This window comes from Carassius gibelio, chromosome B1, assembly GCF_023724105.1.
Source record: "Carassius gibelio isolate Cgi1373 ecotype wild population from Czech Republic chromosome B1, carGib1.2-hapl.c, whole genome shotgun sequence".
NCBI classification, from domain to species: Eukaryota; Metazoa; Chordata; class Actinopteri; order Cypriniformes; family Cyprinidae; genus Carassius; species Carassius gibelio.
The window spans coordinates 10,675,792-10,819,970 of NC_068396.1; the positions used below are offsets into that span (position 1 = coordinate 10,675,792).

Below are 144,179 nucleotides of genomic sequence, written 5' to 3' on the forward strand. Positions count from 1 at the left end.
AAGAGTTTGAAGTAATCATCATCTACAGTGCATAATATCATCCAAAGATTCAGAGAATCTGGAACAATCTCTGTGCTTAAGGATCAAGGCCGGAAAACCATACTGGATGACTGTGATCTTTGGGCCCTTAGACGGCACTGCATCACATACAGGAATGCTACTGTAATGGAAATCACAAGATGGGTTCAGTAATACTTCCAGAAAACATTGTCGGTGAACACAATCCGTCATGCCATTCACTGTTGCCGGCTAAATCTCTATAGGTAAAAAAAGAAGCCATATCTAAACATGAACCAGAAGCGCAGGCATTTTCTCTGGGCCAAGGCTCATTTAAAATGTACTGTGGCAAAGTTGAGAACTGTTCTGTGGTCAGACGAATCAAAATTTGAAGTTCTTTTTGGAAAACTGGGATGCCATGTCATCCGGACTAAAGAGGACAAGGACAACCCGAGTTGCTCTCAGTTCAGAAGCCTGCATCTCTGATGGTATGGGGTTTCATGAGTGCGTGTGGCATGGGCAGCTTACACATCTGGAAAGGCACCATCAATACTGAAAGGTATATCCAATTCTAGAACAACATATGCTCCCATCCAGACATCGTCTCTTTCAGGTAAGACCTTGCATTTTCCAACATGACAATGCCAGACCACGTACTGCATCAATTACAACATCATGGCTGTGTAGATGAAGAATCTGGGTACTGAAATGGCCAGGCAGTCCAGATCTTTCACCCATAGAAAACATTTGACATATCATAAAGAGGAAGATGTGACAAAGAAGACCTAAGACAGTTGAGCAACTAGAAGCCTGTATTAGACAAGAATGGGACAACATTTCTATTCCTAAACTTGAGCAACTTGTCTCCTCAGTCCCCAGACTTTTGCAGACTGTTATAAAAAGAAGAGGGGATGCCACACAGTGGTAAACACGGCCTTGTCCCACACTTGTCCCAAATGTGTTGATGCCATGAAATTTAAATCAACTTATTTTCTCAGTTTAAACATTTGATATGTCTTCTATGTTGTATTCTGAATAAAATATCGGAATTTGAAATTTCCACATCATTGCACTCTGATTTTATTCACAATTTGTACAGTGTCTCAACCTTTTTGGAAATGGGTTTGTACAAAAAATAGCCTACAATACAAATAATTTTGTAAAAAAAAAAAATTATAATAATAAATGGTTGACTAGAATATGGAACAAAGAGACATACGATTCACTGAAATCACAATCTCACAGCATAGAGCGCACACAGACGACTGCTTAAGTAACATATATATTTTTACACAAAGACCACATATTTTTGTATGTAAATATATCTGCCCATATCTGAATATAGCAGGGTTTTAGGAACAAAGGGGACCTCAATGGGCTTCTAAACTGCGTCTTTGTGTAGGAATGCGAGAGAGAGACGGCACGTCTTCTAAATTTAATCCTTTCACACTCAGTTTGCTACATAATCAGTAAAATGATAAACCATACATTTCTAATGATATATACCATATGAGACACATCCAGAGGTAAATGAGCCATGAGGTGTTTTTAAATTAGGAGGCCCCTTAAATATAGGCAAATGGATTTGATTTATGTGAAACTGAGTTGAAAGTAGTATACTTTATATGACTGGTTGATGAAAGTGTTATGAAATTACCGAATATATTTCATAAACAAGCATGTAATACGGGATGCGATGTAGAACTTTGTGAATGACAGTTCCACTAAACTGAATTCTGTTCCAGTTTTGTGGAAAATCTGCTGAGTTTTTCTCTGGGTGCGGATTTTGTGTGGGCCTGAGCATTAATTACAATTTTGTATGGGAGTGACAATAATAAACAATCTGACTTTTTCAAATCAGGAAAATGTAGCCTAAAAAATACTTCCCATCCCAGTTATATGAGGAAATGTTAAACGCTACATTAGATAGAATGCAATCTGAAAGAATATTTCATGATAACGTCATTTATATTACAATCACAATGACACAATTATAAAGATGGGATGTCAGAGACGAAATAAAAGCACTCGACAGAATTTCCCAAAATCTTCTGCCCTTGAGCTTGAGTGCTGCTTTCTGATTGGATTTTTAAGTACCTTAGTTGCTATAAATTAACCGAGTAAACAGAACGTAAAGAGAATGACATCTTCCACCCAGCAATGACCGGAAACTGTTATAAGGTATCTGTGGGACATAAACAGAATAAGACTGACTGGAAAAGTTCACAGCTTTAGATAAACTCTTTGTGATTTTAATCCCTTTAAGAGATAGTCCACCACAAAATTTAAATTGGCATTGTTTACTCACCCTCATGTCATTCCAAACTTGTATGCTTTTCCTTTTTACTGCTGGACATAAAATAATATGTTTTAAAGAATGTTAACCAAACAGTTTTGGTTCCCATAGACTTCCATTATATGGACAAAAAATACAGTGGAAGTCAACAGACTTCAGCCAGGAACGCGCCATACTAGATTTATAAGAGGCATGAAAACAAGACCGTGAGGGTCAGAAGTACAGGATGTTCCATGATTGTTGTTGGATTTTTTCAGCTGACGAAAGATCTTTAAAAACAAACAAACAGACAAACAATAACAACAACAAAAATTAGTTGATGAAGCCACTATAAAACATTTTAGAAATTTGTGAATTGTGAGCATGATTTTTTTTGTCTGCGTTAAATTCAGTATAGTGTCTAACCTGATGAAGGTCTATTGGAACCAGAATGTTCTTTTGTGTTCCACAGTAGAAATAAAGTCAGGTTTTGAATGATGAAAAAGAAGCTTAATTTACGGGTGCACAATCTCGTTTATTCCTAAAATTAGTTCTATTATCCAGCAGACTGTGTTCCCAAGGAAACCAAATGTTCATAATCTTTAAAAAAAAAAAAAAAAAAACTCTTTTCTTAAGGTACATTTTCAACTCACTTCTGTATGAATCCCACTAATTCTCATGCATTCTGGCTCGGAGCAGCAGAAACTGAGGGTCTGCCAGTGAGATGAATGTGAATCCTAACGGATAACTTTCTCCAGATATTATAGACCTCCTTGGTGTTAACGGGACACCTGGGGGCTTCAGAATCATCAGAATCAGTTTGTCTGCACAAAACGATCAAAGGATGGATTGGAATCTCCCTCAACACCAAAAAGATGAGGTTTTGTGGATATGTTCTCTTTTTCTAATATGGATAATAATTTTCAGTGAAATAAATGGAAATCATCCATGAAACAGTTCCGAAACTTTCACATCCCTTCAGATTCAACCCCCTCAGCATAATCCAAGTAAATAAGTTCTTCTGGGGACTGCAGAGAGGCCTGGAAAATATTATTTGATGGATGCATCAATATTTTGTTGACCTTATAATATCTAATCAAATTTTATTTCTGTAGGGAAAAAGAAGATAGAATTGGCATATGAAATGTCTGAAGTCATAAACTTTAATGATTCATACCCTCTGCTTATCTGCTTATTTTTTTTTTTGTTTTGGTTTTTTTTTTTGTAATATTTTTTTTTTCTTGTAGACTAAAGTGAGCTCTTATTTTATAATGTATAGTCTTATTCATAACATGGAAGTTATTTCTGAAAATGTACTTAAGAGGCAATCAATCAACTTTTTTTTTTCAACAGCTATTTTGTGCATTTTACATACTGTGATTAAATGAGAGCGTCTAAATGAAAAGAAAAGAACAGAAAAAAAGAAAAGTTAAAAAAGAAAATATCTTAGTAAAAGTATTCATTTCATTTTTTAAGACAAGACAAGACTCTGGAAATCCAGACATGTCCTCTGGACTTTATGAATCCCCCAGATGTGAGCTTTGTCTGTAAACATGAAGCAGACAATCAGACAAATATTAGTGACAATACCCGTCTGATTTTCCCTTTGGGATCACTGATGTTTCTACAGTATAATACAATTAATCATTCTAAATCACAATCTGAATTACATTCTATTACATTAAATAAATTGCGGCAGTTGAATGGCTCTGATGGGGCAGTGTGGCCCTTGGCAAGACACATTGTTTCAGGTGATTGCCTACCTAATCTGATTTAATATGCCTGAGAGCGCTCATATTAGCTTCTGTGCTATTCTGTGCCATTACGGCAGATGTGCACCAGGAATCGTGTTACGTTAGACATCAAAGATTCTCCGTGACTTGAAAGTGCTTCAGCAGAGACCATTACAAATGACCAAAATAATCCTAATGTGATATCTATTTATTTATTTTTATGTCTATTACCTTTGTCATCTCTCTTCCATTATCTGTCGCTGATAAAATTAATACTGTATATACTTTTAAAACTCGTTAACTTTTAGAAAAGACAAAACAAATGCGGAGTGACATGCTGTGATCAGACACAAATTGCACTATACCATTCAAAAGTTGGGGATTTTTTTGTATTTATTATTACTTTTATTACTATTATTGGAAAGAAATGAATACTTTTTATTAAGATGCATCCAACTGATGAAAAGTGTTTATAAATGGCTACAAACAATTCTGCTTTGCCACTTTGAGGTCACAGGACTGAAGAAAAGACTGAAAATACAAAGGTGGAAATTACCTTGAAAATAGAGGGAAAGAAAGAAAGAAAGAAAGAAAGAAAGAAAGAACTATATAAGTAATACAGTAAAAACTGTAAAGGGTTTGTGTGTGTTTGTGCATTTGATTTCAGTAATTTGCCTCCTGTGGGTTGTGAGTTCTCGACTCTTTATTCAACGTTTCTCCCTTCTGAATGCCAATGAGAAGTCTCACAAACATTCATTATTTAGAGCAGAATACAACTACAATTAAATTCAGGCAATCTTCTTAGACACTATTTAATCCAAGCGAACTCAGTCAACAGCTGTTTTGTCCTAGACAAGTTATTCATTGTTTAGGAAATTATTTTTTATTTATAAGCTTTTTTTTTTTTTTTTTTTTCATTTTGAAAATCTAAACACTGTAGTACAGATGGCAATAAGTATGAAATTTCACACTGAATTTGTAATGAACCTGTATCTCAAGACTCAACAAAGTTTGTTTTCAAAGCCCTTGGAAACAGATTTAATCATATTTCACCTTCAAATCTCATTTTAAAACACATACTGCAAAAGGTAAAATAAAGTGCAATGAATGAAAAAAAAAAATTACACGTGTTTAAAAACAAACAAACAAAAAAAAAAAAAAACTGAATGATGCTTGTTTTACACTCAAAACACGTTTTTAATAGCGGGCCAAAATTTATGAGCACAAAATTCAGTGAAGAATGAATAGTTTTTTTATGGCCCTCCTCAGATGTTTAGCTTCTCTCCCAGAGTTCATAAGCTTTATAAGACCTCTCTGCTTTTCCAAATGAGAGTAGAAGTGCCAGAGGAGTGAGTCCTAACCAAATCACTGACCTCATCCTTTTATGAAGATGTTCTATTTCATGGTAAATTTGATTCGAAAGCCTCAAAGACTGCCTCTGCCTCTACCCTTTCTAGTCAAACATTGATAGAAAATGGACAGAAAATAAAGAAATAAAAAGACAGAGACAGGAAGATGTAGCAACATATGTCCTTACTTTTCTTCACAGAAAATAAATCAACTCCCCATGGACTTGGTGAGAAATAACATGGGAAGCGAAGGAAGAGAAAGACAGTGCTTGGGTTTCATCTCCTAAATAAAGATATTTAATATCCCAAACAAACATATTTGCATGTGTTCATCACTTGTTTATTTTTAATTATTGTCAAACTTATTTCATGAGCCAGTTTAATTTGAGTGTTCTAATCCCGGAGTTATGATGAAAAGAAAATCTAGGACATCTTGACCTCTTATATAACTGAATAATTTTCCAACCTCACAGCAATCTTACAAACACATTGCATAGAATTTATAAGAAAATATATCTTTGTTTTCGCTTAAGAAATCTTCTCTCCTATGGAACACAAACACACATATAAATAAACAGTTATTTTGATGCTAAGCACCTCAGACTACTGTATAGTAGCCCGTTCTGTGTTACTCTAGGGTTTGCTAAACAGGTTCCTCTATATTTTGAACATTTCTGAGGGCATATGTGGATATCTTCTTTCCAGACTTTTGTCATACAAAAAAATAAACTGAGTTTTTGAACTCATGGTATACTTCAGTTATTACAGGCGTGATAACTTACAGGCATATCTCTCGCAAGTGCAGAACAATTCTGTCAAAATTCGCAAACGACAATGTTTCATGTGTCATAATGAGGTTGATGACAGCCATAAACAGAAGTGTTATTGGATAACTGCTGTACAATAAATGTGATAACCTCTTTGGAATTACATTTTTACATGAATGGCTCCTAATTTTGCGCATGTTGCTTATTTATTAGAACTGTTTTCATTTACCACCTAATTTATTACTATGGAATTATATTTTAGGAGCTATTCTTGCATTAATTAATGTTTTTGTTTTTTCCCAAATGCAAATAAATCCAAATGGGTCAAAAAACTTTTCCCTACAGAACACTATAAAAGGTTATTCCACACTGGCAGTTCACTTTTCATTCATTCAATCAATTTTTTTTCTTTTCTTTTCTTTTCCTTTCCCTTTTTTTTTTTTTTTTTTTTTTTTTTTTTTTTTTTTTTGCAGAATAAACGCTCAAAATCATATTTTAATTTACTCAAGTGCAGTGGTCCATGGCCTGAAACACTTAAAACAGTAAATAATGTAACAATGATGGTTAATAATAAGCTTGCAGTATTGATTTTTACACTACATCATGTGGAGAAAAAAAAAAAAAAAACACACACCAAAACACACTTAAAAAATAATAATAATAAAAAAAAAAAAAAAAAAAAAAAAAACACAAAACAATAAAAACAAACATAACCATAGAGTTGAGAAAGGATTACGGCACCTCTTTTTGACTGGCAGGATCAATTTTAGTTAGGACCTAAATTCAATCCAACAACTGAAATTGGTTGATGACAGATAAAGAGTATTAAAAAAGGAGAAGAAAAAGAAGAAAACAAGATTATTTTTAACATTAACTCACTAGTACATGTAAACATGTCCATGAGACCTAAACAATAAAAAAGAAATTTTATCAAGCATTCTCAAATACAAAATTCTTAAAATAAACTTTCTCTTTTTTATTATTATTTATTAATGTTGTTATGTACATGGCATAAGTTTGTGCTTTTTTTTCCAAAAAGAAACATCCAAGAGGAAAGTAAGTTTTTGTTTTATTTTCTGTTCATTATAGTGTCTTTTTGACCCAGGAAATAAAAGAGAGGAGAGGGTTTGTTCGATCAGTTTTCCTAGTGGAGCTAAGTCTCACTGCACGTGGAGGGAGAGTTACAGGTGATGTGCTTTACTAACAGTAGCAAAGGCACCTTTGTATTTTTAGAAAAACACACGTTCGTTTGCAGGTCGCCGTGTGTGTGCTCATTCACAAGTGCAGTCCAGCGTCCCGGCACACAATCCTCCACTGAGTCAGATGCTCATACAAAAAGAAAAAAGAAAAAAAGGAGGAACAAAACACAAAAAATAGAGAGGAAAAAAGAGTTTCTGCTCCATTTACAGATTGGGAAGATGCAGCTTCAACCTAGCCAAGATACGCCTAATGATTCCTGATTTCTGCTTGAGAGGACAAAGGGGAAGAGGAAGATAGGAAAGAGGATACACTGAAAGAGGATGAGAATAGACAAGAGAAAGAGAAAACAACCAAAAATTAAAAAAAAAGGGAAAGAGTGATGTATGGTCAATGTGTGAAGTGGGGATGGAACAGACAGATACTGTAGACCAGTGGTCACCAACATTTTTAAGCCCAGGATCCATGACCTAAATATTGAAGAATCTCAGCTTGTACTTCTAATATGAGGCATTTTATTTAGTATTTGAATTAGTGATACACTGATCATAACTGTTGCAGAATCAGAATCAGATTGAAAAATAAATACAAATAAACCAAAACATTAGTAGGCATTTGAAATTAAAGGCCACCAATGCATCTTAATCACGATCCAAACAATGATGCTACACACGTTCCATGAACAGTTGTTTTTGATTTGAATTATACAGTATACTTTCAGGATTTAAAGCAAAAACAGAATGGTCTGACTTTAGCCTTTTTTCTTTCTTTTTTTTTTGGCTACATAAAACATATGCATGAAACAAAAACATAATGTCTGAATGATACGCAAAATTCACTCTCTGACAGCAGGTGGCGCTTATGTATCAGCCCCGATATAGCGTTTTCTTGGTTGCTGCTGTAAACAAAGCAGAGCTGCTCTTTATATAGAGATAAGAGAAGAAAATGCCATTATTGCCATCAACACTTTTCTCAAGACAGTTCCTTTCAGTGATACATTAATATAACCTCACATTTTCTTCCTATATTTCAAGAATTTTGAACAGCGAGCTTGTTCTTGGCCTGCTACAGTATTTTCTCCTCTTTGCGCTTGTCTTCAGCATCGTCTACCTCTGTTAACTTCCTTTACGTTATACTTTTCTTTGTCACTGTCACAGTAGCTCCCAAAAATAACAGAAAATTAAGTACAAAAAATACTGTACAAAGAATGGAGAAATGTAAAGCATTTTTGTACTTTATTTTACTGTTATTTTTTGGGTGATAAAGATGTACCAGTCAATCGCAATCAATATGTTGGAGACCCCTGCGAGTGACAGACAGATTGACAGATGGACAGACAGACAGACAGACACATAGACAGATAGATAGATAGATAGATAGATAGATAGATAGATAGATAGATAGATAGAAAGATAGATAGATAGATAGATAGATAGATAGATAGATAGATAGATAGATAGATAGATAGATAGATAGATAGATAGATAGATAGATAGATAGATAGATAGGGATATGGACAGCTTGATGGATGGGTGGATAAAGAAAAGGCTCAACAGAAATGTTTTGAGAAAGAAAAGCGGTCACAGAAAGTAGAGGAAGAAGGGGAAGGAACAGGGTTGGAAAGGTGAAGGAAGGCCTTTCTGGTGCTGGGTGGTCCATGGCCCACCCACCTTTCTCAGCTCCAGAGACACACACTGTTAGTGGTCTGGCAGGTGGAGGAGCTCTCTGCTGGAGACAGATACAGCTTGCCGCTGGGGCATACACACACCTCGTACACAGTCTGTTTGGGGTATGTGGTCCCTGGGCCGAGCAAAGGGTCCACGCTCCCGTGTGGAAGATTTCCAAGACGGATTGACTTTGCGTTTAGAAAGATCTGAGAGGAGGAGAGGCGAGGAGAGAAAAGGGGAAGAGTAAAGAATACAAGAAGACAGACGTTATAATCAAATACTTCAGATAAATCAGCATAACAGTAATTTAGGATTAAGTTGTATTTGCTCATATAAAAATAACACACTGATGAAAGGCTGTATCATTATGTGAGCCCAACCCTCTACACTGTGAGTAAATCACTCGCATATGGGACTAAAACTTCACTCTGGGCGACTAAATGATGTCTGATATTAGCCAATGGCTAATAAATACTCGCCAGTGTGTGAGTTGGAGGCTAAGTATAAGTTTAGCACATACATATTTTCACTCGCTGAACACTCTGACTGAGCACTTCAGAGTTTCACTCTCCATCAAGCGATTTGTACTGTTTATCAGTTAATCTGAAATGGATGTGCAACGCACCTGTATTTAAGGTATCGTAAAATCTAGTGTGAAGAAACACGACTCGCCATCACTTTGTCTCACTCACACGCAAAGAGAGACAGAGAGAGAGAATTGACGCACTACATGTAAACAATATTCTTTGATGTATTTTCCTGTCAAAATAGCGTCGCTCACTTGGACTTCTTCACCTTTTAAGAACTGCCGGGTTCTCCGGTACTGGGCGGAGCTAATGCGCAAATGGCAATATCATTGGCTGCAATCTCAATCCCTGTTTTGATTTCAGCAAATCAGTTTGAGCTAACTATTCATTAATCCTCAGTGATCCTTAGTGCATTTTATAGTTCTTAATAGTAGAATTCGTATCATTATTATCTTATCAGTAAGCCAATTTGTGTAATTTTTTCCCCAAGTAATGTTCATAAAAAAAAAAAAAAAAAAAAAAAAAAAAAAACTAATATGTACGGAGCCCCGCACAAGACATGCAGAAAAAAATATTAGGCTAAATCGTGTGTACCATTTATTAATTCGTTCCCTCAATGTACTAAAACTTGCACATGATTACTATTGCATTCCCTCTATTTACTATTTTGTTCACTCGATTTATAAATTGTGTGCACAATTTACTAATTCTTTCCCTCGATTTGCTAAATCGTCTGCACGATTTAGCAAATCGAGGGAACACAATAGTAAATCAATTGAACACAATAGTAATTGTGTGCACGTTTTAGTACATTGAGGGAACTAATTGTGCGCACAATTTATTTATTTTTTCATGCACGTCATGTGCAGGGCTCCATAAATATGCATTCAAACATGGTTATCAAGTTTATTTCTAATCACTAAAGTTATATTTTAAATAATACTTGATTATTATAATGCTTGACTGACTGATGTAAAGAGTGTACTTTCAGATATTTTAAAAACTGGCATTTTACAAACGTTCATTTTTATATGTGTGTGTGTGTATGTCTGGTGAGTAAACCAAAAAAATTTACTAGCAAATGGCGATTCAGTTGCCAAGGTGTCTGTAGAGGGTTGGAGCCATGCACAGTTAAACAATTTTGTCCTGAATGTCCTGAAAAACACATCACTCTGACCAGTTCATATGTGCATATGCGTATATGTGTGTGTGTGAGTGATGCTTAGCGTCTCCCCAACACCATTTTCCAACTTCAGAGGACCCCCACAGACTGTTCACTGACTACAGTATGTGATGCTTATTGCACAAAAGGCCAGTAGCCTACTTTCCCAGTTTTGCTCTATGGCTGGTGTTACACAGCTTTCAAAAGTTAAGATTCACGTGAAAATAACATATTACAAAAGCAAATGCAAATCTAAAAAACTAAATGACAATTCGGGAAAACACAACAACAAATCTGAAAACAAAAATAAGACAGAAAACACAACGGTAAATCAGATAAACTGAAAGAAGTAGGAATAGCTTGAGACAGCACCATTGGTGTGAGAATAGATTACTCACCGCTGACTTGATGAGACATATGTCAATCAAAGTATACAGGAAGAACAGAAGACTAGTGGTAGAAAGTTTGGAGATGGTCTTAAAGTAGCACAGTTTAAATCTATTGTATGAATTTCCATTAATATGGAATAAAAAAGCATGTACAGTAACAACACTGTACTAAAAACCAGTTAGCGCTAATGAGAGAGTGTTTCCAATACAGTGTCTATGGGAGTGACAGTAAATTTGACATAGTTCTTTCTTCTGATTGCTGTTCAGTGTCTCTCTCTCACTTTCTCTTTTTTTATAAGTCTTGAAAACACAATAGTGGCAATTTTCTTTTGTTATTTGAGCAAATGGTAATGAAAAAAACAACACCAACACCAACAACATCAAACAGTTGGAGGTGTGTTAAATTGGATTTTTTTTTTGTGGGGCAGAGATAATGTAAAGGGGAGAATATAAATACAAAATATTAAGAGTTGAACAGTCTTTTTATTAGAAAAATTAAACTGGAATTGATCTATATCAAACAGCATTAAGTGTGCTTTCACACTAGCACTTTTGGTGTGCACACGGGTACGATTGATGTCAGAGTCCGGTTCATTTGGTTGATTTGAACACTGTCTTCTAAACTTGAGTGCGCACCCGCAAACTGTACCCGAGTCTGCTTTAAAAGGGTGGTTTCACTCTCTTAACAAACTATTAACAAAATAAATAAAATAAAAGTGATATCAAATAATCTCTAAATATCTGCATGATTGAGTGCAAATGTGATACTCATTTTAAACAACAGTTCAGTTCAGGAGTTTAGAGTGTGACATCATTTTTGAAGAAAATAATTTAAAACACTACCAATATTAATGTTTTTTTCAAACTCATTCATCTCATATAATTATTTATTCATTCCTAATTGCAGTGTGAATGCATTCATGTCACCTCTGACCAGTCTGTGTGAATATATGTCACACAGATGTAAATTCTAGGTTTACTTTGAGGTCTATGTCTATGTCTTTTCATTGTTTTTCTCACTTTAACACAATTATGACTAATCTTTTGGGGTCCAAATTGGTGCGCAATGCTGTGCAAATTGGTGTGCAATTTGCAATCAATGTGATTAATTTAGATTATCACAGTTTTTATCGATTGTCTCCATGTAAAACAAAGAAAAACACATATTGTATACAATATGTATGCATATAAACCTATTTCAAATAACTTCTGAAGGTTTGTTTGAAAAAAAAAAAAAAAAAAAAAAAAAAGGTTTAGGTTTAGTAAGTTAGTTTTACTAAAAAAGTAAGCCCCGGGACATAAAAGTGCCCAAACTTGAAGAAACATCTAAAATGCAATATGATATTAAAAATGCTGCCTGTGTAAGATTATGATACAACAATCCTGGCGCATGAATTCCTCCTGAATGACACAAATTTAATTCCCAGATATGGACCTGGAGAGAGAACATCACCAGGGACATAAAATACATTTCATTAAAAGCCTGTTTGCCCTTTGATTTATAAATATTTTGATTCATGTATTTATCAATTCCATAAAGTCTGTTGGCTCTGACAGCTAGGAAAGGCCAAATAATCTTTACCATAACTCACACGCTGTGGGAGAGTGACAAAAACAAAGGAGGAAGAGAGAGAGAAAGCGCCAACAAGGAAGAACTAATTACTGTAAGTAATGGTATCTGAGGTGTTGACAGGGCATATCTCTATAAACATTTGCAAAAGCAAGCCCCATGATGCTTTGCTGTCAGCAGGACAACACACAGCCACTTTCCCTATCCATCGCTTACTTTGTTTCTCATTGTTTGTTTCTCTCGCCTTTTGCTGCGTCAGTTTTTCATTTTGCTCTCTCCAAGTGCCCTGCAAACTTTAATATAACACTTATATAAAGTGAACTTGATTTTTATACAATCAACATGCGCACAGAGTCCTCATATGAACTTCCGTATTTGATAGATCTCTTTGGAGTTGAATGCAACCAGTATTAAATATTAAAAACGACATTTTAAGAATTCTATTCGTTTGTTCCTCTTAGTGGAGTAAGATCAAGACAATCTGTATGAGGGCTAGCACATATAATCAGGATCAATGAAAAGGAATACCCTTGGTGGATAAATAAATGCAAACATGTTTGTGCAGAATATATATATATATATATATATATATATATATATATATATATATATATATATATATATATATATATATATATATATATATAAATTGTTATGCATCAACTGAAAACAGCATAGACTAAAAGATTGATCTTAGAATTTAATTGATAACATTTCATTGAAATGAAGATTGGCAAATAGAAGCTGAAGCAGTCAAAGCATGCCTAATTAAGCATCACTGTTTACATTTATTTGCAGGTGCCACTTGTTACTGTATATCTAATGCGATAAAGTCATTTTTAAGCATCCAGAAGTATCCAAATATTTTGGGGGTCACTGTACACCTGTGATTGGTTACAATACTACTAACCACTATAAAAACAAACAGAAACTTTTAATGCAAATGGAACTTAAATGAAATGTCATCATCTGTACTTCATGATTAACTATATTAATCACAACCTGAATTCTATATTTTCCTAAAAGTGCCGGCCCAAACCTTTGTCCCTTTTGTTACATGTCTTTCTGCCTCAGGTCTCTTTAAGGACATATTGTTTGTCCTCTAAATGTTTTTATCACTTCATCCCCTTCTCTGCCAAATTACTGAAATTCTATTTTGGCATGCGGTTAGCCGACATGTCCTCATGCATTGTGTCACCTAATACCGGTGAGTGCCGCCTTGGCCCAAAACGGACTCTTAAATCCAATTCCATTTTAAACACTCTCCCTTTTTCTGCCAAGAGACTAAATTCCTGAATCTTCTGAGAAGTGGCATGGCTAATGACACCACCTGCTGACATCTATCACGACCCCTACTGAGAGACACTATGAGAGAGAGAGACGGGGGGCCGTCCAGGGGGAGCAAGAGAGAGACAGAGACATGGGAAAGAAGTCGGAACGGAAGTCATTTAGGTCATCTTATGAGAGGATTAAAGATGGCACCCGCGCCAAATGAAAGTGTCTGTATGGATTACTGTCAGTCAACCATGGGATAAAAAAAAAAAAAAATACAAAAAAACGGTGCATTGTTTACAAAACTATTTCAGTTCTGGAACCACTATCAGGGAATGTGTGTGCATAAACTTGCATGTTTATATGTGTAGTGGAGGCCAATTATAGTCGGCCCAAACAGTTTTTCATGCATGATTTCTCCCATGGCAAAGCTGGAGGATAGAAGAAGCGAATGAAAGAGAACAGGTCGAGGAAAGAGCAGACAGCTAAAGCTGGGGAGGATGGGAAGGGGTAAATGAAGGGCGGGGGATAGAAACACATACAGGTGACCCATCAGAATCATGAGGTCACTGGTGTATACCGCACAGTCCATTACGCTCTGAAGATGAGTGTAAGCTATAAAACACAAACAGATTGCAGAGATCTCTGATCTCAATCTCTTTTGTTCTTGTCTCTATGACCGTGACAATCACACAGTTCTAGGGTGAAGTTGCCACACATTTCATTTTCTTCTGGATTTACTAATATAAAATGATAGTTAGAGCTTTCAAAGATAAAAAAAATTATGGACCTGGAGCTGCATACTGGTCTTTCCAATTATTCTACAGAGGCTAAAGTGTCACACAGTTATGATAATGTTTAGACCAAAAACCACATGATAAATATGGCCAGTTAAGCAATTAACCATTCAAGTGTATGTATAAATATAAAAGCCCTAAAATCAACCGTATGTGAGTAAAAATCAGGACCAGAGAAAAAAAAAATATGAACACAATATGGTTTATTTTGATTATGAAATCACAAAGACTAAGTTGCAATTATATATTTTAAATGTTTAATCTCATTCACTGTGTGAAGCGTTTGCTGTAAATTCTACTCTACACAAACTTAATCAAGAAACTTTATATAACATGCCAACCAGGAGCAAAATATTGCTTCATCATCACAGTAATTGACCTAAAAGCAAAAAAAAAAAAAAAAACTATACTGCAGACCGATTAAATATTGCCTGCTAATGTGTACTTGTGTTCACCAAAACAGGAGGGTTTAAAGTCTCATGCCATAGAATAAACTTTTTCAAGTTTCACACTGAATATCTTGCTCTACACTTTAGAAAACCACATACATAACTGCAACTTCAGAGAATCCACAGAAGGCTTGCTTTTCTTCTCTAAATGGATAATTCCTACAGTCAGTGTGCTGATTGTAATATAATGTGACATCAAAAACATTTTTTCTTTTTACAAACAACAAAATGGCTAACACGAGAATTGTGTATAACTGACAAAAGACTTCTGAGAGGAGAGCAACAGACGGATAAATCCAAATGTAGTTGGCACAAATAAAAACGCTCCAAAAACTGAATTTCCACCCTGTTTCTTTTTTTTCGAGCCATTCTTTAGAAAAAGCACCTCTAAGCAACGCAGAGAGAAGTGCCGTGGGACTCCATACTCCAGAATAATAGAAAATAAAACCTCACTGCCATCACGCAGAAACAACCCAGGGGCAAAACAAACCGCTGGCAGTAATTTGGCTGTTGGATTATTAACCTCGTAGGATCTCTCCTGCACCACGGGGCTTCTGATAGATTTGTCCACTGATAGATGAGTCTGATTCTGCGGCGCTGCTAGTTTAGGAGCATTTCTCTCGTTACTTTGTCCCTATCACACACCCTAGTGGCTTTATTAAGATGCATGGGCTTAAGGGCTGGTCTCAAATGGACACCATATTGGGGCTTTGCACAAACAAATGAAACATTAGCGTACTTATGCCTGCTTCAGCTCCCCTGTCTCCTTGGCTTGTCAGCACCATATGTATCTATATCCACTGCCTCATTGGCTGGCTGAAGTGAGAGGGAGTGTTCAGGTGGAGAGAATGAGGGTTTTAATAGGCTCACAGCTGCCATGTAACACAAGCGCAACAACAAAGTAGATACTTAATTTAATGCATGGTGATGATGTGATGGTGTTTAGTCGTAATGCAAACTGATTTAGTTGAGGGCTTTGCTGGGGTAATCATAAGGACATTTGCATAGCACTGTTTTTATATGGTTGTGAAATCATTGAATTAGCCTCTCATGTTGAACATTTTCATTTATATGTTGTCTAATCTAATTTCATCTTTATTCACACTGTGATTCAAAAGTTTGAGGTCAAGATATATACAGGGGCACTGCACAAGATCCCGGGCCCTGTGTATAGGCAGTCCTAATGGGCTTATTTTCTCCCGTGCCTTCCCGCTCAGACTCAATGTTCTCTCGGGTTGCCAGATTGAGGACACATAACAAGAATGAGCACAAGTGACAATGGAAGGCGGCAAGCCTTAATGCCTGTTTACACCAATAATTATATCTATAAAGATAACAATACACCAGTGGACGATATTGTCTGTTTAGTCTAGGTGCACACACATCTTCCACTTCAAATGATCAAGCTCATGATATCAGGATTGATTCGGAATGTGTCACTAACTATGTTTTCATTCAAAGATACGAATTTAACTTAAACAGTACATACTTTTTGGTTTTTTTTTGTTTTTTTCTGCAGCACTTTATTTCTGATACAAAATAAGTTGTATCTCCATCTATAGTGTACTGAAGGTACTATTACTTCTCTGTTTTGCCATTGTTCACCCAAACTCGTCAACAAAGCTATTTTACAAAAATGTTAGCAAGTATTTGCTGATGTTTCATATGTGAGATGAGGACATGGCTGCAGCTGAAACCAAAATGTCTAGTGCAAGTAGCCTGTGACTATTTAATTTGACTTATTTATCTGTTATACTGAAGAGACCTTTAAAGGATATTGATTGATTTGAGAACTTGAGCTTAACTGAGACTTCAATGTTTGAGACTATTGTGTCAGCCTTGATTTATTGCAATATCAATGTGTTCAGTTTTAATTTTATTTAGTTTGTTCTCCTCACTCATCAACTGTTTCTGTTTTCCATGTCTCTTAGGAGGATTAGTACCTATTATCTTTGAGCTTACATTCAATACAATTAAAATGCTTAAATTCTGTTCAAATCAGATACATAAAGATATTTACTCAAGATGTATGGGAATTAGTGATTTTTACTGTAACTTGTAGTAAAGTCATTCTTGCTGTAAGCATTTGTACTTTTAATCAAGTACACATCTGCAATGTAATTTGTTTTACCAGCAACTTGTAAAAATGGTCTCCCAGTCTTAGCAGCTGAAAAGTGTCCAAAACCAGTAACACCGTTTAGGCTGGAATACAGCAAACCAGTTTAGGCTGTTTTAATCTTTAATCTTTTAATTTTACAGTTCAAAGCTCGATTTAAAGAAACTGTATTCAGGTTCTCTTCTCCCTCTGTCTCTCTCATGAGAGCTATCAGAGCACATACAGCAGTCACTTCTCATTTCCCTTGATCTTAATAGGCAGCAGGAAGAGAAAAGGCAATAGGACATGGAACCAGTCAGCCATTCTCCTTTAATTCTCTCACCCCAAACTTTTTAACATTGCCCTCTTAAGAGTCGGCTGCTGGCAACATTGATTTGATTCCTCGTCTCAGCTGTCTAATGCACTTGATTCTCTCCTCCAAATTGACAGAGGCATCTATTTTCAGCGTCTCGTCCCTCTGGAGAATTACAGAGAGAGACGGGGGCAAACAGGATGGGATTGTGCTGATATGAGCATTTGTTCTAAATTACTGAGCTTGTTCATAAGACCGACAGAGAGAGAAGGAGAGAGGGAGACTGAGAGAGCGCACAAAAGCGAGAAAAAAACAACAACAACAACAGCAACATTACAAAGTTAAAAAGATTAGTGCACCCAAAAATTACAATTCAGTCATTATTTACTCACTCTAATGTCATGTCATTCCAAAGGGACTTTGGTTTCCAAAATACTCTCTTCAGTGGAACTCAAAATGAGAACGTTTAAAACATGCAAACGTTTCAAAAAGTCTCAAAAAAGCTGATACAGCTATAAGCTATATCTTATATACAAGCTATATCTTATAGCTTGGTGCGATAAGATATATATATATATATATATATATACTGAAAGACCCTGATATTCACATTAGCTTTATATTGTGTTTATGAAAGATTTGTTTATGGATGGTTGTTAGAATCTGATCTTTTCAATGAAATGGTTGATCCAATTCATACATAAATTTACTGCCTGAATGAATAAGCCTTATTTCTGATTTATTTAGCAAGAATGATCATTCCACTGATTTAAAAGTAAAGACATTTATGTAGAAAGAGTATTTGTCTATTACTATTTCAAATAAATGCAGTTCTTCTGAATGTTATATACATAGAAGAATCCTGAAAACAAATATAAAAATACATTATGCCTTCCACAAAAATATTAAGCCACACAACTGTTTTCACTATTTAAAGGGGGGGGGGGGGGGGGGGGGGGGTGAAATGCTATTTCATGCATACTGAGTTTTTTACACTGTTAAAGATTCCCATGCTAAACATGGACAAAGTTTCAAAAATTAAGTTGTACGTTTGAAGGAGCATTTTTGTTCCCAAAATACTCCTTCCGGTTTGTCACAAGTTTCGGAAAGTTTTTTTTCGAGTATGGCTGTGTGTGACGTTAGATGGAGCGGAATTTCCTTATATGGGTCCTAAGGGCACTTTTGCCGGAAGAGCGCGCGCTCCCATATAGCGAGGCTGAGCAACACAGACATTTCACTGATCAGAGCGATTCACTGATCAGAGCGAGAGCGTCGCGAAAAGTCACAAAAGGAGTGTGTTTTTGGTTGCCAGGGCAAGACAACCCTGCACAGATTACCAAAAAAAAAAAAAAAAACAGCATTAAGGGACCAGTGGATGGAGTTTATTTTTACAGAGCATCAACGGAGTTGTGCAAGTGTTTTTGTTTGTTCCCTGCATTTCGAAGATGCTTGTTCACAAGGCCCAGTTTGACGACGGATTTGCGTATCGTTTATTTCTTAAGGATGATGCAATCCCAAGGAAAAAGGGTCACGATCGTGTGTTGGAACCGCAGGCGGTGAGTAAAACTGCTTCAAATATCTCTGCCTCCTTGTTAGTGCGTCCCCTCCCATGCCAGAGACCCGGGTTCGAGCCCTGCTCGGAGCGAGTCATTGCTGCTGCTCCTTTCGTTCAGTTTCAGCCTCTGGATCGGATTCTGGGTCATAAATAAACGGCTGAATCTGACTGTAAGCCATGGTTTGTTTTGGATGATGGGTTTTCCCTCACGGTAATGTCACAGCTTCCACATGCTCTCAACGCAAAAGCCTATTCACGCTCGTGATTCTTTAGCTCCGCCCACACGTCACGCCTCCAGCCGGTCGTGTTTTTCCGGGAAAAATCGGTACAGACTATCTTTCTCTTATGAATATAATAAAACTAAAGACTTTTTGGATTTATGAAGGATGCAGTACTACTCTATAGGTACTCAAGATTAACAGGATATTGAGTGAAAACGAGCATTTAACCCCCCCCCCCCCCCCCTTTAAGATAATACAAAATCTGAATATATGAATGATTTCTGAATGATCATGTGACAATGAAGTAATTTCACGACATCAATGAAATAACATTTTTAAATAAATAAAAAGTATACATAATATAAATTGGAATTATAGTTCACAATATAACAATGTTACACCCCCCCCCCCCCACCCAATAGAGTCCTGTTGAGCATAAGAAATGTCTTTCAAAAACAAATGTCTTTCACAAATTTTACAGACCAAGAACCTTTAAACACCAATGCTTAAAATGCTAATGATTCTTTTGCATATCTAGCCAATCCTTTTCTCAAGTTCGTTATCCTGTTGCCACGGATTAAACTCAATGAATTAGAAAAATATAAGTGGGTAACATCTGTTTGTCACAAAGCTATTGTATGGCTTCAGTAGACTTGGGATATAGTGCACAAGTCATATTGACCACATTTATGATGCTTGTGCATCCTTTTTGAAGCTCTAACTTTGCATTCTTTTAGAAGCTCTAACTTGAACAATTCCTTTAAGAAATGATGCAAGCTTTAGAAGCACCATTACTGTGCATCAACCACTTTGTCTCTTATTTCACTCCTCACAGCACCATCCTGCTATCTCAGGCACGAAAGAAGAAGAAGAAGAAGAGAGAGAAAAAAAAAAAAACTCCAAATAGGTGACAGAGCAGTGTGATATATGACTTGGACTCGTAGAAGTTAATTAAATAGCCTGGGCAGTTACTAAAGTGAAACAGCAGAAGGAGAGAGAGAAAGACAAAGGAAGAGAAAGGGGGAGAAAGAAAGCTAGACAGCTCAACATGGCGACACTAATTTGAATGAGAGGGAGGGGGGATCAGTGAGCATGGATAATCTAAACATATTCAAGATGCTCTTGGAATCACACTAACTGCAATTATACTGGACAGTGAACTAGACTTGTAGACAAAGAAATATGGAGACAGGGAGATGAAGAACAGAGAGGAAAATCAAGATCATGAACAAGGAAAGGAGAAAGATCTGCAGTAGTTAAGAGGTGTTTGGTTGAAGCAGTTATTGAGGACATGAGCCACTTACATCTGACCAGACAGGACTGAAGTCATATCTACCACCTTAACAAAAGATGTAATGTGACACATTATATGAGATGTGAACATTAGATATCGTCAGAGCTCTTGATAAAAAAAAAAAAAGTACAGAGCAATAGTGCTTTTGTGATGAAGAAAACATACATTTGAACACTTTGAGATTAACTGGGAATTCTGCACAAACTGCTCATAAAATTTGACTTGTCTATAACACACTACCAGACTGAAAAAATATATTGATTTAAAATGTATATAATAAAGTGTTAGTTAATTTCTTACTGAATGTAAACTGAAAATCATGCTATAAATGACTCAAACCCATAACAACTTTGAAAACTTAAAAAAAAAACGTTTCATGAACAGATTGACTCTAGACTTTTAGTCACATATACATTTTAATCAATGCAAATATGTCACATTATGTACGGTCAGTTGCAGCTCAAACTTGCTTGCTTGACGCTCATGAACAAACATAATTGATTCTTGATTTATTTTTATGTGATTAAAGGCCTAAATTAAATCTGTTCATCATATAAAATGTTTGTGTCATAGCTGAATACTTTGTTTAAACTGCTTGATTCATATGGATTGCGTTTAATATATATATATATATATATATATATATATATATATATATATATATATATATATATATATATATATATATATATATATATATATATATATATATACTGTAAAAAATAAGTGTAATTTTAACTGTAAAATTTTGTAAAAACGCTACGGAAAAAAACTGATAATAGGTTAACAGTAAGTTCCCGTACTATATACAGGGAAAAACTGTAAAATATCTAACAAAGCATTTAATGTAAATTTACAGTAAAATTCTGTTAATTATACAGCTTTTAGAAGTAAAAAAAGAACAAATCAATGTATAATTTACAGTCTAAAACTGTAAACTGATATTCCCAGAATTCCCTGCGTGACACTCCACGTTTGAAAGTATTTTGTTTAAATAATCATGTTTTTAAATAGTTCTTGTTATCAGTTATGTACATTTGAGCTTTATGTTACATCTTCTGTTGCTTAATGAAAGTTTTTTGCATTATTTAAGTATCACGTGTGTTACCATGATGGTGTTTTGTGTTTCCATAAATGTGCACCTTCTATATGTTAATATATACTTCTGCTTGTGGTGAAGCTACTTGTGATGAGCTTTGATACTTCATGTGGCTTTCTCTTATACAGTACCATCTTTATTATTATGGTGGTTGTCAGTATTTTCAAGGTACAAAACAGATTTAATTTTGTGTGTTGTTGAATTTACTGGTTTATATTCACATTTTCTTGTTTGTAAATTACAGCTTTATATTGTAAAATTAACAGTTTTTGACGTAAATGTGTTTACAGTTTTCTGTATTTTTACAAAATTATTCTGGCAACCACAGCTGCCAAAAAGTTTTTGTAAAAACAACAAGAAATTTTTTACAGTGTATATATATATATATATATATATATATATATATATATATATATATATATATATATATATATATATATATATATATATATACAGTGGCGTGCAAAGACCTCTGGAGGGGCAGGGGCGAAATGGCGTTACAGAATGGCACAATTGTGGACCGGGGGGCTGGGGGTCTTTGGTGGATGATGCTTGGTGGGGATGGGTGGGGTGTATTGTATTTTTTTTTTGGAGGGCAATTTGGCAAAAAAGGTCTTTTTTATTTTATTTTTTTTATTTTGCAATCTGTTTGACCATTACAGCCAAACTAATATCCCTATAATAAAGACAAAGCTTGTTCCATTAAGGTAACAAAATATGAAAAATGGATATTTAGGCCACTAGGTATTTACCCACTCAAAAGTTATTTTAAACCTGAATGAGTTATCTTCTTCTGCTAGACATAAGCTCTATTTTTGAAGAATGTGTAAAACCAAACAGATGCTGGTTCACAGTTACTTCCAGAGTATTTACCCTCTACTATCAAAGTCAATGTGGACCAGCAACAGATTATTCAATCTTCTTCAAGAAATAAATTAAGATACTGTAGGTTTGGGACAACATGTGAATAAAAAAAAAAATGACAGAAATTAATTTTAGGGTAAACTATCCCTTCCTGCATGCATCTAATATGCAGACATGCATCTGTTTCTTTCATTTTAGACATAACCAACTAAGGCAATACACGAACCTTGTGTGTTTTGACAGTATTAACACAAAACATAATTTAGTCCAGTAATCAGGCATTTAGAAATGACAAAAAGTAAATTTTACTTCAAAACAAACAAGGATTAGTTTTTGTAAGGGTTGTGATATCCACATGTTTTTGTTGAATAAATTATAGAGGCTAGCATGTCTTTAGAAAAAAGGTGTCCAAAAAATTTAAGATTAAGTGGATATTTAAATTAAAAGATTGGTCAGATTCGATCGTAAGTGTTAAAACAGCAATAATCAGGGTTTTTAGCGCCCTTTGCAGGTAATGTAATGTACATGAATAGTTTATTTTGTATTACACTACATATTTTAACAGTGTTATTAAATTATTATTAATTAACCAATCATTATTGCATGTTGTTTTTTATAATGCATTTTATGGCATTTTAAAAGGTTGTTGTTCGCTTAGGTCTGATTTTATTACCACAAAAAAATATTATCTGAATACTTTGTTAATTATTTTTTTGAAGTGATTTGAAGTATCAAAGCCATGGTTAATTTGTAATAACCATTGCTACAAGAATTTTTTTTTTTGATGCACGGGCCTCATCTTGGCATTTTTTTATTTTTCTTATCCCGGCGCCGGACTACTGTTGTTTTTTCCCGGGCAAAGTTGTCCATCAGTTATGATCATTTGCAGACAGACAGAAACATGAGGTGAGAACGAGCACGGAAGGGACTGCGGGGATGATGCTTGTGCTTCGCCAGTCTACTTTCTTCACCGTGAAACGCATTTTTTATAATTATGTACATATGTTAATGTTTACATCTTTATTTACGTATACATATATTTTAATAAAAAGTTTTTGAGCAACTGGGATGGTGCCCCCCTGAGAGTTGGTGCCCTAAGCAAACTGCGTACTCTGTGTATAAGGAGCGGCGGCAGTGCATGTACTGTATGTCGCAGTATATTCATTCCGCAGCGCCAGAACTGCAGCTGATAGAATACAAATATTAAATATATTATTAAAAAACACCTTAATTTGTGTTTTGAAGATGATTGAAAGTGTTATTAGTTTAGAATGAAATGGTGTGAATAAATTATGACATCATTTACATTTTTTTGGGTCAATACTTGTAAGTCTGCAACCATCGTGTGATATCCACTTTTAAGAGTCGCACAGACTCAGAGGTAATTGCTCTCTCTCTCTCTCTCTCTCTCTCTCTCTCTCTCTCTCTCTCTCTCTCCTTATTCTGCTATCAACTGCTCAAAACTCCATTACTGAAATGACGTTTTGGAATTAGCAACGGAGGCATTGGATGAGATGCAGAAGAAATAATCCTAATCTCAATAACTTTTTAAGTAGAAAAAAAAGTTTATACTAATCAAATATATATATATACACTTTTTTTTTTTTTTTTTTTTTAAGTGTGTTCAGTAAAGACAAAATATGACTTTTTTTTAGAAATATTGTTTGTAATCTTGGTAAATCCTCAGTTTCTTGCTCATCGGAAGTTGTAAACATTTTTGTCCATCAATGACAGTCTTGGCTAAACATCCGCATAGATTCCCCTATATACAGTAAATTTCATAAACAGTCCTCACCTCTCCTTCTGAAGACTCTAAAGTGAGATCTTTCCTACAAGAAGCTTTGAATTCCCCTACTCCTGCATTGACTTCAACGCCTTTTGGAGCCTCCAGTGTCAGTGTCCTCGTCGGAGACTCTAGCCTGTTAGAAGAAGAAAGACTTTTATGACGTAATGAACACATATCACAGCTTTTTGATGCACACACATCTTTTAATTAAACAAAAATAGTTACAAACCATGCTAAACTGTCTTCTCTCTCATAGGTGGCAAATGTCTGATTCACTGTTAACTAAATTAGGGTGTATGTTATTTTATTACTATTATTTTTTAGTTGTAAGGTTCAAGTTTAATGAGTAACACTTTAAAATACTGTTTCTTAATGAACTGTTACTTAACACAATCATAAAATTGTATTACATACTGATTAGCTAACACATCTTTCTTAGTAGTTAAGTAGTGTTAATGAATAATTACCTGTTAGTACTTCAATAATTCCTTATTAGTTATGCAGTAAGTAGGAAACAGTATTGTACTGTTTAATGCTTTCAGCTACCTTCATTCCAGTTCAGTTCATTTATTTAAAACCCATTGTTTTGTGCCAGAAAATAAATAAATAAATAACAACAACAACAACATTTAGTTCAGGTCCTCTAATTTGATTGAGCAAGCAGCACTTCAAGAGTGCTGATATTTAGTATAGCAAAGCTGGAACATTTCACTTTCCCAAACAATGCATACTAATTATGGGCTTCACATTCAAGCTCTATTTAGAGCTATATTAGACTTGTGAGAGACAAATGATGTGCAGACTGTAAAGAGGGAGAGCATGGTTAGAAGAAAATAGTCAATCTGAGATTTATCAGGGAATGAGATAACTGAATGAACTGTCCACTTCTGAATATCAACCATCTTCAAAACACTGCAAGTGTGCAACTCATTTTATTTGGAGTTGGAGTGGAGTTTTTGTAAAGCAGAACAAGATATTAAATGAGACAAAATGTTGGAATTAAATAATTGCTATTTGCTAACTAAAGTATTTGGGTACTGGTTACATTATTATGTTAACAATATGCTGTTCTGGTGCACTAAAGGAAACATGATTATTATTACCAATGTTACAACCATTGTGCTGCTTGATATTGTTGTGGATGTGGTGCTTGTTCAGGATTCTTTGAGTTACTGGAAGTTCAAAGGAACAGAATTTCTTTGAAATGGAAATCTTTAACATTATACATGTCTAAACTGTCACTTTTGATAAATTTAATGCATACTGTACTTTCTGAATAAAAACATGAATTTCTTTAAAAAAATATACTGATCTAAAACTTTTGTATGGTACTGTATTTCTTTAAGCATACTGCATGCACGCATGTGCGGGTGTGGGTGCGTGCACACACACACACACACAAATACATTTATTATATAACATTTTGTCTTGAACACACTAATGCATTTTTAGCATCAAAGCACAATATCCATCAGTGTAGAGGTGAGTTGAATGAATACAGAACAGCAGTCACTATATAATTAATGACACGTCAGAAATGAATATATTGACTTAATGGTTCCCTCTTTACTCTTTTCATTCCTTCCTTGTTCTGTCTTGCTCTATCTGTAAGATTCCCTGTTTTCTGAAAAAAAAAAAAAAAAAAAAAACTCAATCAAACCATTGATTTTCTGTTTCAGCATGCTCCAAAGCAATTCGGCAGCCAAACAAAATTTCTTAAGTGTGCAGAGAGTGTACTTGAGTTTATATGGAAGATAAGAGAGTCCTGCTTTAGCCTCTTATCTACCTTATTCATTATTCCGCCAGCAAATTCACCCATTCAAACATACATCTTGACCTTTTCTGCCACTCTGACAAATTTATGCGTCTGGATATCTGTTACAGTCACATGAAAAGCAATAAATAAATATGACTGTTTCTAATTTTACACTTGCATCACATTTATGGCTTCTTCTTGCTCACAAATGTATTAATCTTTGTTCAAAAATACATTGATGAAGTGGTGCTCTGACTGGCAGTTTTCAGGTTTACTAAGCTCAAAGTCCAAGAGAGTTCTAAAAAAAGTGTAATAATTCAAAAGTGAATATCACTGGGATAAATATATGATGAATCTGCTAGATTCCCATTGTGAAGCTGTAGCTCAGTAGGACACCATTCGCAGCAAGACTCAAATGTTGTGCATGTATGCCGCATGAATACATATGTAGAGTTCTGAGGCATCTGAGGTTGAAATCAGATTACAATCTTACGATTTGAAAATCTTATGCTACTCTAAAGTTGCCTTTTACTCTGACTTTGGCTGCCACAACATGTCAGGCAATTTCTATGATGTGCTTTTGACGTGACTAAGATGTGTAAATAGCTGCAAGTTCATGCTAGGAGTCGTTGCAGTTTGTCATATTAAAGCCTGAACATTTGTGATTTCAGCTCTAGAGTAAGGAAACATAATATGGATGTCATTTCTTTGATAAAAGCCTTAAAATGCCAAAGTATTAGTAACATTTAAACACAACACTGATACACATACACTCTCAAAAATAAGTTACAAAGTTGTCACAAAAGCAACCAAGCTAAAAAGTAAATCTTTGTACATCATTTACCCTTAAATAGTGGTCATATCTGCATCTTAAAAGTACATATAAGTACTTAATTTGTACAAATTTTTACTTTCTGAAAGGGTATTGTGTACTTAATTTTTTTTTAAATATATATTTTAAAAACTAAAAATATTGATTGTAAAAGTTTTTATTTATTGATTTTTTTTTAACAATACATTGTTTCCTACTTTCACAAACCTTCCTACTATAAGCCACCAAATGAGATTTTCTCCTCTCATGAGTTTTGTGCTCTTCTTCGTATCATTTATCACTATGTCTCCAACATGCTCATGGTTACAGAAGCTGGGTACTGACTTTTGACTTTTGAGAATAAGACCAATGACGACATTAAGCAGCTCAATACCAACAGCTAACCTTTGACTTCATGTTCCTCTCTGAGTATTTACTTTTGGTTGCAGCCTTTCAGATTGATGAATGACACTGTACCATGGGTAGATGAACATCAGCCAAAGCCAAAGATGAGAAAAGCGTTGCATTTGACATTTTCAAGCCTCTCTGAGTTTTAAAGTTCCTCTCTGTGAGCTTCTCGCTTACTGGGCTCCATGTTGTTACAGGATAAAGCCAAAGGGATTCTTAGAAACTCATTTAAAAAGTTTTAAAAGTTGTTTTAGTTTATGTGAAGCAAAGAAACCTCACTGTTTTACATAACACAATTATCATCACAATTGTTTCATGGCAGAAACTTTAAGTGCATAAATATGAAGCACAGCACTGCAGATAATGTCGCCAAAAATAAGGCTTTCAAGAAAGTTCACTGGCGCTCTTGACCCTCTGAGTGGGTTTCCTTTATAGCTCGCTGAGCTCTTGGCCCAATGGCCCATTTCCTGTCCTCAACATTCCCTGACAAATCCTCGAATCATTCAAAAATGACTTTTTGCAGCCTCCCTGTCTGCGGTGTGAAATGTAGCCGGGGAAATTGTGGCTGGCAGCAAGACCCTGTGAGAAAACGTAAAGCAATTTCATGCCCATGCGCATCCATTGCTGATAATTTAATCGATAGTGATAGAACTGGGGGACCACCATGGTCAAAGAAGGAAGTAGGAATAAGGTAGGCCCACTGGGTCTCTAAAGCACTTCTGTGGCGAGGAAGAAGGTTACAGGAATAAAGGAATGATATTCTATCTCATTTCACTCCTGTCGAAGAATATCATTCACTCGAGTGAGACCATGTGTCTTGGGAAGTCACCACATCAGGGCCGCTTCAAAACAAGACGTTAGAGTAAAACTGAAACAGAAGAGAGTGAGACTGAGAGAGAAAAATTCACACACACACACACTTCTTGATTCTATATATGATTAGAAAAGCGTTGCGCACATATATATATATATATATATATATATATATATATATATATATATATATATATATATATATATATATATATATATATATATATATATATATTATTATTATTATTATTTTTTTTTTTTTTTTTCAAGAATCCTCAGAATTCTTTCAATGATATGATGTTCCTGAGTGACTTTCCTTCTGTGGAAATGACAGATGACAACAAGGGCAATTTACTAAACGACTCAAGAAATGTAAAGGTCACCACCACAGATCGATATGGCGCCGAAACCACATACATCCTCAGGTTCCAAATCATCTAAAAATTAAGTTGATGCTTTTATGGAAAGAAAGAAACTACTTCACTCATCCATACTGACAGTATTAGGAATGGGCAGCCAGGTATGGCACTATAGATGCCACAGTAATCCCTGTGTGATAAGGTAATCAATGGATTTGAAGGTCAAGTCCGAGGGGTGGATGCTCTCAGTGTCCTTATGAGTGGAAGGTAATTTAATGTGGATTTGAGAGGGCTGTGTTGCCAGGATCACATCTACAATGAATCTCAAGTATAACCGTGCATTACCTATGCAACTGACACTCATGTAAGTCTGTGCTATGATAATTGAAGCACCTCAGTAGCATCTCTTCAAGCCTTCCAACACTCAAGTCAATCAAATTTAATTTCCAGGCACGATCATGCACAATCAGTCACTCGGGCTCAGGGTCGCAGCTGCACTTTTGTTATGATTTAGAACCATCTTGCTCTACCCAAACTTTAACCACAACCATTATAAGAGAAGCAAAGAAAAAAAAAGTAATCTCGAATGAGAACTCAAGAGCTGGAAAAGCCAGGTATGAGATGATTCTTGTCAGATGCTTGAAAGATGAGTCTAACTGTGGCCTTTAGCTGAAAAGATGGAGAGAGATAAGAATCCATGGTTAATGTCCCTGACTGGGGCCTGTTGGCTGAGATACGATCTTTACGATGATAAATAAATATATAAAGAGTTGTATGGTATTTGGGGGGGGGGGGAATCCATTTAAATGCCTTACTCTTGGTTTGAGACTCTTAGAATGGTCTTTTTTGGTTGGTTTACAATAATAGAGTTCTGACAGTGAGGGGGGATGAGAAAACATTACAATATATTTTAATATCTTTCGACAAACTGATGACAAACACACACAAAAATTAATAAATAAATAAAAAAATGTTATTATTTGTGTGAAAAAATGTTCACTTTGTATTATTAAAACATTGTGAGACAATAAAGACTCACTGGATGAATGATAGCATTGTGTAATTACGTTATAAGGAGAAATGTCGTACAGAAGACACAGAAGTAATTTGCTCAAGTATGCCAAAATGGTCGAAGTCTATTTCGGCTGGCTGTGGAGATTCAGGTGTGCAATAAATCTACAAAGCCCCTTCAAATCCCCCCTCAACAATCTTCCTCGCTCTTTCATTCTCTCCCCATCCACAATTATGTTCTGGAGAGGAAAAGTGCCGACCGTCTCATCTGGATTAAGCCTCACACAACTGTATTCAGTCACACAGTTTGCAAAACAGCTTCTCTTTCAGTCCTGCAAATCAGTTCAGCTTTCACTGGAGCTGGTGTAACTCACAGGCTGGATGGGTGCTTCTTTAACCCTCAGCAAACCAAGCATTGATATACATTTTAGCAATTAAATAAAATCTGTTTCATTTGGGTAAAAAAATGCATTGCTGGACATTTAAGGTTGCAAAATGTCACCACCTAAAATATTCTGTTTTTCTAAATGCTCTCAAATTTATGCTTTATTTTTATTTATTTTTTATATCAGGTAATGCACAGGATATTTTCTATAGAGCATATACTGTAAATAAATAAATAAACATTATTTAATTGGTTTATAGAAACACTGCAATTCTGCTACGATGGGTCTCTGTGGTTAAGAAGGAGCAAACAGAATATAGCAGGGATTGGAATATTAAGATAAAATAAAATAAAATAAAATAAAATAAAATAAAATATGTTTTGCTAGTGCTAATCTTCTGGCATGATCCTGCATCTTATTATGGCTTTGGTAATAATAAACTTGTACAGGTTAAATGGTACAAAAACAGTATTAAATAAATAAATAAAGTCATATTATACAAATGCAATTATGCTAAACAGGGTATGTAAGGTTAATAGGGATACTAGTTAGCAGACTAAGTAGCAGATGTTAGTGGAGACATATTACTCTCTGTAGGAATACAAATAATGACCTTTAATCATTTCCCTACAAATCAAAAGCTTTAAATGTAATTTGTCTCTAAACACTCCAACCGAGAAACTAATCTCCCTATAGGCAACATTTTAGGCATCACTGGCGCCCTTTCGATGGAAAGGCTTCTCCAAACAGTAGGCAGTAAATGCACCATAGCATGTATTTAATGCTGATAAGGCATTTCAAGAATGCACTGTGGTAAGCTTCCAGATAATTATCACCCATGGAAATCACTGTTTTAAATAAAGAAATGCATTTTATTGAGTGTCAAAATATTGATAGAAAATAATCATCTAATTAAAAACAAAAAGTGGCCATTTTATTTCATCTGATATTTGTGTGTCATGCATTTATTTGTATTGAGTCATTTGCTCAGCAGCATGACTATTGGAATTGATTTTGTGTGTTAATTACACACTGTTTCACAGTGTGCTACTAGTGTTGTGCCTGTGTGAATTCCTGCCCATGAAGAGCATATCAAATCTCTCTCTTAGAGGGTTTTCGTTTTTGGTCAGGATCTTGCCTTTGAAGGCTGCTTGTGTGCACAGCAGAAAGTGAGATACCACATAGGAACTGATTTTATGTCTTTGAAAACAACTCCTTGGTGGACAACTGCTTAACATTTACAAGTGTTAGTCAGCAGATGTTAACCACAGTAAGTGGTGGCTTTAATGGAATAGGATGGCAAATTAAACCTAAAATGTTTTGCTAGTGCTAATCTACTGGTATGATGCTGCATATTATCATGGTTTTGGAAATGTAAAACATTTACAGGTTAAATGGTACAAAAACAGTAGTCTGTAATAAAAATAATAACTAGAATGTACATTTCCTGAAGAAAATGTGAGTGGTGCTCGCAGTGGCAAAACTCAGCCCTGTAGCCACCCATGATGTCTGTGTGATGTTGTGGAGCCAAGATATAAGTACTTTATATTGCTATATGGTTGCTATGGTGTGGCTATATAGTTTATGGGGCGATATGTAAATAATATTTTTGCCAGCCTGAATCCAAAAATCCTGAGCAAGTGTTTCTATATAGTAATTTTGCTGATATATAGCTTTTATATGTTGTTAAACAGTTGCTATGGTGCTAAAAGTGGTTGCTGGGGCATGATATGATGAGATATGATGTCAGATAATTTTTTCAGTTTTAAGTCTATGGGATATTTTCATCCATTTTTTTTTCGCCCGCTGTACGATTATCGTACGTACGATTGCTTAGATAAGTCATAGCACACCTCTCTACATTAAGCAGCATGGTTTGACAACCTCATTCATGGGTCTGCAACAAGAAGTGCTGGAGGAGTAGTGTGGCAAAATTTTGTCTGGGCGAATAGTAATTCTCTTACTCATGTTTATGATCTCTGCTGAATAAAGTGCTTCATTCTTTTTTCCTGAGGAAATCCAAATCTGAAATCTTCAACCACATCACATATTTTGGGGTGAATTATGTCTGATTCCTCTCATCCCAAAGCAAACAGTAAAAAAAAAGAAAAAAGAAAGAAAAAAAAAAACTGCGTTGTCTTCTTCGTATTCAAGCCACACACTTCAGCGAAACATTAGAATCTGAATAGAGCGTTCAGCGCGGGGGAGTGGTCGCATTAGAAGATAATGAAGATAGTGTTAAATTGATAAAAAGTGATAGTAAAGAAAATATATTATTAGAATATATATTATTAGATTTTGTTTTCATTTTGAATAAATGCAGTTCTTTTTAACCTTTTATCCATCAAATATATTAGACAGCAGAACTGTTTCCAATGCTCATAATAAATCAGAATATTATAATGATTTCTAAATGATCATGTGATAGACTGGATGTTACATGTGACACTGAAGGCTGGAGTAATGATGCTGAAAATTCAGCATGGCATCACAGGAATAAATTATTTTTTTAAAGTACATTCAAATAGAAAAATATTATTTTAAGTTGTAATAATATTTCACAATATTACTGTTTTTCTGTATTTTTGATCAAATAAATGCAGGCTTGATGAGCAGAAGACATTAAAAATAGTAATGTTTCCAAACTTTTGGTCTGTACTATATAAGTAAGAGGGAAGTTCATTCTATATAAGTTTCTTCACAGATACTACCAAACTCCAGTAAGATGTGGATGGAATTGATGGAACTACAGGATGGAATTGATGAATTTGTGCTGGAATTACCTTTTTACATTGTATTTGGGAGTGTAGCCTTAAACCATTCTGGAAACAAGTTATAGATGTCGTAAGTTGCTGGAATGGTTCCACAATATCTCTTACACAACAACTGTGTTTATTAGGTGACAAGCCTCAATCACCAAATGTTTACACCGGAAGACAGTGAAAGCACCAGAACTGAAAGATTGGGCTTGTGCAATGACATAAATGGCTTCTTACGAATCTATGCTTAATAGAGTAAATGGTTTCAAAGAGGATGGGTTTTCACCTTGGGAAGAGTTCTGGATTACTATTACAGTTACGACTCAGAATGTATAGATTGACACTTGGTGATACGTCTTGATTTGTACTTTAATGTTTCAAGTGCCTGTAGAACTCCAGAAGTATGTAACCCTGTATTAGTATTAGTATTAGTATTAGTATTGTGATATTGTACTTTTGTTATCCATTCACCTTCCAAAAAAAAAAAAAAAAAAAAAAAGTGTTCAAATGGCAAATTACTTTTGTAATAAGAAACTTATTTATTTTATTTTATTTATTTTTATTTTTTACTGTGTCAGTATCCATAATCGTAGTTCATGTTCTGCCCTTTATCCCCCTTATTACAGTATTATATGTGCTAAATTTGCCCATACAACCATGAATCATAAACTAAGTAAATAGTCTAACTTCTCTAAGGTGTATAATGTCTGCTCACAGTCAAATAAAGATGCTTCACTGGATGGAATAATTACTGCAAAACAAAGGTCTGGAGACGTTTGATGTGCTGCCCTCAAGATGTGATTCTGAGCTGCAGCCCAACAGTATTGATCCGAACGACTGGCAGTTGTGCAGTCATGACACAATGCTTTTCTTTCAAACAAGGACGCAGTGTGTTTGCTTGTTAAAATCTTTCAGACAGAAGCTTCAATCAAAAAAAAAAAAAAAAAAGGTTTTTTTTTTTTTTTTTTTTTTTTTTTTTTTTTGCTGAAGTCACTGTTCTAGGAGAGACTAACAAAAAAAATAAAAAATGAATGAATGAATGAATGGATGATTAAGTTGACGAACATATTTATTTTAGTTTTTTTTTATAATTTGTCTGAAAAATTTAGTACTGTACAAACCAAACAAACAACTGAAACAGACTCCCACGTGAATTTAAAAGTGAACTTGACAACTTGCGGTGGTACGAAAGGTATTTAACAAACATATTAGTGAAATTGAGGGGGAAAGGAAATCAACCCAGTTTTTTTTTTTTTTTTTTTTTTTTTTTGCTTTTTTGAGGTGTACGTAGTGGCTTTAGATGAATGTGGACTCTGAGTGAAACTCCCAAACTCTCTCATCAGCTCTAGGGCAGCTGGATCAATTCTCATCGTATTATACCCTGCATTAGCTGCCAGAGTTAACTGATCGCTAATGGCAAGTCTCTGTTGCACTCTCACCCTACCCACCCTTCGCTAGGCTATTAGCAGCACGACCAAACCCTACTGCTGGGCAAGAGAGGTAGAAAACAACAGCAAGGCTATTACAGTCTACTTAAACTTGGGTCTGTGCCCTTCATCTACACCAACTGAGCTGACAGTGACTACACAAAGGTCTGAAAAGAGAGGGCAGTATGGCGGGGGAGAGAATGAGAGGAGAAAATGGAGGTCATCCAAGCCGTCTCAAATGGTGGTAATGTTTCTTTACCAGAGATTTGCTGTTTAATTAATGAGAGCCTGAGGCAAGTTCAAACCTCAGCACCGAGAGGGAAGCACCGAACTAAACAAATTAAAGCAAATTACCAGAAATGTGCCAAGAAGAATGAAAGATGGAAAGCTAGTAGCAGCTGATTGGAATAGAGTTGCAACAATGCTGAGACATGTTAACACTGTTGCTTAGTTTCAGTGATATGGATGCTACTCTACTATACAAAATATGTGTCAATATAAAACAGGCCAACACGAATTGTGATTTACTTATTCTAGTGGTTACTGTAAATATTAAATATTATATTAGGATGCATTATTCAAACAGCAGCACCCCACAGCAATACACAGATTTAATTAAAGCAAAAGTTAACTTGAAAATACTGCCATTTACTTTCCCATGATGTCATTCTATGTGAGCAATTCCTTTAAATAATTAAGCACTATTGGAATAGTTTTAAGTTTGTATTCATGTATGTATGTACGTATGCATGTATTTATAATAAAACCAATAAAAAAAAAAAAAAAATCTAATTTGTCAGAAATTTGTCAGAATTCCAGACTAGCATCTCATTATAATAATAATAAAAAAGAAAAGAGTGTGAAGGATCATAAGATCTGTGGCAAATCAACATTGTGTGTCTTTTTATAATGTTTCCAAATGAGACAAGAGTGTGAAATTTTAATGAGAGACTAAAGAAACAAAAGATGGCTATGTTATGAATAGTTGAGCAAGTATCAGTCATTTGCAGGGTTTCACAGCAAACATAGTCAATGGTAAGTGTGAATGAACCATTATCAGTGGCACATTTGTTAATATACATACTGTGTGTGTGTGTGTGTATTGTGTGTATAGTGTATATATATGGCAGTTGTGCAGTCATGACACAATGCTTTTCTTTCAAACAAGGACGCAGTGTGTTTGCTTGTTAAAATCTTTCAGACAAAGGCTTCAATCAAAAAAAAAAAAAATGTTATTTTTTTGCTGAAGTCACTGTTTTAGGAGAGACTAACAAAAATAAAATAAAAACATGAATAATGAATGAATGTATGATTAAGTTGACAAACATATTCATTTTTTTTTATTTTTATAATTTGTCTGAAAAATTTAGTAATGCACAAACCAAACAAACAACTGAAACAGACTCCCACGTGAATTTAAAAGTGAACTTGACAACTTGCGGTGGTACGAAAGGTGTTTAACAAACATAATAGTGAAATTGAAGGGGAAAGGAAATGGAAATCAACCCAGTTTTTTTTTTTTTTGCTTTTTTGAGGTGTACGCAGTGGCTTTAGATGAGTGTGGACTCTGAGTGAAACTCCCAAACTCTCTCATCAGCTATATATATATAATTATAATTATAATTATTATTATTATTATTATTATTATTATTATTATTATTTTCTGTTGTTGTTCTGCAGAAGAAAGAAATACATGCAGCTTTGGAACAACATGAAGGTGAGAAAGGTGATCTACCCCATTAAAGAAAGAAATGAAAAAAAAAAATTCCCAGATAAATGATCATGACTAAGAAATACATTAGTAAGCTCTAGCAACACATCAGTATTTTATCCTAAGAATTAGAACTCCTTAACCAGACATTTCACTCAAAGTAGCATGGGTCAGGTATAATTTGCTATTAGCATCAAATCACTTAAAATAATTTATAAATAATTGAACAGGACTTTCTGCATTCTTTAACATTTGCTTCAACGCAAAGTTGCATTTCATTACTTTGCCATTTAACTGAAGCTTTTATCTAAAGCCACTTAAAATAAATAAATGAATAAATCCACTAGACCAACCCCAGGTAAAGTGCACCGCCTAGGGGCAAAATGGTGATTGTTCATGAATAATTATTGGTGTGTACCTACAACTTTTCTTTTTTTTTTTGCCTCCATTGAGATTCTAAAATCCTGAGTGTACATGAGGGGGTCATTGCAAAATATATGTGACAAATGCATTTTTAACACACAAACACACACATGCACACACACAAATCTTGGGCTTAAAAATATAGTATATTTAATCACTTATTAAAAGTCTCCTCTCTCAAGTGTAACTTTGAAGGTGGTCTGTTCAACTCTTGATGAGGAACCTGTGAGAAAGTATATCAACAGGATGCAATTGAACTCTCTGTGAGACCATATTATAAGACATTAGCCTTTAATAGACTCTATTAAGTCATTACATGTTCCATTTACTTTAACTGCCTAATTCTTAACCCTAAGAGGAACAGAGAGATGATAGAAGGTGAGGTAGAGATAAGCGAGGGAGAAACTGGACAAACACTCGTTTACAAAAGTTTCATACCCCAAGGACGACATAAAGCTGGCTCATTACTCATTATGTAGGCTCGTTTCAATTAACAGTTAAAGTCAGTGATAATGAGCACACTTCGATAAAAAACAATAATTGGGAAAAAGTTAACTTGATTTATATATTAATCCCAACAAAATGTGAAAGGAATGTTAATGCACGCAGGTCGGTCGCGAATACTGGATTCTGTCTGAAGACAACAACCAGAAATTCATAGTGAGAGAGAAGCAAAGAGACGAGAGAATGAAAGAGTTGTGATGAGTGTGCGATTATCTTCAGATTTTCACTATGGCATTAATCAAACCATCTGCTCTCTACTGTGAAAAAGACTGCAGACTGGGATGAAATTACAACAGTGCCCTTTATCTTTATAACAGAACAGAGAGCGAATATGTGGATTTACTGGTAATATTTTGAAGTATTGTTTGTTTCAATGAGGCTAATAGAGGCCAAGGACCCTCAGTTAAAAGAGAAACAAAGCACAGTATTTAATGAAGTACAGTGTAGATGTCTTTGCATATTGGGTGCTTTACAAAAACTATTATTTCAGCTTTGCTTCAGTGTGCCAGTAGACATTCTGTTGGCAAATACTGTAATAATCCAGTCAGATTTATTGTGCAAGGAGTCTAACAACAGATGTTATGACCCACAAAGAAATCTGCTCTCAGCATCATCCAGTCAGTCTGGGATTACATGAAGAAACAATTGCAACTAGGATTTAAGGCTAAATCCATAGAATAACAGTGGTAACTAATAATAATAATAATAATAATAATAATAATAATAATAATAATAATAATACATCTATTTTTATTCCTGTAATGGATTAATTTTCAGCAGAAATTACTCCAGTCTTCAGTGTCACATGATCTTTGATTCAGGTTCAATAAACATTTCTATTTTTTATTAATTTTGAAAAAAAAATTCTGCTGCTTAATACTTTTGTGCAAACGTTCATATACTACCATTTGGGTAATACTTTGGGAATGATTGCTTTTATTAGTCAACGACACACTCAAGATTTCTGTTTTATAAAATTGTTTACTTGTTCAATTTTGAATGTTATTACATATATATATGTGTGTGTGTGTGTGTGTGTGTGTGTGTGTGTGTGTGTGTGTGTGTGTGTGTGTGTGTGTGTGTGTGTGTGTGTGTGAAAGTATCCTTACTTTAACAAGCGTCTAAATCTTTTAACAGTACTGTACTGCATATTGCAAGCGGGTGGAAATACTGATCTAAAAATAATTGTTTCTACTGTCACACCAAAGCAAAAGATATATATATTATATAGTTATATATAAGTTATATATATACTTATATATACTTATATATAACTTATATATAACTAACATTTAAAATAAAAAAATGAAACATCTAAGAACAAATGTTTTTGAGGAGTATCTAATGTGCTTCAGACTTGCGCACAGTTTTGTATGTGGGTGGAAGTATGAAACTTCTTAGCTCTAGCTTTAGATAAAGTCAAATAAACACGTATATATATACAATGTGATCAAACAATTACTGGCAGACCTCTGCAGTACTGCTGCTGATCTGACTATGAGTGCTTTACAACATCTGTAGAAACTTTACTGCTGCTTTTGAATGGCTATAAATGGAAAAACAAGTTCCCCATAAATAGTGTTGTTTCAGTATTGACCAGTAGGGGCTAAGAGGACCTTGCTAACTAGCCAAACCTTGACCTCTTAATGGTTCAAATCCTAATAATGTTTGCCATTAAGATAAGAAATGGAACTAAAAAGGGTCAGCACTACCAGTGAAGTTATCCCTTCTTTAACCCAATAATTTCCACAACTTTTCTAATGAAAGTAGATTTGATCCTGGTGCATTAGCATTAAGTGAGTTCATAAGTGATTGGAAAGCACCCAGCAGTGCTCCATCAAACCAAACTGGGCGGTAAAAGCTCTCGGTTCCCCTCAGTAACCTGCCTACTTGCACTTAAAGTGACTCCATCCATCATGGAACTACACCATTTCCTGTAGTGATAATGTCTGTGTTTGGGGGAGTGAGAAGCATCGCATTGTGTTAGTGACCTATTGGACATCCAATCAGATATCGACTAATGCAGACGGAAGAGATTAGATGAATCTGATTGGCTGATCCTCCGGTGATGGATTGGGCATGAAAAGAGGTCATGTCCCCTTTCTCATAACAGAGTGCGAATAGGACAGTTTGTCACTGAATATTGAGGATATAATGGTTCTATGGACAATTAGGAAGTAGACATTCATTAAGTTCATGTTTTACGACTTTCCTCTATCCTTCTGTGTCTCTTCCCATTATTTTTATCATGTTCTAGGCTCTTTCCATCCTCTGTAGTTCTTAGAGTGCAACCCGTCTTTTTGGGTTAAAATAGTATTGTCAGGATCGAAGACAAGCAGTGAAGAATCAGCGCTAAAAATGCTTGGACAGTTATTTTTTTAACTTCAGACGCAAAATTTTAGAGCGTATTAAAATGAATCATGCAACACAATTTACTAATGTTTTCTATTATCAAATTATTGGTATTTGCACCATTATTTAATGTAAAAAAAAAAAAATAATAATAATAATAATTTAAACTATTCTTCGCTTGTTTCATAAGTAGAGTAGATCACCTGCTCCTGATGATCATCGGCTCTGCTTATTTGCAACTACGCTAATTTGCACTGTGCTTGGTATATTGCGTTGGTTGATATGTAAATGAGATGTTGCGTCTTTGTTCTTTAATTTGAAAATTAAAAATGAAACAGAAATGTCCAAGCCCATGGACATTATTTTAACCCCAAAAGGGTTAGTAAATCTGGCCTTTAGTGTGAATCACACACTGAATGAAAATGTGATACATAAGGTAAGCATGTCTTACTTCAGGTCTTGGAATGGTTCAGCTCGAACATGTGGTGTTTCCAACGAATGACTGAACACAACTCCCTCGTTGCCTAGACAGAAAAAAACAAAGATAAAACCAGACAATGACACGTTATATACTTAAATAAATATTAAAAAAAAAAAAAAAGTGTTGGAATAACTTTCATGTTGTATACTTTCTATTTCAAATAAAGCTTGGAAGCAATTTTGACTTGTAGTAACATTTTACATTATTGTTGTTTTTACTACTTTTGATCAAAAAAATCAACCTCAAACACTGGCTTATCAAATTATTTTTATCCTCTACCTGATGCTGTGTTACACATTATATACCACTAATAAAGGAACTAGGCAAAGGTATGACACATCAAGTGATACATTTTAAGCACCGCAGACCAGTAGACTTTTCCCTTTATTTCTGGAGTGTTAGAAATATCCCCCATTTCAATGCATCATTTTTCTTGAAAATGTGCTTGTTAAGTGAGTATAAAAGTAAACTATGCTTCCATACTTGCTTTCTTTGTGTCATCTGTCATAGTTTGTTTTATTCCTCTTCATTCTCCCCACAATCATGTTCAGAACAGTTTAAAGAAACAGTTTATTTAAAATCAAACTTCTGTCAATGATTTATTCATATTCATATTATTTTAACCATAAAAGGGGCAACGTATCCTGGGGAATACAAACATTTGAGAAGCTGTGAGGAGAAGCGGCGAAAGCGTAGGTCTCATTTCTTGGTTTCATTGTGAAAGGGAGTTTGTTGTGAATATTTAGATGAGGTGACTTTTGTTTCTCCAGTCTTTGTGTAGCTCATAGGCAGCATTTAAAACGGCATGCCTGACTGCAGTATGGGAAATCTACTCACCCTCCAATAAAAGTTGATCTAGTAAAAATATTTACACATGTTGGAGGGGTCTTACCTGTTTAAAAAGATGTTGTTCAGCATTAGCTTATTAGGTTTATATTGAAATTGAATACATTAAATGATCATCTTTTTTTTGTAATCTGACAAAGTACATATCGTTGGAAAGGTCTGGCAGTCAAGATTCCATATTTGGTTAATGGTTTGTAATAGAAGTCATATTGTGAAAGAAAATTATTGATTTGTGACATAAAAGTGTATTATAATACTTTAATAGAGTTTGGGTTCACCCAGTGGTTGTTTTTGGTACAGTGCCCAACCAAAATCTCACATGAAACACATTTTTTGTGTGATATCAACTTCAAATTCGGAACATAAATCAGTTAGACATATGGCTTTGATTTTATAGCAATTGTAGAATGCAACATATTTTATAAAATATTTATTTTATATAAAATAAAAACAATTAGTAAACTGCATTACCTTTACTTTAAATTAAAATTATTTTTTATGCTTTCACTTCAGCAATAATCTATGTGTCTTCTTCAAAAAGAGACCAACCTTAAGTCTGTAATCCAAAGCATTTAGAAATTACAACTATGCTATAAGAAGCATTGATAAACAAGTGTTCTGTTTCCATTGAATTTATAACCCAAAGGAGCAACGTATCCTGTGGAATACAAACATTAAAATCAAATAAAAGAGTCAAGTTGAAATAAATAAATAAAAATAATGAAATTGTATTATTTGAGTCCCAATAAGTCACTCGGGATTCGGGAGGACCATGACGGAGAAGAGGACTTCGGAGGCCATGGCCCCAGCCCTTGCCTCTGTCTCTATGGCTGGAGCCTCCGAGGTCACGACCCAAGTCCCTGCTTCAGCCTCTATGTATGGCTTGAGCCTCTGCGGGGGATCAAGAGCCCTCCCTGGGCTTGACTTGGGAACAGGAGCCCCTCCTGGGCTTAACTGTGGATTGGGAGCCCTCCGTGGGCTATGCTCTGGGGCTGGAGCTGACATTGGAGCAAGCTCTGGAAGGCACTTTCGAGGAGAGGGCACTGGAGGGTGCTCTGGAAGGAGCTTACAAGGAGCGGGCACTGGAGTGAGCTTTGGGGCTAACTGGCTTGCCGCATTAATTTTCGTTGGCCTTGCCATATTAATGTTCATTGGGCTTCCCATATTATTGTTCTTTTGGCTTGCCACATCAATGTCCTTTCGCTTGGGATTGACACAGGGATTGAGAAGCAAGGAGACGCAGGAGATGCTGGAGATTTCTTCAACATGGAATTTTAATTCAAAGACGTGGAAAACACAGAAACTCAGAAAACTTTTACCAGACGACGGCAAACTCAAAACAGGGAACACTTTAAATACATGACTTGATAAGGGGAGGACGAGGAACACCTGGGTCAAATGAAACAACACAAAACACGGAAGTCTGTCAATGGGAAATAGCATTAAATTAATTGTCTGATGTCTTGTTATGGATTTGCCCTTTTTAGGGTTAAACACACATTACTTTCTTTCTTATATAGAACACAAACAACTAAAAAAAAAGGTTTATAGAATATTTACAATAAATTCACTTACATTTAGTTTTCAAATGACATGATGGTGAATAAACAATGGCAGAATTTCCATTATTTTTATTTTCTTAGTTAATTAACAATTTACTCTTTCTCTCTCTACATTCTCTTCCTCTCCCCAGGGCAGTTCTTGTTTCTGACACATTTTAGCCTTTCGGTCTCACCACTTGAAGAACCACTGTGTTCCATTTATGCATGCCTTGTCTATCTTTCTCTCTCTACCACTATTTCTCTCCCTTGATCCCTCTCTTTACCCATGTCTTTTTGTAAAAAAAAAAGGTAATGGACAGATCTGCCCAATTACTGAGCACGTGCCCTCTTTGTCCCTGACCTCTAACTATTCCACTTGACCTCTCAGCATGCACTGTTTCAGGCAGAGACAGAACAAAGAAAGAGTGTGTGAGAGAGAGGTCTGCATGAGAGAAATCTATTTGAAACTATATATTTGCATTTCAATACAAGGGAAGGTTACTAGTACATACGGTGCATGCAAATCTTTGACTCTTGAAGCAGATGGCTCAAAAAATGGAAGCTGTATAAAATATTATTGACGTATATATACATACATATACAAACATTTTTTTTATATTAAATAAAAAAGTTTTCTAATACAAGTTACACAACAGTTGAATACTTCCAATTGATTGATGCTTCTGTAGGTCACATCATTACACCAAAAGTCTACAGGTAGTGACTTACTCGAACCATTTTTTTTTTTTTTTTTTAATGAGATTTGTTAAAAACACTAAATCTTTCAAGAACAAAATAATTATTTTGAGTGAGTCTTTAGATCCTCTACTTAACTAATTCATTTTAAACACTGGTTCATTAATAACAATGTAGTCACTACTGTGTGTTTTTCTGAAATTCATGGGGTGAAACAAATTCAGTTTGGCTTTATTTTGAACTATTTTCATTGTCAGAGCAAAAAAATAAAATAAAAATAAAAATAAAAACTATAAACTGGAAATATTGAGTCTGAAATGTAAATTTGAAGGGACTGTTTACATGCAGTGCATCAATCTGAATTAATCATTTTTTTTTTTTTTTTCTGATTCTGAAAGATTATATGAACCCTAAACTTTACTGTCTGGCCCACATTTTAATTTGCATCACAACCAAGTTTGTTCATGTTTACAATTTCTTACTGATCAGATAAATTCTGGTCTACAATCTACAATTTAATCAGATCAAGCTTAATCAAGTCAATCAAAGTCTTTAAAATTGAGCCATCAATCCAATTTGGTTGCATATAAATGTATGTACTGTCTTACTTTTTTTATTATTATTATTACTGAAGTGTTGTATAAAAGCAATATCACACATTTGGAATGACTCATCTCTTTCTCTCTTTCTATTACCTAGTGCTCTGCAGGTTTAGTGGACTAATGACGCTTGACTGTATTCCTTGACAGCTGCAATGTTCTCCTTGCACATCAGGCAGGTCCCATTAAGAGAACAAAAATGGCTGTGATGGCTCTGATGTAACAGAATTACTTAAATTAAGAACTAAATGCATAGAAATTGATTCATACAAAGCTATTTTATTTAAAATAATTTTATCGCAGATGGAAGAAAAAATGAAAAAAAAAAAAAAAAAAAAGAGCTGGGCTTTCTGCAATGTGTCAAAAACATTAAAGTGTGTCCATCAACTGAAAGCAGATTGTCGTAATGCTGCAGACAGCTCATTTGATTATAATGTGATTGAGCTTGTTTTACATGTCAGGCATCTGGTGGAGATATGCATATCCAAACTTTGCTTACAGAAACGAGCAAGAAGGCATCGTTTCTTTTTATAGATCTGCGATTATATGTGTATTTTAGGCCTGTAATAAATCATCTGGAGAAAAAATATTGTATGTAAGGCTACTAACCATCCCTAGGATAACTACTGTCTAACAGTATCAGGGCCGCTGCTGGCCAAATGGGTGCCCTAAGCAGGACTGTATTTTTGTGCCCCCTTCCTCAATTACGACAAAGCAAAACAAAACAACAACAACAACAAAAAGCATCTACTACAGGGGTCAAAATAGAACTTTAATAAAATAAAATAAAAAAGTGAATAAAGAAATGAATACATTTTATTATTTACAAATTACAATTGTACCTCTCAACATTTACCTATGGCTATGATTTTATTATGACTTATTTATTTTATAGGCATTCAGAAATCAGAAAGAAAATTAAGTAGTTTTACTATGATAAAACCATGGTTTATTTTTAAAAGGGTTGTGATGTCCACATTGTTTTTTGTTAAAGAAATTATGGAGGCTGTGTCATCTATAACAAAACGGTGTCCAAAAATTAAAGATTAAGTGAAAATTTTGAACTAAATGTTTGGCCAATAGCCTAAACAAGGATTTGATCGTCCTGTAAGTGAAACAGCAGCAATTACCCTTTGACTCCCTTTGCAGGCATTTGTAATAGCATGCTATTTACATAAATTGTTTATTTTGTATTAGCCTACAGTGTTATTAACCAGTCATTATTGCCTCACAGTTTTTTTTTTTATATAATGCATTCTAAGTCATAAAGGTGATTGATGACTTAGGTCTGTTTTTATAAAAAAACAGCAACTAAAATATTATATTAAAACTTATTTGTAAACTATTATTTGAAGTAACAAAACCATGGTTGATTTGCTGTTACCATGGCTACAAGAACAATATGTGTGTGTGTGTGTGTGTGTGTTATTCATGTTAAAATAAACAAGTAAGGGAACCTGGAAACTCAGAGAGAATATTAGATGAATAGGTGGTGGTGAAATTATTTCCGAAATTAAAAGTTATTATTAATGTCAAAAAAAAAAGAGAGAAAAAAGAAAAAAAGTGATACACAGGCCTCATTTTAACCTAAATGATTTACTATTTATATTAATCAATATTTAAAAAAAAAAAGTTGCAAAATTTACATATGATTTACAATTTATTTTAATAAGTATCAAAAATGTATAAGGTGTGCATTATAGTTGACACCTAGATGAACAATTACAGTTGTTTTTATGAATGTAAGTCATTCTCTTCAAATGCTATTGATGTTAGAAAAATGTGTCTACCAATATTGCATGTAACTTTAAAGACAGTCCCTAAATTTGCAAACATCTGATATCCAATGTCAAGCCAACTTTATGCCTTTTTTTTTAGTTTCTTCCTGTTTCTTTTCTCTGCGCAGGATTGCTAATGTCTTTTAACAGGGCATATATGTCCATCCATCAATTATGAACATTCAGCCGAAAATGTATGTATGGGCCACTTAAGGGACTGTATGAAACTACCTACCCTAAGGAAAGTACAGACTGAGACCCATAGGTTTTTGTGTCATGTTTGAATGGATGAATATGTGTTTTTGCACGTTATACCTGTGACCCTTAGTTTATCTGTGCCAATACTGATCTCCTCTTCATCAGCAGAGAAGAGAACTCTCTCCCCATCTCTACTTCTCACCTCGAATCGCTGACACTGGGCTTCTACCCTCTCAGAGCCTACAGAAAGAGAGAAAAAAAGAATAAAGGCTTTGGAAACAAGATCATTACACACATTTTTCACCTTTGTAGTCCACATATTAATAATAACAATACAAAAACGAACAATGTATTATTATACTTTATTCAGTATTATGTGCATACAGATAACCTAATTTAATTACATTTGATTTTCATTTATATTTCTGCCTTAGAAGACAGCTGACAATATTGACAAAAAGTAAGCTCACTAGGCTGAGTTAATATTAGAACAGCTGCTCATTGTTTCTAGGGTGTTAGACTTATTACAGTGTCAAATTATAGAAGTGTTTGAATGCTTAATTAATATGCTTAATTAATAAATGCCTTAGAAAAAATAATACTAATAATAAATAAAAAAATATGTCTTGATGAAGCCCACAAGAAAAAAAAAAAAACAAACAAACAGAAACCATCTTAAATCTTGCAAAAAATAAATAAAAAATAAATAAATAAAAAAACTCACTAGAACATGATCTGTAAAATAATGTCAACATGTTGCCACAAATAACACTTCAATACAGTTCAAAATTTAAATCCTTTCTTATTTGAAGTGTTTGGTTCTGAAATGCAATAAACACCTTTGAATACACCCGGCATCCTAGTTTTCCTCATCTACTTTGTACTTATCTGAAAGTTTGAAACAGAAAATAGTGGTCTTCATCTACAGACTTTCTTTTGTAAAGAAAACAAATTTTTACTCAAATTAATAAAAATGGATGTATAGCATTTTGGAACCAAACTCTTCATTTAGACCCCATAATGCATATGAATTAGAAAAGGTGCTGGATTTTTGTTTGTCTCATGCAGAGGGGTGATGTGAGAGACGTGAATGAAACTGATCTTGACTTTATTCACCAAGCTCGACTTGGCCTAAAAACTACACTGTCTCTGGAATCTCAGTAGCTTTTAATGCACTGCCCCAAACAAACACTGCAATGGCTTCACTGACTGTATTATTCATCACAGCTATCATATCTTCCATGTCTTAGGTGACCTTGGAGAGCAAACCTGGCTTTGTTTGTCTGCCTGCATTATGTGTGTGTGAAGGAAAGTAAACTTCTCTCTTTTTTTTTTCCCTAAAGCCCATCTCTCCTTTCTCTGAAACCATCTATTGTCTTCCCAGCCCTCTTCATGCATTCATTACCTGTCTTCTCATTTTTTTTTCAGTGTTTGTATTATAAGGCGCCCAGCCCTTTCTCTAAGGGCCTTATGGCAAAGATAGCATTACATTAAAGTAGCCTATAACAATGCAAAATTGGGGATTTAATTTAACCCACTTTTTCCAACATGGCTTTCTTTATATTTAACTATTTACTTTTTTGGATGGTAGCCAACATGTATTCTTGATAGATGAGACAACAGCATTTCAAATTTAAAATGAATCCAATATATATATATTAGTGCTGTCAATCGATTAAAAAAAATTAACTAATTAATCGCACAATTTGTTGAAATTAATCGCGATTAATCGCAATTAAAAGACTGAAACTTTTTGGATATGTAAATGTAAAATGTAAATAATTAATGTAAACTCAAGACAAAGAAACTATTTAAATTCAAAATATGATTGTTTATTGGAATTTTTGTTTAACTTGTAACACAGATTTTCTCAGAAATAAAAACACAGGCATGTAAGTACCATTTGAATTTCAAAACAATCAATGCCAATAAAAAACAAAAATGATTTCCATGTTGAATTCTAAGTGGACTGCAAAAAAATTCCAAAGTATAGTCATTGCCAGTGCTTTAAGTGGGCCGGTATGCACCGGTACTCAGTACCGCCACTTCCAAATATAGCTTTTGAGCGTACCGCCACCTCTCCTGCACCCAGAACGTGCTTTTAGCGTACCGGTACGCTCATTTGGACATCTGTTTTAATAGAGGTTTTAATCTTTTACCTGCACTGCCGATTTTCAGAGCGCCCTTCACAATGCAAGCTTCCTAATTCCCCTTGCGAAAATTAACCATGGTTTTACTACAAATAAAACCAAAAAACCATGGTTACTGTAGTTAAACCATGGTAACCACAAATTAACCATGGTTTTGCTATATTAACCATAGTTTAACCACGGTATTTGTAGTAAATCTGTGGTTTTACAAATGGCAGTCAATACGCCAAAAAACCATGGGTTACTACAGTTTTACTATAATAAAACCATGGTTATTTTTCGTAAGGGTCATCCCACCCAGAGCAGAAACTACATTACCCATTCACCCTTAAGTTATACAAGTGAATAGCGCATGTGTCGCTTTTCCCACTGTTAAGTGTCAACAACTCAACGTGGCCGGAGAAGGTGTGTGAAACTCGTTGTGAGTTATACTAAAGCAAAATCTTGAGTATTTATTGTCTGATAAACATTAAAAACTGTCTGCGGAGGTTGAGTCATCCTGCAGCCCCCGCTGGCTGTTCATTGGCTGCAGCATCTTTTTTCTAAGTTCTAAAAAAATACCGTAGACGGCAAGGCACAAATTTAGATATTCATTTATCTAATTAATCTATAGGCTATGCACAAAGACAATATGATCTTTTTGTCCCCTTTTTGTTTTAAAGCTTGATGAAGAGAGAGAGCGCAAGTTGCTGCAGCTGCGAGGAGGACAGTGATGCACGCGTACAAGAGTGATTGACAGTTCGCGGCACTGTGTACAAAAAATACTCCGCTACACAATTATTTCGTTATTTTCGTTTAAGCTTATTAACGTTAGCGTTACAGAAAGGTCTGATTTACGCACTGTTACAGTCATTGTTTTTTTTGTTTTTTTAAACAATGACATTTGAGTTCATGATTTTAATGTTGCTGTTTCTTGTGGCAGACTGAATGAAGAGTAATGTTTCTTGTGGCAGACTGAAGAGTAATCCGGCAGAGTTTTATACTGAAACTTTCCGTCTAAAAGTCCTTCCTTGGTCTTAACCATATTTCTTTGCACGTTGAACACACATAGGCCACAACTGGAAATAAAAAAAAACTGCAACCGCGTTAATTGCGTTATTTTTTTTTAACGCGTTAAATATTTCAAATTAATCGAATGCGTTAACGCGCTAATTTTGACAGCACTAATATATATATATATATATATATATATATATATATATATATATATATACTGTGTGTATATACTTTATTTGATATTAACAAATTTTATCAAAAATGTGACCTGTCCTCAGACTTTTCCTCAATACGTCACATTTGTAAACTGTACATAGCTTGAACACACCTACAAAACATATATGTCGCCTCACTTTTAAAGGCAGATTAGCACTCAGAGAACCTCAATTAAATGTACTTGTTTTAAAAGGTTTCAGAGCTGTGTATCCACTATCCTATATTTATGAAAAAGATCAAAAACTTAACATGATTAAAAATGTACTTCAATTAACAAAAATCTATGAATCTTGATGAATTGGTTTATTACAAACACACATATTTTTTTGCTTTACAAGATGGTATTGGATTGGATTGGTGTGGATTACTTGATGTTTTCATTAGCAGTTTGCACTCTCATTCAGACGGCACCCATTTAGTGCAGAGGATACATAGGAAATTATGAAATACTAAATGTCCCCAAGTCTGGGGGGCTAACTAGCAAGTGTTAAAATTATGCAGATAAACACTTCTGAACATATTTAATCATGTAAACAAATTCATTTCTCTTTTCAAGCTGTCTATATTTTCAGTTCTGTAGCCTGTTTTATCCCATGTCTCAAAAAGCAGAGTTGACATAGTTATTTCAGTTTGGGATCTGAAGGAGCCCCAGATCAACATGTCTTTTACAGTTCTTTTACTCAGCAGGAAGTTGTTGTTCCTGCTGTGCTTATAAATCTTTTCACAGACCTAAAGAAACAAATGTAGAGCACATCTTCAGATTTTGAAGTTATGTATTTTTTTTTTCTTTTTCTTTTTTTTAATACAAAGAGATTCAGTGTAGGATTGTGCTAAATATATAAAGAAACATGCTATTCATTAATTAATTGCTTATTATTTCTCTTATGTTTTATTCTCTTGTAATTAGGAATATCTGTTTCATATCAGTGAAAGTTTCACATCATTTGATCTCTTTTGAGAGGAAAAAACAATAACTGAAAAAAGTACAAATTATGTTGAATAGTGATTAAAGACGTGCTGAAGGATAAGGCAAGTCTAATTTTGATTATGCTGATGAGACCAAGAGGAGAGGATTCTAATACAGTGTTAATTTATACTCATATTTGATTAATCCTCTCTTGACCATATCACTGCACAGCGGTGGCGAGAGATTTGCTGATAGATTCACTGCAGAACATGATTATTTTTAGAGAGATTGTGACAGAGGCTCTCCACAGGATTATATAGGGACAGATTTGCTTCTTTCTTTCTTTGCTTACTTTGTTTTTTTTATTTTCTTTCAGTCAAAAACAGCTCTTATAAATAAAATTTTGAACTGTGAGTTTGTGTGATATCCAAAAGACCAAGCTGTCTATGCATTTACCAGATAATTAATTTACTGAATTAAATTAACGAAATATTAAAATAAATATTAATTTCACATGGCCCAATGGGGTCACTTAAATTAGGGAGATTACATCATAAATTATGAGACATTCAAAGCTTCATTGTAAAACCTCTAAAGAAGCTTTGAATGCAATTATTACATGACCAAAATGGCATTCAGTTCAGTCTATTATAAACCACTATGGCCATTCTAATAGTTATAGAATTACTGTAGTTCTAGAGCTAAATGAGAAATGATATAAAGCGGATATTAATGAACCACTCTTGAATATTAATTGATACTGATTTACCCCTCATCAAAAATGAAGATTGATGATTAAATGCTGTTTTGCGGTTGGAGTGAAATGGAAAGAATAAATGACCTTGTTGTGGAAAACCACATGGTGTGTTATAAAATGAAGAGCTGCTTGTTTTTTTTGACAAATAATGCAAAAACAAACAAACAAAAAAAACACGGACATTTGTTATGTTTGTCAGTTGAATTAAAAAAACTAACTTGAAAGCATTAAGTGTGATCTGTCAAGGCCTTCCATGGCTTAAGATGGAAATGCAATATAAAGGTGTTCTTACAACAAGCCCAATGCTGTAGAATAGCAAGAACTTTGGTACTGCAACTTTATAATGCATTTCCATCTCTATTATTTATCTACAAGTAATTATTATCATCATCATCATCATCATCATCATCATCATTATTATTATTATGATTATTGTTGTTGTTGTTTAGTAATTATTTATTTAAAACAAAAATATTTGAACTGGATAACCCTCATCGATAAAAAGGCAAAATAGGTGAATTTTGACTGCCTGCATTAATCAGAGTGTGTGTGCATGTGTCTGGGTGTGGTTTGTGGACAGTGTAAAGAGACAAATAATTAGAGCTGTTGTCATCATCAGCAAACGGAGCCCTGAAGACTGATGCGTGTATTTGTGAGCATTAATCTCCATATGTCCTTTAGGTACTCTCTCTCTCTCTCTCTCTCTCTCTCTCTCTCTCTCTCTCTCTCTCTCTCTCTCTCTCTCTCTTCTTGGAGAGTTTAAGCTCTCTACCTCTAAGCAGCAAAGTGGCATTGCAAATGATGATATTCATTTAAAACTAGCAATTTATTCTGGCTAAATTACACAACATAAAACAGCACATTAAATTTCTAAACGTTCCTCTACATGCATGCACACTTTGCCAATGTATTCTTATAATGATTAATTACTTGGAACTAATCACAAATCACTGGATCTTTGGTGCTGTAAAACTTATAATTGGTGACTTGATCACTTTGAGATAAATGTTTTTTTTTTCTTCTTTTTTTTTTTTTTACAGGTATGTATATATTTAAATTGGTTCTTGTATGCATTGCAGTGGATGTGCAGCGGATTGAAAACTTTTGAAATAATACTATGTTGAAATAAAACTGACTGAAAATGTTGTCCTTGAGCTGAAAGGTACCAAGCCAAACACTGTCTGTCCACCTTTTAATGACTTGTTTTGAAAATGAGCATATTCAACCAATGGTCCATGTTTGATTGGTTTGTTTGATCTTGATGCTGCTGTCATGAACATTTCAGATGGTCTGTTAAGAACACCAAATGGGATAGAAATTTGTAATGCCTAGTAAAAAAAACAATAATATTTATAAAAGTGTATATTTTTTTATATAGGACAGCAAGTTTACTGGTTAGCAGTGTGCTAATATGGTATACTAAATGGAATAACATAAAATAAAATAAAATAAAAAGCTTCATTGGCTATCTATCTATCTATCTATCTATCTATCTATCTATCTATCTATCTATCTATCTATCTATCTATCTATCTATCTATCTATCTATCTATCTATCTATCTATCTATCTATATTTACCTGGCTAGCTATTATTTCATTACACAACCTGTAACTTTGGCTGAGTAATGGTGTAGCATAACTGGCAACATTATTAGTCACAAAAAAGTTCAGATGACAAACATCAAAGCCATTTTTTTAGGATTTCTAATCAAGCTGAACAGAGTCTGAATAGAGTACTTATTATCTCATTAATTTATTTCAGCCAATAGAAAGTCAATTTAACAGGCAGGATGAATTTTTCATGACAACTAATTGCCTTCAAAACAAATGGAAATGCTAATTGATAATGTTTTGGAAAGGATGGCTGTAAAGGACACTGGCAGCATCACACCTGAGTCCCACACTTCTTCCTGTTGTCCTTGTCGGCCCCCTAGAGCATCTCTGACTCATGTCCTCTCTGTCACCCGGTGCTAATGAAATCACCTCCCACTCTCTCAAAGTGGAGAAGCCATTCATTATGCAGTCTACACTTCCAAAAATGAAAAGTCAATAAGACAAAAAGCAGATGCTGTGTTCCCTCAATGTCCTCTCAGTTGTTTGGCCTCTGGAAGAGGTGTTCAGAGGATAGACGAGCTCACAGCTGGAGAAGGAGCGTGAGAACAGCCCATACGCGGATTATTTTCCTGTCCCTCGTTTTCAATCATCTGTGCAGGGACCTCATGGCAAACAGCGGGGAGCCTCAGGTTAGTGGAGAAAGATGGAGGGATGGAGAGAGATAAAGGAAACAAGATCTGACAGCACAGGCTTGATACTGTATTTCATCACCGGCTCACTTCCAGCACACATCCCATCAACACCTCCAACTAAATCCTGTCGCCCAATAATTTAGCAAGGCACTACGTTCCTGCAAGAAGGTCATGAGGAGCATTATTTCATTACTGCCATTTTCCAGAAACACACAAATATGAAGGTTCACAAGGTGAGGATGTCCTCAAAGGTAAATCTACAGCTGTTAACCTACTTTTTAGAGTTTCAAAATTCAGACAGTATTTAGACAGTATTTAGTCTACACTAATTTTATTGACTCCTAGTGGGTGCATTTATGAAACTTTTGTACAATATACTGTTGTATACTACTGTTTAAATAATTTGTGGTCAGTAAGATTGTTTAAAAAAATATAAAAAATCTCTTATGCTCACCAAGGTTGTGTAAAATATGTATATTATGTATTTATTTTATATAGAATTGTATTATAATTTAACATGATTAAAATAGATATATAAAAATATGTGTATTCCTGTGATGACAAAGATGAATAATATATATATATATATATATATTATTAATTATTATAATTATAATAATAATTATTATTATTATATATAATTACACTTTCAGTTGTGCTTGTGCTGCCTAATATTTATTTGCAGAAAAATTTATTTAATTTGGATGTTCTGATGAATAGAATGTTCAAAACAACAGATTATCTGATCATATGATCTGAAAAGTAAAAGTTCCTATTTATTTATTCATTTACAAGGAATTATTTGCTTATTTCTTAATTTGAATTTGTTATAAAAAAAAAAATCTAATACACTTCTTAGTTGCATATATAGCCTGGCATAACTAAAAATCTATGAGCATGTGATCACTTATTTTTAGTTCGAAAATGTCTTTATCTCATTTTCATAAAACAAAATGCTTGTTTATAAAGTAACTATTTAACTTTTCCTCTCCTTTAGCGATTTATGATTCTGAAAGAAAATGCACCTGATGTCTCTAGCAGCAAATGCTACTTTCATCCGATCGTGCTTTTATTTCAAGGTTGTTGTTAATGCTGTGGTTATTTTAACAGTTTCATTTGTACATTGGGTTTCAACGACATTGTTTAAACACATTTTTCTTTCAATGGAACTGTGCATCTGCTTTAGAACTTAAATTTTAGATTAAGATGCCGAGAGCCATTGAAAAACTACACAAGAGTAAAACTACTTCACTTTAGCATTACTGGCAACCAGTTCTAAAGAGAGATCAACCATCAGCTGCTCAAAAAATGTGTCAGTGAGACGAACAGTGCATGAGTGCATTCCTGTGATGGTCACAGGTGGTAAATAATGGAGCGAGTGAAGGAGAGATGCAAAGGCATGAACATTGTTCAAGGTCTCCATTAATTCAAGCTGGTAGCAATTTATTTGGCATTTATTTTGAAAGTATGTAATCGCTATAGAAATGTTTCAAGATCAATGCATATGCATCATCAGGGTTGTAATCGATGCACTGAGAAAGTAAGTGAATCGTTACACCCATACCTATCATACATGCCAACCCTCCCGATTTTTCCGGGAGACTCCCGAATTTCAAAGCCCCTCCCGCAAATCTCCCGGGCCGACCTTTCTCCCGATTTCCACCCGGACAACAAAATTGCTACACCATCCATCACTGGGCGCCGTTTCAGACCGAACAATAGGGACTTAGCAACAGCCTCTGGTGGAACGGCAACGCCATTCTGGCGTTATATTGCACATGCGCGAATTTAACTGCTACTTTGTGACGTTCTACTTTAACGGTCTACTACGGGAGAACAGCTGATTTGCCGGAGTCGCTTCAACGTGAGAGATTAGGTAAATAAAGTTATGGCATATGACACTGTAATTTGCATCAGTTTATGATTGTCTGATCACAAACGATCTCATTGGGAATCCCGAGAACATCTATATAGGTAATAAAAAAATATTTAATTTTACCATGATAGGTAAAAAAAAAAAAAAAAAAAGATAGCTTGAAAGTCGCTTTGGATAAAAGCGTTTGCTAAATGCATTAAAAAAAATAAAAAAATAAAAAGAAATCTACCAGAATTGGTAGGTCACATTTTCTGACACGAAATTCATTTAAGCATTCGTCTTCCTCCATGTAATCAAGGTTAAAAGGCAAGTATTGCTTACATGGTAAATCTAGGTTTTTAGACTTATTTACATCATACAACATTAAAAACTCCTTTTCTGGCAAAAGATTGTCATTTAAAGCCAAAAGCAATCCTTCTCTTGCTTTTTTAAATGACTTTTTTTCGTATCTCAATAAGTGAATTAATGCCGCGTTGCGCTGTCCTGTTTACCGTTGCTTAGAGATTTTTACGTTCTTGGCTATAGCGGTGTGACAGCAAACTTCCGGTCGCTGTAGCCGTTCCATTGGCAGATGTTGCTTAAAGTCCCTAATAATAAAGGTTACACCTCGAAGTCAAGCACGGCAAATTCAGAACAGAAAAAGAAGAAGAAGAAGAAGAAGGGGAAGAGGAAGAAAGAAGAGACATGGCGAATAAAAAAAAAAGAATATGCCTGAAAATTCCTAACTAAATGGACTGGGTTGGGTTGGATGTGCATAAATGGGGTTGGGTTGTGATGAGTTGTTGTTACTGTACATAACATGTATGTATAAACTATGTACAGTTAAATGAATTATATTCTTCTTTACGTTTGTTTGTGTGTGTGTGTGATTATATATGACACAACCCTATATGACCCCCCCGCCTTTTGAATATCTCCCTAATTCTGAGGACTCACGGTTGGCAAGTATGGTACCTATTAGAATTAAGCTACTTAAATGAAATCGAATGTATACCTGTAGAATTGTTCACAGAAAGCACACACGGTATTCAACTAATAAAGATCCTCATCGCTAGCCAACAGTAGAAGTTGCAGTCTTTATGCTCTTAATGTTCTTAAATTTCCTGGTATGAATGAGAAACCGCTTCAGATGATTTGGTGAGTGCAGGGAACTGAACAAATAATCCAAAGTGATTTGCGAACCAGTTCAGACCGTTTTGCAGGTTTGTTCGTTGAGGGCCTTGAACAGAATCAACTCAAAAGAGTAATTCATTATCGACTGGGGCATCATTCACAACCCTCTACATTGCGAATAAATCACTCACATATGCAACTAAATCTTCACTCTGGGCAACTAAATGATGTCTAATATTAGCCAATGGCTAATAAATTATCAGATTTTACTCGCCAGTGTGTGAGTTTGAGGCTAAGTAAAAGTTTAGCACAGATATATTTTCACTCGCTGAACACTCTGACGGAGTTTCACTCTCCATCAAGCGATCTGTGCTGTTTTTCAGTTAATGTGAATGGATGTGCATTGCACCTGTATTTAACGTACCGCAAACTGTAGTATGAAGGCTCACGACTCGCTGTTGCTTTGTCTCACACACACGCAGAGAGAGGGAGAGAGAATTCATGCGCTACATGTAAACGATATTCTTTGTTTTATTTTCCTAGTTAAATAATGGCGTTCCTTTGAAATTCTTCAGCTTTTAAGAACTGCCGGGTTTTTTGGTAGTGGGCGGAGCTAATGCGCAAATGGCTATCTAGTTTTGATTTCAGCAAGTCAGTTCGAGCAAACGCATACAACCTGATTAATATTCATGAATACATCAGCTCTTTAATGCTTAGTAATCCTTAGTGAGTTTTATAGTTATTATTAGTAGAATTCATATCATTATTATCTTATTAGTATTTTTGTTAGTTTTTTTCCCCCCAATATTTTTCCTTTTTTTTTTTTTTTTTTACATAAACACTGAATGACACAATGAGCACCACTACCAGTCCAGTTAAAATGTTCAGTTAAAATGAATAACATGAGGTGGTGATGTGGTCACAACGCAAAGCGGAGCTTATACTACGGTTACCACACCTCATGACATATATCCGATGATTTATTTAAAGGGATTTTTCCGGTTTTTGTACTTAAATTACTATTGTGAGTAGGACTATTTCTTCCGCATCTTATCCAATGCCTCTTTTGCTAGTACCAAAAAGTTGTTTTAAAGGGGGGGTGAAATGCTATTTCATGCATACTGAGTTTTTTACACTGTTAAAGAGTTGGATTCCCATGCTAAACATGGACAAAGTTTCAAAAATTAAGTTGTACGTTTGAAGGAGTATTTTTGTTCCAAAAAAATCTCTTCCGGTTTGTCACAAGTTTCGGAAAGTTTTTTTCGAGTATGGCTCTGTGTGACGTTAGGTGGAGCGGAATTTCCTTATATGGGTCCTAAGTGCGCGCTCTTCTTCCGGAAGAGCGTGCTCTCCCTTATAGCAGAGCACTGAGAGGCTGAGCACAGCCTGATCAGAGCGAGACCGTCGCGAAAAGTCACAAAAGAAGTGTGTTTTTGGTTGCCAGGGCAAGACAACCATGCACAGATTACCAAAAGAGAAACAGCATTAAGGGACCAGTGGATGGAGTTTATATTTACAGAGCATCAACGGAGTTGTGCAAGTGTTTTTGTTTGTTCCCTGCATTTCAAATTGCACATCGTTTATTTCTTAAGGATAATGCAGTCCCAACGGAAAAGGGTCACGGTCGTGTGTTGGAACCGCATGCGGTGAGTAAAACTGCTTCAAATATCTCTGTGTTGTTTACTTAGCTATCAGCGCATAAGCACATCAAGTAAACAACATGCGATGTTGTCATCAAACTGGACTTTCCACATGTACAGCTTAAAAAAAAAAAAAAAAAAAAAAAAAAAAAAAGACGACATAAAGTGGAACTTAGTCATTTTCCAAAACCGCTAAGCAAATATATACAGTTTCAGTACATACCACATAGCACACCGCCTTTGCTGATGATGCTCTTGTTAAATTTCAGCCTCTGGATTCACAGCTTCCACATGATCTCAACTCAAAAGCCTACTGGCGCTCGTGATTCTTTAGCTCCGCCCACACGTCACGCCTCTAGGCGCTCGTGTTTTTCCGGGAAAAATCGGTACAGACTATCTTTCTCTTATAAATATAATAAAAATAAAGACTTTTTGGAGTTTTGAAGGATGCAGTACTACTCTATAGGTACCCAAGATTAACAGGATATTGAGTGAAAACGAGCATTTCACCCCCCCCCCCCCCCACCCCTTTAAAGCTGGTAACGGAGGCTTGAGACGTTGATAGCATTCTAATGCAGTTATTAATTACGTCATTAGAAAGAGAGCGAGAGCGAGAGAGACACACAGAGAGAGAGAACTTGTGTGAATTAGGCTAACGTACCTCTGTGCGTCTCTAAACATTCTTCTACTGCAGCGTCTATAAACAGCACTGTTATTACATCACTAGTTGGAAATGCCATTTGTAGCCTTTAAGTTGCTAAATGATAAAATCGTCAGGGCAGTGCTGACAACACCTTTTTGTGCAAACTGTGTGACCGTTATTAAGGTTTTACTATGTGAAGTGATATGGAACTGTAATGCGGTCAAGAGAGCTGCCTGGAATTACGTTCGCTGTGCTTTCCCAGAAAATAATTGCACACCATCAACAGCCCCATATTATAAATATATATAATTGTCTGTCTGGAGGGTAAACTGAAAAATGTACTATCCAATGGCGATTCTGTTGCCAAGGTGTTCATAGAGGGTTGATTTCTGTTCCAGATAAAAGAGACAGTGCGCTTGGAATAAATTACACATTCCTTAACATGTATTGCATAAAAATAAGTAACAAGAGGAACATTAGTAAAAGTATCCTCCATTAAATCTTCAGTACTCTTCAAAGTAAATTTTTTTCCAAAAAAATTACTCAATTAAATGTAGCAGAGTAAATGTACATTGTTACTGCCCACCTCTGCCAACATTGTATATTCTACCTGGGGAAAAAATGTCCTAAGTAAATAATAAGCAGTTCATATGAATGTCATCTGCAATTCCAGAAACCCCATACTAGTTTGTGACCCCAAGATTCTGAACCCTCGGTCTAAAACTACAAAGACTTTGACAGACTACCCCTCTCAGATATTTAAGCGACTCTCTTATGAACACAGGATAAAGTCATGAACACAGTGCTCCCGCTTCATGTTCACCACGACGCAACTGTGCATCAATCACCTGAACTTATGAGCCATATTATAAAAACAGAGACCTCTACACTCCTGGGCCAAACTATCAGAGGACAGCCCAGCTCTAGGGCTCTCAGCACCTCTATACAATTTCTGTTTGAAGATTAATGTTCTTACACCGAGTGGGTTCAGGGACGAGAGAACAAGGAGAAGAGGGAAACAAACAGCAAATATGAGTGTAGGAGCGAGAGGTGATACAGTGTAATTTTGCTGCCTGTTTAGGAGCTAATACATGATACGAAATTCCCTAAATATTCAGACAATGTCGAAAGATCAGTGACAGCCTGAAGGCAACATCCTGGCAGAGTGGGTAAATGTCAAAGAGAGGATAAAGGGGGCACACTGGTGAGACTGTTAGGGGACTCCAAATTGGTAACAAACCCTCAGTGTAGAAGTAAATTCACATTGCATCTGCTTCAAGTTGTGTAATGAAAAAGTAAGTTTTACTTTACTTTATCAAGATTTTCCACCCTCAATATTTCCATAATTTTATGTCAAATGCTTCAGTTAAATTAAGCAAAAAATAAATAAATTAGGTATGTATAATAATAATTTACAATAATTAATATTCCAAAAATTGTATATAATATATCAGCTATACACAATCAACAATACTCACTTCTGAGACAGTGAACATAGACATCTGACAGCTGTTAGTCACTATGGTGACTGCAAAGACACTAAATCAATACTAAACAAATAATGAGTCTGAACAGAAAAGAGGGGGTCTCTACGGGGAATCACTTTTGCGCCTAAACATTACATATGTGGCATATTTGTATTACTTTCATTGACACTGGTTAATTTCTAGTCTTGCTGTGTACTTAATAAAGCACCATGGGACACAAATAGTCTGATATTTAATTTAAAATATTTGCATTTATCATAAAAGAGGCAATAAGAGTCAGATAATTCTTGCATGTGCTTATACTATACTTAGAACCAGGTTTTTTTTCCATTTCTAAAGGCATATGTGAACCTTAATTCAGCATTTCCCAGCTGAGAAGACTGTTACAGTATGTTGTTTTTTTTTTTTACACTACAGAGAGTTCAGATTTTCCCCACCTGTGAATGAAAGAGGAACACTAACAGAATTTTTTTTTTTCTTTTTTTTTTTTCTTTTTTTTTGCATACAAACAACAACACCGTGAAAATTATCTACATTCACACAGATTTGGAAAACCACTAAAAATCATTTTTGATGCATGAGAGGCCAGTATTTGACCATGTTACTTTGTAAAGAAATTCTGGTAACACTTTAGTTTAGGGTCCAATTCTCACTAATAACTATTATTACCACATTGGCTGTTTATTAGTGCTTATAAAGTATGTACTGTATAATGCATGACATCCATAATCCTACCCAATACCCTTAACTTAACAACTACCTTATAAACTATTAATATGCAGCAATTAGGAGCTAATTGAGGCAAAAGTCATAGTTAATGGTAAGTTAATAGTGAGAAGTGGACCTTAAAATAAAGTGTGACCGAAAGTCTTTTTTTGTTGTTGTTGTTGTTGTTATTGTTGTTTAACACGGAATCAATATTGATTTACAAAACTTACTTTAAAACCTGTATTAAAAATTGTGCATTTTCAGGACCCAAAATGCTGATGTCATGGAAAGAATGGCCAAAATGCAGAGAAATAGTCAATTAAATTAATTTAAATTACCGTGATGAGGCATCCTAATTATGGATGCGTGCAATTTATTTGATGTTTTGTGGATTGTTGGAAAATAAAACGCCCACCCACTACAATTTTTAATATAACACCGATTGGATCCATCTCAAAGAAGAAAGTCAGATGTCTAGAGGTTGAGTAAAACACAGGATAATTTTCAGAAATGTTCCACTTAAATTCCACTTATTTTGATTGCAATTCAAATTCATGTTCAACTTCTTGTAAATCATGGCCCACTTAATTCAAAATCCAACTCATGAATTAGATTGGAGCCAATTATTAAATTCTGAATTTTGTAGCACTAACCAAAATAAAACAGCCACAACCAGTGGAGATTCAAAGGAAAAAAAACAACAACAAAGTTTCAATATGTATTTACTGCCAGTTTCTAATACAGGGGAAACGTGTGTGTGGTTGTAGCTTTCTCTGTTTCCTTTGCACAGCAAAACTGTAATCTGCTGTAGTCCATGAGCAGTAAGTGAAGGAGAGCATCTTGGCTTCTTCTGGCTTCCGGGGTGGGTGCTTCTGCTCTGATCTTACAGCTAGTTTGAGTCAGGTAGCTCTTTTTATACACGCAGACATAAACACTCTGCCTTGCATACCCTGGAGTGGAAAATAAAAAAAAATAAATAAAAAAAATCCCTGACAAGGGAAGAGGATTCACTGGAAAAACACCAGAAAACACGGGGCCTCCAGAACCCCCTGTGGCTGCATTGAAATAGAGCAGTAATTGATGGAGATCCTGAGCCCGGTGGGCAGCCAGCCCCAGAATGCAGCCTGCTGTCTTTTAAAACGTGATGGTGAAACTGAACACCAACTGAAAACAAAAACACAAGACTACAGGATTAGTGCAACACGGGTTTTCTGACTAAATGTGTTGCTCAATCCAATCAATTCAAAAGTTTGTGATCTGTGAGATATTTGAATGTTTTTGAAAGAAGTCTCCTACACTCACCAAGGTTTAAGTATTTGATCAAAATAAAAGTAGGCAGTAATATTGTGAAATATTATTAAAATTTCACATAAATGTTTACTATTTTAATATTTAAAAAAAAAGTAATTTATTCCAATGATGGCAAAGCTGATTTTTCAAAACTGACTTCTGTGTCACACGTTCCTTCACAAATAATTCCAGTATGTAGATTTAGTGCTTTACAAATTGGATAGATTTGGAATGAGGATGAAAAAAAAAAAGAAAAAAAAAAAAACTAAACTTTACTGACCTCAAACTGAAAAAGCAGTGCCACTCTCTACACTATCATCACATACTCAAAAACACAATATGTACAATCACAAATCACAGGCTTTCAACATAGTTAATTGTGCTTTTTGGAAGACACACTTTGCTTCTACATTTGGGTCTAATAGGTTTTGGAATCTAAGTGCAGCTTCATATTGATTAAAAAAATCTAAGGAAACATACAAAAGTGAAATCCCAGGAAACAAAACACTTTCAATTAAATACACATCAAAAGATGAGACTCAACAAAGTAAAAAAGGGTTTAACTACACAAGCAATAATTACCTGGAAAAGAACATGCTTGAACACAATCAGAGAAGCCAGGCAAAAGACAAGAAACCTTAAACAAAACCTACATAACTAAAACAGTTTGGGTGGGCAGAAATACCAGATTTTAGTGATCTTCCAGTTTAATCTCTGAATATAATACAATGAATGAAAAAGACAGAAAATAATAATAATAATAATAATAAAATAAAACAATCTAGGCCCAAAAGCCCTTCAGCGTGTCATTTACTAAAATGCCATATAGTTTTCTTTCAACTTATTAACAATGATGAATTCTGATATTGTTAACACAAAGAATAATTTCCTTATACAACTTTGATTAACTCCTATCATGTTAATGAGCAGATGCCAGCTAAGAGTATAATGATGTGCCAAAAGAAGAAGAAAGAAAGAAAGAAAGAAAGAAAGAAAGAAAGAAAGAAAGAAAGAAAGAAAGAAAGAAAGAAAAAGAAATGACGGTTTATAAGGCAATGCTGGAGGAGTTCAAAAAATGGAAATATTGCAATAGCATACAAAATTAATGGAGACTAGATGTGTGTATGAAAAACACATCAGCTAAAAATGAAAAGGCCCGCTGTGAAATGAGAAAGTATGAACTCAGGTGCCTTGTCCATGAAAATACAGTTTAAAAATGCCACTCACCCACAGTGAGCTGTCCTGTCAGCTGGCCAAGGTTATTTCGTGCATTCACCGTCACATTGCGGTCTGACTGTAAGACCAGAGGACTGTCCTGAAACACACACACAGTGAATACAGAAACTGATTATAGGTAAAGAATATAAACAAGTTAAAGCAGGACAGGAAAAAGGAAACTGAGCAAAATTAAATTGATCTTACAACCCTGCATCTCATTCACAACACATCATTTTAGTTGTGTTTAGGTAGCCTTGTTATACAAATTCTAAAACATAAAAAAAAAAAAAAAAAATAGTCCTTTATGAATCATCTAGCATCAAACAAATTGATAAATAGACAAACAAATAAATAAAATAAAATAAAGATTACTTTAAAGTAAATGTTTTAAGCAGAATTGGAATAATAATAATCAAATAGAAAATATGTCATTTACATAAACCATACTAATTTAAATTCAAATCAAAACCATGAAAATAATGTAAATAATAGATGTGATGTTAATGTGTTCAACATGAAGCTTATGTGTGATATCTGAGCTGTCAGAGACAGCTGTGTGTGTGTGTGTGTGCAAGGATGAATGCACTTTGGCTATCCGGGGTGTGTGTATCTGTGTGTTCATGCATACAGGGGTGTAGCTGTGGATCACTGGATTCAGTGTCTTCTTCAGTGTGCAACTCTGATCCTACTGACCTATACATCCTCTTCTACAACAGAACCTCTGCTGTGGCTCTGAATAAACACAAGCCATACAATGCATCTTAACCCCAGTCACATTCATGAATGCATTCAACTATGAAATCACCTCATCATATGTAAAGTCTATATATTATTAAGAATGACTCTGTGTGTTACCTTTATAAACTGATCTGAGGCTTATTCCTTTTTAATGCTCAAGAATCTGGGCCTGAGAATTCAGCCCTTAGATTAGCTTCAAAGCACAGCGCTCCCTTTTGACATTGATCGACCTGCCAGCCAACCAGATCAATATATCGACAATGAAGTACAGTGAAGGTCCACAAGAGAAGGTTCACCATTTCTTCGCTCTCGATTTTTTTTTTTTTTTTTTTGTGTGTGTGTGTGTGTGTGTGTGTGTATGTGTGTGTACTGTAGAAAAAAAATGCAGTCTACAGTTCACATAAGTAATGAACAATTAGTGACAGAATGTTTTTCATAGTATAGAACCATGTGTAATGGTCTAAACTTGATTATTTATATTGGCAGGACAAAAAAAAAAAAAAAAAAGTTACCATCCACCACCAGCGATTATGATGATTTTCAGTCAAATTTGATTGACTCCAGTACATTTTGCATATTACTGAATATACACTACACCAAAATAAAGATCAGAGTCTCTAATAAAGAAAGTAACAAAATAAAAAATAGGTATGTGTGTGTGTTTGTTTTATTCTAGCGTAAAGCATTGTTTTTTTTTTTTAATCTAGACTTGATTATAGGTAAGTTTCATAAAAATGCATATTTTGGAGCAGAGGTGGAAAGAGTACAAAAATATTCTACTCAAGTAAGAGTACCATTACATTAAATAAATTTTACCTAAGTACAAGCAAAAGTACCAGTCTAAAAATCTACTCAAGTTAAAGTAAAAAATAGCTCATTTAAAATTTACTCAGAGTAAAAATTTCTTTTACAATTACATTTTAACAGTGGGAGGGAGCAAAAAATGGGACAGGACAGGCCTATTAATCTCAAACTAGTTGTTTTTAATTAAAGGAATCAGTTATTTAGAATAATAAGACATTTGGGCTGTCACCAGGCAAATCAGTATCAACAAACTCATCTTTTTAATACTGTAACCTGCAGTTACAAATGCATAAATAATGGTTTGATATACAAGACATAAAATGTTAAATACTCATTTGAAATTATAAGAAATTAATAATAAAAAAAATCAAAAGATAATTGAAATGTGAAATTAAAAAACAGTAACCCGAGTAAATGTAATCCGTTACTTTCCACCTCTGTTTTTGAGCAAAAAGCTGAGAAAATCAAATTTTTGCCAAAAACTACATCTGGCTAATATCGAGTACGATTATCAAAGCATAAATCCAATAAATCGCTTTCATCAGTACCTCCAAAGCTTGCGCAGACATGTACTACTTCCTGGATCAACATTTTAATCTGTAACATGATTTTTTAGGTGCACCTGTTTACATAAGAGATCCCTCATTTATCCGTCCTGTTCATGTGTGATTTTGTTCGGAAATTCTGTATTTGTTCAGAAGATGTGTAATTGCGCCCCTGAGTGTATAACAGTGCAAACACAAAAAGCCATAAGAACTCTTCAATTGCGAAGAGGTGTTGTCTTCTAAATGATAGCAGGGAAAGAGTTAACATACAATAAGAATTTAAACAATATTATATACAGTTATTTTATTGCATTGTATTAACATTGTTTTATACATATACAAAATGATTTTTAGACTGTAAGTACTTGCATACTCTGGACATTTCTGCTAGACATTTGGTCCCCACAATGTAGACAAAACCTGACACACACACAGTGGTAAAGTCATTTATTCCTAAATTAAAACATCAGAATGTTGCCATCAAATATTTTTCAATCAAGCAGGCCTGCACTCCTGTAAACTCTCCCTTTACAATCAAAGAAGCTAAACTGCATAAAGAATTGCTTATTTACATTGGGTCTACGCTTGCTGTACATAAAATAAGAGGACAACAAGGATGTCAAAAAGGCAAAGAATGAAATAAACCAAGTGATTCATCCATGCACAGTACTTATAGTTGCCTGTCAACGGCAATAGCCAACTGTTTTATATTATAGTGAGGAGTACTTCGTTGATTGCTTGAACAATAGAAGCAGTATGGGGCTGCAGTATCTGCACTTGCTGTCTCACACTGTATTATTAGATCCAGATGATGTCAGTCTAATGGAGTAAAACACTATCTTCTCTAATTACCTCAGAAACACCCTCCTTTACAACAACACATGTGCTGCCACTAGATGTGGGATGTTCAAAGCTGAGATGGACAGTATTATTGTTTTTGATCATGGGTAAATGAGCAGTGCAGAAGACAGAGATCATAAAAGGACACATTTAAATCAAAAGTGAGCAATGACAGGGCAGTGAAGGTTTATGCATATGAGAAACTCACACAAGCAAGCTTTTACATTTTCATTTGAATTGCTCTAGCTTGACATAGACCTTCAACACTCAACATTCAGCAGTATGTTGAATATTTCTTCTTTTTTTTTTTTCTAAACCCAACACAATTGGCTTGGGAAATTAGTCACCTGGCAGCACAGAAGCTGACACAAAAGCAAATAACCTCCTAGACATTTACATGAAAAGAAGCCACTTCGGCTAGAATGTTATCCTTTATTCTGATCTTTATTTCCAATCCAAACAAACAGTTCCAAAATGTGTGTCCACGCTTCAATGCCTCATTCTTCTCATGCCATCCTTGCACAATGCTAAGCAGGACACCCAATGAAGAGAGAGAATTTGTGTGAATGTCATTCAGGCATGACAATCTGTGTTCCTCCCAGATGTCCACCTCTTCTTCATTATCTCTCTTTTATTGTTTTTGCTCTCGTTTAATGAAGCACTCCAATCCCACACACCTGCTGAGATCCTAAATTTAGACGCCTTTTTATCTGCTGTGGCAACCCCTGTGATGTCCTGACTGTACTGTTTGATAGTTAATCACAAAAATCATTGGTAGGATTAAATCCATGTACACCTTGTTTCTTAGAAGTACTAAAACAATCATGCACTGTGAAAAAAAATGGCACAATAAATTAAATTCTTTACTTTATAGCGTTCATGATCCCATCAGTTTGGACATTACCAACTGACAGATACACAGCCCTAAACCAGGATAGACCTCCAACGTGTTTAACTGAAGGCCGCAAGCACTCATTCTACTATCTCTCTCCAGCTCTTCTTTTCACAGATTGTCAACGACTGGACCCAAAAACACCAAACTTGGATTTGTTACTTCATAATACTCTCTTCCACCAATATGAATTCCAACTTTTGCATATCTTACCCTTCTGAAAAACAAAAAAAAGGGTCCACAAGTCCATTCCTGTTCAAACTTCTTCAGACTGTAGAAGGGTCAACTTAGAATCCTGACGAAGCTGCCAGATGCTGAGCCAGGTCATTGGTGGACTTTCTCCAGTCTGAGAAACTTCTCATTAGATTTAGAAAGTTTTCTTGGCCTTCCAGTTCTTGACTTTTTCAGATTCTTCGACATTCTTTATAACAGCTTGAAATCCACATATTGTGTATCCAGTTTATTTGCAGCTTTTCTTTGAGAGTGGGCTTGCTGATGCAAAATTATGATTTATTTATTTTTTTCTATCAAATTGTGGTCTTTGGAATTTTTAACTGGATGATGTGATTAAAATTATTACCAATCTTCTAATAGATTATACTCATACAGCATGTGTAGGTAATGCTGAAGCATATCTCGCACAAACTTACTATTTTACGTCAAAGTGAATGTTATTTTATTATTATTGAAACAGTAGGACAAATACATGTATTAGCAATGACATTAACTGGGGTTCCATTCCATTTAGGTCTAAGTGTAAGCAGAGGTCACACTAAATATGTTTTTCCTTTTTTAACATTGCATACAAATGTTACCTGGTTGTATTCTAATAAAGAGACTGATACATAATTACATATGGTCATCATACCACTGCCAAAAAAACAACAAATCCAATGGTAGCCACAGATGTCTGCAATGATCTCTACAGTATATGAATTACTCAACATTTTTTAACTGTAGTGTTCTCTTTAAATGGATTGTTCACCCAAAAAGAAAACCTGTTTTTGCCCATGTAATGAAGTCAGTGGGGTTCTAAAAATCAGAATATATTATTGTGTGTTTCACAGATGAAAATAAAACATACAGGTCTGGAATAATATGAGGGTGTGTATGATAACCAAAAGTTTATCCAGTTATCATTTTATCCATTTAACTATTAATAATAGTGTTTTCTTTTCTTTCTTTCTTTCTTTCTTTCTTTCTTTCTTTCTTTCTTTCTTTCTTTCTTTCTTTCTTTCTTTCTTTCTTTCTTTCTTTCTTTCTCATTTGTTTTTGAAAAGTACAGAAATGTCACCTCTGTTGTTTTTGCCCCTGTTAAAAGACCAGCAGACATTCAGCACCATGGACAGCACAGATACAGACATGGAAAGAAGAAGCCAGCCAGACAGCATTGCTGATGGGACACAGGGAGGCAAAACAGATGATGCAATAAGTTCAGGGTTAAAGCACTCACACTTGTCTACTTCTTGAATAGAGAAGAAATTATCCAAGGCATCTCTCATCATGAGTAGGTGTGAAATGTCAGTCTTTTGCGTCTTAAGCACTAACAACCCCACTTAAATTGCATCAGAGAAGTTTCAAAAGTCAAACATCATATTATGTCTTTTCTCAGAAATGTAATGAGGTATTGCAATGACACTACTACTTCTCATATGATACAAACAGTATATATACTTGATGAATTTTACAGAATTTTAATTTACAAAACAATAATTACAACTGAATAATACTACTTCCCCTCATCAAGTAAACACATTACACACACACACACACACACACACACACACACACACACACACACACACACACACACACACACACACACACACACACAGTATAAATACTTATACATTTTATTACATTATACAGTATACATTATTTTAAATATTTTCACTGTGTTTCCAAACATTCCAAACAGCATACATATTTGCTGAATAAATGTATTCATTTCATTCAAATTCTGTAAAATAAAATAAAATAATTTTCTAACCCCAATGTTTAGAATGGTAGGTAGTGTATATTTTTAAAAGATGAATTCAGAACCTCATTTATCGCTCTATGTTACCATTACCGATACATAAAACATTTGTTTTTTAGTAAATTGATAACAAAATTCCTATTCTATTCATCCAGCCTGAAAAGAGAAAAGGAAACCTTTTGTATAGAGGGTCACAATGAATGACAAACCAATCTATCTCCCAGTGGTATAAAGCTAACAAGGTTCCATTTATGATACTATAAAATAGCAGAGAATGAATGTATGTACCTTCACCCAAAGGGTGGATAAAGCTTAAGACCACATTTTTTGCCCTCATGACGGCATGTCTTTGTGCCTCTTACAGAGCTAAGTACCATGGAGGTTCAGGTGGTATTTCAGAGGGCAAAACCAAATAACTTCACAGCTCAAGGCTTAAAGGTGAAGTGCAATTTTTTTTTCTTCTCCCTGATGTTAAAATACATTTTTATATACAAGAGGAATGTGCAGAGACATTCTGTTCTGTATGATTAAAAAAAAATAATAATAATAAAAATAAAAAACACTCGCTAGCAGAGTAGCCACCTGTTTATGGGTAAAATAAATAAATAAATAAAATTTTAATGAGGGTATATAAGGTATCTAATTTGTTTTATTATTTAAAATATAAAGGGATTATATATATATATATATATATATATATATATATATATATATATATATATATATATATATATATATATATATATATATAATATCATATATAATATATGATGTATAATAATAATATATATAAAATCATGAGCTAAGATATAATTAATAATTTACATCTACCCATTATTGACATTTTTTTATTATTATTATCTTGATTCTTTATTCTGAGTTATAAATTCTTAACTCATACACTGTATATTGAGGGTTGCAATTTTAAAAATGTATAAAGACATGAATCAGTAAATTATGTCCTCAGGCACTTTACTCAAAACTAAATTTTGGTTGCTGCACTGGTCTTCATACCCAAATCTTTTCGGCTGTGTGATTCAAGCATCTAAACACCTGAAATGTATGTCCATTAAGTAGACCAGTGCCAGTCACTGCTCTGGATGAGGTCAGCATGTAAAGTGGCCTTAGGTTATGCGCGCACACACACACACACACACACACACACACACACACATATTGGACACACATTCATAAATTTTAAGCGAAAGCCAGCATTTTCAAAGCAACTTTGTTGGAAAGAGCATTGCCAGTAACTGCCAAACAGCTCTTTGTGCAAGACTACACTCTTAAAAATAAAAGGGCTTTACGATGCCATGGAATATTTTTTTATTTTTTTTATTTTTTTATGTCTAAAAGGTTCCATAAATGTCTAAATGTCCCGCCACAGCATCACAATAAATGTGGCATTTGTAGCATACAGTGGGGACATAATTACGTATTATAATGACTTATACTGTGTTTTTACACGATTGTATCGTGCCATGTAAACATAAAACTATGTCTGCATTTGAGAAACAACAAACAACAAGTGCTACTCTACACTGCTCAAAACTCGTGGTTGAATCATCAGTGGCAAATTGTTTAAATATAAATACGTACTTACAGACTGTGAGTCAGAACAGCCAGCATTGTAGTCTACTCTCCCAGGATCAGGAAACAGTCCCCCATAAAATGCGCTGCACACATCTGAATATTTGGGTTGAACTGTTCTCGAACAGTGTTGTACAACTTAACCACTGATTTCCAGTCATGTCCTCTTTTGGAAGGCCAAACAAAGTATGTTTGCTTTCGCAACCAAATACACAGCATCTTCACAAAATGGCAGCGGTGGTGGCAGCAACAATAAAGTAACACCTTCTTTCTTTGCATGAATGTTTGGGCAGGGTTATGCAAATCTTCCCACCCAGTGACGTACACATGTGGGGGCATGTTTAAACAAAGCATTTTAGGACGGTGTGGACCAGTCTTAACTTTTATAAAGAATATCTCTTTGGGTTTGAGACTTTAGTCTTTGCAACTTTAGGGATCTTATCTATTCATAAACAACTTGTACCACTCCAAAGAGAAAGGAAAACTTGAAATCATATCATATGTCCCCTTTCAGAGTTTATGGTGAATTTGCCCTACAAGCCCCCGAATCAAATTTAAACTCAAATGCTGGCTTTCATTGGCTTTGCTTCCATGCACTGTGATGCATGGTTAACACACATTTATTATCGATAAACACATATGCTGAAACACCTACATATTAGAAAGTATTTGTAGACTGTATAGTGTGATCTTGGCTTATAACCAAAAAGCAGCGGGTCTGAATTCTTCATTAAGGTAGAGGTGTTGTGTATAAAAGGTTGTTAAAACTATAAGCACAAAGGTATGATGAAGTTGTTTGGTTTTTTAATTGTCCCTGAATCACCTAATCATCATCTAATTATTATAAACCAAAACCAAAATTAGACTCAGGTGTGTTTGAAAGCCCGGACGGACTTAACAACAGATGTGCACACTTGACTGTTACTTAGGAATAAAAGTTGAAGTGTAATTGCATTCAATATCTCTTAAGTGTCAAAAATAATTGTATGTATTTTGGTTGTGCTCACAGGGGGAAAAACGCACACAGTGCATTAACAGGGTTAGACTAACATCACAGATGCAGTTTAAGCACGAATTACTATGTTTGGTAACATTTTATAATTAGTTTCTTGTAAATGTGAGGATGTGCAGTGATATATGTATATGCATTCCAATTGACTGCATGCATTATGGCTGCATTCACAAAAGTTAACATTGCACATCTACAGATGCAGAAAAAAAAAACACTTTTAAGTAAAAAAAAAAAAAAAGAAAAAAAAAGATTTTCAAGGAATGCATGAAACATGATTCTCATGTAAACAATCGTATTCAATATATATATATATATATATATATATATATATATATATATATATATATATATATATATTTATTTATTTATTTATTTTTCATTTTTTTTTATGTCCCCCTCTGCTTAAAGCACCAGTGTACGAATAAATTATTATTTAATATAAGTTAAAATGACTTGGAACACAGTTTGCATGTATATACTGCTTTGCTCACATACATACATACATATACATATACAGTACTGTGAGGAATGAGATAACACTGCTCACACTCACAAAGTACTACTGATCCCAGCTGACAAATGCCCTGCACTGATGTCTGGAGACCATCCAATCTCACAGTGGCATTGGGTGGAATGGGATATGATTGGTTGCCATCTAGACTCGGAGTATTAAGCATTAAATCCAACCATATGATTAGTGCCAGTCTATAATGTACTGCCATGAGAACAATTCCAAAGACACTTTAGAAAAAGTTTAGAAAAACAAAACAAATTCCTTTATAAAGTTTCCACGAAACAAACATTGCACAAGATTTATTTGATGCAACTTTGTAAGGTCTGCTTTATTTATGGTAAAAACTACTTTTGTAGAATATGTATTGATGCTATCCTTTACATAAAGTTTTCTTTTGTGGCTTCCATAAATCAATATACTGCAAGCAATGTGATTTTCGAGCACACAACAGATTGTTGTGTGTACATTTCTCTCTCTTTAAGGGCCAAGCTTGGCTAGGCTTGGTTGCACACACAGGCACACGCTTGCATGCTCAACACAAGAAAGTAGAAAGAAACTGGAGAGAAAGTCCTGTCTGATTGGTAATAAGTTATTGACCAGTCAGTCCAATCCTATGGTTTGTTGGCAGTTTGAGCTCAACTAGCCAACATGTTCTAAGAGCAATCAACTAAATAAAATGCAGACAAATAAAAGAATAATATTGCAAAAAAAAAAAATATGAACAAAAAAAAAATGCATATTTATTGATTTATTTAGTTTTACATTATTCACACAACCACCATCTTTTCTCGATTCCTCAACAAGCGTAAGTGACCATTCTTTGAGTCCGATGAGTTTACTTTAAATGACACTAGTTCTTGTCATTCTCTGCTGACATGCTAAAAGTTTCTACACAGTGAACTAATATATTCCTATTGATTCCATAACCACAGCCTGTAAAACACATCACACACAAAGAGATTCACATGCGATATAGCAAAACCACACAGTAATACAGACAAGATGTGAACTTCATGTTTTAAAGATGAGCTAAACTAGATCAGATAGGTGACAGTACTGTCAATGTGACTTTTATATTATATATGACGAATAATAGAAGGCATTTTTCTGAAATGTTCTTGAGAGGCAAGCTTAAAATGACAGTTTGACATGCACTGCTGTTTAACATTGTATGTTGAAATGCTTGATCTCTGGGTCTACATCTTATTAAAACAATAGTTCAGCCAAAGATGAACATTTTGACATCATTTATCCACCCTCATGTCATTCTTAACCCTTTCTTTGACTTATTTTTCTTGTGGAGCACAGAAAAAAGAACACATAGACCTACAGTATTTGTCTTCTGAATCCGTATAGTAATCCATAGTTTCATGTGAAAAACAGATAAAAAATTATATTATAAACTAAATATTCAATCTAAGCAAATAATGATTAATGTTGCAGATCTTGTTTAAGATTTTTTTTTTTTTTTTCTATGGGTGTCATAAAGTGAAAATTAACATCATTTTCAAAGAATTTAAAACTATAGGTTAATTTTAATTAACAAATATCTATAAATGCATTTTTATCTTTTTATTTAAATATAGTGAAGAATATTTAAGTAATCTACCATCTAATTACTCTCAACTACTCCTTTAAGACTCTCTAAATCTACTGCAGTTTAAACTAAATGCACTGTATTTACAAAGAACTGGTTTATGCAGTTTCATTATATGCATATAATTACAATTATGTACACCTACTGTTAACCCTAAATATATTCAGTGACAATGCGTGCACCTTCATACACATTCATACATTCATCTTGTCATCTTTCAGGCCCACACTCCTATTAATTATGAGCAAGCTTTTTATAGATTCGAGCCACTGTGTGGCTTTACAGTAAAATAAAATAATGCATCACTTTCCCAAGAGTATTTCTCACGCTCTCAGCTAGATCTTTGCTTAGATCCCAGTGTGAGCACCCCACAGGGACTATTTGTCACTGTAGTACTGATCAAACTCCTCCTCTTAAATACTGCTTATCTTCCCCTATTGATCTTCACTTTACTGCCTCTCTATTGATACCAGGATGCTGTAAATGAGTAGTCCATATACAATCTTTTTATCCTCTAAGTTTTGCTGTGCATGAAGTGATCTAGAAAGCATGCACTGCTAGTTTTGTTGCAGAAGATGTTGTTTTATCATCCTCATGGGAAGATCTGGAGATCTGGAGGCTTATCTATAATGGTAGAGCAAGCACACTCATGTCACAGTGTATACTAGGAACATAAAATGAGGTTAAGCAAGCGATAAAAGTGTGAAAAAGTGAGAAAACATAAAATGAGCCTTTTCATTTGTTCCTAGTCTTGCATGTTATTTCTATATCACAAGGGTGTACATATTTGAGTAAACTACAAAATAAATCAATTCCATTCGAGATTCATAGGAATCATTAGAATGATTTGATTCATGATGAGATTTGATTCAATTAAAATATTGATTAATTATTAAAATCTTTAGTTTTTAATTGCATTCATAGTAGGGTTGGGTGATATGACCAAAATCTTATTTCACAATATAATACATTTTATTTAACACACACACACACACACACACACACACACACACACACAACAAAAACAAACAAACAAACAACAACAACAACAACAACGAAAAAAGAAAGAAAAAAAAAAAAACGGGGAATAAGGTATTTAATTAAAGGTTGTAACTTTAGATGATGAAGTGAAATTTCATAATTCTTCATTGCAATTGTGATACCAATAGCTAATACTAGCCTAACATATGGTAAGTAGAAGGTTGTTTCGGTAGATGACGTATAACATTTTAAATATAGAAAGATTCTGAGAAAACTTTCAGTCCCTGGAAAAAAAAGGTGTCAAACTAAAATCACCCTAGAGACAGTTAAAGTAATTAGTACATGAGGAGATCAGAAATAACTTTAGGAGTAACAGCTGCACACTTTCTGCACTGACTAAGTCTTCATGAATCCCACTATACAGAAACCCCAAAAGAGGCCCTTTGCTAATTAAAAAGCACTGCTTTTCATAAATAATATTGCTGACCGTTTATACTTTGTTAAACACTGAGCAAATGATTTTTCACACAAATGAGTGTGTGTTCAGGAAATGTAACAGCTAAAGATAATGGTGAATAAAACAGTCATTGCAATCAATGCATTAAAATTATGTTCACATCATTTAAAAATGACAGACAGACATTAGACAGACAGACGATAGATAGATAGATAGATAGATAGATAGATAGATAGATAGATAGATAGATAGATAGATAGATAGATAGATAGATAGATAGATAGATAGATAGATAGATAGATAGTTTAACACTTATTCTCAATATGTGTTCATAATAATTAGACACCACTTACTAAACAAAACACACGGCATAATTAAACAACACACAGAAAACACAGAAATTAACTGTTTGAAATATTTTACACTGCATATTCCATACTGCAAAGTATGTAGCCTAGTAGGCCTATGCAGTAAATACTGTGGTGGAATATGTGTAAGTATATATTAGCACCTAAACAAGCAGTCTTCAGATATAATCTTATCACATTCTGGAGAGTCGAGGAAAGACATACAATGTTGAATAAATGTGCTCAATAAACATGTGAATGAATATTTTATTGATAAAATACGGAGACAATATTGAGGAGCTTAGATAAGATAGCATTTTTACCAAATACCATTTTTTTTTTACTTGGTCCAAAGTGTTATCAGAGGCATAAAGGAACAGTTTATCTCAATAAGCAGTAATTTTCCTCTTTTGCCCTAAGAAAAGAAAGGAAGCAAATCTCTAGCTAAAATTGAAAGATTATTTGGATTTATAGTTGTTAGCAGTCTCCAGGATTTCCTGCCCAGACTTCATTTCTCTTTAGTCTTGCTGACACATTCTTATCACCTCTAACATTTACCTCCGCAGTCCAGGTTGTACCCCAGGCCCTGCTAGCTAAACACCCAATGGCTAGCCTGCCCTTTTACACATGCTACATAGCCCCCGGCTAAATGTCATTAGTCGCCGATGAGGATCAAAGCTAAAATGGCCCACTAGCTTGTGTAATGTCAACATGTAGCATTCATTAAAATCATGTAAGGTTTTTAATTAATTTCACTAACTGAGAAGGGGAGATTTGATCCCTGGTCGGTGTTAGGGGCCATTTTACTGTGTAGCAGCACATGAGACAAAATATTCAAAATCTCAAATGGCGACCACTGGAAATTTGTTGAAGACTGTGGTGGTGAAATGTTAAGATTTAAGAAATCATTTGTATTTATTTACTTAATTAACTGAAGCTCATTGTTATGGAGACAGTGACCCCAATTAGCAATGGCCCAAAATACTTCAGGTTAACACAAACCTATTTGGTGATGTTCCATCAAATCTTAATGTGTGAATTCACATGAATGATGCCATAACAATTAGGCATTGAGGGTGCGAGGTAGCAAGTCCATATGGAATATTTGAAGTTATATAATACAACAGTAATATGAATAAAAAATATATATGACCTGATTGTTTTTATGTCCATATCAGACCAAATAGTCAATTATCTACTATAAATATAGTGTACAAAACATTAATGTTGTGTTATTATATATATATATATATATATATATATATATATATATATATATATATATATATATATATATATATATATTAGTGCTGTCAAAATTAGCGCGTTAACGCATTCGATTAATTTGAAATATTTAACACGTTAAAAAAAAATAACGCAATTAACGCGGTTGCAGTTTTTTTTATTTCCAGTTGTGGCCTATGTGTGTTCAACGTGCAAAGAAATATGGATAAGACCAAGGAAGGACTTTTAGACGGAAAGTTTCAGTATAAAACTCTGCCGGATTACTCTTCAGTCTGCCACAAGAAACTCTTCATTTAGTCTGCCACAAGAAACAGCAACATTAAAATCATGAACTCAAATGTCATTGTTTAAAAAAAACAAAAAACAAAAAAAAAACAATGACTGTAACAGTGCGTAAATCAGACCTTTCTGTAACGCTAATGTTAATAAGCTTAAACGAAAATAACGAAATAATTGTGTAGCGGAGTATTTTTTGTACACAGTGCCGCGAACTGTCAATCACTCCTGTACGCGTGCATCACTGTCCTCCTCAGCTGCAGCAACTTGCGCGCTCTCTCTTCATCAAGCTTTAAAACCAAAAGGGGACAAAAAGATCATATTGTCTTTGTGCATAGGCTATAGATTAATTACATAAATTAATATCTAAATTTGTGCCTTGCCGTCTATGGTATTTTTTTAGAACTTAGAAAAAAAGCCAGCGGGGGCTGCAGGACGACTCAACCTCCGCAGACAGTTTTTAATGTTTATCAGACAATAAATACTCAAGATTTTGCTTTAGTATAACTCACAACGAGTTTCACACACCTTCTCCGGCCACGTTGAGTTGTTGACACTTAACAGTGGGAAAAGCGACACATGCACTATTCACTTGTATAACTTAAGGGCGAATGGGTAATGTAGTTTCTGCTCTGGGTGGGATGAATTAGGAAGCTTGCATTGTGAAGGGCGCTCTGAAAATCGGCAGTGCAGGTAAAAGATTAAAACCTCTATTAAAACAGATGTCCAAATGAGCGTACCGGTACGCTACAAGCACGTTCTGGGCGCACGGAGAGGTGGCGGTACGCTCAAGAGCTATATTTGGAAGTGGCGGTACTGAGTAGCCTACCAGTGCATACCGGCCCACTTAAAGCACTGGCAATGACTATACTTTGGAATTTTTTTGCAGTCCACTTAGACTTCAACATGGAAATCATTTTTGTTTTTTATTGGCATTGATTGTTTTGAAATTCAAATGGTACTTACATGCCTGTGTTTTTATTTCTGTAATAAATATGGCTTTCAAGCCAACAGTTAATTTGGAGGATATTGATGATTTATTGCAGGTATGTTGTTTACATGAGAAAATCTGTGTTACAAGTTAAACAAAAATTCCAATAAACAATCATATTTTGAATTTAAATAGTTTCTTTGTCTTGAGTTTACATTAATTATTTACATTTTACATTTACATATCCAAAAAGTTTCAGTCTTTTAATTGCGATTAATCGCGATTAATCGCGATTAATTTTAAAAAATTGTGCGATTAATTAGTTAATTTTTTTAATCGATTGACAGCACTAATATATATATATATATATATATATATATATATATATATATATATATATATATAATAATTATTATTATTATTATTATTTATTTATTTATTTATTTATTTATTTTATGTAATTTATTCCTATGATGGCGAAGCTGATTTTCAGTGTCACATAATCACTATATGAATCCATCCAATAAGCTGATTGTTGCTCAAGAAACATTCTTCTTTTTACTGATGTTTTGAAAAGCAGTCGTGCCTTTTTATCTTTTTTTTTTCAGGATTCTTTGATGAATAGAATTCAAAATCACAGTATTAGAAATATAGTACTCAAAATTGTTAATACCCTTGGTAAATATGATCAAAGAATGCTTTAAAAATAATTCTGCATAATAATTGATCCATTCTTTCATGCAGAAAAAAAAAATCCTAAACTTTATTTGAATTAAAAATTATGATAATAATAATCAAAGTAGGGAATAAAACACATTATGAAATAAATATTACTCTCTACTACACAATGGCCACAATTATTGGTACCTCTAGAAAATCTTCTGATTAAAATATCTCTGAAATATATTGCCAATCATATGTGCATTTTTTTTTTTTTTTTTTTTTTTTTTTTTATCACACCAGGGTGACTAGGAACATGACATTATCCAGCCATGGCTTCCTGTTTCAAATGAATATAAATATGAGGGAAAACAAATACCAAATTCTCTTAATCATTGATCACAATGAGTAAAATCAAATGACATATTTCTAATGTGCAGCATCAGCTAAATAACTTCTTTATATGATCACAGTTACCAAGGGTATGGATCATTTTGATATATAGATTTATATATAGATCTGTTATTAATAACTGTCACTTTTGATCGATTTATTAAAGTTTTGCTGAAAGCATGGAAAAACATTACTGACCCCAGATTTTTGAATATTCATACAATCACACATTGAGGGCTATACATTATCAAGTCCAAGTACAAAACATTTGAAGTCATAAAACAGCACTGCTGTGGAAACTCACTGTGAGTTGTATTACATGTCACTAGAAGTTGATTTCATCTCTGCATCTGTCGAATAGCAACATGTTGCTATCATATGCCATCGTAAACATGATGCACATCCCTCCTGTTCACAAAAACAATAATAATGTGCTTTGACAGAACAGATTGTGCGACACTAATATAAATAAAGAGACTATCACTCTTAGTTATGCCTGCTGCTCTCTGATGACACATCTGCCTTGTGTTTAGATGTTGAGTTACGTCTAACCAATCAAAGCTCACGAAGAGTTACCCAATCACAATGCATGTTGGCCTTGTTCATCGAACCAATTAAAAAAGAAGTGAGATGACATTGCAAAGAGCTGAGAGGTTATTGCAGAGGTAACCTGTGCCCACTAGGCTTTTGAGAGTTTCTTTGCATCTGAGAGAGAGCGCAGAGATAATAATTAATATCCGTCGTCATTCTTGGTTTCTGAAGGTCTGAACGGTCCCCATGTTTTATCATCCTGAAATGTTGTTAAATGTTAATGGGAACCTATTTTTACATGGGCCATTCCACCACACACTCAACCCCCCTGAATAAAACATTAGTACCAACACACTGGCCAATGCTTGAATCATTTGCTGTATGACTTCAGATAAATTCAGTGTTTGGGATGGGTGACTTGTGTTTACAGGAGCAACTTAAAGGTGGTGTATGTAAGATTTTGACTCTACTAAAGCATAAAAACATCATAATATGTTTGCAGATATTTAAGAAACAAGTTAGCATACTTGTTTATCTGAAAAACAATGCTACACTCAGTTATTCTCCTTTGAAAATGTGCATTCCCGGCTGGAATGTCTGTCATTGTTTTGGTTTGTTTAACCCACCCACTGCCAGTTTACCCAATTGTATTTCTGCAACCCGGTTTGCCAGTTGGGAGAAAACACAGCATATTTCAGCGTATTACAGTTTCAGAGGCTCCTGGGGCGCCAGGACAGGGCCTCATCTGCAATGGCATATCAATTGCCTCAAGTTGCTAACCGAATGGCTTGCCCTGCGCTGCTTCAAAATGCTTCAAAATGCTGCTACACGACAAGCACATACTGGTCCGGACGGACAATACTGTAACTGCTGCATACATCAACCACCCTACTACTACTACCCTCCTGCCGCATGTTGCAGCTTGCCCACCATCTCCTCCATCTGAGGCTGCTTCGCACTGCACATCCCAGGTGAGCTCAATCGTGCAGCCGATGAGCTCTCATGTCAGTCCGCCATACTGGGAGAATGGTGACTCCACCCTGAGTCAGTCCAGCTGATCTGGAGATGCTTGGGAGATGCTCAGGTAGACCTGTTTCCCACTACCAGCTGTTCTAATCCCTGTCTGAAGGGACAACTGGCACAGATGCGCTGGAACACAGCTGGCCTCAAGGCCTACGCAAGTATGCCTTCTCACACAGACGAGGAAGGTCAGGGAGGACAAGGTGCAAGTCCTCTTAGTAGCGCTGTACTGGACTTGGTTCCCAGAACTGATGGTCCTTGAGACAGCCGTTTCTTGGCATACTCCTCTGAGGGAAGATCTCCTGTTCATTGACTGGTGTTCTTCCCAGTGGGAAGACTACCGTAGATGCCCGAACACGGTCTTGCTCTCCTCCCTGCAACATCTGCAGTTATTAGTGCTTAAGATTCTGTCACTAAAGACAATGCCTTGGCTTCGGTCAAGAGGGCTGCAAGCATCTTAAAGGCCCCCTACTTTTGAAAGGTAGTGCACATATTTTTCAGTTATTGAAATGTGTATTTTAATATTTTAATCCCGCAGAGTGAGATATACAACAAAAAGGTTTTACTTCTAACTGAATGCTCAAGCAGCCAATATGCAGAGTTCATGTATGAATTCATATGAATGTGTGTAAGTAGAGGTGACGTTATTGACTAATAACGTCATTGACAATTTACAGTGATTTAGTTGACTTTACTGCAAATGATTGCAAAGATTCTATTTAAACTGAACTGAGCTGGATGATGACATCACAGAATTCAATGATGATCTGCCTTTAACTGTCATTTTGCATTATTGACACACTGTTTTCCTAATTAATGTTGTTCAGTTGCTTTGACACATTCTGTTTTGTTTAAAGCTCTACAGTATATAAATAAAGGTGACTTGACTTGACTAAGAAGAGAGATTTATTTATAAAACAGCAAAAAGGAGCTAAAAAAATTGTATTGTTACCATAAAAAATTGTGTTAATAGGTTTTGGTTAACGACCACATATGGTTCTAGCATACAGATACCATGAATAGAAATATGAATAATAGGAATATATCATGAACAGGCAGGACATCTAAGTAAACTCTTAAAAAGAGTAGTTTTCTCATGCATGAGAGAGATTGGAACTTGCAGACCCTTATGGATATTTTGGCTCTCTCTTGTGCATTTGCTGCATTATCAGTTTCTCTATTTCTCCACTGATCAACAAAAAAAGTGAGCAGCTTTACCCTATGAATATGTGGATCGTGTTTAGACTCATGAGAAGGGATTTACAATCATTTCAACAATTCCTAGAGAATCAACTTGACATTTGTTTTTCTTGTCTCAACATTTGTTTAAGGATTAAATAAAAGCAGATATTACTAAGGGGAGGAGAATGAGAGAAAACACCATATTCCTCCTACATCATACAGAGTGTGGAAATAATGCCTACAACAGGAAACTTTTGTCTCATTTTAGCAACTCCCAATACAGGCATTCTAGCAACATGGCCACAAGGGAGTACTATAGAGAAAGAGCGGGAGAAAAGAGGGAATGATAGATGCATATTAAAAAGAGAGCATGGGAGAGAATGGCTGTGCAAAATTCACAAGAGACAGAAGGTAGGGAGACAAAAATAAACTTTGGTCTTTGTGCCTACTGTGACGTATAAGAGGGACACGTATAAAACATGCACAAGACCTTTGTTATTCATTGCCACGAACATAAAAGCATGCAAATACACACATGCATCAGGACTTTAATACATTAGCTTGTCCTAGTCAATGACATTATCATTGTAACCTGGCTAACTCAGTTTTTTATACAACGCACAGAGGGATATATGCTGAAAAGACATCCTTAAATTAGCACTGCAGAGTCCCTGCGAATTTACCACTTGTGGCAAGATATCTTGCCTTTACCCTTCTTATATCCTGTTTACTGTCCTGAATCTTGGTGAAAAACAAGGAAACAGCTTTGCATGTATCAGCATAATAATTTCTAAAAACTAAACTGATTTTGCAAAGTAAACTAAACTATAAGTGATGAAATACATTGTTAAATATAAAGCAGGACTAGGTCTACAACCATTCAAAACTTTGGGATCAGTTATTCATTTTCTTTCAGCATCCATCACTTCAGTCTTCAGTGTTGATATATTAATGATCCCAATAGACTGATTTGTAATTATTATTATTATTATTATTATTATTATTATTATTATTATTAGAAGCAGAATATAGGTAAAAATAGCAGTAATGATGAAAGCAGTTGTGGTGCCCTATATTTTTGTTGAAACTTAAATGTATTATAAATGTCTTTGCTGTCACTTTTGATTGATTTAATGCATCCACTCTTAATTAAAAAATATATATATATTGTATTTTGCTTTGTCAAACTTTTGTTTTGACAAAGTATAGTTGTCAATTGATAGCTGCATGGCCAACCAGTAGAAAATCACTGAAACATCATTAACAGTTAATAAAGACATTTTGAGAGCAATAGTATATGATTTTCCACTATGTGTTACTATGTAATATAAAGGGAAGCATACATTTTACAGTCCTGTCCCTAATGTACATACTATGTACTTATTATAGTAATTACAATAACTATCTAATAACTAGGTACTAACACTGAACCTACCCCTAAACCTAACCCTACCCCATGTAGTTCCCTTGTAATACCAGAACTTTCTTAGAAAAATACACTGTCAGTACACTATAAGTACATGTCAGTACACTCACTGTAAAATAAAGTGCAACCCAACTATTAATATATCAATCTTATCCTCAACACAGGGTCAAGAAAAATAACATTTCTGAATGGCAGCAGGCAGCTATTTTAAAGTCTGATTCAAATTCAAACATTTATGCAGGTTATTTGTCAGCCCAACAATGTCATAACATTTCTGTGTGTTTACTTGGTAGATAAGAATATTTTTGAGCTCAAACCCATTTTCAGTAAAGTGCCATTATATAAAATGTAGATTTTCTTGCTATTTGCTGTCTTCAAACTGCTTTTATTTCATATTGCTATTTTTTAAATCCCCCTTCCTTTTGCTGTGTTTAGACTTGTAACTTTCAAGGTTTTTTTTTTATTTTATTTTATTAATTTTACTTTTAAACCATGGTGGCTACAGTACATACTGTCACTATTCCTGCTGCCCCTCATGTTCTGCATCTTTATTCATCCTTCTCCAGCACCTTTCCTTTCACATGTTTCCATTTTGGTCTCTCTTTCATGAGTGCCTGTGTCACACATCATTGGTGGCCTCGTAGAAGCAGGGTGTCAATCCAGGCCATGGCACAATCCCTCTTTGTAGGAGATGCCAAAACAACTTGTCTGCAGGATTCAGCTTTACAGCTCAAGGCTCTCCTCACAGACCGAGACCACTATGTCCCATCCCCTGACCCCAAGCTTCTGGCTTTCTACACTAGGTGGATTAATTGTAATTTGCAATGTTGTACCCTCACAGTCATCTGAGGCGAACCCAAAATGGCTGTAGTGTTGCTGCGAGGGTGTGTAGAGATTTGCAGCACTGTGTTCTCAGTGGGGTGCTGAGGGTAAAAGCAAAAGCCCCTCGACAGGCTTTGATGTGCGCTGGTGATTACTGAGGCTAATCAAGAGTGCCATCAGCGAGCTAGCAGCAAGCCAGTGCTTTGTTTGTGTTCTTCAATGCTAATCACTGTGGCTAACACATTAGGCACTTTGATTTATTGGCTCAAGGACAAGGCTTCTTTATAAGTTTATCCGAGCAGTGGTCAAGGAGTTTATCATTATTAATGAATGTGCAACCTAAGCTTAGCGGGCCATTGTTTCTACACAGTGTATCAGTATAGACTTAAGTATAGAAATTGCAACAGTTCCACTAGTGCTCCCATTACCAGTTCCTCTGGATTATGTTCCCCAACATGGAATAGCATATGCTATCTAATAATCTAAAGCAACAGGATTGTGAAACGTTTAAACATCACTAAAGTTGTGTTTTAAATACATTTTAAATATGTTTGTTAAAATGTTTGATTTGTTTTTCCAAGATGTAAGTTACAACTTACTGTTGTAAGTTGTAACTCTGTTGTAAGTTGTAACTTGTGTGTGTGTGTGAACACACTTGTGTAAACTTGTGTGTGTAAACACACTTGGCAATAAAGCTCTTTCTGATTCTGATAAAAATGCTAATTAAATCTCTGACAGCAGGTGGCGCTTATAGAACAGTAGCAATATAGCATTTCCTGTGTTATGGCTGTATGCAGCGCTAAGCTTATTAACACTCTTTTAAAGTAATGTATTTAAACCAAAATAGCTTGCTGAAATTCTTATGCGGCCGCCTCATCTACCTCACCCATGCAGATCAGGGCCTGTTCCAGTGACCCTGATCGTGCTTGACCTGCCTTCCGTTTCCATCATATGCCTTCCATTTCCACTATACTCTCTCCCTCAACCCAACACATGATGACATTGTTACCTTTTTTTAGGCTTTGATACCATATGAAAGCTGTGTTCAAGCCCTTTCCAAAACTTTTTTTATTTATTTTGTCCAGCTTGAACGTAACAGAAGTGATGGCTGTCTGAAGTTGGCTGATAGCTATGATTTACCGGAATGGAATTTTAAGAAAAACGGGTTTAAAGTTAGATGGGTTTCACTTTCACTTCTACTTAACGATTGCTGTCTGTCAGGAGCACATCGCATCATTATACAAACAGACATTACCATGATGGGGACAGTTTTCTGTTGTTTATCGTGATGGGCATAGTCTCTGAACTTTTGATCACCCCTTTTATGTTTGGATAGCACGAGAAGTGTACCCTGTAGTTAGAAAAGCGAGCGCAGCGCACCTGTGCATATAACAGACTGTCATCGGACTCATCCTCTTTAGTAACATCATAATCCAATTATTTATCTCAGGATGTAAAATAGTCCATTATAACATCTTTTAGGGCACTAACATCACCATGATTGATAGACAAGATGTTATAGAATAATAATTGAATGAAACCCTAATTTCGATGGAAAATTTACATACCCCCTATATTTTGAATTGCCTGAAAACATCCCAGTGCGACATCCGACAGGTTTTCCCAGATCGCTATCGTTTTTCAGACATACTGTACATAAGTTCTGTATATATGTATGTGAAAGGAGTATGTAAGTGTATGAAAGCAAAAAACGTGTATGTGAAAGGATAATGTGTATGAAAATAACAATATATGTACCGTATTTTTCGGACTATAAGTCACTCTTTTTTTTCATAGTGCGGCTGGTCCTGCGACTTAAAGTCAGGTGCGACTTATTTATCAAAATTAATTTGACATGAACCGAAAGAAATGAGCTAAGAGAAATTAACAAAGAGAAAACATTACCATCTCCAGCCATGATCGGGCGCTCTATGTGCTCCTGTAGTCTATACTGAACAGTATAGAGCGCCCTCTCGTGGCTGGAGACAGTAATGTCTTCTCTTGGTTAATTTCTCTATATATGTATGTGAAAGGAAAATGTGTGTGAGAGTGCGATAATGAATTGTGCCTTGTACAGCCCCTCATATGTATACATGTACGTGTGTGTGTATATGTAAATACAGACAGACATATAGATAGAAAGATGACAGATAGATGACAAATAGATGACAGACAGATAGATAGATAGATAGATAGATAGATAGATAGATAGATAGATAGATAGATAGATAGATAGATAGATAACTGCCACAGTGTTTTGCAGAGAGGGATGCAAAAAAAAAGAGAGAGGGAAAGAGAATGAGAGAAATCGATCAATGACGTTGTGTTTACAGTTGGGTGCTAAAGGTCAACAGAGGCCAAATACAAATGAACTGGAACATGATGCATGCGTACAGCAGCAGTTTGGGGAACTGCCCAACCCTGTGTACTTCTCTGCATGTGTGCTTGACAAAGAATGTGTGCCTATGTGCTTGCTCTATTCATCTTAGTGATCTATACTCTGTCCTGTCGCATATATCAAGTGTTCAAGGAAGAATCCCCAGCAAACTCACTCCAGCTTCACCGCTGGTACCTGCGATGACAGACCAGTGATATCTGAAACCATGCCAATTTACACATCCCGTCAGCATGGTGGGTGTGCCACCATTTGATGGAGAGTGCAAAAGAAGTATAAATGTCCTTAATTTTTATAATTTATTGCTTGACCAAATGCAAATGAGACAGAGAGATGCTAAATAAAGCATGCTGCGTTTAATCAAACAAACTCTCTATTATTTTAAATTGTGTTTTAATGGATGGCTGGGTGGATGGATGGATGGATGGATGATAGATAGATAGATAGATAGATAGATAGATAGATAGATAGATAGATAGATAGATAGATAGATAGATAGATAGATAGATAGATAGATAGATAGATGGTAGGAGAGTGAACCAGCTCAACCTGTACTAAGGCTGAAAAGACCTGACGTACCAGCCTGACCAGCAGATTCACTAGCTAAAGGGCAGCACAGAGTGAAATAACTTTACCGAGGTATTTAACAGACAAAGTTCAGCAGGTTGTTTGAGCTGCTTAAGGTGGATTCAGCAGCGGTCCTGCCCTGTGACCTCCCGCACCTGCCAAGAGAACAGGAGCAAAAAGTACATCCCCTACCCTAATCACTTAGTTTGCTGACACCACTTTAAAAATTCCTATTACTCAGTTATTTTCTTTTGTGACATGCTATCATGCCAGTAGAAATAAAAAAGTACCATGTTTGAATATTTGAGACACAGAATGAGATAATGCTCCTAAAAAAAAATATATAAAAAAAAAAAAGTTTGATCTCCTAAGACTTTCCCATCAGACATTAAGACAATGAGACTGTACTTCTTACCCGTCTGGATTTGATCTCTTTCACATAAAGTGGAAGGAGGAACTCCGAAACTCCCTCTAATCTGATGCCCTCTTTGGTTACACGGAGATTGCCCATGCCATCCTGACAGACAGAGAAAAAAGAGAAAGAGTTTGTCATGTTCGTGCAAATATATAATTGTTTAACAGCATATTTATGCTAATGATAAAGATTGGTTTCTCTTATTATATTTTGCTTTAAACCATACTCTAAGAAAATCCATAATATATGTGACCTTGGACCACAAAAACTGTCATAAGTGTCAATTTTTTTTGTTTTTTTTAATTGAGATTTGCACATTATCTGAAAGATGAAGAAATATGTTTTCCATTTATGCATGGTTTGATAGGATAGGACAATATTTGGTTGAGATACAACTATTTGAAAATCTGGAATCTGCCTACAAAGTTGTCCAAATGAAGTTCTTAGCAATGCATATTGTTGATAATGTTCGGGGTTCAGACACACTTTCTTTGTTAAAATCTAGATTAAAAACGCATCTCTTTCGCCAAGCATTCAAATAATGCAGTGACTGCAGTTGCATCTGATCAAATGTGCATTATTATTCTTTAGCTTGGGTTAAACTAATTAATTTTACTTTGTTGGAACAGCAGCTACGCTAATTATGTCTCTATTTGTCTCTGTGTTTTGCCACGGGATTTACATATATACAAGCTCCAGTCTGGATCCAGAACACCAGAAGAGATGATGCTGACCCTCAGAGGACCTCAGATGATGCTAACCCTGAATCAACAAACAGAACTAACAAATATTGCTACATATGTGATTGCACCATATAATAATTGCTGTTAATTATGTTCATCGTCTGGTTGACTACGTCTTGTATAAATTTTTTTTTTAAACGTAATTTTCTGTAAAGCTGCTTTGTATTGATTTGTATTGTATCGTAAAAGGCACTATACAAATATACTTGAATTGAACTGAATTGAATTGAATTAATCAAAAATAAAGTTTTGATATATTTATGGTAGGACATTTACTACATATAAACTGGCTGTGTTTCATGGAACATCTTACTAAATATCCTTATTATTTTTGAAAAATCAATAATGTTGACCCATACAATGTATTTTAGGCTATTGCTACAAATATACCCATGCTACTTAAAACTGGTTTTGAGTCCAAGGTCACATATTTTAAAGAAATCTCTCATGCAAGCTCGTTTCCACCATGGATTATAAAAATAAGAAGAAAAAAAAAATGGGATTAAAACATAAAAAAAGAAGAAGAAAATATTTACTTGAAAAATGTGTGTATTGATACATTTCCACAGTTGAAATAAAATATGTTCTGATGTTCATTAATGTTTATTTCATTCTTTAACTAAATATGAAAAGACGTTCTCATGCCGTTTGAACCGAGGCACTACAGCTATCTGGCACAACCACTGACTGAAAAAACATGGATTTAGTGTCCATGACGTCACCCTTAGACTCCTGAAGAGCGTTTTTGAAGCTCAAAGTGTGTAGAGCGGGCCAACACCATCTTGGCAGTGCGTCACTGCGCGACTCTCCCGGACAATCAAAAATGGACAAAAAGGCGGGAGCTGGTTGCTGAAGCCACACCCACCTAGCTCAACGGCAGTGTCAGCAGCAACAATCCACCTGTCACTCAAGTGGCCACGCCCTTATTTATGCAGAACTTTAAGGCTTAATATAATTTAAACGAATGAGTTATAAAAAAAAAAAAAAAATTAACCCTCCTCACAGTTGTCATGAAGGGTAAAATTGGCTAAATAGACCAAAATAATTTTTTTGCACCAGGCTGTAAAAATGTTTTTTTTTTTCTGCTGTAAAGTTGGGCATTTTCTCCCATTTGCAGCCAGCCTCAAGCGGCCAGTCAAATAATTTTAGTCACTTCCTTGTTGGCTTCACAAGAGAGAGTGGGAGTTTGCCGCTCGTCACAACACATTAGAATCTCTGTAATGGATAGAAATGTGTCACGACTTTGGTAAATCATGGCCTAGTGGTTAGAGAGTATGACTACTAACCCTAAGGTTGGCAGTTCAAGTCTTGGGCTGGCAACACCACGACTTAGGTGCCCTTGAGCAAGGCACCGAACCCCCAACTGTTCCCCGGGTGCTGCAGCATAAATGGCTGCCTACTGCTCCGGGTGTGTGTTCACTGCTGTGTGTGTGCACTTCGGATGGGTTAAATGCAGAGTATGAATTCTGAGTATGGGTCACCATACTTGGCTGTACTGTATGTCACTTTCACTCACTTCACTTATTAAAGAGCCACAAAATGATATTTATTGTTTTAATTTCTCAACAAAAAAGACTAAATTAGAAATCTGGGACCTTGTTTCATAGCAGAAGTAACCTTGTCTGTTGATGTGTTGTCAGTTGTCTTTGCATTGCAATGTATTTTTTTATTTTTTTTTACAGTGTGAAAACATATTGTGTACTTTAGTGTGAGGCATGTCAGAGATAGCAACAGTAACTAAGGAGGGCTTTTTGCAAAGGGTCAATTGTGAGATCACAATTTTTGTGAGAGACACACTTTTCAATCTTATATTTTAGAAAATTTGGTTAGTTCTTTTCTCTATCTGATTTTTTTCATACAGTTACAGTCATTAGCCGCTTCAGTTTTCACGTCAAAGTAACTTGGAGTTTCATTACATGTAGCGTTGTTGTGCTTTACATTGTGAAGTATGAATTTGTTAGATTAATATGCTATTGCTTTTTTGAAAGAACACTTTTCTGCCTTGTAGAAAATGTACGAATATGGGTGTCAAAATATACTGAAACAAATCAATTTAGTTTAACAGATAACTAAACCAGTTTACTCCCACTTTTCTGTATTCTACTAAATGTATGAAAACACTTGGGCATGGTAGATTGTGGATTTAAGCATCTCTCAAAAGCAGCTTCTCTCTTCAATTTGGGTTGCACAAAGAGAAGCCCCACAGCTATTTTCCATCTTCCTTTTCTCAATTTACTTCTCTCCTTCCCAAATGCTATATTCTCTCTTTCATCACATCCTCTTTTCCATCTTCTCTTCTCATCACATTCTCAGTAAAGTAAAAGACTACAGTAATGATGTCAAGTGACGTCAAACTTCAGTCCATGTTGTTAATATTTCTAAAGAGACTGGACACTGTCAAAAGAGATAGCAAGCATATTTTTTTTTTCTTTCTTCATGAGCAATTAATTTCTAAAAACAGCTTTTAATATTATTCTGCCTTTTATCATTTTGACCTTTCTCTGTTTAACCTGTTCATTTTATCTTTCAAGAGTACTTTGTGTTTTTGGGCAATATTAATGAGTCAGTTACTAAATGCAACTAAATTTTACTCTGGGCGATTAAATGTTGTCTATTGTTAGCCATTGGCTATTTGATTCTTAGAATTTACACGACAGTGTATGTGTTCGAGGCTATTATAAGATTAGCACAGATATATTTTCACTCGCTGAACACTGACTGAGCCCTTCAGAGTTTCTTTCTCCATCAAGCGATCTGTACTTTTTCAATTAATCTCATGTTATGTATGTATGTATGTATGTATGTATATATGTGTGTGTGTGTGTGTGTGTGTGTGTGTGTGTGTGTGTGTGTGTGTGTGTGTGTTTGTTTGTTTTCAGAAGCCCTACACGACCAAAAATATCTTAAGTATCACCACCACCAACCACCAGTCTTAAGTTCAGTTATAATGATAAATATGCATTCATAAAGGGTTACCAAGTTTTAATTCTAATCACTAAAGTTCTATCATTAAATAGTGCTTAATACCATAATATAATGCTTGACTGACTGATTAAGAAGCTAAGATTTAAGAAGCTGTTTAAGATAAGCTGATTGGAGTCATACATATATACATATACATACATGGCGAGTAAACAATTTTTTATTTATTTTTTTGTCATTAAATTATATGGTGATTATATTTCCAAGGTGCACGTAGAGGCGTGTAGATACACACAGCATCTCCCTGACATTGCTGCTTGAACACTAACTGCGGTTACTGAAACCAGGCCTTCTTTCTTTGCGTGAACATTTGGGCAGCATTACACACATATTTCCACATAGTGACGTAGACATGTGGGGGCGTGTTTGAATGAGCCATGTCAGGGGGACTTGGCAAAGTCTTAACTTTGATAAAGAATATCTCTTTGGTTTTGAAACTTTAGTCTTTGCAACTTCAGGGATCTTATCTATGCAAAACCAGCTTGTAACACTCAAAAGAGAAATGAAAACTTGAAATCGCATCTTATGGCCCCTTTAAAATATATTCAAATAGAAAGCAGTTACAATATCAATTTCACAATATCACTGATTTTGCTGTGTTTTGGATCAAATAAATGCAGGCTTGGTGAACAGAAGAGACTTCTTAAAAAATAAAATAAGAAATAAATAAAAAATCTTACTGTCCAAGAATGTTTGACTGGTAGTGTATGCACATATATATATATATATATATATATATATATACCTGAAAGGGTACCCTGGTACATTTCCAACTAAGAAAAGGCAGACCTTAGCAAACTGGCCCAATAAAACCCACTCGCCTTCAACCAGGGACCACTAATGTCTGAGATAATGACCTTAAAACAAAAACAATGATGAGGCAACAAAACTAAACAGCTCATAAATGAATCTCAATGCACCTTTAGTTGCCAGGTGCATGCAGTTTCTATATTTGTCCTGCAACTATCCTGGTTTGTCTGATATTCAATATTTCATTCACAAATATCATGCTATTCTCATGCTGCTGTTAATTTTGTTTGTTTATATATAAAAAATACAAAATAAAAACTAGCCAGATTGGATTAAGTTACTTTGAAATGCTTGTTGGATCTCCACAGCCTCATTACTGGCTGAACACTGGCAATGTTGCAGTAAAAAGGATGTTTCAGTCTGGACCAGCTCAATAACTAGACCTTCTGTCAATCAGTGTCCACTTTGGGAGATTCTGGGAGTGACAACAGTGTCAAGCGAGGCCTTAAGGCCTATAACTTGCTCGTATTTTAGTGCCATTGCAGTTTGCATTTTTGCTTCAACTGGCGTGACAGAGGTTTGTTACCATCAACTTCCTCGACAGCAGCAGCCATCTGAGTTGCTATTCTCTCAGCTTACATTTTCAATTTCAGCACTTCTCTCTGTCATAATCAACTGAACGGCTTCTGCTGATCATACTGGACTGATCTTGATAATATCAAACATATCTGTAGCATAAGGGAAAGAAAAGGAAAGTGTAATCTCCTATAATAACAACGGTGCTTGCGCTACAGTGTTTACATCCGCAGTTTTTGCAAAATGCACTGAAATAAAAAACCTTTTACTTTTATGTAGTTGTCAAAAGTACAAAGAAAATATATCCAATGTTTTAACTGACCAGCTGTAATGTGATTTGTAAATATAAACAAATTTTGATGTTGATGGCTGCAACACACTTAAAAAAAAAGTTGGAACAAAGGCTAAATAAAAGTCAATAGGTTATAGAATATCCAAGCTAAACTGTTTTGAAACAGCCCACAATAAGCAAGTGAATTGGTAATAGGTGAAAGGATCATGTTTGGGGATACAAAGAGAATCTCAGTCTTTGGCAGCAAAGCCACTTTGTGGCAAATTTCATGTGTGAAGTGTCAAACAAATCAAACATAACTTTTCTCAATGCAAATTCACAAATAATTTAGATCTTTCACCAACTACCATACAGTGCATAATATTGTGAAAGAAATCAGGGAATCCAAAGAAATCTCATTGCATATAGTGCAAGGCAGGAAACCTTTGATGTGAAAAGGTGAATGTGCATGACCTTTGAGTACACAGATGGCACTGCATAAGAAACAGTCCTGCTGCGGTGTTCAATATAGCCACCCACATGTGATCTCGAGTACTTCAGAAAACCGTTGTCATTTACCACAGTCTGCTGCTGCATTAGGAAATGCAACTTGTTATACAAGGAGAAAGCTATACATCAATTAAATGGGGATGTAGCAGTGCAAACGGCACGAGAATTAAACAATAACAACTATGGACTGACGAGCAGCTGCAGTCTTGAAACACAAAAGATTGGACAAAAATGTCAAAATTTTGCTAATTAGTATCTTCAATTCTCAAATAATTAAACATTGCAATTAAACTTTTTTTTTTTTTTTTTGGAGTGTGTTGCAGCCATCAAAAAAAAAATTTTTTAGATTTACAAAATAAAAAAGTTGGTCATTGAAAATGCTGGAAATGTTATATTTGTACTTTTGTCAATTAAATATATTATTTAAGAGAATTAACAAATCACAGCCTCTTGATATTTATCACATTTTACAAAATGTTTTTAGAACTGGGGTTGTATTTTCATTATCATGTCAAAAACTAGACACAAACTAGATTCCAAATGGATCATTCATCAACCTCTTCATTAGCTCTGCAGACATAAATGTGTACTCATCCAGAGTAATTTTCAAATACAGCACAAGTGTAAATTAACCATTTCCGTGTGAGCAATCAGCATCATGTAAACAGACACAATCATCACTTCAGTGTGACAGCTGGCTGTTTCATGGCGATAAAGTGCCATTTAAATCTTTAGAGGGGATTTGATTGGCTGTGAGTCTAATATATATATTAGAAATTAGGGCTGTTGATTTAATGTGTTATTTTAATTAATTAGTTATGAAAAAAAAGTGTTCAATGCATTTAACACACCTGCCCTACCCCAGACCTGTATGCTCCTTAAATTCAAGACATTTGAGCAAAAATGCCCCTGAGTTTTTGTCTCATATTTATATCATAGTTAAGCAAAATTACACAGGCAATGGGTGTAATATCACACTGTGGCGAGTGGGGCGGGGCCGAGAGGCGTGGGAACGAGGAGTGAGGCCAGGTGTAGTGATTGGAGATGAGCTACACCTGAGCCCCACCGCTAGTATCGAGTCCCACGTAGGAGATGGAAGGATATAAAACTGGAGCGACGACCGTGAAGGACGAGAGAGGACCAGGCCTGGGACATTATTTTATGTTTTGGCTTTTATTTGTGCGCACCAGTCGTCCGTGAGGGGCTGGTGCGCCGTTTTGTATTTATTTATGAATTATTAAAATGCTTTTTGATTGTGCGCCAGTTCCCGCCTCCTTCTTCCCGATGAGTATGGATTTGTTTATTACAGTGGTGCCGAAACCCGGGAGAAGGAGGGACGCGCTGCTGAAGATCCCTCGCCGCTGTGGTGAATCCGCGGTGCCCTCGAGCTGGCGAGGTGTGTGCCGCCATGGACGCTCGAGGCGGTGGGCTGGAGCGAGTTGCCGGGGACGGGCGAGCTCGCTGCCGACCGCCCACGACAAGGAGGGGCGGCTGCCGTCCGTGAGGGAGCGGAGGAGTCGGCGCCGTTCGCCAGGGGGCCGGAGCCTGCCGCCTCCGTGACGGAATCCGGAGGGGCAGGGAACGGGGGACTCCTGCCGCTGCCCAAAATCGGAGGAGCCGTCGCCGTCCACCGGGCGGCGGAGGAGTGTCGTGCCGTCCGCCGAGGGCCGTCCAGTGCCACCGCCGGGCACCGCGGAGGAGATCACCCAGCCGGTGGAGGGCCGAGCAGCGCGTCCCTCCTTCTCCCGGGTTTCGGCACCACTGTAATAAACAAATCCATACTCATCGGGAAGAAGGAGGCGGGAACCGGCGCACAATCAAAAAGCACTTTAATAATCAAAAGTAAATACAAAACGGCGCCCCAGCCCCTCACGGCGACTGACGCGCACAAATAAAAGCCAAAACATAAAATAATGTCCCAGGCCTGGTCCTCTCTCGTCCTTCACGGTCGTCGCTCCAGTTTTATATCCTTCCATCTCCTACGTGGGACTCGATACTAGCGGTGGGGCTCAGGTGTAGCTCATCTCCAATCACTACACCTGGCCTCACTCCTCGTTCCCACGCCTCTCGGCCCCGCCCCACTCGCCACACACACAAATGCTGTTTTTGTCCTAAATTGCACGTATACAAATATTGGTTTTATACTGTATATTGATTTTATACAACAGTCCAATAAACAAGAAGACAAATAAAGTACTTATAAAGCTTTGTGTATTTAAATAAATTCATCATCGTGATCATCATCATCATACCTACAACACCAAAACTTCACATTTAATTCATTTTTTGGGAATTAACTTAGAATGATATTTAAATGTACAGTTAGAATTATATTTAAATGTAGACCCATTTCCATGTGTTGATGCTGTTTGCAGTAACCTATGAAGTCCCCTTCACATCAGGAAACTAGGTTGTACACCATATTTAAAATATTATGACAATCAACAAACTCTAGTTCAATCTCCTCTGGCGAACACCACAGTGCTGTTTGTTGCTAGTAGAACAAAAATGCAGCTGCAAATTGAATGACTGCCAATACGAGGAACACCCCCCCCCCCCCCCCCCCACACACACACATACATACACACAAAATATAAATAATGCTTCAGGGTTACAAACTTTGCTTTGAAATACTAATAAAGGTCTTTATTGAATTTTAATTTAATGTGGATTTGACTTTGGTATTTCAGTAATAATAACCTATTACAAGGTCACGACTTTATTTATTTTCACTCTGTAGATTTAAGTATGCTTTGCCAGGCACTGGTGTACTTTGGATCAATGTCTTATTGGATTTAAACAACATTTTCTGGATTCTGCTTTTAAAAATTAATGTTGCAGAACAGTGGAAAATAATGCAAACCAGCAGTTGTGTCCCCCCACGCACAAACACATACACACACACACACACACACACACACACACACACACACACACACACACACACACACACAGACACACACACAGACAGACACACAAACACAGTCACCTCCCGATCATCCACTTGGGAGGTGCTATAATGTAAGTCCTTGTTGTGAGTGGATCGATGTTGTAGACTTGCACAAATGACTAAATAATAACACTGATTGGACTATGATGAGCTAAAGACCCCAGCGAGGAGGAGCTTCAGAGCTGAGCCATAATCAGGCTTTTAAATTAAGGGTAGTTTACTTGCTATTTGACCAGATTTAAAAAGCCACTTAAAGTTCACTAATTGCAAGGACAGCCCCCTTAGAATACTCTGTTTAAGTGCCTTTCTCAGAAACACAAGGGTGGAATATCAATAAATGTCCAACTCCTGGGATTTCAGCCAAGGATCAAACTTCAAACTTCATGTTAGTGGCCAGACTTATTGTTACGAATGAGCACAAGTTGGCAACAGAGAGAGACAATCCACAGAGATGTACATCCCAAATACATGGCAGAACCAAGAAAGGATCACCCGACCATTCACACTGACAATAGCAGCCCAGTGCTTAATATACAACAATGCAGGACCAAACAGGAAATGTAACACAGCTGAACCAGGTAGACAATAATGAAAACACAGCATGGTGGTAAATGGAATCCATAACTAGAACAACCAGCAGAGACAAAAAGCCTTACAGTGGTGCAGACAACTGGGTCTGACACTTGTGTTGTTGAGTTTGGCCACTAAATTGTGACAGCATAACACAGATAAGGCTATAGAAGACCAGATAAATTGCATGTTAGGGATGCGATGGATGGATGTGATGGATGAACGCATGGATGATGGATGTGATGGATGAATGCATGTGTTGGATGTGTGTGATAGACGTTTGGATGGATGGATCTGAGAAATTGATGGATGTTATGGATGGATGGATGGATAGATGCAAGTTATGGATGGATGAATGTGTGTAATGGATGGATGGATACAAGTTATGGATGGACAGATGGATGGATGCAGGCCATCTAATGTGTGTAATGGATGGATGCATGTGACAGCCAGACTGACACATGCAATAGATTGATGGATACAAATTATGGATCTATTATTGCATGGTAAAGAAGGCAGCGGTGGACGAAGTACACAAATCATGTACTTGAGTAAAAGTACAGAAAAATATAATAAGTAACTCCTTTTTCAGTTTTACTAAAGTGAAAGTGCAAATGTACTTGATTATTTATTTGTTTTAAGTAAAAAAAGCACTGAAAGATAGATTTTGCTATTTTATATAGGCTACTTTTTTTTATAGGCTATATTTTTTTTATAATCCTACTGCTCAAAATACCTGGGATTTTTTCCAAAATAACCACTATATGGAGTCAAGATAGATTTTTGTTGTTGATATGGACTACTTTGACAAGAATGAAGTTGTAATGTTCACTGTGAAGCTTACACTGCGATGTAACTGATGGAAAACAGAGTTGACCAGTTGATTTTCACCAGTAAGAAAAAATGTTTTAAAGTTTGTTGTTTTGCAGAACATTACAGTTATATATGATATAAGAATAAGGCATGAAGTTAGGAAGAATATTTCAAGTAAAATATGATATAATTATATTTTCAAAATGTTTTTCTTTTCTTTCTTAAACCTTGAATGTGGTGTAAAAAACCCCTGGCCAAATGCTCCCTGAGGGCATCAATTCCCACTTTGATAATTACTGTAGTTACCATGATCTGAACATCACATGCTTTCTTTTCCCCACCAGATGTTATCTATCTAGGTGGCTGAATAACAATACTTGGACTTTATTTTTAAAAATTAAACTTAGCAACAGCAAGCTTGTTAGCTAGACAGGAATTTGAACTTGCATGGGATATTTTATTTAATCAGTGTTATTTTAAATAATCTTTTTTTTTTTTTTTTTTACTTAAAACATAGAGTCACTGGTTGATGTGTCTGCATTGTCTGCATTCAAGCATTTCAGTGGGCTTAAATAGATCACTCTTTACAGCATATTTAGTTCCCAGGCAACTGACAGTTAGACCTAAATATGATTTTCAGTTATAATAATCAATCCTAAATTTCGACATCAATAATTTACTCTTAAGTTAAAAGTATGATCTTATGCTTTGGAATGTAGTGAAGTAAAAGTAAAAGTTACTCAAAATAAAAATACTCCAGTAAAGTAAAATTATACTTTAAAAATGTACTTAAGTACAGTAACGAAGTAAAGCTACTCTGTTACTGACCACCACTGAAAAAGGATGAATGCATGTTACGGATGGATGGGTGGACACGTGGATGGATGTAGTGAACAGATGCATGTGACAGACACACATACACATGTGATGGATGGATCCATATTATTGGTGGAAGGATGGATGCAAGTTATAGATCGATTTTGAAAACTAAGGAAGAATGGATGCATGTTACAGATGGATGGATGGATTGATGGATGCATTAATGGATGAAAGGATAGATAAATGTTATGGATTAATGGTTACATGTTAAAGAAGTATGTATGCATGTCACAGATTGATGTATAGATGGATGCATTATATAAATGGAAGGATAGGTGCAAGTTATGGATTGATAATTGCATGTTAAGGAAGGATGGATGAACCAGTGGGTGAACAATAGATGGATGGATTGCTCAACAGGTGTGTGGATGGATGGATTAATAGGTGGGTTGGAAGATGGATATATTTTAGTAAAAAAAAAAAAAAACTATGATTATATTGTAGAGGCCTGATTGATAGATTGTTGCTATAAAAGTTCCATGGTCTTTTAGCTTAAAACATTGTCAAAGCCTTTACCCACAGAGACTGTGAGTGCCACACAGCAAGATTTTTACCACAAAGACAGGCTGTATTATTATAAACACGTCTCCCGCTGAAAGCAACAACAAAGGGGAAAAAAAGAGCAAAAGACAAAGAGAGAAAGAACAAAACAAACATGAAAGGGTGATTGCGACGGGCAGCATGGGTAAGATGGGGCAAGCCTGCTGAGACAGCAAGATATGCATTGGTTCCACGTATTATTCTCAGCATAGGACCTGACATCTTTTAATCAGCTTCTAATACACTGCTGTGTCAAGGTAATGATCCTTTGTTGCTGGGCTAATTGGACAAACATCATAGCCCCTCCAACTGTGTGTGCATGTGTGATTGTGTTTGCTTGAGCCTTTCCACACAATCACTGTGACAGCAAACACAGACTGTGGGAGGAACTGGTGAATCAGTGTTTTAAACTAAGTGATAAAGAGTCTTAACTACAGTTGCATTTATAAGATATCAAATTTAAATAAATTAAAAATTACGTTTATGCATTTAGCAGATGCTTTTATCCAAAGTGACTTACAGTGCATTCAGGCTAACATTATTAGCTCAAGAACACTCAAGAAACCCAGCAGGTGTGACTCACACTCCATCATCTTCTGATGCATCTGACTTTGTGTCTTAAATGTCAGGCTGGGAATTGATTCCAAAAAGTTTTTATTCTGAGGTGCTGGGAAACGAGAATTAATTCAAGATGTTTGAATTAATACCATCATTTGAAATATAAAACAGCTGTCCTTGTTTGTAGTAATATAAGCTCCATAATCATTGGGAAGAAGGAGGTGGGAACTAGCGAACAATCAAATGAAACTTTAATATTCAAAAATAAACACAAAACAGCGCAACAGCCCCTCGCGGATGACTGTTGCGCACAAATAAAAAGCAAACACAACTTAAAGCCCAGGCCTGGTCCTCTCTCATCCTTCACTGTCGTCGCTCCAGTTTTATATCCTTCCATCTCCTCCGTGGGACCCGAGACCGGTGGGTCGAGCAGGTGTCGCTCATCTCCAATCACTCCACCGGCCTCGCCCATTCCCACGGCCCTCAGCCCCGCCCCACTTGTCACATACCCCCATTGCCCCTCGCATTATTCAAATACATCATAATTCTGATGTATTTAAAGCATTTAAAAGTAAAACATAATTTTTTAATGTACTGTATGAACGACTTTACAAATTTAGACTTTAGACTTAGAAAATTAATCTTTATGAATACAACTGAAATGACAACATTAATTTGATTAATATTGCACTCAGTTGTCCTGGTAGTACTGGTTTATTAATTTACCTAATTTGAAATGATAACAAATGTTTAGTTTTGGGAGCTGGTCAAGGGGCCTAAAAATCTAAATCGCTTATCAATTAAATTATAAAAAAAAATGCATTGATACATATATCTTAATGATATGAAAGATTTGTAAATATTTTAAATATTTTAGCTAAAAATATCAGCCAATATTTATATTTAAAATGTTGAAATATTTCCAAATTGTATGTTTCAGCATTAATAAAAGCATAACATGTTGTACTTGTAAGCATCACATACTAATAAACACAGGACCAGGCTGTAAAAAAAAAGTTACATTTAACAACAAATAAATTAATAAACTAAAATGTTATGTTTTATAGAATAAAAATAAATCATAGCCAATTAGGCCTGTACATACTGTAAGAAGTTTTCTGCAGTCAAAATTCTGGCTCAACTAAAGTATGCATACATTTTGAAGTTGCTGTTGTTCCCCGAAAACATCATACCAACACAAACACACTGACTCATTCTTCAGAATACACTTCAGGCAAGCTAAATAAATACTGAACATTCAAAAACTCTCTTGACATTAAGACACAAGGTAAAATCGAGCTAAGTATGCTGGGTTCATGCTGAGTAAGACTGGTCAAAGAGAGCATGAACATGGACTGAATGGAGCTGATATGAGTTTAATGCGGAGCTGTTTGAGGCCATTGAGAAGGACCTGTGTGATTCTGAAGAGGGTTGTTAAGAGGTGAAATGCAGGTAGAGAAAGAACACCAAGGGCTTTTTTGTATGCTGAGCAATTTGTACGGCAAACAACTCACTCACCAACCTGTACCCAAATGGGAATGATAGCAAAACATTCTGATCAATGAGCATGTTCCTTTCATTCAGCTCACTTGACATAACCATACTGTCAGACTTGTGTTCCTGTTTTGTTGTTTTCCTCCTCCCTCTTTTGTCATTATGCCCATGTTTCCTTTCCTTCCTGTTCCTGTCCTGATTGTGTGTTCATGGATTCCAGGAGTGTCTTATTAGTTATCTTCCTCACCTGTCTGCCCCTCGTATTCTGCTCTATCTGAGTTCCAGCCTGTTCGATTCTTCCTTGTCCGGAATTGTTTGTTAAAAACCTCTCGGTCTACGTGTGTGATCCTGTGCTCCTTGTTGTTTGAAAGAATAAAGAACTTTGATGTTAATCCCCTTGGTTTCCGCGCTCCTTCATCTCTTGTATCCACCACAGTAGGCGAGTCGAGACAGAGTTCTGGACAAAAACAGAAAATAAGCTGAGCCCCTTCTCTCCGATTTATCTTCCGCATTTTGAAAGTCTATTGTTGTTCCTGTTTCTCCCTGTGTCCATGAAAATGTCCACTAGATTCTCCATCCTAGCCTGCAGAGATCTCCTATTGAGAATAAGGGGTTATCGTCATAGCACAAAGCCCCTCCCTCGATATCAGTCTCCGCCATGTTGGCAGGATACCGGCGGCGAAACAGGATTGTTTACGTGTGTTGTTAACTCGGTAGTAGAGGAGGTTCTCGCAATTCTGCACTGTTTTACCATGCCTGGAAGTTACTGCTGCGTTTAAAACTGCTCCAGTACCTCTCACAATACATATGGAAAACATACAAACAATGGAATACAGTTTTTTTAGGTTACACCAAGCGCAAAACAGTGGTATTTGGAGAAGCTCTCAAGCATCCAAAATATCGACCCATACGAGCTCCCTGCAGCAGCACAGAGACCTGGACCATTTACCTCCATGCACACATATGGACATTGGGAATTATATTGTTTTTGGTTTAAGTTACTACACAATGCAGGAGTTTAAAAGCCACAAGTCTTTGGAAAGTTACGAGGCTTTCTGCTGTGGCTGGGTCCATCTACAACAGGTGATGAAAACAGTGTTGTACTGGCCAAAGTAAGTTTATTCACATGCGTTTTAGTGTATTGTAATTACATTGCATTTAGAATGCACTTCTTGACCAAAATGACAAAGTAATTAACTGCGAATGTTTCGTAAACACTAGATTGTAATGAGATGTTCAATGTACACAAACGTTTCCAACATGTTTTGATGTAGGCTAAAGCTGTGTATGTTAAGTTATGATTTGATTTTAACCTAATGACACATACTGTACCAGGTTTTTGTGTTGGGGGCTGAAAAGGACAAACCAGTTCTGGGTTAGCTAGGGTAGTTAAATGTGTGATTGCAAGATGTAAATGTCCTGGTTAGATTAAAGCTATTAACACTGTGAATGCAAGGTGACTTACATTGTAAACAATATAATTCCCAATGTCCATATGTGTGCAGTGAGGTAAATGGTTCAGGTCTCTGTGCCGCTGCAGGGAGCTCGTATGGGTCGATATTTTAGATGCCTGAGAGCTTTTCCAAACACTGCTGTTTTGCGCTTGGTGTGAGCTTGTTCCTGTAAGGTCCCCTTTCTTTCACCTTATGTTTTTGCATTGCTTTACTTTCTTCCTTTTCTTTCTCGTATTCGTAGATCCGTCTCGATCTGTTCCGCCGACAAAATAAAAGCGCAAAAATTAAAGATCTCTGAAATGTTTAGTCACGCCTCCCTGAAGTTCTGAAGGCATTGCACCTGGCAACCGATACCGTATCCTGCCATCATGGCTGGCCGGCCGGCTCAGACACCTCCCAAATCAACCCAAATCGGCATGTGACTCCTCACTCTCAATTCATGGAGTACAGTCGGGAATTCTACGGGCTAGCTCTGATGAAGGCATTGGATGATGCAACGCTGAATTGGCTGTTCTAGATTGGGGCCAACTACCATCGCCCCGTGGACCTCCCAGATACAACTGGATTGTACTGGAAGGAAAGGATCCTCCGGTGTCGGGAGGGTGTCCATCCCCAATCCAGAAACAGCCCGCCGGCCGTTCCTCAGTAACACCCACAGACCACTGCAACGACAAGCCAGCCACTTGCCTTATTCACCCGTAACCAAGGGAAGAGGATGAGTCTAAAAAGACTGTTCACAACCCTCATCCCAGCCCCAGAGCTCGCTCCAGTGTCGGCTCCAGCCCCTGAGTTCACTCCAGTATCAGCTCTATCTAAGATCTACCTTTGAAGTTAATTCCCTTACTTTCCGCACTCTTTCGTCTCCTCATCAGCGCCACAGTAGGCAAGCCGTGATACATACACACATGAATTAAAAACAAGTCCAGACCACATTTAGACAAATTCTGACATAAGCAATATTTTACACTTATTGCTATTGTACAAGCATGTATTTTCATTTTTTTTTATTTTATTTTTTTAATAAAGTGAGGACATTGTCAGCAATCAGTCTAATAAAAAACTATTTAACATAATTATAAATAAAGTAATTTTAGGTTTAGGTTTAGGTTTCTGGAGCCTTATATAATCAAGACATTTAGAAAACTCTGATTAAACTGGCTGCCATAGAATGTTTTGCATCAGTTATTTTAATGAGAACATTTCCACTTCATTTTATTTCAGTTTCAAAACCATTTTTTATTTTATTAATATATTATTTTATTTTTTTTTACACTTAAACTTTTACTAATAATTCACAGTACATGCACTTTTAGGAGATACTCCATTTTAAAAATCCCTTCCATAAGAAACTATAAGAGACTATAATCATTTGCAATTGATAAAAATCTTATTTCATCTGAAAATATGACTACTTTTAAATGGCTTCAATGGAGATTGTTGTTTTTTGCAGCTAAATGATGCAGTTATGACACCAACCAGCAGGTCCGGACTAAATCAGAACAATCTTAGTTGTCAAATATGTCCCCTGCATGACCGTAACTTTTCAACATGGCAGAAAAGAGTCATTTCTACAAGGACAGATTTAAATAATGTAATGCTATATAGCAATATAGCAATACAGTCAAATTAAGTCATATTAATTATTCTCAAAAGTTTGAGGTGAGGGAGATTATTTAAATTGTTTAATGGCTTGATGGATTTGTTTTTTCAGAAACCCACAAATTCAACAAAATGACAAAGTCATGTCAAGCATTGCAGTGTTTTTATCAGTTATTTTTAAGCATTCTGACGGCACCCATTCGATCCAGAGGATCCAGTGATGCAATGCTAAATTTCTCCAAGTCTGTTCTGATCACTCTACTTCTTGGATGGCCTGAGATGGCCTGAGGGTGAGTACATTTTCAGGAATTATTATTATAATTTTTTTAATTTGCTTTTATTTTTTGGTGAAATATTCATTTAAACATTTTATTCAACAATGATGTAGGAAATTCATGTTTTGAATCAAGTGACAATAAAGATATTTATATTTTTGCCAAAAAAAGAAAAAAAAAAGAAATAGTACTTCAAAAAAAAATTTTATCATTGTAAAATATTCTTATTATTTACTAATGATAATAAGATATTTTTCCTGAGCATTAAATAGACTTAATCTTATTTAAGACTAAATTATCATATTAGAATGATTTCTAAATTAAAATTAATTGAAATAAAAAAGGTGATTTTAAGCTTTAATAATATTTGAAAATATTATTTTTATTTTATTTTTTACTGTACTTAAAAATCAACCTTAATCCTCTGAACAGTAGCGTAAGTAGTATCTTCCATCAAGCACATGAAGGCATTGAGTACATCAAACATTTATTTTAAGAAATGTCTGCGTTTCCACTTTAAAAAACAAACAAACTAAGTTTCACAAAGAAGTCATAAAACTATGGCTGTCTTTCAATTTATTCAACCATTTGTTAAAGCAGCACGCATACACAAGCCTTCTGCTGACCCGCTGAACTCTTCGGGGAGCATTAAGCCTGATGGGTAGGTGATATACTGCAGAAGTGAAGTGAGAATTCAGGTGTGCCTCGACTAAAAGTGCTGATTGGTGTTTCTTAAAACAATACTGAAACAGCTAGTCCTGCCATTATTCACTTTTCAGTGGATTAGCTGTCAAAAGAGGCAGCAAAACAACACCCTGCTCTGAATATCTCCCACTCTCCAGACCTCTTCTCACTACAGATACGGATCAGTGCAGTCAGCAGTCTTTTGCTTCCTCACTTCCTCCATCTCTCCTTCCACACACACACACACCCAAAAACAGCATTAAAATGGATCCACGCTATATGTGTCAGAAATATTGGTGTACACAGGGAACGTAATATTAGATGCACAAAGCACGCACACACAATTATTTATATTAAGAGCATGTCTCGCTATGACAGATCAGTGATTACAAGAGCCATATTTTCTTAACGTCTGTCCTGTCTGTTTTGTCATACCTCACTTTTGAATCAAAATACTGTCACAACTGGCCAGGAAACAAACAAATTGGAAGAAAGTTTAATCTATTAGCAACTAAAAACACGCAAATATGCTGATGGTTTATGCTGGATGAATGTCTGAATATTCCTCATCCATGTATATTGTCATACAATCAGCTTTTTAAATATGATAATTATGTATTTGCATAAGTACAAAAGTAGAGTTTCGTAACAGTGTTGTATAACCTACCAGAATCGCTGGTGAATTTGTTTCTGCAACTTCCAAGCTAATATAGCGACAATTCCCCTGGAGCAACATGGTTTTAAATTCAACAAATTCAAATCATAATTGACCCCATTTATTTTCTTAATACGCATTCTGGTCTTATTCTTCACTGTTCATCCGTGCACGTTATTCCAAAGGAGAGAAAAAAAATGAATTGCAAGAGCCTTTCTGAATTAGCAGCGTGACTCAGAATCACTCAGCCAGTAAATCGTCCAGTTTGCAATTGACCCCTTTCATTAAACCACAAATCATGTTTTTTTTTTTTGTTGTGTCCGATAAGAAATGATCAAGGAATCATTACTGTGATGAATTTATGTTAATGAATCAGTCTATTTAGTGACTGGTTATCATGTGTTTTTTTTTTTTTTTTTTTTTTTTTTTTTTTTTTAATGTGAATATGAATACATGCAAATGTGGTGTAATACAAAAACAACAACAACAACAACACACACACACACACACATATCACAGTGTGCCGATATACAGCCATATTGTACTGCTACGAGTGTGATATTGCGTTTATACAAAATTTCAAAGAAAACATAAGAAGCAACAACAGAGTGTATTTTAAACCCTCTTTTATGCTAATTACTTCCTTGCACCACTGATTCTAAAGTCAAGTTGACAATTAAAAAGCTGAGCCCAAGCCTCCATTACTAATTCAAAAATGCCACTTTAGAACTAGTTATGGAGGAATGTTGAGGAGCTTCATTGAAAGCTAATTATATTACTGTATTAAGAGGTCACTGTATTATGTAGATTATTATGAGAGAGAGACTGTGATTACCTGCACCAGTGGAAAGGTATCGATATCTTTGTTGTACTATCCTTTCATCTGTTAAGGGTGATTTTCAATTTCCAGTTGTTAGCTGCGTCTTGAAAGCTGCTGTTGAAATTAAAAGCAATAGTCTTGTTTACAGCCCTGTTTCAGTCTCTTTTTAAAAAAAAAAAATAAAGTAATTATTGCTGACTAACTCATAAAAAGCATTCACTTGTCCCATCTAATTATGGATCTAATCATCATCAAAAACACACACAATGTTTCCCAATACTAAATAATATGATTAATTATTACTAGGGATGCACCGAAATTTCGGCCACCGAAAATTTCCGGCCGAAAATAGCCTTTTTCGGTTTTCGGCCGATAGACTTTTATCACCGAAACAACACGGCCGAAATGTTGTGATGACGCAAACAGAAACCGCAACCTGCACGTGCACCTGCATGTGCACCTGCATAGCGCAGACCACGAGCTACACGCGACATTCACTTCACACCAGTGAGAACATTCTCTCTCTTCGTATTCCTTTATTCGCAGCACTAAAGCGTCTCCTAACAAAGAGATTAAGACGGACCACGAACTAAAAACAAAGAAAAGTACAGTCTTATAGAGTATGTTAGCACACGTCTCACTGAGATCTTTTCGGATCCTCTGCACTTCATCGCGAATGTGCTTGATCCGCGTTATAAAACCATTACTTGGATGCGGAAATAAGGCAGCGCGCACGAGAAATGATCCAGGCCGCGCTGGATGCGGAGAACCCGCGTGGAGACGGAGAAGCGCCAAGTGCAGGAGACAGACCAGAGCTCAGAAAAAAAGACTCGTCTCTGCACCAGATGAGTAGCATGCACCATCGTTGTCTGATATGTTCAGTGGAATTCTGCAAGAAAGGGCCTCAAATAATAATAATACGTTGGCTATTTTGTTCTTAGGCTACTATATATATATATATATATATATATATATATATATATATATATATATATATATATATATATATATACACACACACACACACACACACACACACACACATACATACATAATATCAGATTGTAGCCATATTTATGCTACATTTTCTGCTAGATTTCTGCTATTTTTTAATTTGATAAAAATGTTTATTTATGCCCTGGCCTTATTTAAATACACTCTCTCAAATATTTCTCAAATGTCAGGCAGATGACAAGCTCAACTGCTCAACAGCTAGATGGTTAACTGTCTGAAGTCCCCATCCCCAGAAGTGACAACCCTGCCTATACTGGAGAAGTAATGCACTTTCTAGTCCTACAGAGAACAATTTCAAATGCACTTCACCTAAATGCACTTTGTTTTTATGAGAGAACTGTTCATTTTAAAACCTTTCTGCAGGTCAGTAGGCCTGTACATTATTATTAAATATACACATGAGTGGGATACATTTTTGGTTTGGATTTTATTTTATACTGTGCATTGTTGCAATGTGCTTAATAAATATTTGCATCATTTGTAATTATGTATTTTTATGTTTTTAATAAGTTTTGTAATTGTAATTATCTTTGAAACTTTAATATTAATTTATGCAATTGCAATGTCTTAATTTTAGTAAAGTTAGTACACGGTCATAGCAATAAATGCAATGGTACTAATAATTGGCATAATTTCTTTCGGTGTTTCGGTTTCGGTTTTCGGCCTTGGTTTTCTCTTTTTCGGTTTTCGGTATCGGCCAAGAATTTTCATTTCGGTGCATCCCTAATTATTACTATTATTAATATAAAATATATTTTTAAATAATAACATCTAATAAACAACAGTAATAAACAAATTCAGTCAAATGTACAAATTCAGTAAAATGTACAAAGTCAGCGCTCTGACATACAGCATTAAAGTTACATAAAATATAACGTGATAGACTTTGCCCTCAGCCAAAACTATTTGCTCTGGAACAATTGCTAGTTTAATGAGACAGTATTAAAACCTGTATTATTTATAGAATTTATAGAACTATTTAGAGAAAAATTATCTGGGCATCCGTGACACTCCAGTAAGAAATACCGCAAGTGGAGTGATAAAAAAGGTGAAATAGCTGTAGTTATCACTATAATATAGCACTCCTCTCAGCCAATTCGATTCTAAGACTAGAAAAAACGTCTCGGTTACGTATGTTAACTCTCATTACCGGAAGGAGGGAACGGAGATGCCACGTCGGTGACCGACACAAAATGGGATATCGCTTCTATAGACCAATCTACTTCGAGTGTAAACTAAACGAGCCAATTCACATTGGCATGCAATTATTGCATCCAGCTGCCACTGATCACACTGTGGCGTCTCCGTTCCCTCCTTCAGGGAACAAGGGTTAACATACGTAACCGAGACATTCCCTTTCAGTCGGTCACTCTCGACGCCACGTCGGTGATCGACGCAAAATGGGATCTACCAAAGTGCCAAGGGTGCTGCCTCCTCCAGTGCCCTGTGCGAGCCGCCTGTGCCCCTATTAGGTGTAGGCCGGGGCCGGAACAAGTAGTTCCACTCACCATTGTCAAAGCACTACCTCACTGGGTGAGACTGGTTAAAGCTGGGAAAACGTACCCGTTCCGCTTGGAACAGGGATGCTGCGGAAGCCCCATCCTTCCCGAAGAAGGTCTCGGGGGCAAATACACATCTAGCATCCGTTTAGGAGTATATGGATAAATATGAGGTGATTTAAACCCTCTTGGGAAGGCAGAAGTCTGCCGGGGAAACACAGGCTCTAAAGGCTATACCGTGGGCTATACACATATGAGTACCACTTAGGTCTCAATATGGAACCCAGCCTTCCATGGTTGTCACGGATTCATCATGAAGGCCTGGCACCGGACATTCCGCCACGTCCAGCTGCCTAGGGTGATGGAGGATCTCAACAGGGTCTACAGTACAGACATTCTGGAGCAGTTTAAGCAAGCCGACACTAACCAGGGCCTCTCAGTACCACTACCCGTTTGAGGTGAGAACACAGGAGCATACCGGCACTACACGAAGGCTATAGAACCTAGCGAACATGTTAGGGGTCGCCAAGGTCCGAGTGGGCCAATACGGCACCACTAGCAAGACTTGCTCATTGTCTTCCCGGACTTTGCACAGTGTCTGTTCAAAAAGGCTCACTGGGGGAAACGCATACTTGCGTAGGGCCCCGCGGCCAGCTGTGTCCCAGTGCGTCCGTGCCGAGAGTTCCTTCGGTCAGGGAGTAGGACAACTGGCAGTGAGAGGTATCTGGAGAAGCAATCAGGTCTACCTGAGCGGCTCCGAATTTTGTCTCCAAATCAGCTGGACCATCAGGGGATGGAGTCGCAATTCTCCCGTGAGCATTGCTCGAGACAGCTCGTCAGCTGTACGATTGAGAAAGCCCGGACCTCAGAACCTTCCGACTCCAAAGGAGGAGGTGGCGTGCGAGTTGTGACATGCGATGGGAGCGCAGACCACCTTGTCTGTTGATGTACACAACGTTGCAGTGTTGTCCGTTCGGACCAGCACAAACTAGCCTTTTAAGAGACCTTTGAGACGGTTCAAAGCAAGGTGCACTGCTAACAACTCTAGGCAACTTATGTGCCACTTCAGCTGCGGGCCCGTCTAAACCCCAGCCCGGAGAAATGCAAGATCTGACCACAGGGTGAGGGTTTGGTGACAGACCAGTGTAACTTGGACTCGGTGAGTGCCGCACTTCCACGCCCACCTCGGGACTCGGCCATAAAGCTAGTGCTGGAGCGGTCTCATATGTAACAGGCCGAGCAGTGTTAGTGCCACAGCCGCCATATGCCCCAGGAGCCTCTGAAATTGTTTCAGTGGGACCGCTGTCCTGCCCTTGAACATATTCAAGCAGGATAGCACCGACTGAGCACGTTCCTCTGTGAGGCATGCTGTCTGTTCGACCGAATACAACTCCATAAAGAGAAAATAAATCCTCTGCCTCGGCAAGAGTTTGCTCTTTTCCCAGTTGACCCGAAGGCCCAACAGGCTCAAGTGCTGGAGCACCAATTCCCAGTGCTCGCACGACTGATCCCGAGATTGTGCTAGTATCAACAAATGGTCTAGATAGTTGAGAATGCAAACACCCTCCTTTCTGAGGGGAACAAGAGCTGCCTCCGTGACGACACGGGGAGACAGGGACAGCCTGAAGGGCAGGACCTTGTACTGATATGCCCGTCCTTCGAAACGCAGACCACAGAAGAGGTCTGTGGCGTGGAAGGATGGATACATGAAAGTATGCGTCCTTCAGGTCGATCGCTGCAAACCAATCTTGGAGACGGACGCACCCAAAAATGCGTTTGTGTCAACATCTTGAATGGTTGCCGGTGAGGGGCCTGATTCAAAACTCGCAGATCCAAGAACGGTCGTAACCCACTGCCTTCTTTTGGGCACAATGAAGTAAGGGCTGTAAAACCCTGTCCTCATATCGGCTGGAGGGACCGGCTCTATCGCGTCCTTTGCCAGTAGGACTGCGATCTCTTCCCGCAAGTGCCGGAAGTGCTGCTACTGCCGGAAGTGGTTCTCATCTGTCGGCCGCCAGAACGAGACCGAGATCGCGGCAGCAGCAATGGGACTCTGCCCCACGAAAGTAGGAGAGCCTGGTTCGCAGCTCCGGGATGGTCATCTTCCCAGTGAGAAGATGACTCATCCACGAAGGCCACGTCAGCGTGCTTGCCCAGACATGTGAGGCAGTGATTGTGACCATCACCCGTTGCCAGGTAACGACCGCACCCAGAAACGCACGAAACGGCATCCTTATAAGGATGATCCATCATCTTTACAAATACGCACCCGTGAAGCTCTTTTAGAGAAATTTGCTCTTTAGTACATGCTCTTTTAGTGCTGAGTCACACAGGGGAATTGGCCGCTTGCAACAGAGGGGTAGTTCAACCTGAAGTGTGCAATCCACTCGACACTGGAACGACGGCCGCTAAAGCGCAGTCTCGCCAACACACGAAGCTTTTGAGAGAGTGCTGAACTCGTAGTTCACAGCAGACACAGTTTAGCAGAGCGATACTAACGAAACGAAAAGCTGGTATGCATTGCACCTGCTGTCTTCTTATACTCACGCTGTGATCAGCGGCAGCTGGATGCAATAGTTGCATGCCGATGTGCATTGGCTCGTTTAGTTTACACTCGAAGTAGATTGGTATATCGAAGCGATATCCCATTTTGCGTCTGTCACCTACGTGGCGTCGAGAGTGACCGACTGAAAGGGAACTTGTTTAAGACTGTAAGGCCAACAATATCAACAGGAAGACAAAAGGGACAGCATTGAAATGCATACACCAAATACTGGGGGGAAAAAATAATGCTATACATTCAATGGTTATCTCTTTCTTTTATTATAAATCTCTCTCTCTCTCTCTCTCTCTCTCTGCCTAAGGCTTTGTGGTTTTTGAATTTAAACCTTTTCTGCTTGTATTGTATTGAACAGCTCATGTGCATAAAAAAAGAAAAAGAAAGAAAACACTTAAGATTATAATAATTTTCACAGCAACAGCTTTTGTTTCATCTGAAAGTGAAATGAGTGTGCACACACAGGCATACTACTAACTCTGTCCTTTTACTGCTGCGACCCATGACATTGAAACTCAATAAACAATCAGGAAGCAATCATTCAAATGTGGAACCTTATTCATCAAATCTCTAATAAGCAGACCAAACAGGAAGCATGCATAAATGATTGCCTTGCCCTTTATATCAAAACCAGCTTGCTCTGTAATATTCAGTTTTGAAATAATGAGGGAAAACTGCTATGAATCAAAGATATGCTTGGATGAATCATCTCAGTTACTAATCTAAACTAATTTCAAGCTAGTAGGGTTTGAATACATCAATGCATTGATAAACATGGATTATCGTGAGAAGGATATTTCATGCTTCTTAGATAATGCCACTAAACTCTTAAAGATTAAGGTCCCAAAAGTTTTTATTTGTATTTTATTATTATTATTTTTAAGAACATTACAATAATATGCAGAAACCTTTTCTACATTAAAATATATTTTGTGCAATGGAGATATTCCTTTGCTATTATAAATGCATGGTCAAAATCCAATCTTCAAATTTATGTGAAATGCTTGATGTTAGTATGACTTTTCTTACATAAAACTTGAAACATATAAAGTTTCAGGTTGACTGCGAAAAAAGACAAACAAAAAAAGCTTTTCTGCCTACAAGACTGCATTTTCAAACAAACCATCACACATGGTAACCTAGCACTTTCATGCTCAAGCACACACATGTACAGTACTGTACACACAGAGACACAGTTTGATGCAGAAAGAAAATCAATGAATTCCCTCTATCTGCTTATAATGCACCAACTTTCAAAACAGTCTTTCAACCAGATGCACACAAAGCGAGAGATCAGATGCATTCCACAAAGAGACAGAGAATAAGGAAAAGACTGATGGAGGGGAACAAAGAGAGAGGGCTGTGTGACAACATCTCCGCACTTCCTCTGAAAGAGGGCAAATGCATTACTTGCCTTCACTCAAAGTTCAAAGATGTAAAGTTCTTTGGTCCACTTTCTTGATCTTTCTCTCTATACACACTCTCTGTGTCTCTTACCTATTAGAACAAACTCACAAAAAAAAAAAAAAAAAAAAAAAATTCCTGAGAAGTAGCCTAATGCAAACTGCACACAAAATGTAAAATTACATTTTCTTTCCAATATTTTTTTTTTTTTTTTTTTTTTTTTTTTTTTGTACAACCATTCATATGTTTCATTATTATTTTAACCCTGCAACTAAATTGAAGAGCAAACCAAAGCAAAGCAAATCATGAGCTGTATTATTATAATTATAATTATAAGGTTATATCTGACATTTTTGTCAAAATTGAGTTATTCACATATTCTTAATCAGTGACAACATATTTATGTGGTATATTTTTTATGTTCTGTATATTTTGGGACTTTTTATTAAAATAAACAACAAAGTTGTATCTATACAGTCGAATGGAATACAAAAACTTTGAAGCTCAGAATCTCAAAACTACTCGGAATGCAGATATAACCTTATAATTCCAAGGGGACGTGTAGCAAAATTAGTATTATTAATTGATTTATTCCTAAATGTAGTGGTTTAATGTAACAAATGTAAGTCTGTTTTTTTTTTTTTTTTTTTTTTTTTTTTTTTTTTTTTTTTTGCATGATTCATATTGATAAAACATTCTCAGATCAAATTAATGATTCTATTAAATAAGTCACTAATTATACAATAAGCTATTTAGTTAAACACCGATTTCTTCAGTTATATTATAGTTTCATTGGTTTTATGTAAATGTTCAAATAATTGTCCCTAAGTTAGATCTTTATTGTTATTGTGCCAGATAAATACAGTTCTGAATATATAATAAAATAGAATCCATACTTCAAACGGTTTTGGAATGACAAGAGGGAATGAATAAATGATGACAGAATTTTTATTTTTTGGGTGAACTATCCCTTTAAATGATGAATAGCGTCCCAAATGAAGACATCCACATTTCATTCACATTCACAGTCAGCTGTGGCTACTTCCTGTGTTCACAACAAACACACACACACACACAAGACAGACTTATGACTTGTGTGACATTTATCACAGTGAGGGATTTGACTAATATCAGCGGAATATTCGGCTTCATGGGTTAACGGGAAGGAAATTCATCTGCACAATTGGATTTCGTAACAGCAGAATCCACCAACCCTAGAGACTTGCTGACGGCTCCTGTGAAATTACCCATCTGCCTTTTTTCCCTTCCACAACCCTGATGTTCATTCTCATTCGCTCACTCACTATCTCGATCTCTTCCTCCATCTGCCCCCTTGCTGTTTTGAGCCAGCTTAGTGGATATTTGATTGTTGGGGGCCATTTATGAAAACAGTAAGGAAGGATTGACTTGACTTGACCAAGCTGATTTGCATACATATATATCCAGTCCAAGCAGTAAGCCCTCAGGGGATTGTGGGATATTACTGCTGGAATAGCTGGTGACCAAGCAGGTAAATTGAGTTGGAAAACATATTTTTTACAGAAATTGGTGAAAATGGATAGATATGTAACTTATGATGGCTTTATCAAGCTGTGGTTGCCATAGTGACAGATGGAAATTATGTTGGGGAGTTACAGTATGTCAAAGTGTTGGCCCCATGTCTGAGTGTATAGCTGGAGATTTGCACAAGCTAAGTTAGCCATCACAGGAGTGTATGTACAGTTTGCTTCAGATAACATAGATGTCACTTTACATCACTATATACTTATACTGTAAATGCATCATGCAACGTTTAATTTAATTTAAATGTAATTATTATATTTTATTAAAACACTAAAAATATGACAGAAAAAAAAATGGGTTGGAATCATGGGCCAGACTCGACCTGCATTTCCGTCTTGAGCATGGGCTAAATGTGTGCAATCATGCAATATTAAGCCACATTTCTATCAAGAAGAAAATTATGTTAAATAGCCTGCCTCATCGTTCTGTATGGAATACGCAGACCTTGGTTTCAGGAAACCACCAAGACATTAAATATTAATAAAAAAAGACTTGAGGAAAACCAAAGTGACATCCAGTGCACCCATTAAAAGTACATTTCCCCCAGGAAAGTTGAGGTTTAAGTGCCTTGCTGAAAGAAGCCATGGTGATGGATCATCCCTTGCGAGGGATGAATTTCCAACCTTTTTGCAGCCATGTTTAACCACTGAGCTATACCATCCAGAGGGGCCAGAAATTAATAATTTTATGGTTCCAAAAAACATATCTATACCTGTAACAATGTTACATTTGAATTATTTAAAAGGATATAATAGTTAATTTCAGAGTTTGTGGTTTCTATAGGCCAGCGATTATATGTAATTTACATACATTTGTGTTACTATTTCTTACTGGTTTACCACTATTAATATTTGAAAGCAAAATTTCTATGATCATATTATTAATTAATAACTCATGAAACGTGTTAATATATATTTATAGTCACATTGTTTTATGGACTTTTATGTTAAAATGTATCCTCTGTTCTAATTGTTTCTGTTCAAACCTCACTTTTGCGTTACTTAATGTTGTCATATTACCCTCCGTTACATTCGGAAGGGCTCATCCCTATGCCCTAATCCCTTCAAAGGGCTTACCTTCCAGAGTCAGAACTTTGAAGGGTTGAAGGGTGTAGGGGACCAAACAACTGTTTCTTAAAGAGCGCTTCTGTGTCATCATCCCGTGCCAACACGGAGGCATCATCATGGAAAAAATCAGTGCATAGGATCATGGGGGCCGAAGGGTCCATCAGTTGTACTCTTTGAACTCCTTCATTCCGAAGGTCCCTTTGAAGTGGTCAGTTTTGAGCACTTTGGTTTGGAATGACCCTTCAATATAACGGCCATGATTGTTTTCATTCCGAAGAGTCATTCAGAGGATATGTCCCATTTGGAATGAACCTTTAGTTATGTTTTCAGATTATATGAAACCAACTTTAATACATAATGTTTATTTATAAAAAACTTGATTACAAATTATGTATATGTATATATATATATATATATATATATATATATATATATATATATATATATATATATATATATATATATATATATATATATATAGTGCCCTCCATAAGTATTGGAACAGTAAAGACAAAATTGCTTTATCTACTGTGGAGTAAAGACATTTGCAAATATGATTAAAAGATGAATATGCGACAAAACTACAGAATGCCACATCTTATTAATATATTTATACATGTACATTTTAATTTTTTTTTTTTTTTTTACATTTATTAATACATGTTTTGCCAAATAAAAGTGCAACACTTTTAGAGTTCATCCCACTATTTTATGTGAGCATAAGTATTGGAACAGTTGAATTTTAGGTAGATGTAAACGATTAAAAGTTAATATTTAGTTGCAGATCCCTTGCATGCAATCAGATCAGTGAGCCTGCAACCCATAGACATCACCAGAATCTTGCTCTTATGCTTTGAAATGCTTTTCTCCAGCCTTTAATGCACCCGATTTCAACTGTTTCTTGTTTTGGGGAGTTTCTGTCTTTAGTCTGCTCTTCAGCTGTTGAAATGAATGTTCAATCGGATTTAAATCTGGAAATTTAAATTTAAGATTGGGGAATCTTAGACTTTACATTTCTTGCCCTGATAAAGTCCTTAACTGAACTGGCAGGATATTTTGGGTCATTGTCCTGATCCAATATAAAGTGCTTTCTAATGATTTTGGAGGCATTTTCTTGAATATTGGTAGCCGAGATGATTTTGTACCCTTCCAAATTCATTCTGCTACTGACATCATACATTAAGTCATTATTAAAATGAAGAGGTCCTTTTCTAGAGACAGCCACGCATGCCCATGCCATGACATCACCTCCACCAAGCTTTATAGATGAGGATGTATGCTTAGGATCATTTGCAGTTCCCTTTTTTCTCCACACTTTTGCTTTTGCCAATCACCTAGATAAAGGTTAATCTTTGTCTCATTGATCCATCAACTTCGTTTCAAAACTCTGGCTCACATTTGTGAAGAATCTTGCCTGCCTTTTTATTTTTGGTGCTGATCAGAGGTTTGCATCTTGCTGAGTAGCTTCTGTAATTCTGTGTCAAATTCTCCTGCGGACTGTAGATTGACAGAGCATCACCCCAGCTTTCTGGTGGTTGTTGGTGATTTTACAGACATGAATTTTAGGGTTCATTTTCATGGATTTTATGATTTGTCTGTCATCAACTACTGTTGTTTTTCTCACCTGATCAGGCCGTCATTGGTTGCTGATGTCGCCGGTAGTTTCCAAACTCTTGATTTTTCCATGCTCTTTGTTTTTCCTATAGTTCTAATTGAGTACTTCCTCCTTTCTTTTAGTATCCAAATTGTTTGCTTTTCTTTCAGAGTCGGCTTCATCGTCTTCATCCTGGTTTGTGTGTGTCATCATCAAATGCAAGACTTAGAATGCAGAAGCAATGGATATAACTGATAAGACACATTCCCTGCTTTTAATATCTGAAGAATTAATGCAACAGGACACAGCTGAACACTTAGAAAGACCCTAAGAGGCAACTGTTCCAATACTTATCACATCAGACAGGGAGATGAAACTCTAAAAGTGCTGATCTTCTACGCTGGTAAAACAACTTTGTATTGAATCACCCAATAATAAAATGCGACATTCTGTAGTTTTGTCTCATATTCATTTTTTAAATCATATTTACAGATTTATTTACAGATTATATATATATATATATATATATATATATATATATATATATATATATATATATATATATATATATATATATATATATATATATTTTTTTTTTTTTTTTTTTTTTTTTTTTTATGTTGTACTGTACATCATTGAGCCAGCTCTTTCATATTCATTGTAACAAGGTGGAAATGTCCTATATGTGGTAATACAATCCAAACTTTGGTGACCCATTTAGAGTTAAACCAAATGGTTTGTTAATTTGCCACTGCTATGACCCACCTGAGAGGGACTATACAGGTCAAACAACTCAAAGTTAGTTTAAGATAACAAAGTCTGTGTGCTTATGGTCCATTCGAAGTCACAATGAAAAGATATAAGCTCCAAAATCCTAAGACCACACATAAACACACACACCAAAAATAAGTTTCATAAGCCTGTTGTGTGTTATCAAACACACGCTAACTCTACAAAGAGGTATTGTAGTTCTAGGCTCTTACAAAAGTTATTGTAGTTCACAGTTCTCACACCATCACTGCCTAAATCACACACACACACGCTTACACAAAACCACAAAATCCTCTCATTTCTTCTTTCCATTTCGGCAGGCAAACCACAGAGTGTTCATTTTTGAGTAGGTTCATGACTCCACTGATCCAGGCAGCGTGTTTTGTAATTGTGTATAGCCAGCATGTGCAGCAGATGCTGTTAAACAAAGACAAATCAGCTGGGTAAATAAAGTTCTGTGACCTCATGCTTGCTTTATAGTACACCTGAACATCCAAGTAAGGCCATTCACACAACAGAAAGAGACTTTAGGACAATGAAAAAAAACAAAAAAACAAATGCAGACAAAGTTTCTAAGAAGCAGATGTGACTATATTGACATTTTCTTAAAAAAATGAATGTTACTTTTCTTATTGCTTTTCAAATGTATATGCTAAATTTTTATATATATATATATATATATATATATATATATATATATATATATATATATATATATATATATATATATATATATATATATATATATATATATATCAGCGTGTGTGTGTGTTTGTATATATATATATATATATATATATATATATATATATATATATATATATATATATATATATATATATATATATATATATATATATATATATATATATATATATATATATATATATATATATATATATGTGTGTGTGTGTGTGTGGCTTGAATTATTCCTTTATTTGCAATATAATGGTAGTAAGAACACATCTCTCCAAACGTCATGATTTTTGGCATAATTAACTGCCATAACACAAGACGAGTTGAGCATAATTATAAGCAGAAATAATATTGATATTTGCATTATCGTGACTTGAAAAAAATTATAAAAATAATGATAAGTAAAAATGGATAAAAAAAAATAATAATAATGATAGAATGCACTGTAAGTCGCTTTGGATAAAAGCGTCTGCTAAATGCATAAATTTAAATTTTAAATTAAATTAACTTTAATTTAATTTAGTAATAATAATTCAAAAGAGCAGTGCTCACCACTGTGAAGTTCATGACCTTTAGAATCCATATGGTCAAGGCTAGGTTGACGATCATGGTGACAAGGAGGAGAAGGATGAAGAAATAGAGACAGCGCTTTCGCCAGCCATAAATCCCAACCGGGTACACAGTAGCACATCCCGGCCTTTGGAGGGGGTTTGGCTGAGATGCCAGGATGTACTGCTCCTGAGTCATCTAGTGAGAAAGAACAGGAAGAGAAAGAATTTGTTTTACATTTTTTTTTAATTTTCACAAGCTTTTTCTTCTTTAATGCAGTCGTGGTGCATCATCTATATATCTATTTTGAATAATGGATAAAAATAATTAATTATATTTTTAAACAGAAAAAAAAAATGTTGTAGTAAATTGTAATAACCCCAAATGCTAAAGTAAAACATTAAATCGATTTAAAATCAATTTTGAGACAAGTCTTTGTGTGTCTGTGATGCATAGTTGTTGCTTGCGTATATATATATATATATATATATATATATATATATATATATATATATATATATATATATATATATATATATATATATATATATATATATAATATGGCAATATGCAACAAGGCAGCTTTCTACAGTAGGTTTTACAACAAATCTAGAATGTGAAAAATAGTACTGGACAAGGAAATACGTGGGATGGGGAAAAAGTGAACAGATGATTGTCACTTCTTCCACAAGCTCCATCTGTCTGTCAAATATTCCTTTTGCTTTTTAATTCACAGTCTCTCAGCATGCATTGGCTCAACTAAAGACCTCAAGCACATCCGTTGCGAAAACTCCCCAACCTCTCTGTAACCTCAAAACTCCCTTTCGCTTGCTCTCCACCTCAACAAAACTCCTCTTAAACTCCCTCTAAAACACTCTTTAACAACTCTCAAATATTCTTCACACTTTTCACTCTTAAAAATAAATGGTCCAATTAAACAAAAAAGGACTTTACAGCCTGATGTCAAAAAATAACCTTTTTTGTCAATTCAGCAAAGGACTTTTGATTTTGTAGTTCTTCACATTGCTATAGAGGTGCTATAGAGGTAATTTATCGATGTTAGAACACGTTCTCCTATCTCAGTTGTGCAGAGACAACTGTGTACAGACCATTCATAGGTTGACTTCCAGAGGAATATAAACACTTTGACTCTTTCAAAACATTTTCCGTTTGTTCCAGCATGTCCAACTCTTTTGTGGATTTTCTGTGGATGAGAATACCTGTTTGTCTGAACAAACAGAAGAATGGAAGAAGTCACACAGCATTGTTGCACTAGTGAGCACCTTCCCAGCTGGGGGGAAAATACAGCCTTTTCTGGTGTTAGCTGGTCTCTGGTCAAATTGGTCTAACTAGTCCCTAGGCCTGAACTGCATTTCCCAAAAGCATTGTAAGCGTAAGTACATTGTAGACCCATTGAGCTGCGATCAACTTAAGCTTACAATGCCTTTAGGAAATGCAGTCCTGATCTCCAACTTCAACCTGCAAAAAAGTTAAATCTAAAAACTGACAAAGAAACCCCAAAGACTGCAACTCAAGCTGCAAAGAACACTGAAGAAGTAAGACTGATACATTTGGAAAATAATAATAATAATTTATATTATCATTTAACTCTGAAATCACACATTTGAAAATGACAGTAAATCATATTGCAATTTGGGTTTTATCTGGATTAGTCTGGCCCTAGAGTGTCCCTCAGCCTCTTCTGATGCTCCTCTCCATGCTCTTCAGCACTGAAAAACATCTAAACCTGCCTTAGCAATAGCCCTCTCACTTACAAACTCGTAACAATGACCTTCACTGTTCCTGTTGTTGTGAGGAGTGAGTTTGTGCACATTTTATATATATTTGAGGCATGCAATGTGAAGAAAGTGTGTTTTAGTTGGTGCGGAGGAGTGTAGTTAATAGTCAGTTTCCACCAGTTTCACCACATGGGTGAAAGAGATCATTCTTTTTCTCTAGCCTCAAGTCCTCATCTGCTATAAATATCGAGCGTGATGGAGAGGGAAATATTGGATAGTTTCCACTATGTATTTTTTTTTTACCTTTCAGTCTCCCACGCATTATTTAGAGATACCATTTTAGCCCGTATTTGTTTCTTCCATATACCCTCCCTTTTATACCACTTGGTGCGGTTCAGTACAACATTTACTCCGCCCCTGACCATGCCTCTCTATCCTTCCCTGTCTTGCTTGAGCTTTTTCTCTTTGTCTCTCCGGTTCCAATGCATTTCTAAAATTGATCTGACAGTGGAGTGATCCATCAAATGCATGTGCAGCCAAGCTGGACCAGAACGGCACCCTGCCTACAGCCTAACACTATTAACACACTCACCAACTACTCACTCACTGAGATTACATCTGCTTGTTCCAGCAGAAAGAGAAAGAGACAAGGATGGGGTGGGGGGGTCAGACAGACAAACAGAACTATATACACATATGAGTGCAGGGCAGGTAAATAACAAAAGCAGAGTCTAAAGACAAGGGTAAACCTCGTCAACAAGCTTGCATAACTCCTAATTGTGCATCTACTGTATCATCATTAGGGTTAATTATATTAAGTAACTGTTTTTTTTATTTTTATTTTATTTGTACATTAATTTGTTTGTATGTTCATTTGTTCATTATTTCATTTTTGCAGTTTAACCCGTATGTGTTGCATAACATTTTAAAATAAAATACGAATATTGTGTGTGTTTAATTTATACATCAGCACATAGCAAGGTTATTATTCTTAATTAAAATAAAAAGTTACTTGAAATACAATATATTTCCATTTAATTTAACTTGATGTAGCCTACTAAAACAACAAAAACTGAAATAAAAATGAATTAAAAAAACTAGTCATATTTGTAAACAACAACAAAAACGAACACAATTTTAACTATAATCAACATGAAAGCACAAGCAGCTCGTACAACCAGATGATTTAAGTTTATACAGTATTAAGTTTGTTGTGGTGTATTGTTTTGAACATTTGTCTCAAGGCTTCATTGATTGTAACTGTTCAATTATTTCTCTCAAATTTTGTCTTTTGAGGCAGAAAATTGTCCCTGCCTTCATATCCCTCTCCACAAAATTTTGGTGAAAAATGAAAGCAATAGACTGTCCAATGTGTCATGATTGTTTTTTTCTTTATAAAAGGAAATGTGAGTCATACACAGATGATTCAAACACACACACACACACACACACACACACAAACACACACAAATCTTGTAAGGAGGTACAGTAGTCTATTACCCTGTCTTTAAAACCCTGCTATCCCAGCAATACACCAGCAGATCGTGCTAGCCTGCCCTTCTAATGATGTTTTACTACACTAGACAATATCTAGTCACAGTCTGCAAAATATTCAAAGTCTAGACAGTCCTAGTTTGGAGTTTAAGGAAACAAAGATGGAACACAGCAATACATCAAGAGTACTGTAGCATTTATTATTATTATTATTATTATTATTATTATTATATCTTCCCTCTTATCAGTATTCAATACCAGCTGCTTCATCTAAACTTTGTCTTTTTATTTTTTCAGCCATAAATATGATATGCATATTGGTTTTACAAACCAAGGAAATGTAAGTTTTAAGGCCCATTTGCACCAATCATGATAACTATAATACAATAATATAATAATCGCACCACAGTCCACACAACAGCAATAACATTAACGTCAGGGAAACGATAATAATAGAATCACTTTCAAAATTATTTTCCAATGTATGAACAATAAAAACACTGACATCCAGTCATAATCCACTCGGCTATAAAGAGCTTGAGCATTTAAAGTGGCAGACAACATAAATTGTGTTTATATTAACCAGAACATTATCATCTGTTGCTGTAAATGCTAATATAGTTATCGTTATGGTTATCGCTACAGTTATCATTTTTGATGTGGTACAGGCCTTTTTTGGTGCAGTTTCACAGGCAAAAACAAATGCCCATTGTTTATTGTCAAAAGGCACAGAAGTCAATTTCAATCCAAGCAGTTGTTGTTCAACGCTACACATTGGCATAACTAACTTAAACCTGTTGCAAAACTTATGCAGGGAAATTTCTCCCTCATGCGAAATAATAATAAGTTAACTGCATGGATGCCGATTGAAATGACAGGATTGCACTAGAGAAAATTCATCAAACAATGGTAAATGTATCTGCACCTTTATGTCATAAAATACCCTCAACTGAAACAGATTAAAAATCGGACTCACAATTATGATGCTGTTCACAAAATAAATATTTATATGGTTACCATCACATGTAACCTTACTACACATACTAAAATAAGGTTTCGCATTAATGGTCAGCAAGTTCTTAATTCAACTCACACACTCTGAAAGTACAGTACAATAATTCAGACAGTACTAGTTTTGACCAGAGCATGTTTTGTACTACTAATGTAGTAATGTTTTTTGTTGTTGTTTGTTTTTTAAGAAGAAAAACAAGTTTCCTTGAATTTCATCTTTAATTAAGTGTAACTATCATTTAAAACATGATGATTTCAGCCAATCAGCTGCAATGTTGACATTGTCAAGTTTCATTATAAAGGTTAATACATTTAATGTGAGTGTTACATGCAGTTCTGTTTTTGATAGCTTTTTGTTTAAGTACTTTCCGCCTCTTCAGTTAATTCATACAAAAAAGTGTGTTGGTGTGTGTGTATGTGTATGTGTGTGTGTGGGAGAGAGCGAGAGAGAGACTGAGGGAGGCAGTATTATGTCAACCCAGCAGGAAAGAAGAATTCACTAAGCAAATAGACCCGAAAATATCACATCGTCTTCCGCCTTTTCACTGAATCAATAGCAGCACAAATATTACTTCAATTTCAAGCGACGACATCGTGGTACCCAGGCGCTAATGCTAAGCAGTATTAACAAATCGATACATCATTTAAAAAGGTCATATCAGTCAGGGATGTAATTTAATGCCAGGCAGCAGACAGCACAGATTTGCAGCTAATTAAATGTTGCCATCTCTGTACAAGCTCTCTGGCTTTTCAAAGGTGAATCAAGGCAGAGGTATCGACAGTTCTAGCTCTGCATAAACAGGGGCGACAGTCTTTCTGAAGTAAAGCCCCTCTGTTGTTAATCCGCTCCCTTTACTTCACGTTCAGCTCTTTTTTGAGGTTCCCTCAAGGGTATCTCCATAGCAAGCTCAATCTTAATCAACATCTTACACTTTTAATTAGTGCCTTCTACTAGAACTGAATGCCAGTGCCAAGACTTCGAGTCTAACACGGTTTGTCAAGCTTCAAAGAGACACGCTCGGTTGTGTTGCGCTATCACTCCAGTCTCAAATGTTGTGTATTAGATAAGAAAGCTTGGACTAGGTGAGGAAAATGGAGCAGGTGTCCTGTGCAATCCAGGCACAATTATGACATCTTTCACAGCGTACGTTACACGAGTGAACACAGCGCAGTTAAAACATTAGCCGCCTGAATGCTCAAAGCTTTCTAAAACGATCCCACGTCATCCGAGTAGGAGTTTCAGAATGGATCTGACAGCTCAGTGTGTTTGTGGCACACGTCACATGAAATCACAGCAAGGAAAACACTAAATCATCTGCTAGGAAAACATACATTAGTAAGACTAATGGTGTGATTTTCTTTTAGTTTTTGCTTCATTGTGAGATTTTAGGGAGCATCTGGATAAAAATATGGCAGTGCTTTTTGGTGAATTTTCACAGAGAATGCGTAAACAGTTATTGTTTGTATCTTTGTCTTTTTTGAGCAAGTTCAGAAACTGAAAATTACAACTTGCATTTACTCGATCGCAAAACTGAATAAGATACTTACAAATGTTTCTAAAACTTCACACAAATGAACACAACGTTTTATTAATTCTGAGGCCTAAAGCAATGGCCAGAAATAAAATAATAGCAAACAAACTACAACATAGTTCCACAGTTGACTACTAAGCTTCTGATAAAATCAGCAAGTTTGAAAAATGGTATTAGAATAGCATGAGCACAACAAGGCTGCAAAAGCGGACTAGTGAGATGATCAGTTGTCCTGATATGAAGTATTGGTTATAAGGTCTAATGTCTCAAACCTATGAAGTCCTATTTGTTTGTTGTTAATAACCACTTCTTAGCAATGGACTTGCTTAAAAAAGTGAAAGCAAAGTAAAGTGTGAAAGCATTTTGAGCTTGTATTCCACAGACCTTGCTTCAGGCATTTATCAAATAAATAAATACAATTTAAAATGAAAAACAGAGTGTCTTGAAGTGCAAATGTGCTAACTATTTTTACAAAGCAAACAGAATAAAATCACATCACAATTGAAACTAATAGGAAACTCCCAACCACTAGGGGCAATGAAAACTCCCAACAAAACTACTGTATTTGAACATGAAGCACATGCATTTTGAGCAGGAAATTGGTTCGCTGGATTACTTTAGAGGATGTCTCATTTGAGAAAAGTAAATGTTATAAAAGTTTCTCTTTCCTTAAGTGTGTCTTTCTTACTTAACAATGTAATGGTTACTTTGCTTTAATGACGTAAGAAAAAAAAAAAAGGCCAAAAATTATAATCAATGGATTGACCCTGTTGGTCAGCAGTATATCTTTTAGAGCTTAATTCTGTGCAGCGAGTTGTTACTGTTTTGTTTCTAACTATTATTTGCTTTGTAATTTTAATTGCATTTTGCCCCTGTAGTTGACCATAATTAGATATATTTGATGAGCTAAATGAGCTAAAAGTGCTAATTATTTATTGTAAGTTTCTTACAAGGATTCACATTTCAGAGCTGCCAGGACATCTCCTGTGAGGTAAGAAAGAACAAAATGCATTGGGAAAGTATGTTACATGGTGTCTCACAATACACAGGGGGCTTCCAACAAATACCTGAACATCCTGGCACTCAAGAGGGGATACAACATCCCCCAAATGTCCCGCCTGTTTTCTGCAGCACAGCCAAGCACACAAAGAGAGTCCAACTTAACTAGGGGAAAATTCACAAGTACTCCACCATGCTAACTGCAGCCATGCATCGAGCCAGAAGGGACTGGTTCCTGAGTTTTCCCCATGTGACCTAGTATGACCAGCCAGAATTTGAGTTTTCTGGCAGAAGCACCCTTATGTTTAAACAGTGGGTTTCTCCTCCCAGTAGCCACCCACCATTGCACGCTGCTTTATTTGTGCACTCGGCGCCATGTGTGTTGACAAGGAGCCAGATATTGTCTTCTGTTCTCTCTTCACTACCTGGGGAAGCTAATTAGGCTTCTATTTTAGAGGCTGCTATGGGACAAGGGACCACAGGCTGGAAAAAAAGAGAATGCTAATGCAAAATACGCAAGCACAGCATTGTGTGACAACTTGGAAGAGTAATAAAAAAGCCTACCTATGGGCCCGGATTGAACTACAAGGATTTTCAAGTGTTCAGATTTTCGCAACTTTGTTAGCTGGCATTCCACAACTGCTACATCACCCAGTTCAGCCGTCTCGTTTGCCAGTTCTGTTTGTGACGTTATCTGTGACGGCGTAAGTCTTAGTAACTGCCTGAAATGCCTAGTACTGACAAGCCTCACCCCTTTGCCAGCCTGTCAATCAAATATCCTGCGGGTTGACACATGATAGATCTCCACTCTGTTTATCCAAGCTATGGGAGAAGCTTGGTGGCATTCACTTAAATCCAAAGCCCCATAACAGATAAACATTACATACTCCAACAGAGGCCACCTGCCACAGCTGTGAATTGTTTCAGGTTCACACACCTAGCTATATCCAAACACATAACAGTTCTGTATTAGTGCTGTCAAAATTAGCGCGTTAACGCATTCGATTAATTTGAAATATTTAACGCGTTAAAAAAAAATAACGCAATTAACGCGGTTGCAGTTTTTTTTTATTTCCAGTTGTGGCCTATGTGTGTTCAACGTGCAAAGAAATATGGATAAGACCAAGGAAGGACTTTTAGACGGAAAGTTTCAGTATAAAACTCCGGATTACTCTTCAGTCTGCCACAAGAAACATTACTCTTCATTTAGTCTGCCACAAGAAACAGCAACATTAAAATTATGAACTCAAATGTCATTGTTTAAAAAAAAAAAAAACAATGACTGTAACAGTGCGTAAATCAGACCTTTCTGTAACGCTAACGTTAATAAGCTTAAACGAAATAACGAAATAATTGTGTAGCGGAGTATTTTTTGTACACAGTGCCGCGAACTGTCAATCACTCCTGTGCGCGTGCATCACTGTCCTCCTCAGCTGCAGCAACTTGCGCTCTCTCTCTTCATCAAGCTTTAAAACAAAAAGGGGACAAAAAGATCATTTTGTCTTTGTGCATAGGCTATAGATTAATTAGATAAATTAATATCTAAATTTGTGCCTTGCCGTCTAAGGTATTTTTTTAGAACTTAGAAAAAAGATGCTGCAGCCAATGAGCAGCCGGCGGGGGCTGGTTGCAGGACGACTCAACCTCCGCAGACAGTTTTTAATGTTTATCAGACAATAAATACTCAAGATTTTGCTTCAGTATAACTCACAACGAGTTTCACACACCTTCTCCGGCCACGTTGAGTTGTTGACACTTAACAGTGGGAAAAGCGACACATGCGCTATTCACTTGTATAACTTAAGGGTGAATGGGTAATGTAGTTACTGCTCTGGGTGGGATGAATTAGGAAGCTTGCATTGTGAAGGGCGCTCTGAAAATCGGCAGTGCAGGTAAAAGATTAAAACCTCTATTAAAACAGATGTCCAAATGAGCGTACCGGTACGCTACAAGCACGTTCTGGGCGCACGGAGAGGTGGCGGTACGCTCAAGAGCTATATTTGGAAGTGGCAGTACTGAGTACTGGTGCTCTGGCCCACTTAAAGCACTGGCAATGACTATACTTTGGAATTTTTTTGCAGTCCACTTACAATTCAACATGGAAATCATTTTTGTTTTTTATTGGCATTGATTGTTTTGAAATTCAAATGGTACTTACATGCCTGTGTTTTTATTTCTGTAATAAATATGGCTTTCAAGCCAACAGTTAATTTGGAGAATATTGATGGTTAATTGCAGGTATGTTGTTTACATGAGAAAATCTGTGTTACAAGTTAAACAAAAATTCCAATAAACAATCATATTTTGAATTTAAATAGTTTCTTTGTCTTGAGTTTACATTAATTATTTACATTTTACATTTACATATCCAAAAAGTTTCAGTCTTTTAATTGCGATTAATCGCGATTAATCGCGATTAATTTAAAAAAAATTTGCGATTAATTAGTTAATTTTTTTTAATCGATTGACAGCACTATTCTGTATACATATTTGCTGCACAACAAAAACAGCCCCAGGCACTTTTCTTTCTTAACTAAACCCCATGTGTGAATATCCCAAACTTACATTAAAGGTTTAATTGCTTAAAAGCAAACGTGTGTTGTTGTATGAGCCCAAACTAAAGATGTGGATTAACTTAGTATGTCAAACTCTTCTGAAGCATCAAAACAGCATAAAGTTCACGCATCTCTAACCATGATGCTTTCTAAAAGGTCACTGATGCACTGTATGCTACAGTTTGACCTTATTCGGAACAGAGTGGCTGAAAGGGGTCTGTTCTAATGCGGGGACACGCTGTCAAAACAAGGAACCTCAGGAGGCAAAACAGAAAAGGCCTTCATGCCTTCATGCAGTATTAATGAGACTAAGTTGTTTTCCAGCAGTGGCGACTGGTGCTTCTCAAGAGTGGGGAAGCACAGATGTCACTAGTGTTGCGTTCGTCAATGAAAAGTTTGACTACATATCATCGTCAATGAACCTTTATCACGTCATGAAAACGAGATGAATGCAATATCGTTGACGAATAAAAACAAGGCTAAATGTGGTTTACAAAATAAAAACTATGCTAAAATGTTTCTTTATTTCCGTTAACCAAAATGAGACCAAAAAAAATTGTATAATGTTATTTTGTCTTGTTTAGTCATGTTGTTTTTATTATTATTTTGCAGTATTTCTGTTTCCTGTGTCTCACTTCAGGGGCTGCATCGGGTCGCACTATGCAGACGCAGGCAATGTCACTTTCTTAAGCCCCACTAGCAGCATTATTTAGAAGACGACAACAATCAAAGTCTGAAGTGGGATTTATACTTTTGCCTGGCTATGCTTTGCAAGCCTATGCTAACTGCGAGCGCACCTTCCAAAACTGACACGGCTTTTATACTTGGAGTGTTAACCATTGTACTATTCTTTAAAATGACAGGGGAGACAGGGGCCTCATGTGTCTGGGTATCAAGCACACTGAGGTGGCCTTCGTGGATGAGTCATGTTCCCACTGCAGGAAGATGACCATCTCGGAGCTGCGAAACAAGGCTCCTCTACCTTCAGGACCCTCTTCAAAGAGCATACCAGCGGTATCCAGTGGATCTCCCCCTCACCAGATGTCGATCTCAGCATTGGAGGGAGAGCTATCCGATGAATATCCGTCCATGTCGGCTACCATTCAAGATGTTGACTCAGAATAGCATCTTCGGATGTGTCTGTCCCCGAGTTTTCAGCGCTCAACCTGAAGGACGCGTACATGCTACAGACCTTTTCTGCAGTTTGCGTTCGAAGGATGGCCATATCAGTACAAGGTCCTGCCCTTCGGCTGTCCCTGTCTCTCTGTGTCTTCAAGAAAGTCATGAAGACGTCTCTTTTTCCCCTAAGAGGGCAGGGTGTTTGCATTCTCAACTATCTAGATGATTGACGGATACTAGCACAATCTCGGGATCAGTTGTGCGAGCACAGCGACCAGTTGCTCCGGCACCTCAACCTGTTGGGCCTTCAGGTTAACTGGGAAAAGAGCAAACTCTCACCAACACAGAAGATCTTTTTTTCTCGGTACTGGGAGGCTACTGGGGCATATGGCAACCACAGTGGCACTTAGACCGCTCGGCCTGTCACATTTTAAACCGCTCCAGCACTGACTTTATGGCCGAGTCCCGACGGTGTGGAAGTGTGGCACTCACTGGGTATAAGTTACACTGGCCTGTCACCAAACCCTCGCCCTGTGGTCAGATGTTACATTCCTCCAGACAGGGGTGCCCCTAGAACAGATCTCCAGGCATGCTGTCATTTACAATGATGCCTCCACCACTTTCTGGGGAGCCACGTACAACAGGCATGCAGTCTCACATCAGTTGCCTAGAGTTGTTAGCAGTATGCCTTGCTCTGAACCACCTCAAAGGTTGCTTAGGAGGCAAGAACGTGCTGGTCCGAATGGACAACTCGGCCACCGCTGCATACATAAACCGACAAGGTGGTCTGCACTCCCGTCGCATGTCACAACTCGCCTGCCACCTCCTCCAATGGAGTCGGAAGGTTCTGAGGTCACTTTGTGCTGTTCACATTCTAGGCCTGCTCAACCATACAGCCGATAAGCTGTCTCAAGCAAAGCTTCCGGGAGAATGCGACTCCATCCCCTGACGGTCCAGCTGATCTGAAGATGTTTTGGAACTGCTCAGGTAGACCTGTTTGCTTCCCCAGAGACCTCTCACTGCCAGTTGTTCAGCAGGAGCACCATCTACAAGACACGTTTACACCTTGAAGTGGAACCTGTTCATCGAGTGGTGTACTTCTCACTGAGAAGACCAGCGATGATGCCAGATTGCAGTCGTGCATTCCTTTCTGCAGCAAAGGCTGGAGCGAAGGCTGTCTCCCTCCACCCTCAAAGTCAAGGTTGCTGCTATTACTGCATGCCCCTGTGAATGGGAAGTCTTTAGGTTCCTTAGAGGGGCCAGGAGGTTAAATCCTTCCCAGCCCACCTCTATACCCTCTTGGGGTAGATATATTGATATACTGATGATGTTGTTCTGATGTTCTCAGGTTCAGAACAATAACTTGTAGACTTTCATGTTTATGTAAATCGCTTAAATGAGAAACTTAAATTTAGTCTGGACTATGACTTACACGCCATACATTTTCTGGATCTACGGATCTCAAAAGATAATGAGGTATTCTTACACACGTCTATCTTCAGAAAGGCAACAGATCTTTCATCTGCCATGGCTTATTGATAACATATCCTTTGGACACATCCAGAGACTAAGGCGTATATGTGACTCAGATCAGGATTTCCAAAATCAATCGATGGATATGCAGCAGCGTTTTCGACAAAGAGGATATCGAATACAAACTCTTGTTCAAGCTCATAGCAAGCAAGCAAGCAAGGAGGCTGTCCAGATTAAATACATTATTAAGAAAAACTGGAACAACGTGAATGTGACCCGACTTTACAGGAAATATTCATGGAACCCCATGGGATCAGCTTTAAGAGGGCCCCTACAATTAAAGACAAGTTAGTAAGAAGTTACCTCCCCGCTCCTAAACGTAAACCTTGGCTTCGTCATCCTAAGGGAAACTTTCCTTGTGGTAATTGTAATTATTGTGAGAATATGACTAAAAGTGCTACATTTATGGATGTCTTCAATAATAAGACTTACACTATTAATAGCTTTATTAATTGCAATACTACCCATGTTGTCTATCGATTAGAATGTACATGCGGCTGTTTTTATGTAGGCCTTACTAAAAGGAGATTGAGGGACAGGGTAGCTGAGCATAGGTATGCCATCCAGACTGGAAATATAAATTATCCAATGGTCAAACATTATATAGATGCAAAACATGGGAGGGATTCGACCTTACGAGTAGTGGGTATTGAGGCTATTTGCCTTGATGCCAGGGGTGGGGATACAATCAAACGCCTTAAGCAGAGGGAGATATATTGGATTTATTCCTTGAAGGCCACAAGTAATCCAGGTCTCAATGAAGATTTTGACCTTTCACCTTTTTTATATATTTATATTTTTTTATAATTGTTGTGCCTCTAGAGGGAGAGTTTATTGTTTTTTGAATACAACAGAGCCATTTTGCTATTTTTGTAAACTATTTATGTTGTTTTAGAACCATCTTATTTGATAATTATGAGGTGTATCTGATTTACCTTTAGAGTATATTGTGTGGAGTTCACTGGATATTTTCAGTAGTGTCATTCCTGTTCTTCCACTTGGAGATGTCCCATTTGGTCCAGTTTGGTTTAACTTTTGTATCAAACATGATCTGAACTATTGCTTCTAGTGGCAAAGAAATAGTGCTGCAAGTGCCAGAGTGGCACACCTGAAATCATTGCAACTATAAGTATGGTTTGATTCTCTTTGTTTGTTACCAACACCCTCATGAAGGCCAATGGCCTGATACGCGTTGGTGTTTTATGCTTTAGCCCTTTTAAACAATAAAGGCTTTTTAAATTTTGCATCCTACTGAGTGCCTGGACCTGGATTTTTTCCAAATTCTTTTTCATGAACAGTTTACCCTTCCATGTGCACCAGAGGATACAAGGGATACCAGCAGCACTCCAGTTCCCATTTGTTCTGTCTAAATCTGTGCTAGTGAGCACTTCTCCTTTGCCGAGATAATCCATCAACCTCACAGGTGTGGCATATCAAGATGCTTATTAGACAGCATGATTATTGCACTGATGTGCCTGAGGCTGGCCACAATAAAAGGCCACTCTAAAATGTGCAGTTTTATCACACAGCACAATGCCAAAGATGTCACAAGTTTTGAGGGAGCATGCAAATGGCATGCTGATTGCAGGAATGTCCACCAGAGCTGTTGCCCATGTATTGCATGCTTATTTCTCTATCATAAGGCATCTCCATAGGCGTTTCAGGGAATTTGGCAGTACATCCAACTGACTTCACATCCACAGACCACTTTTTACAACACCAGCCCAGGACCTCTACATCCAGCACCTTCACCTCCAAGATCGTCTGAGAACAGCCACCCGGACAGCTGCTGTAACAATCGGTTTGCATAACCAAAGAGTTTCTGCACAAACTGCCAGAAACCGTCTAAGGGAAGCTTATCTGCATGCTCGTCGTCCTCATCAGGGTCTCGACTTGACTGCAGTTCGTTGCCATAACCGACTTGAGTGGGCATATACTCACATTCGATGGTGTCTGGTACTTTGGAGAAGTGTTCTCTTCACGGATGAATCCCGGTTTTTACTGTACAGGGCAGATGGCACACAACGTGTACAGCATTGTGAATACAATTTTGTGGATTCCATGCATCCCATGCAACCATTGTTTTCCAGATCTCTTTATTCAGTCCTGGAAGTCTTCAGTCATGACTTAGTGCCCAGATAAGAAACCAAGTAAGTCCAAGACAAAGAGGCAAAAGGACATAGCTGAGGAACTTAATGATAAGATATCATGATAACAAAGGTTTTGTTACCTACAGACACTGCAATTGTTTGAACTGCCAGCCATCGAACTTGTCATGTGTATGTGTGCTGTGCACACCAAGCAAGTAGAAAGCATGCTCAAAGCATTTTGAAAAAAATAAAGTGTTTTAGGAATCCTCATCTTTGTTAATTTGAGATAAATCAGATGGCTACAAACAGATACGTACACACATAACCAATCTAATAGCATGTCCTTACATTAAATAGTTCACCTTTTTGTTTGTTCCTTCCCTTGCTATGCTTTTTGCTTGAGACTTACTTAGAAAATAATACAGCAGCAAGTGCAAACAAACCCAATGTGACCTTCGCTAAGTCATGGATCCAGCAAGTGCATATGTATGTCTGTGTTATAAAAGCATGCTTGGTTGGGTCTAGATGTAATCAGCTGTCCAGAAAGGCATGCAGCTCGAAGCTGTAGTGAAAGACATGAAATCAATGGGACAGCAGAGCAGCCCGTAGAGGGAGGGTATTAAAGATGAGGCAGGGAGTTTTAGGCCCAGCTCAAGGCAGGTAAGCGACAGATGCGTGTGTAAATCTCATCTGTTGAGAGAATCAGTGCACGCACTTTATGATGCCGCCAAACATAGACATTTTCTGGCTAGCGGTTATAAAGAAAACCACTGTCAATGCTAAATATGCTGATGTCCACAACATTCTCAAACCAATCTTTCTCACTACACTTCTTTTTTAGAAACACCAGTGCAATTCTGGAATAACTCAACTGCAAATGAAAAGCTGTCATTATTAACTGATTGTTCCCTAGTTTTTTCCCAACCCTTGTGTTATTATTTTCCATAAAGCACAACAGGGGGATTATTTGAAGAATCATCACACAATCTTCAATTGTAGCCACATAATAGCTTAGTGTGAGACAAACCCAACAAGATCAGTGAATAAATCATTTGTTGAGCCAGTTCTATGCAAATAAACCAGTCAATTTGGTTAAAAAATCAGACCAATATATTTTTCACAAATTTCGGCTCAGCAGTTCTCATGTTAACGGCTTACTTGACAGGAACATTATCAGTAAATCACATTTCTCTTCACATTTTTTTTACAATGTATTGCAAAATCTGAAGACTTGTAACATACAGCATGTTTACTTTGTGTAGAACAGATTTAAAGGGTTAGTTCACCCAAAAAGGAAAATTTTGTAATTTATGACTCACCCTCATGTCGTTCCAAACCCGTAAGACCTCTGTTCATCTTCAGAAAACAGTTTAAGATATTTTAGATTTTGTCCAAGAGCCTTCTGTCCCTCCATTGAAAGTGTGTGTACAGTATACTGTCCATGTCCAGAAAGGTAATAAAACATCTTCAAAGGAGTCCATGTGATATCATAGGGTCCGTTAGAATTTTTTGAAGCATCGAAAATACATTTTGGTCCAAAAAAAGCAAAAACTACTCATTTATTCAGCATAGTCTTTATTCAGCATTGTCAACATTGTCTGTTGTGAGCACGTTCACTGCAGTGTAGTGATATCCGGTTTGCGAATGAATCACTCAATGTAACCGGATCTTCTTGAGCCAGTTCACCAAATTGAACTGAATCGCTTCAAACGGTTCACGTCTCCAATAAGCATTAATCCACAAATGACTTAAGCTGTTAACTTTTTTAATGTGGCTGACACTCCCTCAGAGTTAAAACAAACAATATCCCGGAGTAATTAATTAACTCAAACAGTACACTGACTGAACTACTGTGAAGAGAGAACTGAAGATGAACAGCGAGCCGAGCCAGATAACGAACAAAATATTGACTCGTTCTCGAGTCAAGAACCGTTTCTGTTGGACGCGTTCGATTTGAGAACCGAGGAGCTGATGATAATGCACATGCGTGATTCAGCTTGAAGCAGACTGACACACAGTGCATCTGAACTGAACTGGTTCTTTTGGTGATTGATTCTGAACTGATTTGTGCTAATGTTATTAGTGCAGGTAAACCGAAGGCTTGAATCAAGGGCAATTATCTCGAATGACGTCCTTACGTCGAGTGCAAAAGAACCGGTGAACCGTTTTCTTCCGGTTTATTGAATCGAACTGTTCAAAAGAACCTGGTGCGGAAAAGAACCGAACATCCCATGACTACAGGTGTTCCGAAAACCGATGCAACCGGATCTTAACTCGAGAACGAGTCAATCTTTTGTTCGTTATCTGGCTTGGATCGGTGTTCATCTTCAGTTCTCTCTTCACAGCAGTTCAGTTGGTGTACTGTTTGAGTATGTTAATTACTCCGGGATATTGGTTTGTTTTAACTCAGAGGGAGTGTCAGCCACATTAAAAAAGTTTAAGTCATTTGTGGATTAACGTTTATTGGAGACACGAACCGTTTCAAATGATTCAGTTCGATTTGGTGAACTGGTTCAAGAAGATCTGGTTACATCGAGTGATTCATTTGCGAACTGGATATCACAAACTGCAGTGACTGCGCTCATAAAAGACCCAGATGAGAAGACAATGCTGAATAAAGTTGTAGTTTTTGTTATTTTTGGACCAAAATGTATTTTTGATGCTTCAACAAATTCTAACTGGCCCTTTGATGTCACATGGACTCCTTTGAAGATGTTTTATTACCTTTCTGGACATGGACAGTATAGTGTACACACACTTTCAATGGAGGGACAGAAAGCTCTCGGGCTAAATCTAAAATATCTTAAACTGTGTTCCGAAGATGAACAGAGGTCTTAGGGGTGTGGAACGACATGAGGGTGAGTCATTAATGACACAATGTACCTTTTTGGGTGAACTATCCCTTTAACTTGATCATTAAATGACAATTGTGTCCTATTGGTTAAAAACAACAGGGTGAGCAAGTTATTCTGGGATAAATATTCTAATAAAGACCATTTCCAAAAATCCAACCTGATTAAAGTTGTTTCTAGTTTATCTAAGCAAATCCAGAGCAGTGTTTCCCAAAAGCATAATAAGCCTAAGTAGTTCATAGAAATCACAAGCACCAATGCAATCTACACAGTCCAGGTTGCTCTACGGTACATGGTTGATCTTCTGGACTGGATTCAAACTGGTGGAAAAACACAATAATGCTCCAAAAACTATTTTGACCACTTTAAGCTGGTCTACAAGGCATTTCACAAAGAAATGCATGTTAGAACACCTATCACTTAAGTTTTTCAGCCAGGTTTGGCTACGCACTATGAATTAAGTGGAAGCCTGTGCTACACAAATCCACGTCTGCAGGAGGTCCTGGTGACTGCAGGATTGACTAAAAATTGCCACCTGTTTACCACTGTGGGGTGGATGTCTGCAAAGAACTTGGCAGCAAGGCTCAGTATCACGTCTGTCCACCTGGCACAGAGGCTGTTGACTGGACTTCGAAGACATACGTCACCCTCCAGGTATTCACTGCAGACCCCCAAAGGTAGACGAAGGATTCAGTACAAACTCCCCATTGAGAAGAGCATTGGTGACCTTCACTGGTGGATTGTGCATGACATAATAGCTACAAACAAACACAGCAGATACCTGAAACCATCAGTTGCGAAGGATACTGCTTTTGAAAGAAGCGATAAATCGTTTTCCGGAATCATAATCATACCAGTCAAGACCAGAACCAATGTTGCCAAAGCTAAAAGGTGGGGTGACAAGCTGAGGAAGGTATTTATTACCAATGTTTTCCCATTTATGGTTCAAAGTTTATTCTATTGGGAGGGCGGGAATGTTGATATAGGCTGATCCTAAAAGCTAGTGACAGGTAGGGGCCAACCAATATAGTTTTCAGTTTGAAGGCTTTAATAACTTCTTAGCTGGAAATTGAATTTGCATGCTTCCCAGTAAACTACCCATTCTACCGGGTCTTTGTGACCTTCAAGAGCAAGTAAGAGATTAATGAGTGTATTTGTGAAGTGTCAAGAGAGGGCCTTCAACAAATTTACTGTTGAATAACATTGTATTGTTGGCTGATTGTTCTATGCAATATAAATACACATATAAATAAATACAAATTTCAGTTTCCTTTTTCTATAGCAAATAATGCTTGACATATGTGAAGGCAATGTGCATGTGAAATCGTATTTTGTTAAACGGGGCATTTAAAATACGCCAAAAATACTTTATTACTTTGATACACTCAGGTTCTCTCTAGAGAACATGAGCTGTTGGCTTTTTCATCCAATAAATAATTTCATACCTCTTTTTATGCAGTTCACAGTCGGCTCACATATATGTGAAGGCCAAACATAGCTGCATCCCACTCACTCCCAACATGCACAAAAAAACACACTCGCGGTACACATGAATTCACACTTTGATGGTTGATCCCAGCTGTAAAAATATCTTGATAATAAGTTGTGAGTAGGTTGTGATCACAGTTTTTCCTGCATACAGTATTTAATACAATGGATGTGTTATATATATATATATATATATATATATATATATATATATATATATATATATATATATATATATATATATATATATATATATATACTTTTTCACAATGGGCCCTATCTTGCACCCAGCGCAATTGACTTTGTACACCGACGCATGTGTCATTCCTATTTTGCACCCGCGCAAAGCGCGCTTTTCCCTCCACAGAAGCACGTCGCTAAACTAGTGAATGAACTTGCGCTCCCTGGGCGGTTCAGCGCAAAAAAGGAGGCGTGTTCCGGCGCAAACAATCCCTGGTGCTATTTTGCTGTTCCATTAAACAATTGCGCCACTGACCAGAAAAAACCTAGGGCCCTATCTTACACCCAGCGCAATTGACTTTGTACACCGACGCATGTGTCATTCCTATTTTGCACCCGCGCAAAGCGCGCTTTTCCCTCCACAGAGGCACGTCGCTAAACTAGTGAATGAACTTGCGCTCCCTGGGCGGTTCAGCGCAAAAAAGGAGGCGTGTTCCGGCGCAAACAATCCCTGGTGCTATTTTGCTGTTCCATTAAACAATTGCGCCACTGACCAGAAAAAAACTAGTCTAAAGTCAGTGGCGAGTTGCGCGTTGTTCATTATGCTATTTTAAGGGCGCATGCTTGACCATAATGTATAGCGTGCACAACGCGCATACACTTTGCTCATGTAATCTACACAGATGCAACAGTTATTTTTGCAAATCATAAATTGTTACACTAAAAAAATATTAACACATGAGATGACGGAAATCATTGTGGTGTGCCACGAAGATGTGAACAAAATAGGCATAAATCTAGCTTACAAATTATTCAGGCTAATTATTCTCCCATCCCCATACAACACAACTTCTCTGTCTTTCACTGCTCTTACAAGAACATCAGTCTCCTCGGCTGTGAACCGCTCCTGGCGTGCGCCTGGTAAATACGCCATAATAATAGCAATCCATAATGGAACTTGCGCACCTGCTTTTAAAGGGAATGTTGGATGACGCTCTGATTGGTTTATTTCACGTTACGCCCAAACCACACCTATGAATAATGAAGCTGCTTCAGACCAACCCATTTTAGATTTGCGCCGGGCGCAAGAGCCATTTATCCCGCCGGGAAAATAGCAACAGCGCCGAGACCCGCCCACAAAGTTACTTGCGCTTCGCGCTTTGACACTTGCGTTTCAGATCGTTAAAATAGGGCCCCTAGTCTAAAGTCAGTGGCGCGTTGCGCGTTGTTCATTATGCTATTTTAAGGGCGCATGCTTGACCATAATGTATAGCGTGCACAACGTGCATACACTTTGCTCATGTAATCTACACAGATGCAACAGTTGCAAATCATAAATTGTTACACTAAAAAATATTAACACGTGAGATGACGGAAATCATTGTGGTGTGCCACGAAGATGTGAAAAAATAGGCATAAATCTAGCTTACAAATTATTCAGGCTAATTTTAATAGGCTAATTAAGGATCAGACCTGTTGGCCAAATAGTGGCAAGACATGTGTATATAAGGACATCTGACAAATTGTGGCTATTTCCTCCCACGCCTGTTTAACCGAGGCTATTTTGGGTGGGTTTCTCCCATCCCCATACAACACAACTTCTTTGTCTTTCACTGCTCTTACAAGAACATCAGTCTCCTCGGCTGTGAACCGCTCCTGGCGTGCGCCTGGTAAATACGCCATAATAATAGCAATCCATATTATGGAACTTGCGCACCTGCTTTTAAAGGGAATGTTGGATGACGCTCTGATTGGTTTATTTCACGTTACGCCCAAACCACACCTATGAATAATGAAGCTTCTTCAGACCAACCCATTTTAGATTTGCGCCGGGCGCAAGAGCCATTTATCCCGCCGGGAAAATAGCAACAGCGCCGAGACCCGCCCACAAAGTTACTTGCGCTTCGCGCTTTGACACTTGCGTTTCAGATCGTTAAAATAGGGCCCAATATCTCAGAAACACTGTTATGACGTTGTTAGCAGGTTTTAAGAGCCTCATTACCACATTCAACCTGGTATGGCATATGCCGTCATCAGAATGTTTTTGCCACATACATCTTTTGAAGTAAAATGGCTTAAAGATAACATAAAACTTGAATAGCAAGCGAAAGAGAGGGGAATGAAATGAGGGATGAGACTTCAGTCTTTTTTCATAATAATTTATCATTCTGAATTCAAATTATGTCAAATAAATCTGAATAACTGACATATTACCAGCGCTCTAGTCTTATTTAAAATTAACCTATAGGTAACCTACACTTAAATGTTATGACTCTCATATATTATTTTCATAACTTTTTTGGTAAGTTATTGATATAATTTGTCATATGAGGTAAAGTTTTCTTTCTTCCAAAAATAAATGAATAAATAAATAAATAAATAAAAACGCTGTAAGACTTCCTGTGTGCACTGCTTTACTCAGTTGAGTTTTTTATTTTATTTTATTATTATTCACATTTTGTGTGGCCAATAAAATTATCTTCCATTTCAATACAATATAGTAATTGTAATTGTTATAGTAATTTGTTCATTCCTTTGTTTGTTTGTTCATTCATTCATTCAAACTTAGATTTTAGATAATATTTTGTCCATTTGATATTCCTGACATTTTAAGAGTATACTGTGTAATGCTACACTGCATAGAAAATGGACTGTCTTTCATCTGACTTCAGTACAAAATTAATCTTGGATGGGTGTCTCTTGTTTCCTCCTTCTTCCTTTCTCTTATCCCCTCACTCCTCCCTAAACTGATGTTGTTTTGATGTGGAGCCATTTATCTGCCGAGTTAGTTTAGTGTTTTTCACATACCCCAGCAGAGAGGAGAAAAGAGAGAGTGAGAGAGATATAGACAAGAGGACAACATACAGCTCCATATATCAGAAATCACCCTCACTTCACCCTTCTCAAAATACACAAACAACTCAGATGAGGAGAACTCATTCTAGAGAAGTGTCATAACACTACAGTGGAGTTACTTTTTTGCCACACTAGAGCACCAGCTTTCCAAACAAAATTATATTTTGAATAATTGCCAATGCTCCTGATTAGATAAATAAGCCAGCTGCATCCAGCATCTCTCGTAGAGTAGCTATGTGACCTAAATGTAAAAATGTCACTTGACAAGATTGTAGATAAGATACTTACACTGTGCTCAAAGCACAGTTTAAGTGTAATCATCTTGATACAGGTCAAACATTTCAAACGCTCGAGACTACTGTGTTCCTCCAAAAACAAAATGAGCTAATGGGAAGACACAATTACACAATAGCCACCTGAATTCCCATGCGGAAAACCAGCCCTAGCTGGTTTGTTGGTATTAGCCTTCTCCCAGTCCGGTCGTGCCAGTCTGTTGTCTGGTTTCAGAAGGGATTTGGACACTTTTCAGCTGGCCTCCAAGATAAATCGGCTGAAAAACCAGCTTGGCCATGCTGGGTGTCTAGTGTAAAGCAGCTAACGCCAGCAAACTTGTTTACACTATTAAACATTTGGTTGTGTTTTGGCATATATAATGGTTCCAAGAAGAGCCTTTAATGCCCATGGAATTCTACAATGGCATAAAGGGTCCATTATTGGCATATGTGTTTCCATGAACGAGCTTTAACATCCATGCAACCTTTCAGTTGCATAAACACTTTTATAGTGAAACAAACACAAAAGGTTCTTTAGATTATTTATATGATCTTCACACGAAAAAGTGGGTTTCCCATAGGTTTTCATTGTCAAGGTGGCACAGAAGCTACATCTGACATGGCATGTTTATTCACACAGACTGCCTCATGCTGCTCATAGGCAGCATACGTTATTTATGCCTTATTCACACAACAATTGCATAATGTTATATTAATGTAATTTTAAATAGCCTACATAAAATATATAAATCGTGCAATAAAAAAAAAGAGTAGAACTGCAATATGATGACAAAAAAACATTATTTTTGGTTACTGCCCTTGATATTGTAATAATTATTTCTAATGTTGATTAACAGAATACATTAAATATTCTTGTGCTGTTTTTGTTTTCGCAAATTGAGCAGATCTACAGTAAATGTAATGCCCAATCCATGTTCTATTCATTTTTTATTATTATTATTATTATTATTTCACTTAAATCACAACAGTTGTAGTGGTTAAGGTTTATGTAGCATTTTTTTTTTTTTTTTTTTTTTTTTTTTTTTGCCTGTTTCTTAAACTTTGGGGGGTGTTTTTGTCAATTTTGCCACCTATCAAACCCCAACAGTGGAGTCTCATGACTTGTAATAAGATGATTGTTTATAAATGGACAGTTAACAAAGATTACTGTTCATAAAAAATGGTAAATATCTAGGTTAAATTTTTCTGGGTGAATTATCCCTTTAAGGCAGTTGTCTAAGTAGGATACAGACAACAGGGCAGTTCACTAGGTTTTTAGAACAGGGTTAATGTATACGAAAAAAAAAAAAAAAAAAAACATGTCTCACACTGACCTACATGAATGCATCACGGAGCAGCGGCTCTTAGATGTGCATAAACTCATAAACACACAAGAGATTTGTATATGTGGGTAAAACTGGCACTCACTGTGCAAAATCCCCCATCAAGTTAACCTGAACCTCATAACTCAGTGTGTGTGTGTGTGTGTGTGTGTGTGTGTGTGTGTGAAAGAGAGAGAGAGAGAGATGAGAAAGAGAGAGAGAGGGAGAGTATTTGCAGGCAAACCATTCATTACACCATTTACATAATTTATCTGCTCACCTAGCCCCGTTACACAGGCTTTTAAATCCAACAGTGTTAAACACAGTGTGAGTGTGTGTGTGTCCATGTGCACATGCAATAAACGATGGTTGTGTGCTGTCAGAGAAAGCATAATTTTTCACCTAATTTTCACTATAAATTCAGTGCGAGCACATCTTTATAGCATCCAGTGTTAGGAAACTAGTCTCAAATCATGCAAAGTTCAACTTATTCTAGAAGAGAACCGCCCACTTAGGAAGAACAGATTAGCTAACATATCAAGTAATTCATCATGATTTGTGTGTGCTAAGGTATGCGTACAGTGCATCAGCATGAGTACTACGTTACTTGTACTGTATGTAAACAAGTTTGTAAATCCTTTGTAACAATAAACTACAAGAGACCACAACAACAACAGACTAGCACTAGCAAAAAAAAAAAGAAAAAGAAAAAGAAAAATAATAATAAAAAGTCACACAACTAAAGTTTAAATGTGTAAAAACACATTTTTATCGCTTATATCTAGTGCTGGCCAACAAGAAATCGCGACTAATTGCATCCTAAATAAAGTTTATTGTTTATATAATATATGTGTGTTTAGTGTGTATATGTATTATGTATATATAAATACACACACATTCATGTATAGATTTAAGAAAAAAAAAATATTATGTTTATATATTAAACATATTTATATAATACAAATTAATTTATTATATTATATATAAATATATACCTGTAAATATTTTTTCAAAATATATGCTGTATGTGTGCATTTTATTATACACATAATAAATATACACAGTACACACCCATATATTATATAAACAACAACAAGAAAACATATATTTTGTATATGATTAATCACAATTAATCATTGTCCAGCACTACTTATAAAAAAGAAAAAAGAAAAAAAACAGACAATTGAGAAGATTTAAACTTTCTAGTGTGCATGCACGCGTTGAGTGCCTGTGTTCAAATTAAGTATACTATTTTAACGGTTGTTAAAAAGTGTTTTATTTTTGCTGACTGTTCTCAGAGTTACAGTTTCTTTTTGAAATTCTTTACATTTTCTATATTGAATAATGCTTGAGCTATGTGAACATAATGTACTCTTATAAAACTCAAAAACACTCATATAAAACTTTTTCTACTTAGAGAAAAAATGGTGTATATGTATGTTTAATGCTGCGGTTTTATTTTTTCACTTTGTATAAATAAGGGTGTAATCTTAAAAGGGTTGTAATGCATGATAGCTCACAGTAAAATACATATTATATCAGTGAACAAGCATATATCCCTGTTAAACATCCCCTTAAGCAGCTTCAATGTATTTTGTTACTTTATGTCATTAGCCTGCAGGGAAGCTTGATTAGAATTTAACTAAACATTGTAAGTAGGTGGTAGCTTGGCAAGCAACATTTTAAAAGTACATTTCTCAACACTGATGCAAGAGTGCCAAGTTACTATATCAGGTTCTCTATTTTATCAGCAAAGTAGTTTATCCCGGCAATAAGAAAAACAAATATCATTTAGTATGGCAGAATGTAGCAATTAACTACTTTAAAAGTTGGCTATATTCCAGCTGCTATCTTAACCTGACATCATCCTGATATATACCATCACAGCATAAGTGATCTGAATATGAATTTGTACGCATGCAGCACGTCTCTATGTCTGGTGCATATTTAAAGAGCCTAGAGCATGTGAACACGTGTTTATGTTATTTCTCCAATATGGAATACAGTGACTGCTGCTTATTTATGATAATGCAGCATGCCCTTCAAAGGATGCAGGTCAAATCTGCACAAATAATGAAGACACTAGCGCATCCCATATCGTGAAAACATGCAATATGACAATGAAATATACATGTTGGGATTTTTCCCATGAGGTTGAACAAATGGTGAGGAAAGGAGAAGAATGTCATCAAGACACTTGTATAATGATTAATAATCTGAATGATAATAATGAAGAGTGACCAGACCACCGTGATAATGTCAGTGAATAATTTATAACTGTAGCTAAGATTTTAGCAAAGATCCTAAAATTGTTTATTTTGAGTATATTTGTATATACATATAGATATAGTATGCCTATTTACAGTAAGTGTACAAAAAGGAAATGCTATTATACACACAGATTTACCTCACTCAAACAAACCCTTCTGACTGCAGTAGCATGATATGATCTATTAATTTCCTTGTGTTTCATATTCTCATTACGCCACAATTGTTAACGAACACAAACACTGCATGCTGTGTTATGCAAATGAACCCTAACCATCTCCACCTCTAATAGTTTGTTCTCATTTAAGGGACCAGAGGTCACTCTCTTCCTGTATCTGCAACACCATCTGACAAGGGTGCTTGACCTGCTGTTGTCTACAAATGGAGAG

At 36.1% G+C, this 144,179-nt stretch overlaps 1 protein-coding gene across 1 annotated transcript; it reads right to left on the minus strand.

Annotated features, from left to right (window-relative positions):
• Positions 1-7,087: 7,087 nt before the first annotated feature.
• LOC127948365 (zeta-sarcoglycan-like) lies at positions 7,088-118,678 on the minus strand. Its single transcript, XM_052544793.1, has 7 exons — positions 118,484-118,678; positions 86,644-86,745; positions 62,495-62,582; positions 45,355-45,477; positions 39,550-39,622; positions 24,388-24,511; positions 7,088-9,191 (listed from the first exon to the last, which is right to left on the minus strand). Exons 1-7 carry the CDS (start codon positions 118,676-118,678, stop codon positions 8,994-8,996), a joined length of 903 nt encoding a protein of 300 aa, XP_052400753.1. The 3' UTR covers positions 7,088-8,993.
• Between the last annotated feature and the right edge of the window lie 25,501 nt (positions 118,679-144,179).

Coding starts and splice junctions, on each gene's coding strand:
- LOC127948365 (XM_052544793.1), bottom strand. CDS start 118,678: ATGACTCAGGAGCAGTACATCCTGGCATCTCAGCCAAACCCCCTCCAA. Junction 86,746..118,483: donor AGGTCATGAACTTCACAGTG/GTGAGCACTGCT, acceptor TCTGTCTGTCAG/GATGGCATGGGCAATCTCCG. Junction 24,512..39,549: donor GAACCATTCCAAGACCTGAA/GTAAGACATGCT, acceptor TTCTTCTAACAG/GCTAGAGTCTCCGACGAGGA.